Consider the following 144179-nt stretch of genomic DNA (forward strand, 5'->3'; position numbering starts at 1 on the left):
TGATGTCGATTTAAATAGGAATGGAGTAGGCTCGAAAGTGTTGGTGTTGATGGAACTAGGGATCTAAGCGATCTAAATGCATGAACTAATGATGCAAAAGTTGATACCGGTCTAGACTAACTGTTGTTGCCTATTGCAATAGATGACTTGGACAATAAGACATGTACTTTGATAATTGCATCCCTCCATACGTCAATACTCTTATCAAATTCACAAATCAATACATGCCCAATGAAAGATAAATAGTCGAACTCTATTATAAAATATTAATAAGGCTATCAGTATAGATATCATATAATTAAAATTAACAAAGTAATAAAAAACCATAAAATGATTAAATTTATAACTTATTAAATCACTAATAGGTATAGTAATTATCAACTGATGCTAGAATCTGGATCGACGCTCTGGATTTTGAATTTGATAGTATAAAATTGGTGCAAACCAGGCATCATAATTGGATGAACACTTTGCCTATCTCTAAAATCTTTGGTCTTGACGCTCAACCAACATAACTTGCATATCCTATTTATCCCTATACTAGTGTAAGAACTAACATGCAACATTGTACTAATTGGATGATGCTACTCGATTAGCATGGAATAGGGCCAACGGTGTCAAAAGAATAATCTATACAAATTTGAACTATTATAGAACACTCTCTGGATAATATAGCTCTACAATTGCCATGCACTTGATGCATCTAATAAAAAAAATAATGTTGTGTAATGGATGTGCCTCATTTCGATCGATATATGGTTCTCAGCACATGTCATATACTGTCAACCCATCTAGGTACTCTCACAAGGCTTGCTGATATCAGCATAAGTATAAGCCTCTCATTTTTGAGCACGCTGTAGATTGTTTGAGTATGTCAATATGGCTAATGGGCTCAATGATGAAAAATGCTTGTAAATTCACGTTTACATGAAAATACATAAGTAATATTTAATTAGATAATCACATATATAAGTAATAATAAATAAATCAAATAATTATAATATATTTTTGACTAATTACAAATACATACTTGAAGAAATGTTAGATATTTGGAGATCTAATACACGTTTACTATACTCGTAATGCCAAGTTACTTATACAACTAAGTAAGGTAAGCTATCCCTCAAGCAAATCTATCTATGGCAGTGAGGTCGATGAGTAAGGGTAAGTACACTACCAATACTCTCATCGTGATCTTGTTACTCAATAGCATACACCCTAACAAATAGACTAAATAAAAAAGCTTAAGATGCATAAATAACCGCCTCATCACCTAATGCATTAGTGACATGCCCAAAGGTATCCTCCAATCACTAAAGTCAAACAACAAATCTTTTAGCCTGCATAATCTCTATTCTAGCCTCATCCATAAAAACTCCAACTAACCTCATCAGTACTGTATTCATCTTATTGATTGTCCAATAATTCACTAAACCATGGTCCCAATAATCAATATGTGTAAAAAGATAAACACATCGTCCAGCGTGATGATCATTTCTCCAAACACTGTATAAAAAGTGTTCATCTCTAGTTATGACCTTACAACAAAAGTCAATACTATCGTGTTAGTGATGGTACAATAAATGCAGTCAATGAGTAACAAAAATCCCAACTACACAACATTGGCTCGAATACACGTTCGTGCATCGTCTAAATGTCATTACTATAACTTCGGCCCATAGTTAAGCAATTTTAATAATGTATCTCACTCCTATAACAACAACAACAACAATAAGATCAACAACATAAATAATAACATCAACAATAATAACAATCAATCAAAGCACTCTAAATACATAAACTAACACAATTCGTATTATATGATTCAAATGATTACCAAGCCATTCCATATTTATAATGCAACATGATATCCAAAATTGAAAAGATTCGATGTATTAATTGGAGCTCCAAGAAATGATTCTACCTGCTTAAGTGTGGTAGGTGCAGCAACCTCCTTATAATGTGTGGACGGCTCAACTGAGGGATGTCATCTACTGTACAATCCTTCTACTCACTACACCCTACTTGGCATATCTTCTCGAAGGCAATTATATACTTTCGACTAGAACTAGGATTAATTCTGATACCTTTACCTTTGCTAAGAATACATCCACCTCGTGTATGAGCCATCTTTGAAAAAAAAAAAACAACTCATTAATCTTACATAATATATTTAACAAGCCCTAAACTTGAAAGAAAAATCATTATTGATAATTTAATATTAATCAGTACTATTATTAATTCACTTGAAATGATAAAAACATTAAACTTAAAACTAGAAATAAATTACTTTGAATTCAAAAAAAAATTTTACGAGTAATATTTTAAATGAAAAATGACTTAAAACCAAAACAAATTTTCTTCCTCATTAAAAACATGTAAGCTCTTGAGTTTAGTTACGAACAATCCTCATTGGATAAGGGATCAATCTTTTTTATACAAAAAATAACTTGATTTTAAAAAAGCCACAAGAGATTGATCCCTTCTAAAAAATCTATTGCTAAGAGCCTTAAAGGCTTCTCGAAAATGCATTTTTGAGAGCTTTTTCGGCTTTTCAAAAATAGATTGCTGAAAAGTCTTTATAGCTCTCAAAAATTCATTTCTGATAAGCCTTTAAGGCTTTTTACCAATCTATTTTCGAAAAGCTCAAATTTTACATTATCAAAATCTTAAATCATAACCTATTTTTGCATGTATTCACTACAGAGGAATAAGTCTTTATGATTTTTTTTCATGTTTAGTAGCATTTATAAACGCCGCTAAATAATTAGCAGTATTTGCCAAAAATGTTGTTAAGAGCATCGGCTAAATCTGTATCATATAAACATCGATAAATTGAATCTTTTTTATATTTCTTTCAATAAATACTACTATAATTAAATAAAAAATATTAAAAGAAATAAATTTAAATTTAAATTTATAAACTGAATATTATAAAATATTGAAATATTTAAATACATAATTTATTTTAATATATATGTAACAAAACATTTAATACAATAATATTAAAATTGTTTCAGTACATTGAAAAAGGCCATTGTTTCAATTCGATTATTTCCTTTGTAAAAGTTCTTCCCACTTCGAATGATCCAATCAAAATTGTTGGCTTGATTGCCTAAAGAGTAAGAGAAAAAAAAGAACAAAAAGTTACCTTAAAATGCGAAAGGAAAAATAAATCGTAAAAGTATGTACCAAACTTGATATTTAATTGTATTAAAAGAAATAAAAAATAGCAGAAAGACTACCCAACTTGATGAGATGATGGATATCCCAAAAAAATCCAACTCAAGAGATTTAGTAGCCCCTGAATTAATGTTGAAAGTATACTTCCGCACCTAGAATTATGTGAGATAAATTATAAGATAATTATAAAGCAAATGAAACAAGTAAAGAATTTCTAGTGCATAAAATATGTATTCATCTTTCCAATGTTTCAACATCCTGGTGTGTCAACTCTGTATCTTACCTAATAAACATAACAAAATTAAGCTCTCAAAAATAAAATCTAAGATATAAATGATGAAAAAGAAAATTCCTAATAACTATAATAAAAGGAAAATTTTGACATATTATGGGAATTTAATATATTAACTTTAGCCTTCACTTGTAAATCAATAAACCATGAAAGAAATAAGAATCATCACTTAAAAAATCATTTTGTGCAAACTGTCAAATTTAGTGAAAATTAAAACTAGTTGACTTTAAGACATGTAAATAGTTCTAGGTTTTTTTTTTTGTTTGTTTAATTTTCATAGATAATGGAACCATGACATTATTGAACGATCAAAGATAGCAATCTATAAATACTAGGCTCTATGTTGCAATTCAAGTCTACATTCTAAAACGCCTAAAAGTTACAAGCTAAAAGAATAAAACTCCACTTCAAATGAAAAACTAGTTGTCATTTATGTACCGTACCAAACATAAGTTAATTTCATAGGATCAAACACATAGTAGAAAATTTGCATAAAAGTACTCTATACTATACAAGAAAACTTTAATTAATAACATGGAATGAATGGTCAAGATGTTATAAATCACAAATGATGAGATTTACATTCAAATATTGGGAAACAAAATGGGTAAAGAACAACACCTACCAGAGTCTCAAGTCTAATCATTCTAAAATCATTCTCCATCACTTTCTCATCTTCAACAAATGCTACATCACCAACCTTTTGAAAGCATAAAGAAAAAAAAAAAGGAATGACAACCTACATTGCTTTTCCAATTGGCATGCTTCACATACATCATCACATTGATGAACTTGTGCCATTCATGCAAGTTCAACAATAGTTCAGGCTTTTGCAGATGTCTTAAAGAATGATACAAAAATGACAGATCAACAGAACTAGCATATGCATAAAAAAATAATTGAATTCCAATTTACAATAAAGCTGCTATAATTCATCAATACACAAAGCCAATAGTATCATATTAAAAAATTAATTCTTCTCAAGTAATTGAATTAACCAACATTTAACAGTTTCTAGTCAATTTTAGACACAAAATAAAAACATTAGCAATTATAACTTTTGTACCTGAAGTAGTTTCAACAGTCATATCATCACATGGCTTTGGCCCCAATGAAGTTTATGTTACCAATTTTGATTTTTGAAATGTAAATCCTACCAAACACTTTCAAATGGCTTCATCACAAATCATATGGTGTTTACAACCATTATCTATCAACCAATTCACATTGTGTTTACTATTGTTGTTGGCATAACATGTTGCAAAAATGGATATACATTTCAATTCATATGATTCATTGATTCTTATAACAAATCTTTTTAATGAGATATAATAAAATAATATTGCCATTTCTAGCTAATGCATATAACATTATAATTAGACTAGATCAATTGGGTATGATACATTTTATCCAATACCATATTTGTCACTTTTTTCAATTCATTAATAAATAAATAAATTAATAACTTCATACAAACAAAATTACATAATCATTTTGTTACAAAGTTTAAAAGAAAATCAATTCAGTAATTATACTTTAAGGTAACTTTGTTGCCCTATTTCAGCTTATCGCCCAACAACCATGAAAACAAACAAGCTAAAAATACTTAGAGTTTTTTAATTGTAATAAAATAATCCAAAAGTAATCAAGAAAATCCAAAAAATAAGAAATTAAGCAATGCATTATCCATAGAAATAGATATTAAATAGAAAATCAAGCTAAGAATTTTGAAAAGAAATATTCTCAAATAGAATAAAAAAACTTTAAAAACTTGTCTCCATCGACATTTCTTTAGGTAGAATAAAGATGATTTCAACAATTTAAGTTAAATTGAATAATGAATTAAGGGAAAAAAAATGTTACCATAACTAGTTTAAATATCTCAAGAAATGATCCAACTGCTTACCCTAAAATAAGCATCTAAACAAAATTATTCAAATAAATGAAGCATTTTTTGTGAAATTATTAAGAAAATTCAATTTCTTTAAAGAATTTGAATATATAAACAAAGAACCCTAGATCTGATGCTTTAAATAAAATATGAAAGAGAAACAGAGAAACCTCTTAGTAGGAGAGTCCGATGGGGAAAAAAATTCACCAAAATGGATTTATGAAATGGTTATCGTTCGAAATGGGTTTCAGAAATGACTCAAGCATGAAATGGGTTAATCAAAAAAAAAAAATTGAAGGAAAAACTTATGGAAAAGAAAAAGAAAGAAAGGAACTGAAAAAGGGTGAAATTTTGGTGTTTCAAACTAGAAAATTAAAAAGAAATGGGGAAAAACTTGATAGCTCTCAGCAAAAATAGAGGTCGATTCCAAAATTTTAAAGATTAATTAGAGGCATTTGATAATACAAATGGCACTAACTCTTGTAAAATAGAGACGTTTCTTACAAAAAAAAAATCGCTATTTGACACAAATGATACGTTTAGATTTTTGTTTTAACTACTAAAAATTTTATTTTCTAAATTTTAATAATTTTTTATAGTCATTTTGCAGTGTTTGATATATAAACATCACTGAATTTTACATGGTAATGGCGTTTAAAGCTCAAAAAATTTGCTAATAAATGAAAAAAGTTAAAATTTAAAAATAATAAATTTTTATAATAATTTAATAGCATTTTATTGCATAATCACCTCTAAATTTTAAAGTTTAGTGGCTTTTTTAGCTGCGAATGCGATTAAATTTTAAAGTTAAGTGGTGTTTTTACTTAAAACATTGCTGAATGTTTATTTAATAGCATTTAAACAAATAAAAAACCATTAAATTTATAAAAGCATGACAGTTAACAGCTTGTTTAAAAATGTAACTAAAAATGCCATCAAGTCTCCAATTTTTTTGTAGTGATTTAAACCAAATTAAAATAATTAATTTTGAAATCTTATGTTTATTCAATAGAAGACTTAAAAAATAAGTGATTTTGGAGTTTTTGAATGAATTTAGGGGTTAATTTTGGATTAAGAGTGAAGAGAGAAAAAGAGATAATTGTTATAGGGTATAAAGGGAAAATGGGTTGTTAAGAGATGAGATTTATTTAGTAAAAATAATAATTTTAATTTTGAATTTGATGTGTATTTAGTAATGAGATGTAAAGACTGATATCTGGGTGTATTTGGAATTCTTCTTTCGAAGACTAGGAAAATACATTAATCATAAAGCGAAATGCTAGGGGCAATCAACTCCAACAATCACTTTTCGACACTAGCAAGCACAAATAGTCATTTCTGATCTCTTATTAAACTTAAACCTTTTACACGATATTTAGGTAAACTTCATCCTTTTTTTATTTGCAAAGCATTTCATTTATAATTTTTTTATTATAATTTTAAAATTATTCAATTACAATAAAAATATTATGTAAAAATCTATATTTACAAATCTGAACTTTATATAAAATTTTGATAAATTTCTCATAATTTAAAATTAAGATTAATTTATTATACTATAATTATAGAGGACACGGTCCTTTATTTGATAAAATAATACAAGTAATCTTAAACTTATTGCTAATATTTTCATTTTCGAGGAATGCCAGTGACAAATTGATATATCAACAACCGTTCAAGACTCGAGCATATAAAAGTCTATGTCACCTCACTGTTTTCTTTATAAACTTGTCAAATAAAGTTTCATTAATTTTGCTTTTTTTTTTTTTTTTAAATAGTAAACTTTACTTTGTTGGTTTGCTAGGTTGGAAATTCAAGACGTTTCCTAGTTAAATTTATATATCTCACAACTTAGGGTTGGTAGCTTAATCCAAGCTCGACGGGTTTTGATTTGATCCGACTTTATAGGATTAATTTTAAAAAAAATTGGGTTTTGGGTCGGGTATTAGTAACAAAAAAAAAAAATCATGATCGAGTTTAGGTTTTAGACAAATCCGATTCAACTCGATATTTTAATAAAATTTATTTTTAATTATTTTTTAAAATTTTTATTTATATATAATTATATAATTATATTTAAAAAATAATATTTTATATTTTAAAAAATAATATTTTATTAATTTCGATCGGATCGGATTCAGGTTTTAGAATTATAAAGTTGGATCGAGTTCGGAGCAAGCAAAAACCTGTCCCGACCTGATCCGTTGTCAACTCTATACAAACTTTCAATAAAAATTAAAAATGAAATATCCTACATATAAATTTTCTTTCTTTTTTATTGTTGAAAAAGAATTTTTTTTAAAATGGAATAAGACACTGAATAAGTTAGGTTATTGATTTATTCTAAAACCCAAATTTGCTTGGCTTGTTTAAGAAGAAATAGCCTATCTTAGGTAATGAGTTCTTGAAATTTGCTTTTTTTGTCATGTCCGCAAACAACTGCAATGCCTGTCTATCAAGAAGAAATACTAAATACTAAACCCACACACTTGCTTTTACTTTAAAAAATAGTTAATTAAGGGATGTTTCTTCTAAAAGTTGATTTGAAGATCTTATAAGTAATAGATTGTAATTAATAAAATTCTAAAATATATGTATATATATATATATATCTATCTATCTATCTAAATTCAATTCACTTGTAAAAATATTTGATTTTTTATCCAAATAATTTTTTTTAAATAAAATTGAAAGAGTATAAAATTTATAAAAAAAAAGTGTTTTTGTCCCTTTATACTTAGCAAAAATTCAGGGACCCCAGCAAAATAAAATTAAGAAAATTTTTGAAAAAATGACCAGAAAAAAAAAAGGAGAAAATGAGTTTATAGTTTGAAGGCTTGTTGCAAAGAAGTTTAGAGAGAAAATTTTTTTTTGCTTAATTTTTGTGGTAAATGATCAATTTTTAGCTGTTTCTTCATTGGTATAGTAATTGTAAGAGTTAAATATGAAAATAACTTTTGTATTATGCATTTTTTTGTTAGTTTAATATTTTAAAAAATAAAATTAATAATTTAATATTTAAATTTTTATTTGTCATCTAATTTGATATCTCAAACTAATGAGATTAGAATTTTACTTTTAAAATAGTTAATTAGGAGATATTTCTTCAATCTCTAGAAGTTGATTTGAAAATCCCATAAGTAATAGATTGTGATTAATCAAAATTTTAAAATATATATTTAAATTCAGTTCATTTGTAAAAATATTTGATTTTTTTATCTAAATAATATTTTTTAAATAAAAAAGAAAAGCATAAAATTAAAAAAAAAAAAGCACTTTGGTCTCTTTAAACTCAACAAAAATTCACCAACCCAGAATAAAATTAAGAAAATATTTGAAAAAATGACCAAAAAAGAAAAAAGAAAGAGAGAAGATGAGTTTATAGTTTAAAGGATTGTTGCAAAGAAATTTAGAGAGAAAATCAACATTTATTTTTTACTTTTTTTTTTGTGAAGGATAAATTTTTAGCTGTTTCTTGATTAGTTTAGTAATTATAAAATTAAATATAAAAATAGTCTCTATACTATTATTGTTTATCAATTTAACATTTTAAAAAATAAAATTATCAATTTGATATTTGAACTTTAATTTCTTTATTTATTTTGGTAACTTGAATAAATGTTATTAGTCAATTTGCTAACGTATTATGAATATTTAATAAGATGTCGACATGTGTCAAAAGCAATTAACAGTACATCATCAATTATCATGTCAGCATTAAAAGAATTTTTTTTTAATTTAAAATTTTTTTAAATGTTTAAAATTTTTTCCAAAAAATTGAAATATTTTATAAATTTATAAAAAAATTTAAAAAAATGAAATATTTTTTGAAATTGTAAAATTTAAAAATTTATGAAGACTTAAAAATGTTCAAAAAAATCTCAAAATTTTAATGAAAAATCTAAAAAATTCAAACAAATTCAAAACAATTAAAAAAAAACTAAAATTTTAATAAAAATTAAATTTTCTTAAAATTCAAAAAAAGATTCATAAAAACTTAAAAATTGAAAATAAAAAATCTAAAAATTTTAAAAAAGATTTGAAAATAAAAAAAATCTAAAAATTTATTAAAAAATTCATCACAATTTTTAAAAAATTCTAAAAGTAAAAAGATTTCAAATATATCAAATATTCTAAAATTTTAAAAAAATGAAAAATAAAATAACAAAACTTATAAATTTAATAAAAATAAAAATTTTCAAAAAAAATGAAAAATTCATAAAATATATATAAAAAAATTAAAATTTTAAGATTAAAAAATGAAAAATTTTCATAATTTGAAAAAGAAAAAATTTGTTTACAAATTGTTTAAAATTTTTAGATTTTTTCAAAAAATTTTAGACTTTTTTTTATGTTCAATTTTTTAAGTTTTTGTGAATTTTTTTAGAATTTTAAGAGTTTATGTGGATTTTTATTAAAATTTTGAGTTTTTTTTTAAATTTTTTGAGTTTTCATAAAATTTTTTTAAAAAATTAGATTTTTTTTAATACTGTCATGAAATTAATAATATAGTGCTTAATATTTATATATATATATATCAATATTTTATTGAATATTTATGTCACACCAATAAATGATTGATGGCATTAGTCTTAAATATTAAAATAAATGTCAAAATTAAAATTAAAGTATCAAATTAAAAATTTTATTTTTTAAATATCAAATTAATAAAAAAATATATAATAAAGAGTCATTTTTATATTTAGTCCTAATAACTAGCAACCAAGGGCTCATTTAGATCGTCAGTTACTGCCAATGCAGCATGATTAGAGTGCTCAATTGCGTCGAAAGCTTATTTGGATAACAAGTTCCAGTGTGATTAAGCTTCAGCCATCACACTGAAGCTTCAGTGAGCTATCAGAGCTTAAAGGGTCTGGTGAGATTTACGCCCTCAATTGTAGCTCTTTGTTTCCATTTCAGCTCACGTTTCAATATTTTTTTACTCTTTTACCCTTGGCATTATTAAGCTATAACAAAAATATCCTGATGGCTAACATTTGTTTTTTTTCTTTTTTATTTTTATTTAAAAATATTCAAATAATCTTACATAAATAAATATAATTACATAATAATTTTATTAATTTATTATAATAAATAAATTTTATTATTATATAATAAATAAATAAAATTCTTATTAATTTTATAAATTTAAATAATTAAAATTTTTTGTTAATATAATTTTTATTTTAATATCTTTAATAGTCATTTTTCTCTTTTTATTACAATTTACTTCACTGTCACTATTATTTTTACATCTAAATACATATCTTACAATTAATTTTAATCTCACTGTTATAATATTTAATTTTATCGCTATAATAATTAATCTCACTTTTATTATTATTTTCAATCTCATTAAAATCAATCTCATCGTCCATCCAAATAAATCATATATAATAATAATTGTAAAAGAAAATGTTTTGTAAGAAGGTGTCATTGAGAACTTAGTATCAATCTATCAGGCAACAAATAAAAAAACCTTGAGAAGATTAAATAGTAACTTGTTATTGAGAGTTACCGATCTTAGATTCAAAATGTGGGTTGACATGGCTTTCTAACAACTCGGGTGTTAAAAAGCAATTGATAATTCAACTGTGTCCTTCATCACATCCAATGGAAAAGATAGAAATACGAGAAAAAAAATAGTCAAATAGTAATTCTATTAGAAAATAAGAAGTCAAAATATTATTTTTGGTGAGATAAAATATTCTACTATAATAATGTAAAAAAATTATTTTTTGGGTGGTATAATTAGGGGTATAAATGATACATTAGTACTCGCAAGTTATTCGAGTTCGATTCAAATAAAACTCGAATTTGGTTCGATTATTATCGAGTCGAACTCGAGCTTGAGTAGCTTGACTTATTGATCGAGTCGAGTTCGAGTATTCTTATATCCAACTCGAATAGCTCGTGAGCCTAATCGAGCTTTTATATTTAAATTTTTTATTATTTTAATCAATAAAATATCTCGAATTCGAGTTCGAGCATAAATAATCTAGTTTTTGTCTAGTATAAGAATCGAATTTATTTTAACATATTAATTGAGCTTAATCGAGCGAGTTTGAGTAGCTCAATTTTGATCACGAATCGAGTTCGAGCTAAAAAAAAAAAATTCAATTGAGTGCGAATTCAAGTCGAGTATCGAGCCTCGAGTTAGGAGCTGAGCTCGAGTTTCTCACTGTATCGACTCGATTCAACTCGATTACACCTCTAGATATGACCTATGCCATCCCTATTGGACCTTCCTAGCTAGGGCCTCTTATCCTTCATTCTTAGGTTAAATGCATAATTTGACCTCTCAACTTTTTTTTTAATTTTTTTAATTAAACATATAAATTAAGATAATATAAACATAAAAATTTTTAGAAAATTCAAAATAAAATTAAAGCTATTAAATGACCAATAAGACTTTTATTGTAAAAAAAAATAGAAAGAAATAATCATACTTAAAAGTTTAAAAAAACTAAAATTAAAACAATTAACAGTATTTTTTGAGTAATAATTCAAAAAAATTAAAGATTAAATAAATTTATAATTTTAATTTTGAAATTTGAATTGTTGATTATGAAAAAAATAAACACATAACATCATTTGATACTATTTATATATAAAAAATTATCATATATACATAAACTTATTTGGGTTTTTTAAGTTAATATATTGAAATTATTTTATATATATATATTAAATATTTCTAGCCTATTAATATGTTTATATAATCATTAAATAATAAACAGTAAATATGCAAAATTATTTATAATTAATTAATTTTTTATTTAAAATTTCATTTTTTGAATTAATGATCAAATTAATTAAATTAATTTATAAAATGTAAAAATATTGATATTTAAATATAATTAATTTGGTTATAATAAACTATTTTTAAATCAATTATATAATCAAATTAGTTAATTATATAACATATTGTATTTACCTATGACATTTCACGTCAAAAATATAATCTATTTACATAGAAAATTTTTTTTGCTAAAAATTCTAATTTTTATATATTTATAAAAGATGAGATGAGATATGTCATTATAATAATGTAAAAAAAAAAACTTGGGGTGCAATGGACCCTACCATCCCCTGTCCCTCCTAGCTAGGCCCCTGTTCTCCATTCTTAGGCTAAATTACACTCCTGCTACATTATATTTTTCGGTTGTCTAAAATACTTTGATAACAATAATTTATCACATGAATTCTACATGTGAATGATTTTTTTGGTGAAATATTTTTAAAATATTTTTTATATTTTTATTAGTGTTAAAAAAAGAGTAAGATTTTTTTTTCCTTGTTAAATTTACGATTAATTTAATATAATTAACTCTCTCAGATTTTTAATAATATACAACATTACTCTTTAAATTTTGTGTTCCTCAAGCATTGTCCTTCATTAACCCCCCCAATATTTGTACTCAAGCAGACGAAAGAAATTTTTACCATGAAGTAAAAGAGATCTCATCATGATGGTCGCCACTGTTTCTCTTTATATACTGCCAACTTTTCATAGAAAATTTGTTTCCATTGGCTTTTTGTGCACAGATTGCAATATTTGAGTATGTTTGATATATAATTATTTTTTTATTTTTAAAAGTTTAACAATGGTAGCCTTATTCGTTGATTTTAAAACGTTAAAAATAATCATAAATTTACAAGGGAAATGTTGATGTAGATTAACTTTCGAAATTGCCCTCTCGTATCCCTTTGAATATGGGTCGTTACATCCGGGGCCTACATTGGGCTACGAGTTTTGAATAAGGACTTGATATAGCTGGGCCAATTTTGGGCAAAAGGTCCACTGAATGTGTAATCGGTCCAAAATGACGTGTCATTTGTTGCATTCACGGTATTGGGAGAGAGCGTGTTGTCCACAAGTTCTCACCCACTTTCGATTCCAAGTTCGCCTTAAGTTCCCACCCACCTTTGATAACGCCGACAGCATCTGCCATCCAAAGGCAGATAGATAGGGGGACAGAGACACCAGAGCAGTATTCTCAAATTCGGACTCATTCAATGGCGTCCACCATGAGTACATACGATGCTGGCTTCTGCCGCAACATATCATTGACTGTGGGGCCGAGGCGGAGACGAATCCCTGGTTTTGGTGTTGCTACCGTTAATGCAAGGCCTAGGCGCTCAGCAACTGTGGTGGTCAGGGCAGAGGGTCAAACCATAAACCCAGAAATAAGGAAGACGGAAGAGAAGGTGGTCGACTCTATTGTGGTTACTGAGCTTTCCAAGCCCCTTACTGCTTATTGCAGGTTGGTTCTCTCTCTCTCTCTCTCTCTCTCTCTCTCTTTTTCAAGTACATACTATTTCTTATCATAATAATTGATTTCATATGTGATTGAATTTCAGTATATTAAGTAGTGATTAATTATAAACTGAAGGTGTATTTATTTGGTTTTGTTTTGTTTAAACATAGATGCTGGAGGTCAAAGACTTTCCCTCTTTGCGACGGAAGCCATGTAAAGCACAACAAAGCTACAGGGGACAATGTTGGGCCTTTGCTCTTGAAGAAACAGTAACAATTTATAATTGGTGTTTCCATCATGGTTTGGTCCCCCATGTTAATTTTGATTTTTGAGTACTAAAAGGTTAAAAAAAACCTTTTAAGTTTTCATTTAGGGTTTGTGTGGCTAGTCTTTTGTTTGGGTTGAGCTCTCTGGTTTCATGTTGCCTGGTGTTTCCTCAATTATGTTGTCATATTAGTACTATTATTATTATTATTATTAGATATTCCGTCAGCTGCAAGAAACACTGCTGTTGTTTAAACCTTGTTGCATGCCCAGACATGTAACAAAATGAAAAGAAACAGTAGATTTATAATGCCTAGAAATGTATATCAAGTTATTGTCGTCGATTTTTAACCCACTTGGTTGCCTGGTATTTGAATATATATATCTTTTATATGTATAATTACAAGAGAAAGGGATGTGAGATAGAGAGTATATATATCTGTTACAGAGAAGAAGGGAAAGAGATAGATATAATGATCCATATCTTTTAGCCATAGTACATAACATATAAACTAACCATTTTGCCTTGTTTTATTTATGAGTTTAGATTATATATTCTACAACATTTAGAAGTTAGGTAGATATTTATTACAGTATAGATATTTATCTACCTTTATTTGTATTTGGTGAGTTATACCTTTTTTATCTTTTGGATTAAAAGAAATTGGTAAAGTTATTTTTGATTTATTTTATTATTCTCATCTTGGAGTGATAAAAGAAAGTGGGTAATCTAGAATTTTTATTTTAGATAGTTTTTTTTTAAAAGTTCGATTGCTTGAGTCTTTGGTTCTGGATTGTTTTCATTATAAAATTTTTTCACAAAAATCATTATTTGTTATAGTAGTGATATATAAAATTTTTGAATTTGATGAAATTTTATTTAATAATTTTTTTGCTTTTTTCATCATAGTAAATTTAATTTGTAAACTATATAAACTTGTTTTATTAAATTGTATAATAGTAATTTTTAAATTTTTATTTGGTGTTAATAAATTTGATCCATAAAAAACTTTTTTGATCTCTTAGATTCACTAAGAAATAATTTTATGATGGAAACAATTTAAAATTAAACCACCCGGAGAGCTCGGAACTGAAACCGTGTCAGTTGTCAGAATCTTGGCCGTACTACCTGCCGCTGTGTGTATAAATGGTATCAGAGTTATGTGTGTATAAATGGTATCAGGCCTAACAACTTGCCAAGATAGTGAGAAGAAAAGTATGTTTCTAAAAGATTTGATTATTGAAAAATTGAAAAAAGAAAAGCCAAAAGAGAATCTTACTTTCATGGATCTATCCACTCTTAGCAACTTTAGTTCTCAACCTTTTTCCTTCAGATCTTCTTTTAGTTTATCCTCTCTTCCATCTCCTGTACTTAAAAAATCCTCTTCTTCTAAGCTTAAGTTCTTATATGAAGTAGATTATATTTCAGAAGAAAAGAAAACCCAACAAACAGTCTTATCCCTTGTAAATCCCTATACAGCTTTTTCAAACTCCTCTCATTCTCTTACTAGATTTTTAAAAACTCTTTTAAAACCCAAATATTCAACTCCAAAAGAATATGTTCAAGCCACAAACTTTGATCAATGTATTCTTCCAGCAGGACCCCAAGAGCACTTTGTTACTCTTCAGATCCCAGAAGAATTTTCTCACAAGTGGTCAGAACAAGGATACACTCACATCCACTTTGGTGTTATCAGAATCGTTTTAACCTTTCATGGTAGAAATGGAATTTCTGTCTGTACCAGAATGGTCTTATTGGACACCAGATTTAAAGATTACAAGCATGCAGTTCTTGAAATCGTCGAGACGACCCTCAATGCAGGAACTGTCTTTTTCATAGTCTTCTCAAATTACAATATGTCTCTTCATGATCTAACCCTGTTAGATGTTTTAAAAGTTCAAGTCCAGATCGTAGGCACAGAAATGAAAGGCCTCCAGGCAACCTTTCACTACCAGATGGCATACAGAGTTTAAGATCATGCCATTAATTTGCCTCTTTCACACTTCAGTGATGCAGTCTTTGTTAAAATGGAAATAGCAGACAGAACTCCCAAACATGTTCATATTTCAAAGCAGATTTCCAATGAAGAACTTGTCACCCTTTTCCCAAAGACGTGGACGACAAGTTATTAAAAGATTTGGAAACAAGATGAGCCAATTGAACACTTTGATCCAACCTACAAGACAAATCAGGATGGTACTGTCACAATTGAATTTGATCATAGCAAAGGAAAAGATGTTCCTCCTCCAATAATCTTTTCAACACAATTTATGATGCAAAGATGCCATGTTGATCTCCTTGATGTTTCAGTCACACACTTTCAGTCCAATGGAAATCCCGTGTATGCATATAAATCTCCAACAGGACATTGCTATTGGGACATAAATTGTCAATGCAAAGAATGCCAGATCGATGCAGATAAAAGCTTCCTAGATGATGATGATGATGATATTCCAAAGAAGCAAAAGAAGAAAAAGTCTTCTCAGCAAAAGCTCAAAGAAAGATATGAAAATGGAGACCCTGAAGTTGATCTCTTTGGTGAACCCTCAGGAAAGTTTGACTACTATGTCATCTATCCTAAGAAAGACAAACCACCCTCTCAAACCTACTCAACTCAACCCACACACAAACCAAATTCCTCTCAAGATTCCACCCAACCTTTACCACAAATCTCCATGATGCAACCAACCTATCCCAATTCAACCTTCCCTCATTTTGAAGAATTTCATAAAGACTAATACAAACACATTTCAAAAATCCTCACTCCCACTGACAGAGATGAATATGGAAATCAAAAAAGTGTTTCTCGTGCTGAAGCAGTTTTAAACTGGCAAACTGAAAATTCTCTCCAGTAAAATTTTTACTTGCACAGAATTGAACATAAGTTGGACCAAGTCAGTCAACACTTTGATCAGAGCGTTGTCAATCTCCAAAATATTATTCTTGAAATTCAGTCAAGGATAATCATACTTGATCAAGAACTCAGATACATGGCTGAAAACAACACTGGTATGACTTATGCTTTCACTGAACGAGAGAAAGAAATGAAGAGCCTAAAGATTCAACTTGCAGACCTTCAAAACCAGTTTCGTCAGAAACACCAACAACAAGAAGCAGCTTCGAGTTACAACATCTTCACACCATATCATACTGGTATGCATGATACTCCTTACTAAGCCTATACTCCTCCCACATTTCAACCATACAATCTTCCAACCTCACCTCCAAAACCTTTTTTCACACCTTTTCAGTATAAACCTCTCCCAACATCTATTCTAACATCTTCACAACCAACACAATACTTCATTCCTCTTTCAGAACAACCAGACCAACCCCTTTTCGGTACAACTGAAAAATAGATTCACAGATTTAGAGAAAAACAACTAGTTGATCCAAAACCCAAAAGAGTAGCAGAACAACCACTTTCTCAACCTTCAAAACCACACCCAAGCTCAAGATCCATAACTTTTCAACCACATCTCTTGTAACAAAAACTTTCCTTTATAAAAATATGTTTGGCTAAAAACCTCTCTTCTCTTTTGGTGATTTCATCTTTCTTTTTTCATAGTTACATCTTTTTAGCTTTCTCTTTCTCTTTAATCTATTCAAAAGTTTACAGTGATACAAGTTGAGTATGCTCTGCAGTTGTCATATTATTATGGATCCTCTGTAACAGAAACTCTTGTTAATCTGTTAAACAGATCATTGATCCCTTTTTCTCAGCTAAAGAAAACTCATACCGTCTCAAGATCATACTAATAATAAGTTACTATAATGAAAGACATATTTTCATAAAAGTCAGGCCCCCAGTTCGACGTTAAGCCAAGAAGGCGCCAGAGTCTTGAACACTGGTTAGAATACTTTGGTTATATGTCTGAGCTATGAAAAGCTTATCGTTGGTATTATCTTGTCAAGTTTGATCGATCTTCACGCTGTTGTCATAGTACCAGATAGTATTGTCAGGACTCTACCACTCGGAGAGCTCGAAACTGAAGTCATGTCAGTTGCCAGAGCCTTGGTCGTACTATCTGTCGCTGTGTGTATAAATGCTATCAGATGATGATCTTGAATCAATTTTCTCCCTTGATGATGAGCAGAATAAAAGATCCCTGTTTATGATTAAACAGTTTGATGATGATGAGTATGCAGATTCAGATTACTCAGAATACTCAGATGATTTCACAGATGATCAATGTTATGAGTATATGTCAGTTCAAGAACTCCAAAAAATTCAAACCATTCAACCTTCAAAATTACCCCTAGCTCCAGTTCAGATTTTCACTCACAAACATTCCCCTCCTATAACAGTCACAGTTTTCTTTGATACTGGTGCAGCCCAAACCATAGCAAATCCTTTTGTCTTACCCAAACACTTTTGGATAAAACAGAAAACTTTTTTTAAAATCGCTGATGAAAATGTATTTTTTACAGACTTTATCAGCAACCCTGTTACCCTTCAAATCCTTTCAGGCTGTCGAATAACTCAAAAGATTTTAGGATCTCCACTTCCCCAGAAAGACCTTGTTATTGGTTTCGATATAATAATCAGTATACCAGGTTTAAAGCTTAGTGGAAATGGTATCAAGTTTGAAAGTTATTTCAGACCTTGGAAAAACCTTTCCAACCTCTTTACCCTTACCCTTCAACCAGATGTTTTTCAAGATTTCAAACATAAGTTCATTCACTTTTCATGTGCAGAAACTCACTCAGATTTTTTTCAGAAATGTGATCACCCACTTTGGCAAAACCCTGAATTTTTCATTTCCCTTCCCTTCAAGAAAGATGAAAATGCCAATCTTACAAAAGCTAGTCATTCAGGCATGAACTCAGATCATTTCAAGCAAGCAATCCAAGAATATTCTCTTCTCCAGGTTCAAGGATTAATTGAACCAACCTCCTCTCCATGGGCGTGTGAAGCGTTTTATGTCAATAAACGTTCAGAACAAGTTCGTGAAAAACTCATATTGGTAATCAACTACAAGCCTCTTAACATTTTTCTTGCAGATGATAAGTTCCCTTTTTCAGACAGAAAAACTTTGTTCGCAAATTTAGCAAATGCAAAAGTCTTCTCAAAGTTTGATCTCAAGGCAAGATTTTAGCAACTAGGTATACATCCACAGGACAGATACAAAACGGCGTTTTGCATTTTTCAACACCACTTCCAGTGGACCGTAATGCCTTTTGGTTTAAAAGTTGCTCCTTCACTGTTTCAAAAAGTCATGACCAAGATATTTGCTCCAATTCTTGATAATACCTTGATTTACATCGATGATATCTTACTGTTCTCTCCTAATGATACATCTCATGCACAGTTATTGGATAAGTTTCAGCGTATAGTTCAACAGTATGAGATAATGCTTTCAGAGAAAAAGATGCTAATTGGTGCTACAGAAATTGATTTTTTAGGCATGCATCTCAAAGATGGTCAGTATATTGCTCAACCTCATATTGCTCAGTCACTTACAGATTTTTTTGATGCAAATTTCTCAAAGAAGCAGATCCAGCAATTTCTCGGTATAATCAATTACATGAATGAATTTTTTCCAGATATTGTCCAGCTCACATATCCACTCAGACAAATGCTAAAAAAAGAACTTCTCATGTGGTCTCAGATTCAGACAAAAGCAGTACAAGCTTTGAAGATAAAAGCAAAGTCACTTTTCACTTTAAAGATTTCTTCAGATGGAAAAAGAATATTACAGACAGATGCTAGTGAACAGTTCTGGTCAGCAATTCTTCTTGAAGAAAAAGATGGAACTAGACATATCTGTGGTTACAAAAGCGAAAAATTTAAAGATTCGAAACTCCATTATCACTCTACACTAAAAGAGATTTTAGCTGTAAAGTATGGTATCCAAAGATTTGAATTTCACCTCATTGGATTTCACTTTCTCGTGGAATTAGATATGTTAGCCTTTGATCAGATGCTCAATTTCAAAAAGAAGAAATGTCAAATGCACAGTTACTCAGGCTATCACAATGGTTCTCACAGTACTCTTTCACCACCAGGCATATAAAAGAAAAAGACAACCTCATCCCAGACATGCTCACAAGACCTCCTTCGAAACCTCCTTCAAACACTTTTCAGGTTATTCCAGTCATTTTCATGATGAACCCAACACCTTCTTCTTCACAAGCCTCTTCTTCAACCAACCCTTTTTTTCCCTCTTCTCAAAAACCTCACCTTGATGATGAATTTGATCTACCTGATGAATTCCTTAACCTTTCAGTAGAAAATCTTCCTCCAGAGTTACCTAGACTTCTTGTCACTCAAACCCTTGACCAAAAAGCCTCACACTTTTTACTCAAATATCAGTCCAAAACACTCAGAAAGTTTGGAGACACCTCTTTTCAATCTTTTGGTATACACCCTGAATATCCCTTTATCCATCCTTTTAAATTCCCTGAACCTCTTTGTTTCCCAAAAGAAACAGTTTGTTTTATATGGTACCTTTGTCACCTTTACTATATTGGTATAAAATTCCCCCTTTCAAAGCTCAAAACTCTTCTTCACCTTTTTCACCAGTCAACCATCAACCTTTCTAAACGTCAGTTGGACCCAGTCAACAACATCTCAAGATTTTTTTCACCTGGTTCAGACCCATTCCTATTTGGATCCAATGGATTGAAACCTATGAGAGATATACAAAAGTTCTTCCTGATCCTCATATTGTTTTAATCTTTCATAGATCTTGCAGCAGTTTGACAAAGACCCTCGGTATTTTTCCTATGCAGTAATTTACAGCTCTCAAGGATATTTGCTGTTTGATTCTCAGTTTGATCACCCAGTTGAATACATTGAATTCCAGCGATAAATTTGTGAAATGAATCACAAGTTTTCAAAGTAAAATTGGCCAGAGATCCAAGATGAAGTTCCATGGGGAAACTATCCTTCAGAGTACACTTACCAGCTCAACATTGATAAAAAGATTTATGAAACTCGCCTTGATGGTACTTGGACAGAATCTCTTTCTAAAACTACCAGATTTGAACTTGACCATGCAGGTCCAGTAGAATGGAATCCTTATTGGAAACCTCCTGAAGTTCTCCCACAAATGGAATGGCAACAAGATTCTCAAGACCCACTTGATGATTTTGATCCAGATCAATGGTTAGTCAACCTCGGCTATGATTTCACCCCAGGCGCAGATAATTCACACCTCAAAACCCTACACCACAACCAAACCAAAAACCTGTACAACTCATGATTTCTCTTACACAAACCCTTCCAGAAATACTTCACCAAATGGCCCAAGATAACCTTCTTCAGTTCTCTATTGAAGATATTTTTCCCTCTACTTTTAAGAATGAATCTCACATGGATACTGTCAAATCAGAAGAATCAGTTGAAACAGATGATACTGATGATTCAGATAAAATGATGCTCCCTCAGATTTTCATGACAGAACCAATAGTTGAAGTTCCAGATGATACTCCAGAAGTTCATAACCCTGATGCAATGGATGCTGAACAACACCCTCCTCCACAACAATCACATGCTCCTCCTTCAACATCAAAATTCTCAGTTTTTACCATTGATGATGTTTCTCTTTCAAAATGGCCCTCAAGATTTCAAGAATTCTTAGCATGGGGACTTGTTGAATTGAATTCTCATCTCAATGTTACGATGAACACAGTTTTGATCAGAGTTGTTTCCAGACTAGTTGGAACCCTGAAAAATTTTTGAGACAACATTGGTGAATATAGACAACTCCAGTTTCTTCAATGCCCAACAATCACAGACGCTGTCTCTCAATTTGCAGCAATCTTTTGTGGACAAGAAACTCACAGATTAAAAAAGATCAGAGAGCAATTCTTCAGACTCAAATGTTGTTCTCTCTATCCAAAAGACGTTGACAGACACTATCAACAATTCTTCCAGTATTTCTACATACTTGGTGGATTCGATGATGTCAACTTAAAGCAAGCATTTCTTAATTCTGTTCCAGAAGAACTTGCCCAGCAAATAAGAACCCAGTTGAACCTCAAATCCTTTGATGTCAAATCTATGACCCTTGGAGACATCTACAAGATGATGCTAAAAGCCCTTGATAAGATTTGCAAAGAGCATAAATACATCAAAACCTTGGTGCACAACTCCAAAAAGCTTGAAAAGCCCTGTTCTTACTCCTCATCAGGATTACCAATCAAATGTTCCTCCAAAGATCTCACATGTTTTTACAGCAACAAGAAAAAGAAACATTTCAGAAGATTCAGACCTTCCATACCTCCACAAATCTTCAGACCCAGACACAAGAAATTCTTCAGATATGCTGACAAACCCAGAAGATTTCAGAGATTCAAATTTGCAAGAAAAAAGAAAGACCCAAAAATCAAAAGCTCAAAATGGTTTCTCTGTGAAAAACCAGGACATTTCTTAAAGAACTGCCTAAAGTCAGACAAAAAATCAGTTAAGATGATCCAAGACATTGTCAATATCTCAGGTATCAATCTTTCAGATGATGATCTTGAACTCTGTATGTCATCTGGTAGTGAAGGGTTGCCTGGAGGTCTTTCATTTCTGTGAGGTGTGAATTATCTGCGCCTGGGGTGAAATCATAGCCGAGGTTGACTAACCATTGATCTGGATCAAAATCATCAAGTGGGTCTTGAGAATCTTGTTGCCATTCCATTTGTGGGAGAACTTCAGAACACACTCAACGTTCTCTCAAATGATGGTGCTACAAGACAGAAGATTCCCTCTCCAGTCCAAATATTGTATAATTACGCGTGTTAATTTCAGTTTTCTCCAGAAGACTCCACAGAAGTTGATACTGATGCCTTCACATCAAGACAACCTTATGTCAAGTCTTCATCACCTTTATGTCTTAGTCAAGTCATAATGTATTTTTGTACTTTAGTATGAGTCATAGTGCTTAGTCACTGTACCTTAAGTGATGAGTCACTATACCATAATAATGGACCTTTGTACCTTAGTTATGAGTCATTGTATTTTAGTTATGACTCATCATCCTTTAGTCTTATCCTAAGCCACTTGTAAAGTTACTTTGTCCTAGTGTCGTCTTATTAGGCTACTAGTCCTTTACTTTTTCATGTATAAATAGAATGATACTTTTCTAGGAAGTAATCATCCACAACTTCTCAACCACATCTCTTGTAACAAAAACCTTCCTTTATAAAAATATGTTTGGCTAAAAACCTCTCTTCTCTTTTGGTGATTTCATTTTCTTTTTTTCATAGTTACATCTTTTTAGCTTCCTCTTTCTTTTCAATCTATTCAAAAGTTTACAGTGATACAAGTTGAGTATGCTCTGCAATTGCCATATTATTATGGATCCTCTGCAACAGAAACTCTTGTTAATCTGTTAAACAGATCATTGATCCCTTTTCTTCAGCTAAAGAAAAGTCATACCGCCTCAAGATCATACTAATAATAAGTTACTATAGTGAAAGACATATCTTCATAAAAGTCAGGCCCTCAGTTCGACGTTAAGTCAAGAAGGTGCCAGAGTCTTGAACATCGGCTAGAATACTTTAATTATATGTCTGAGCTATGGAAAGCTTATCGTTGGTATTATCTTGCCAAGTTTGATCGATTTTCACGCTGTTGTCATAGTATCAGATAGTATTGTCAGGACTTTACCATTCGGAGAGCCCGAAATTGAAGTCGTGTCAGTTGCCAGAGCCTTGGTCGTACTATCTGTCGCTGTGTGTATAAATTGTATCAGAGCTATGTGTGTATAAATGGTATCAGAGTGTTCAATTGGCTCATCTTGTTTCCAAATCTTTTGATAACTTGTCGTCCACGTCTTTGGTAGAAGGGTGGCAAGTTCTTCATTGGAAATCTGCTTTGGAATATGAACATGTTTGGGAGTTCTGTTTGTTGTTTTTATTTTAACAAAAACTGCATCACTGGAGTGTGAAAGAGGCAAGTTAATGGCATGATCTTGAACTCTGTATGCCATCTGGTAGTGAAGGGTTGCCTGGAGGCCTTTCATTTCTGTGCTTACGATCTGGACTTGAACTTTTAAAGCATCTAACAGGGTTGGATCATGAAGAGACATATTATAATTTGGGAAGACTGTGAATAAGACAGTTCCTGCATTGAGGGTCGTCTCGACGATTCCAAGGACTGAATGCTTGTAATCTTTAAATCTGGTGTCCAATAAGGCCATTCTGGTACAGACAGGAATTCCATTTCTACCATGGAAGGTTAAAGCGATTCTGATAGCATCAAAGTGAATGTGAGTGTATCCTTGTTCTGACCACTGGTGAGAAAATTTTTCTGGGATCTGAAGAGTAACAAAATGCTCTTGGGGTCCTGCTGGAAGAATACATTGATCAAAGTTTGTGGCTTGAACATATTTTTTTGGAGCTGGATATTTGGGTTTTAAAAGAGTTTTTAAAGATCTAGTAAGAGAAGGAGAGGAGTTTGAGAAAGCTGTATAGGGATTTACAAGGGGTAAGACTGTTTGTTGGGTTTTCTTTTCTTCTGGAATATAATCTACTTCATATAAGAACTTAAGCTTAGAAGAGGAGGATTTTTTAAGTACAGGAGATGGAGGAGAGGATAAACTAAAAGAAGATCTGGAGGAAGAAGGTTGAGAACTAGAGTTGCTAAGAGTGGATAGATCCATGAAAGTAAGACTCTTTTGGCTTTTCCTTTTCCAATTTTTCAATAATCAAATCTTTTAGAAACATACTTTTCTTCTCACTATCTTGGCAAGTTGTTAGGCCTGATACCATTTATACACATAGCTCTGATAATTTATACACACATAGCTCTGATACCATTTATACACACATAGCTCTGATACTATTTATGCACACAGCGGCAGGTAGTACGGTCAAGGCTCTGGCAACTGACACGGTTTCAGTTTCGGGCTCTCCGGGTGGTAGAGTCCTGACAAACTATCTGGTATTATGACAACAGCGTGAAGATCGATCAAACTTGGTAAGATAATACCAACGATAAGCTTTCCATAGCTCAGACATATAACTAAGGTATTCTAGTCGGTGTTCAAGACTGACGCCTTGTCTTAACGTCGAACTGGGGGCCTGACTTTTATGAAGATATGTCTTTCACTATAGTAACTTATTATTAATATGATCTTGAGGCGGTATGACTTTTCTTTAGCTGAGAAAAAGGGATCAATGATCTGTTTAACAGATTAATAAGAGTTTCTGTTGCAGAGGATCCATAATAATATGGTAACTGCAGAGCATACTCAACTTGTATCACTGTAAACTTTTGAATAGATTGAAGAGAGGGATGAAGCTGAAAAGATGTAACTATGAAAAAAGAAAGATGGAATCACCAAAAGAGAAGAGAGGTTTTTAGCCAAACATATTTTTATAAAGGAAGGTTTTTGTTACAAGAGATGTGGTTGAGAAGTTGTGGATGATTACTTCCTAGAGAAGTATCATTCTATTTATACATGAAAAAGTAAAGGACTAGTAGCCTAATAAGATAAGACTAAGACAAAGTAACTTTACAAGTGGCTTAGGATAAGACTAAAGGATGATGAGTCATAATTAAGGTACAATGACTCATAACTAAGGTACAAAGGTTTATTATTATGATATAGTGACTCATCACTTAAGGTACAGTGACTAAGCACTATGACTCATACTAAAGTATAAAAATACATTATGACTTGATTAAGACATAAAGGTGATGAAGACTTGACATAAGGTTGTCTTGATGTGAAGGCATCAGTATCAACTTCTGTGGAGTCTTCTGAAGAAAATTGAAATTAACACGCGTAATTATACAATATTTGGACTGGAGAGGGAATCTTCTGTCTTGTAGCACCATCATTTGAGAGAACGTTGAATGTGTTCTGGAGAGAGGTTGAGGTGTGAATTATCTGCACCTGGGGTGAAATCATAGCCGAGGTTGACTAACCATTGATCTGGATCAAAATCATCAAGTGGGTCTTGAGAATCTTGTTGCCATTCCATTTGTGGGAGAATTTCAGGAGGTTTCCAATAAGGATTCCATTCTACTGGGCCTACATGATCTAGTTCAAATCTGGTAGTTTCAGAAAGAGGTTCTATCCAAGTACTATCAAGGTGAGTTTCATAAATCTTTTTATCAATGTTGAGCTAGTAAGTGTACTCTTAAGGATAGTTTCCCCATGGAACTTCATCTTGGATCTCTGGCTAATTTTGCTTTGGAAACTTGTGATTCATTTCACAAATTTGTCGTTGGAATTCAATGTATTCAACTGGGTGATCAAACTGAGAATCAAACAGCGAATATCTTTGAGAGCTGTAAATTACTGCATAGGGGAAATATCGATGGTCTTTTGTCAAACTGCTGCAAGATCTATGAAAGATTAAAACAATATGAGGATCAGGAAGAACTTTTGTATATCTCTCATAGGTTTCAATCCATTGGATCCAAATAGGAATGGGTCTGAACCAGGTGAAGAAAATCTTGAGATGTTGTTGACTGGGGTCCAACTGGTGTTTAGAAGGGTTGATGGTTGACTGGTGAAAAAGGTGAAGAAGGGTTTTGAGCTTTGGAAGGGGGAATTCTATACCAATATAGTAAAGGTGACAAAGGTACCATATAAAATAAACTGTTTCTTTTGGGAAACAAAGAGGTTCAGGGAATTTAAAGGGATGGATAAAGGGATAATCAGGGTGTATACCAAGAGATTGAAAAGAGGTGTCTCCAAACTTTCTGAGTGTTTTGGACTGATATTTGAGTAAAAGGTGTGAGGTTTTTTGGTCAAGGGTTTGAGTGGCAAGAAGTCTGGGTAACTCTGTCGGAAGATTTTCTACTGGAAGGTTAAGGAATTCATCAGGTTGATCAAATTCATCATCAAAGTGAGGTTTTTGAGAAGTGGAAAAAAGAAGGTTGGTTGAGGAAGAGGCTTGTGAAGAAGGAGGTGTTGGGTTCATCATGGAAATGACTGGAATAACCTGGAAAGTGTTTGAAGGAGGTTTCGTAGGAGGTCTTGTGAGCATGTCTGGGATGAGGTTGTCTTTTCCTTTTATATGCCTGGTGGTGAAGAAGTACTGTGAGAACCATTATGATAGCCTGAGTAACTGTGCATTTGGCATTTTTTTTTTTTTTTGAAATTGAGCATCTGATCAAAGGCTGACATATCTAATTTCACGAGAAAGTGAAATCTAATAAGGTGAAATTCAAATATTTTGATACCATACTTTACAACTAAAATCTCTTTTAGTGTAGAGTGATAATGGAGTTTCGAATCTTTGAATTTTTCGTTTTTGTAACCCAGATATGTCTGGTTCCATCTTTTTCTTCAAGAAGAATTGTTGACCAGAACTGTTCACTAGCATCTGTCTGCAATATTCTTTTTCCATCTGAAGGAATCTTTAAAGTGGGAAGTGACTTTGCTTTTATCTTCAAGGCTTGTACTGTTTTTGTCTGAATCTGAGACCACGTGAGAGGTTCTTTTTTGAGCATTTATCTGAGTGGATATGTGAGCTGGGCAATATCTGGGAGAAATTCATTCATGTAGTTGACTATACCGAGAAATTGCTGGATCTGCTTCTTTGAGAGATTTGCATCAAGAAAATCTGTAAGTGACTGAGCAATATGAGGTTGAGCAATGTACTGACCATCTTTGAGATGCATGCCTAGAAAATCAATTTTTGTAGCACCAATGAGCATCTTTTTCTCTGAAAGTATTATCCCATACTGTTAAACTATGCACTGAAACTTATCCAATAACTGTGCATTAGATGTATCATCAGGAGAGAACAGTAAGATATCATCGATGTAAATCAAGGCATTATCAAGAATTGGAGCAAATATCTTGGTCATGGCTTTTTGGAACAGTGAAGGAGCAACTTTTAAACCAAAAGGCATTACAGTCCACTGGAGTGGTGTTGAGGAATGCAAAATGCCGTTTTGTATCTGTCCTGTGGATGTATACCTAGTTGCTAAAATCCTGCCTTGAGATCAAACTTTGAGAAGATTTTTGCATTTGCTAAATTTGCTAACAAAATTTTTCTGTCTGGAAGAGGGAACTTATCATCTGCAAGAAAAATGTTAAGAGGCTCGTAGTTGATTACCAATCTGAGTTTTTCACGAATTTGTTTTGAACGTTTGTTGACATAAAATGCTTCACACCCCCATGGAGAGGAGGTTGGTTCAATTAATCCCTGAGCTTGGAGAAGGGAACATTCTTGGATTGCTTGCTTGAAATGATCTGGGTTCATGCTTGAATGACTAGCTTTTGCAGGATTGGCATTTTTATCTTTCTTGAAGGGAAGGGAAATGAAAAATTCAGGGTTTTGCCAAAGTGGGTGATCACATTTCTGGAGAAAATCTGAGTGAGTTTCTGCACATGAAAAGTGAATGAACTTGTGTTTGAAATCTTGAAAAACATCTGGTTGAAGGGTAAGGGTAAAGAGGTTGGGAAGGTTTTTCCAAGGTCTGAAATAACTTTCAAACTTAATACCATTTTCACTAAGCTTTAAACCTGGTATACTGGTAACAATATCGAAACCAATAACAAGGTCTTTCTGGGGAAGTGGAGATCCTAAAATCTTTTGAGTTATTCGACAGCCTGAAAGGATTTGAAGGGTAACAGGGTTGCTGATAAAGTCTGTAGAAAATACATTTTCATCAGCGGTTTTGAAGAAGATTTTTTGTTTTGTCCAAAAGTGTTTGGGTAAGACAAGAGGGTATGCTATGGTTTGGGCTGCACCAGTATCAAAGAAAGCTGTGACTGTTATAGGAGGGGAATGTTTGTGAGTGAAAATCTGAACTGGAGCTAGGGGTAATTTTGGAGGTTAAATGGTTTGGATTTTTTGGAGTTCTTGAAATGACATATACTCATAACATTGATCATCTGTGAAATCATCTGAGTATTCTGAGTAATCTGAATCTGTATACTCATCATTATCAAACTGCTTAATCATAAATAGTGATCTTTCATTCTGCTCATCATCAAGGGAGAAAATTGATTCAAGATCATCATCTAAGAGATTGATACCTGAGATATTGGCAATGTCTTGGATCATCTTGACTGATTTTTTGTCTGACTTTGGGCAGTTCGTTGAGAAATGTTCTGGTTTTTCATAGAGAAAACATTTTGAGCTTTTGATCTTTGGGTCTTTTTTTTTTCTTGCAAATTTGAATCTTTGAAATCTTCTGAGTTTGTCAGCATATCTGGAGAATTTCTTGTGTCTGGGTCTGGAGATTTGTGGAGGTCTGGAAGGTCTGAATCTTCTGAAATGTTTTTTTTTCTTATTGCTGCAAAAACATGTGGGATCTTTGGAGGAACATTTGATTTGTAATCCTGAGGAGGAGTAAGAACATGGCTTTTCAAGTTTTTTGGAGTTGTGCACCAATGTTTTGATGTATTTATGCTCTTTGTAAATCTTATCAAGGGCTTTTAGCATCATTTTGTAGATGTCTCCAAGGGTCATAGATTTGACATCAAGGGATCTGAGGTTCAACTGGGTTCTTGTTTGCTGGGCAAGTTCTTCTGGAACAGAATTAAGAAATGCTTGCTTTAAGTTGACATCATCGAATCCACCAAGTATGTAGAAATACTGGGAGAATTATTGATAGTGTCTGTCAAGATCTTTTGGATGGAAAGAACAACATTTGAGTCTGAAGAATTGCTCTCTGATCTATTCTAATCTGTGAGTTTCTTGTCCACAAAAGATTGCTGCAAATTGAGAGACAGCGTCTGTGATTGTTGGGCATTGAAGAAACTGGAGTTGTCTATATTCACCAATGTTGTCTCAAAAATTTTTCAGGGTTTCAACTAGTCTGAAAATAAATCTGATCAAAACTGTGTTCATCGTAACATTGGGATGAGAATTCAATTCAACAAGTCCCCATGCTAAGAATTCTTGAAATCTTGAGGGCCATTTTGAAAGAGGAACATCATCAATGGTAAAAACTGAGAATTTTGATGTTGAAGGAGGAGCATGTGATTGTTGTGGAGGAGGGTGTTGTTCAGCATCCATTGCATCAGGGTTATGGACTTCTGGAGTATCATCTGGAACTTCAACTGTTGGTTCTGTCATGAAAATCTGAGGGAGCATCATTTCATCTGGATCATCAGTATCATCTGTTTCAACTGATTCTTCTGATTTGGCAGTATCTATGTGAGATTCATTCTCAAAAGTAGAGGGAAAAATATTTTCAGTAGAGAACTGAGAAAGGTTATCTTAGGTCATCTGGTGAAGTATTTCTGGAAGGGTTTGTGTAGGAGAAATCATGAGTTGTACAGGTTTTTGGTTTGGTTATGGTGTAGGGTTTTGAGGTGTGAAACTTGAGCTTGGGTGTGGTTTTGAAGGTTGAAAAAGTGGTTGTTCTGTTACTCTTTTCGGTTTTGGATCAACTGGTTGTTTTTTTCTAAATCTGTGAATCCATTTTTTAGTTGTACCGAAAGGGGGTTGGTCTGGTTGTTCTGAAAGAGGAGTGAAGTATTGTGTTGGTTGTGAGGATGTTAGAATAGATGTTGGGGGAGGTTTATACTGAAAAGGTGTGAAAAAAGGTTTTGGAGGTGAGGTTGGTGGATTGTATGGTTGAAATGGGGGAGGAGTATAGGCTTGGTAAGGAGTATCATGCATACCAGTATGATATGGTGTGAAGATGTTGTAACTCGAAGCTGCTTGTTGTTGTTGGTGTTTCTGACGAAACTGGTTTTGAAGGTCTGCAAGTTGAATCTTTAGGCTCTTCATTTCTTTCTCTCGTTCAGTGAAAGCATAAGTGATACCAGTGTTGTTTTCAGTCATGTATCTGAGTTCTTGATCAAGTGTGATTATCCTTGACTGAATTTCAAGAATAATATTTTAGAGATTGACAAGGCTCTGATCAAAGTGTTGATTGACTTGGTCCAACTTATGTTCAATTCTGTGCAAGTAGGAATTTTGCTGGAGAGAATTTTTAGTTTGCCAGTTTAAAACTGCTTCAGCACGAGAAACATTTTTTTGGTTTTCATATTCATCTCTGTCAGTGGGAGTGGGGATTTTTGGAATGTGTTTGTATTGGTCTTTATGAAATTCTTCAAAAGGAGGGAAGGTTGAGTTGGGATAGGTTGGTTGCATCATGGAGATTTGTGGTAAAGGTTGGGTGGAATCTTGAGAGGAATTTGATTTGTGTGTGGGTTGAGTTGAGTAGGTTTGAGAGGGTGGTTTGTCTTTCTTAGGATAGATGACATAGTAGTCAAACTTTCCTGAGGGTTCACCAAGGAGATCAACTTCAGGGTCTCCATTTTCATATCTTTCTTTGAGCTTTTGCTGAGAAGATTTTTTCTTCTTTTGCTTCTTTGGAATATCATCATCATCATCATCCAGGAAGCTTTTATCTGCATCGATCTGGCATTCTTTGCATTGACAATTTATGTCCCAATAGCAATGTCTTGTTGGAGATTTATATGCATACACGGAATTTTCATTAGACTGAAAGTGTGTGATTGGAATATCAAGGAGATCAGCATGGCATCTTTGCATCATAAATTGTGTTGGAAAGATTGTTGGAGGAGGAACATCCTTTCCTTTGCTGTGATCAAATTCAATTGTGACAGTACCATCCTGGTTTGTCTTGTAGGTTGGATCAAAGTGTTCAATTGGCTCATCTTGTTTTCAAATCTTTTGATAACTTGTCGTCCACGTCTTTGGGAGAAGGGTGGTAAGTTCTTCATTGAAAATCTGCTTTGGAATATGAACATGTTTGGGAGTTCTGTCTGCTGTTTCCATTTTAACAAAAACTGCATCACTGGAGTGTGAAAGAGGCAAGTTAATGGCATGATCTTGAACTCTGTATGTCATCTGGTAGTGAAGGGTTGCCTGGAGGCCTTTCATTTTTGTGCTTACGATCTGGACTTGAACTTTTAAAGCATCTAACAGGGTTGGATCATGAAGAGACATATTATAATTTGGGAAGATTGTGAAGAAGACAGTTCCTGCATTGAGGGTCGTCTCGACGATTCCAAGGACTGCATGCTTGTAATCTTTAAATCTGGTGTCCAATAAGGCCATTCTGGTACAGACAGGAATTCCATTTCTACCATGAAAGGTTAAAGCGATTCTGATAACACCAAAGTGGATGTGAGTGTATCCTTGTTCTGACCACTGGTGAGGAAATTTTTCTGGGATTTGAAGAGTAACAAAGTGCTCTTGGGGTCCTGCTGGAAGAATACATTGATCAAAGTTTGTGGCTTGAACATATTCTTTTGGAGCTGGATATTTGGGTTTTAAAAGAGTTTTTAAAGATCTAGTAAGAGAAGGAGAAGAGTTTGAGAAAGCTGTATAGGGATTTACAAGGGGTAAGACTGTTTGTTGGGTTTTCTTTTCTTCTGGAATATAATCTACTTCATATAAGAACTTAAGCTTAGAAGAGGAGGATTTTTTAAGTATAGGAGATGGAGGAGAGGATAAACTAAAAGAAGATCTGGAGGAAGAAGGTTGAGAACTAGAGTTGCTAAGAATGGATAGATCCATGAAAGTAAGACTCTCTTTTGGCTTTTCCTTTTCTAATTTTTCAATAATCAAATCTTTTAGAAACATACTTTTCTTCTCACTATCTTGGCAAGTTGTTAGGCCTGATACCATTTATACACACATAGCTCTGATACCATTTATACACACAGCGGCAGATAGTACGGCCAAGGCTCTGGCAACTGACACGGCTTCAGTTTCGGGCTCTCCGGGTGGTAGAGTCCTGACAATACTATCTGGTACTATGACAACAGCGTGAAGATCGATCAAACTTGGCAAGATAATACCAACAATAAGCTTTTCATAGCTCAGACATATAACCAAGGTATTCTAGTCGGTGTTCAAGACTCTGGCGCCTTCTTGGCTTAACGTCGAACTGGAGGCCTGACTTTTATAGAGATATGTCTTTCACTATAGTAACTTATTATTAGTATGATCTTGAGGCGGTATGACTTTTCTTTAGCTGAGGAAAAGGGATCAATGATCTGTTTAACAGATTAACAAGAGTTTCTGTTGCAGAGGATCCATAATAATATGGCAACTGCAGAGCATACTCAACTTGTATCACTGTAAACTTTTGAATAGATTGAAGAGAAGGAGGAAGCTAAAAAGATGTAACTATGAAAAAAGGAAGATGAAATCACCAAAAGAGAAGAGAGGTTTTTAGCCAAACATATTTTTATAAAGGAAGATTTTTGTTACAAGAGATATGGTTGAGAAGTTATGGATGATTCCTTCCTAGAGAAGTATCATTCTATTTATACATGAAAAAGTAAAGGACTAGTAGCCTAATAAGACGAGACTAGGACAAAGTAACTTTACAAGTGGCTTAGGATAAGACTAAAGGATGATGAGTCATAATTAAGGTACAATGACTCATAACTAAGGTACAAAGGTCCATTATTATGGTATAGTGACTCATCACTTAAGGTACAGTGACTAAGCACTATGACTCATACTAAAGTACAAAAATACATTATGACTTGACTAAGACATAAAGTGGATGAAGACTTGACATAAGGTTGTCTTGATGTGAAGGCATCAGTATCAACTTCTGTGGAGTCTTCTGGAGAAAACTGAAATTAACACGCGTAATTATACAATATTTGGACTGGAGAGGGAATTTTCTGTCTTGTAGCACCATCAGTGTCATTATTCTGGGAAATCTTCTGAGAAATCTTCAAAGTACTGAAGGACTAGAGAATCATCTACCCATCGGAAGAGTTCTTGTTCAAAATTATCAGGAGTAGAATCACAACATTGGAATAAGTGATTGTAAATTTTGTGTTCAAATCTTGCTCGAAGTCTGGAGAGATCTTCATCATTCTGCTAGTAAGGATTTATTGGAAGTTCTGCTAATTCTGAAGGACAGTGAAGATCAAAATTAACAAGTCTGTGTGATAAATCACTCCACCAAGTGTCATAAGGTGGTTCAGGAATCCAATGTGCCAGGTGAATGTGTAATTCTTGGATGTATTCTGGAGGGTACCACAACCATGGTTCTTTCTTGAAAGGAGGAAATTCTGCAGGGACTGGAAGGTTGTTGATTTTACAGAGTCTTTGTAACAGGAGCTTGTATTCATGAGCATAGAGAAAGATAGAGTTGTACAGAGAGTAGGGATTACACACATACATGTCTGAACGGGGTTGAAAGAAAACATAATCTTCAGAAAGGTCACAAGGTCGGTGGAAGAAGAAGATAACATGGTAATGGGAGGGAAAGTGTTGGGTGAGAGAAAACTAAGTATGAAGGGGTTTAAACCACTTCAAAAAGGTTCCTAAATGAACATGAGCTTCATGAAGGAAGTCATTATTAGTGAAAGTGATTGTGGCAAAGTTGAGTTCAAAAGAGTTAAACTCAATGGCAATGGTGTAGAGTTGGCATAAGTACCATAAAAGAACTAAGGCTTCTTTGAATAAATATGAGGTATGAGGGATCTGAAACAGGTGTAAAAAAGGGAACTGAGGATGAAAACCAATGGGTCTGAAACCATGATCACCTCATTTTCTGATGAGAATAGCTTGCATTTTGTAGATGGGATCATGAGCACATCTTTCAAGTGTCTTTTTGGCAATGATCTGCTGGATTTCAGAAGGTAGGTTATGAACTGGAAAAACTGGTTGAAAATCTGGATCTGAAACAAAGGGTTTGTATTTCAGGGTGTAAAGGTAAGAGAAAAGAAAAGGATTGGTGACCGTTTGAGGAACAGGGTCAAAAGAGGGTAAAGGTAAAGGTAAGGAAGACATCATGCAAAAGACTGGAATAACCTGGAAAGTGTTTGAAGGAGGTTTCGAAGGAGGTCTTGTGAGCATGTTTGGGATGAGGTTGTCTTTTCTTTTTATATGCCTGGTGGTGAAAGAGTACTGTGAGAACCATTGTGATAGCCTGAGTAACTGTGCATTTGGTATTTTTTTTTTTTTGAAATTGAGCATCTGATCAAAGGCTGACATATCTAATTCCACGAGAAAGTGAAATCCAATGAGGTGAAATTTAAATCTTTGGATACCATACTTTACAGCTAAAATCTCTTTTAGTGTAGAGTGATAATGGAGTTTCGAATCTTTAAGTTTTCCTCTTTTGTAATCACAGATATGTCTGGTTCCATCTTTTTCTTCAAGAAGAATTGCTGACCAGAACTGTTCACTAGCATCTGTCTGTAATATTTTTTTTCCATCTGAAGGAATTTTTAAAGTGGGAAGTGACTTTGCTTTTATCTTCAAGGCTTGTACTACTTTTGTCTGAATCTGAGATCACGTGGGAGGTTCTTTTTTGAGCATTTGTCTGAGTGGATATGTGAGTTGGGCAATATCTAGGAGAAATTCATTCATGTAGTTGACTATACCGAGAAATTGCTGGATCTGCTTCTTTGAGAGATTTGCATCAGAAAAATCTGTAAGTGACTGAGCAATATGAGGTTGAGCAATGTACTGACCATCTTTGAGATGCATGCCTAAGAAATCAATTTCTGTAGCACCAATGAGCATCTCTTTCTCTGAAAGCATTATCCCATACTGTTGAACTATACGCTGGAACTTATCCAATAACTGTGCATTAGATGTATCATCAGGAGAGAACAGTAAGATATCATCGATGTAAATCAAGGCATTATCAAGAATTGGAGCAAATATCTTGGTCATGGCTTTTTGGAACAGTGAAGGAGCAACTTTTAAACCAAAAGGCATTACGGTCCACTGAAAGTGTTGTTGAAGAATACAAAACGCCGTTTTGTATCTGTCCTGTGGATGTATACCTAGTTGTCAAAATCCTGCCTTGAGATCAAACTTTGAGAAGTCTTTTGCATTTGCTAAATTTGCGAACAAAGTTTTTCTGTCTGGAAGAGGGAACTTATCATCTGCAAGGAAAATGTTAAGAGGCTTGTAGTTGATTACCAATCTGAGTTTTCCACGAACTTGTTCTGAACGTTTGTTGACATAAAACGCTTCACACGCCCATGGAGAGGAGGTTGGTTCAATTAATCCTTGAGCTTGGAAAAGGGAACATTCTTGGATTGCTTGCTTGAAATGATCTGGGTTCATGCCTGAATGACTAGCTGTTGTAGGATTGGCATTTTCATCTTTCTTGAAGGGAAGGGAAATGAAAAATTCAGGGTTTTGTCAAAGTGGGTGATCACATTTTTGGAGAAAATCTGAGTGAATTTTTGCACATGAAAAGTGAATGAACTTGTGTTTGAAATTTTGAAAAACATCTGGTTGAAGGGTAAGGGTAAAGAGGTTGGGAAGGTTTTTCCAAGGTCTGAAATAACTTTCAAACTTGATACCATTTCCACTAAGCTTTAAACCTGGTATACTGGTAAAAATATCGAAACCAATAACAAGGTCTTTCTGGGGAAGTGGAGATCCTAAAATCTTTTGAGTTATTCGACAGCCTGGAAGGATTTGAAGGGTAACAGGGTTGCTGATAAAGTCTGTAAAAAATACATTTTCATCAGCGATTTTGAAGAAGGTTTTCTGTTTTGTTCAAAAGTGTTTGGGTAAGACAAGAGGGTTTGCTATGGTTTGGGCTGCACCAGTATCAAAAAAAGTTGTGACTGTTATAGGAGGGAAATGTTTGTGAGTGAAAATCTGAACTGGAGCTAGGGGTAATTTTGGAGGTTGAATGGTTTAGATTTTTTGAAGTTCTTGAACTGACATATACTCATAATATTGATCATCTATGAAATCATCTGAGTATTCTGAGTAATCTGAATTTGCATACTCATCATTATCAAACTGCTTAATCATAAATAGGGATCTTTCATTCTGCTCATCATCAAGGGAGAAAATTGATTCAAGATCATCATCTGAGAGATTGATACCTGAGATATTAGCAATGTCTTGGATCATCTTGATTGATTTTTTGTCTGACTTTGGACAGTTCTTTGAGAAATGTCTTAGTTTTTCACAGAGAAAACATTTTGAGCTTTTGATCTTTGGGTCTTTCTTCTTTCTTGCAAATTTGAATCTTTGAAATCTTCTGGGTTTGTCAGCATATCTGGAGAATTTCTTGTGTCTGGGTCTGGAGATTTGTGGAGGTCTGAAAGGTCTGAATCTTCTGAAATGTTTCTTTTTCTTGTTGTTGCAAAAACATGTGGGATCTTTGGAGGAACATTTGATTTGTAATCCTGAGGATGAGTAAGAACAAGGCTTTTCAAGCTTTTTAGAGTTGTGCACCAAGGTTTTGATGTATTTATGCTCTTTGCAAATCTTATCAAGGGCTTTTAGCATCATCTTGTAGATGTCTCCAAGGGTCATAGATTTGACATCAAGGGATCTGAGGTTCAACTGGGTTCTTGTTTGCTGGGCAAGTTCTTCTGGAATAGAATTAAGAAATGCTTGCTTTAAGTTGACATCATCGAATCCACCAAGTATGTAGAAATACTGGGAAAATTGTTGATAGTGTCTGTCAAGGTCTTTTGGATGGAGAGAACAGCATTTGAGTCTGAAGAATTGCTCTCTGATCTTTTCTAATCTGTGAGTTTTTTATCCATAAAAGATTACTGCAAATTGAGAGACAGCGTCTGTGATTGTTGGGCATTGAAGAAACTGGAGTTGTCTGTATTCACCAATGTTGTCCCAAAAATTTTTTAGGGTTCCAACTAGTCTGGAAACAAATCTGATCAAAACTGTGTTCATCGTAACATTGGGATGAGAATTCAATTCAACAAGTCCCCATGCTAAGAATTCTTGAAATCTTGAGGGCCATTTTGAAGGAGGAACATCATCAATGGTAAAAACTGAGAATTTTGATGTTGAAGGAGGAGCATGTGATTGTTGTGGAGGAGGGTGTTGTTCACCATCCATTGCATCAGGGTTATGAACTTCTGGAGTATCATCTGAAACTTCAACTGTTGGTTCTGTCATGAAAATCTGAGGGAGCATCATTTCATCTGAATCATCAGTATCATCTATTTCAACTGATTCTTCTGATTTGATAGTATCCATGTGAGATTCATTCTTAAAAGTAGAGGGAAAAATATCTTCAATAGAGAACTGAGGAAGGTTATCTTGGGCCATCTGGTGAAGTATTTCTGGAAGGGTTTGTGTAGGAGAAATCATAAGTTGTACAGGTTTTTGGTTTGGTTGTGGTGTAGGGTTTTGAGGTGTGGAACTTGAGCTTGGGTGTGGTTTTGAAGGTTAAGAAAGTGGTTGTTCTGCTACTCTTTTGGGTTTTGGATCAACTGGTTGTTTTTCTCTAAATCTGTGAATCCATTTTTCAGTTGTACCGAAAGGGGGTTGGTCTGGTTATTCTGAAAGAGGAGTGAAGTATTGTGTTGGTTGTGAAGATGTTGGAATAGATGTTAGGGGAGGTTTATACTGAAAAGGTGTGAAAAAAGGTTTTGGAAGTGAGGTTGGAGGATTGTATGGTTGAAATGGGGGAGGAGTATAGGCTTGGTAAGGAGTATCATGCATACTAGTATGATATGGTGTGAAGATGTTGTAACTCGAAGCTGCTTGTTGTTGTTGTTGTTTCTGACGAAACTGGTTTTGAAGGTCCGCAAGTTGAATCTTTAGGCTCTTCATTTCTTTCTCTCGTTCAGTGAAAGCATAAGTGATACCAGTGTTATTTTCAGCCATGTATCTCAGTTCTTGATCAAGTGTGATTATCCTTGACTGAATTTCAAAAATAATATTCTGGAGATTGACAAGGCTCTGATCAAAGTGTTGACTGACTTGGTCCAACTTATGTTCAATTCTGTGCAAGTAGGAATTTTGCTAGAGAGAATTTTTAGTTTGCCAGTTTAAAACTGCTTCAGCACGAGAAACACTTTTTTGGTTTCCATATTCATCTCTGTCAGTGGGAGTGGGGATTTTTGGAATGTGTTTGTATTGGTCTTTATGAAATTCTTCAAAAGGAGGGAAGGTTGAGTTGGGATAGGTTGGTTGCATCATGGAGATTTATGGTAAAGGTTGGGTGGAATCTTGAGAAGAATTTGGTTTGTGTGTGGGTTGAGTTGAGTAGGTTTGAGAGGGTGGTTTGTCTTTCTTAGGATAGATGACATAGTAGTCAAACTTTCCTGAGGGTTCACCAAAGAGATCAACTTCAGGGTCTCCGTTTTCATATCTTTCTTTGAGCTTTTGCTGAGAAGACTTTTTCTTCTTTTGCTTCTTTGGAATATCATCATCATCATCATCTAGGAAGCTTTTATCTGCATCTATCTGGCATTCTTTGCATTGACAATTTATGTCTCAATAGCAATGTCCTGTTGGAGATTTATATGCATACACGGGATTTCCATTGGACTGAAAGTGTGTGACTGGAACATCAAGGAGATCAGCATGGCATCTTTGCATCATAAACTGGGTTGGAAAGATTGTTGGAGAAGGAACATCTTTTCCTTTGCTATGATCAAATTCAATTATGACAGTACCATCCTAGTTTGTCTTGTAGGTTGGATCAAAGTGTTTAATTGGCTCATCTTGTTTCCAAATCTTTTGATAACTTGTCGTCCACGTCTTTGAGAGAAGGGTGGCAAGTTCTTCATTGAAAATCTGCTTTGGAATATGAACATGTTTGGGAGTTCTGTCTGCTGTTTCCATTTTAACAAAGACTGCATCACTGGAGTGTGAAAGAGGCAAGTTAATGGCATGATCTTGAACTCTGTATGCCATCTAGTAGTGAAGGGTTGCCTGGAGGCCTTTTATTTTTGTGCCTACGATCTGGACTTGAACTTTTAAAGCATCTAACAGGGTTGGATCATAAAGAGACATATTGTAATTTGGGAAGACTGTGAAGAAGACAGTTCCTGCATTGAGGGTCGTCTCGACGATTTCAAGGACTGCATGCTTGTAATCTTTAAATCTGGTGTCCAATAAGGTCATTTTGGTACAGACAGGAATTCCATTTCTACCATGGAAGGTTAAAGCGATTATGATAGCACCAAAGTGGATGTGAATGTATTCTTGTTTTGACCACTGGTGAGGAAATTTTTCTGGGATCTGAAGAGTAACAAAGTGCTCTTGGGGTCCTGCTGGAAGAATACATTGATCAAAGTTTGTGGTTTGAACATATTCTTTTGGAGCTGGATATTTGGGTTTTAAAAGAGTTTTTAAAGATCTAGTAAGAGAATGAGAAGAGTTTGAGAAAACTGTATAGGGATTTACAAGGGGTAAGACTGTTTGTTGGGTTTTCCTTTCTTCTGGAATATAATCTACTTCATATAAGAACTTAAGCTTAGAAGAGGAGGATTTTTTAAGTACAGGAGATGGAGGAGAGGATAAACTAAAAGAAGATCTGGAGGAAGAAGGTTGAGAACTAGAGTTGCTAAGAGTGGATAGATCCATGAAAGTAAGACTCTCTTTTGGCTTTTCCTTTTTCAATTTTTCAATAATCAAATCTTTTAGAAACATACTTTTCTTCTCACTATCTTGGTAAGTTGTTAGGCCTGATACCATTTATACACACATAGCTCTTTTATACATACATTGCTCTGATACCATTTATACACACAGCGGCAGGTAGTACGGCCAAGGCTCTGGCAACTGACACGGCTTCAGTTCCGGGCTCTCCGGGTGGTAGAGTCCTGACAATACTATCTGGTACTATGACAACAGCGTGAAGATCGATCAAACTTGGCAAGATAATACCAACGATAAGCTTTTCATAGCTCAGACATATAACCAAGGTATTCTAGCCGGTGTTCAAGACTCTGGTGCCTTTTTGGCTTCACGTCGAACTGGGGGCCTGACTTTTATGGAGATATGTCTTTCACTATAGTAATTTATTATTAGTATGATCTTGAAGCGGTATGACTTTTCTTTAGCTGAGGAAAAGGGATCAATGATCTGTTTAACAGATTAACAAGAGTTTCTGTTGCAGAGGATCCATAATAATATGGCAACTGCAGAGCATACTCAACTTGTATCACTGTAAACTTTTGAATAGATTGAAGAGAAGGAGGAAGCTAAAAAGATGTAACTATGAAAAAAGGAAGATGAAATCACCAAAAGAGAAAAGAGATTTTTAGCCAAACATATTTTTATAAAGGAAGGTTTTTGTTACAAGAGATGTGGTTGAGAAGTTGTGGATGATTACTTCCTAGAGAAGTATCATTCTATTTATACATGAAAAAGTAAAGGACTAGTAGCCTAATAAGACGAGACTAGGACAAAGTAACTTTACAAGTGGCTTAGGATAAGACTAAAGGACGATGAGTCATAACTAAGGTGCAATGACTCATAACTAGGGTACAAAGGTCCATTATTATGGTATAGTGACTCATCACTTAAGGTACAGTGACTAAGTACTATGACTCATACTAAAGTACAAAAATACATTATGACTTGACTAAGACATAAAGGTGATGAAGACTTGACATAAGGTTGTCTTGATGTGAAGGCATCAGTATCAACTTCTGTGGAGTCTTCTGGAGAAAACTGAAATTAACACGCGTAATTATACAATATTTGGACTGGAGAGGGAATCTTTTGTCTTGTAGCACCATCATTTGAGAGAACGTTGAGTGTGTTCTAGAGAGAGGTTGAGGTGTGAATTATCTGCGCCTAGGGTGAAATCATAGCCGAGGTTGACTAACCATTGATCTGGATCAAAATCATCAAGTGGGTCTTGAGAATCTTGTTGCCATTCCATTTGTGGGAGAACTTCAAGAGGTTTCCAATAAGGATTCCATTCTACTGGGCCTGCATGGTCTAGTTCAAATCTGGTAGTTTCAGAAAGAGGTTCTGTCCAAGTACCATCAAGGCGAGTTTCATAAATCTTTTTATCAATATTGAGCTGGTAAGTGTACTCTGAAGGATAGTTTCCCCACGGAACTTCATCTTGGATCTCTGGCCAATTTTGCTTTGGAAACTTGTGATTCATTTCACAAATTTGTCGCTGGAATTCAATGTATTCAACTGGGTGATCAAACTGAGAATCAAACAGCGAATATCCTTGAGAGCTGTAAATTGTTGCATAGGGGAAATACCGAGGGTCTTTTGTCAAACTGCTGCAAGATCTATGAAAGATTAAAACAATATGAGGATCAGGAAGAACTTTTGTATATCTCTCATAGGTTTCAATCCATTGGATCCAAATAGGAATGGGTCTGAACCAGGTGAAGAAAATCTTGAGATGTTGTTGACTGGGGTCTAACTGGTGTTTAGAAGGGTTGATGGTTGACTGGTGAAAAAGGTGAAGAAGGGTTTTGAGCTTTGGAAGGGGAAATTCTATACCAATATAGTAAAGGTGACAAAGGTACCATATAAAACAAACTATTTCTTTTGGGAAACAAAGAGGTTCAGGGAATTTAAAGGGATGGATAAAGGGATATTCAGGGTGTATACCAAGAGATTGAAAAGAGGTGTCTCCAAACTTTCTGAGTGTTTTGGACTGATATTTGAGTAAAAGGTATGAGGCTTTTTGGTCAAGGGTTTGAGTGGCAAGAAGTCTGGATAACTCTGGAGGAAGATTTTCTACTGGAAGGTTAAGGAATTCATCAGGTAGATCAAATTCATCATCAAGGTGAGGTTTTTGAGAAGAGGGAAAAAGAGGGTTGGTTGAAGAAGAGGCTTGTGAAGAAGGAGGTGTTGGGTTCATCATGGAAATGACTGGAATAACCTGGAAAGTGTTTGAAGGAGGTTTCGAAGGAGGTCTTGTGAGCATGTCTGGGATGAGGTTGTCTTTTCCTTTTATATGCCTGGTGGTGAAGGAGTACTGTAAGAACCATTGTGATAGCCTGAGTAACTGTGCATTTGGCATTTTCTTCTTTTTGAAATTGAGCATCTGATCAAAGGCTGACATATCTAATTCCACGAGAAAGTGAAATCCAATGAGGTGAAATTCAAATCTTTGGATACCATACTTTACAGCTAAAATCTCTTTTAGTGTAGAGTGATAATGGAGTTTCGAATCTTTGAATTTTCCGCTTTTGTAACCACAGATATGTCTGGTTCCATCTTTTTCTTCAAGAAGAATTGCTGACCAGAACTGTTCACTAGCATCTGTCTGTAATATTCTTTTTCCATCTGAGGGAATCTTTAAAGTGGGAAGTGACTTTGCTTTTATCTTCAAGGTTTGTACTGCTTTTGTCTGAATCTGAAACCACGTGGGAGGTTCTTTTTGAGCATTTGTCTGAGTGGATATGTGAGCTGGGCAATATCTGGGAGAAATTCATTCATGTAGTTGACTATACCGAGAAATTGCTGGATCTACTTCTTTGAGAGATTTGCATCAGAAAAATCTGTAAGTGACTGAGCAATATGAGGTTGAGCAATGTACTGACCATCTTTGAGATGCATGCCTAAAAAATCAATTTCTGTAGCACCAATGAACATCTTTTTCTCTGAAAGTATTATCCCATACTGTTGAACTATGTGCTGGAACTTATCCAATAACTGTGCATGAGATGTATCATCAGGAGAGAACAGTAAGATATCATCGATGTAAATCAAGGCATTATCAAGAATTAGAGCAAATATCTTGGTCATGGCTTTTTGGAACAGTGAAGGAGCAACTTTTAAACCAAAAGGCATTACGGTCCACTGGAAGTGGTGTTGAGGAATGCGAAACGCCGTTTTGTATCTGTCTTATGGATGTATACCTAGTTGCCAAAATCCTGCCTTGAGATCAAACTTTGAGAAGACTTTTGCATTTGCTAAATTTACGAACAAAGTTTTTCTGTCTGGAAGAGGAAACTTATCATCTGTAAGGAAAATGTTAAGAGGCTTGTAATTGATTACCAATCTGAGTTTTCCACGAACTTGTTCTGAACGTTTGTTGACATAAAACGCTTCACACGCCCATGGAGAGGAGGTTGGTTCAATTAATCCTTGAGCCTGGAGAAGGGAACATTCTTGGATTGCTTGCTTGAAATGATCTGGGTTCATGCCTGAATGACTAGCTTTTGTAGGATTGGCATTTTCATCTTTCTTGAAGGGAAGGGAAATGAAAAATTCAGGGTTTTGCCAAAGTGGGTGATCATATTTCTGGAGAAAATCTGAGTGAGTTTCTGCACATGAAAAGTGAATGAACTTGTGTTTGAAAACTTGAAAAACATCTGGTTGAAGGGTAAGGGTAAAGAGGTTGGGAAGGTTTTTCCAAGGTCTGAAATAACTTTCAAACTTGATACCATTTCCACTAAGCTTTAAACCTGGTATACTGGTAACAATATCGAAACCAATAACAAGGTCTTTCTGGGGAAGTGGAGATCCTAAAATCTTTTGAGTTATTCGACAGCCTGGAAGGATTTGAAGGGTAACAAGATTGCTGATAAAGTCTGTAGAAAATACATTTTCATCAGTGGTTTTGAAGAAGGTTTTCCGTTTTGTCCAAAAGTGTTTGGGTAAGACAAGAGGGTTTGCTATGGTTTGGGCTGCACCAGTATCAAAGAAAGCTGTGACTGTTATAGGAGGGGAATGTTTGTGAGTGAAAATCTGAACTGGAGCTAGGGGTAATTTTGAAGGTTGAATGGTTTGGATTTTTTAGAGTTCTTGAACTGACATATACTCATAACATTGATCATCTGTGAAATCATCTGAGTATTCTGAGTAATCTGAATTTGCATACTTATCATTATCAAACTGCTTAATCATAAACAGTGATATTTCATTCTGCTCATCATCAAGGGAGAAAATTGATTCAAGATCATCATCTGAGAGATTGATACTTGAGATATTGGCAATGTCTTGGATCATTTTGACTGATTTTTTGTCTGACTTTGGGCAGTTCTTTGAGAAATGTCCTGGTTTTCCACAGAGAAAACATTTTGAGCTTTTGATCTTTGGGTCTTTCTTTTTTCTTGCAAATTTGAATCTTTGAAATCTTCTGGGTTTGTCAGCATATCTGGAGAATTTCTTGTGTCTGGGTCTGGAGATTTGTGGAGGTCTAGAAGGTCTGAATCTTCTGAAATGTTTCTTTTTCTTGTTGCTGTAAAAACATGTGGGATCTTTGGAGGAACATTTGATTTGTAATCCTGAGGAGGAGTAAGAACAGGGCTTTTCAAGCTTTTTGGAGTTGTGCATCAAGGTTTTGATGTATTTATGCTCTTTGCAAATCTTATCAAGGGCTTTTAGCATCATCTTGTAGATGTTTCCAAGGGTCATAGATTTGACATTAAGGGATCTGAGGTTCAACTAGGACATCTAGGAAACTTATATTTCTAAAAAAATTATAAAGTATGAAATATCTAATGATTATAATTGATGAATGTGTTCTTGTTCTATCTACATCTGTAATTTGACTATTGGCCCAACAATTTGGGCTCAAATTGGCCTAGCAGGCTGGCACTAAATGGGTTTCTCTACTTATAAATCATACCAAAGCCCAAATAGTTTTTACTTTTTCCCGTAAGAATGCAGGAAAGTATCTCATATTTAATTATCTACCAAATTCCAATAACAAGCTAAACTTATTTCTTATGACATTATCAACCCAGCTATGTTGTGTCACTGTAAACTTTATAAAAGTGCATTTTTAAGGTTTAAAGTGATGAGTGGTTTTCAAACTGAAATATTTAATATAATATTTAATTTTTTTAAAAAATATTAATGTGAAATTTAAAATATAAATATATAAATTAAAATGTTATTCATTTAACGTGATTAATTTTTAATTAGGATACAATTTAACTAGAGTGTTTTGGTGTTTGTCAACAATTAAATTAAACTTTGTCGCTTTTTAAACAAAATTCCAATGGTTCATTTCAAGGAATACACCCAACAGTTTCTCTATACTTTCCCTCACAAAATGAGAAAAGCAAATTTGTCGCCATTCCTTTGACCGTTGGGGGGGTCCCATCGTTCTATTGGGACCCATCTCAGAGACTGCCACGTACATCTTTACAGCTAGCCCAGCCAGAGGTGCACGACAGCACCTCAAACAACCAGCTTATTGAATTTGTAACTGGATTTCAAGACCGCATGAGCCGTTTTAAAACCATTAGATTAATGGTTTATCAACGACAAAATCTAACAGTTGTCGGCGTTACGTCAGGGCCCGCGGCCTGATTCCACGTCTTGAAGAAGTCAAATTTTGGAGCTCTGACTTTTATTTTGTGCGTTGCATCATAACTGAAACCTATGAGGAAAATTTAGAAAATTTTTAATTAAAAAATTGTGGTGGGGTGTTTGTCCTAGAAAAAGATGTAATTTTTTTTTAATTATAATTATAACCAAGTTTTATATTTATAAGATAAATTAAATATTTTAATTATTCTATTATAATTAAATTATAATAATTAATTAATTAATTATAATTAGATAATTAATCGCACACATAAAGAAATTTAAATTTAATATCTTAAGATTTTAGAATTTTTTTTTACTAATAAACCAAAGCCTTACTGATAAAAAAGGGAAGTTAATGTTTAATACAACTATGACAAACAATTAAATGATTTAAGTGAAGTTTTTAAAAAAAATTAAAAAATTAAGTGAAATTCAATATCAAATAAAAAGATATTAGAAAAAGTTTAAAATTAAAAAAGAAAATCACTTAGTTGTTAGACTTCATTAAATAAAAAATTACATGTATGAAGGTTTTTTTTTATTATTTTTGTAACCATTTGTATATTTTTAAATTTTAATGTTTTAAAATTTGAAATTTAATTTAGATGATTTATATAATTATTTTTCAGAAGTGATATTAGTGTGATTTAAGATACAAATTTTAGTATTTATAATTTCATTTTTTATTTTTAAATACAATCTTCTTTGCATCCAGAAAATTTTTAATGTTTTATTAAAATCAACATTTGGGTTAAAATTTCAAAGTAGGGAAGGCAATAGTATAAACAACAGTCCAATGTAGACAAAGCAACAAGTACAAAAAAAAAATGGACATTTTACACTGTTCAATCCATTAAATAAGATTAGGAAACCTTATAAGAATAGCGTCTATTAATTAATTGTGGATCGTTAATTAAAATGCAGGAATTATAAGTGATAATATATGCTCCCACTGTTAATAACCTTAAGATACTCCCATTATTATTAGCCTTTAAGATACTACTTACTCAAAACTTGATTGGAGACAATTAGCTTTTTAATATTTATATTATTTTTAACGTGTATATTACTAATAATTGGTAAATTATTTATTGAATTCTTAAATTATCTAATTATAAAATATATTTTGAACTTATGTATTCCATTTAAAATAATAAAATATATAAAAATTATTAATTAAGTTCGGATCTAGATATATCAAAATTAGCTATAGCCTCACTAGATGAAAGTAAAATTGATTCATTAGTTTAAAAATATTCATTTAGTCGGTTTAGTTAATTTCGAATCAAATTATTCAAAATTAAATTAATTAATTAATATTATTTTATTTTTGTTAATTAAACTAAAATTTTAATTTCAAAAATTAAATAATAAAAATAATTCGATTAATTTTTTTGATTAATCAAATAATAAAATATATTAAATTAAATTAAATTTTAAATTCTTAATTTTTTATATTTAAAATAAATTAAATAAAATTACTAACAAAAAATGCAAATATTAAATTATTAAATTAAAAATTTTAATAACTTAAACTAAAATAGATAATTTCATATATTTTTAATTATATATAAATTTTATTATATTTCAATTAATTCAAATTTTGAATTAAATTAATAAAAGAATTCAAAAATTTTTTAAATTATTTTTAATAATCAATCAAAATTAATTTAATGAATAATCGATTAACTTAATTAAATTAATTAAAATCTAATTTTGAACATTTTTACATTTACCCAATTCTCCCTTTTATTTTTATTTTTTCTTTGGTAAGTTTGAAAATTGAACTAAAATCGAGGGATTAGGTGATATTTTTATTTCCTTCTTAATAATTAAAAAATATTTTTTTTTCGTATGGACGTAAAATTAATTATTATCCTGATTTGTATTTCTTCCTAAATAGAAACGCTTTTCAGTTAACCTACAGCCAGGTGTGAGTCATTAGAAGCTGCACACTCTGTCGGTTGCGCACGCAGCCAGTAACCCAAGCCACGTGCCTTTTCCACCCCGCGACTCCCATGTACAAATATAACTTCCTCCAAGGTGACGTGGCTCGAACTTATAAAAAAAAAAAAAAAAGGTTCATAAAAGCATAACTCCACTCTGCCACATTACACGCTCCAATATCTGAGACCACAGAACGTCAAACCCCTAGTCCTCACTCCCCTCACCATCTTGTCCGGACCGTTACTTCCGGTGAAGCTGCTCCCAAAGCCATCTTGATGCTTCCAAAATGCTCCCCGAAATCCCCTTGTTCTCCCCACTTCAGCTCCCCTATTTCCTCCCCTAACAAAACCAAAACCCCCCAACTGAATTCAATCGAACGCAAAAACTTCTTCAACTCCCTCCATTTGCAGCCTTATTTCTTCTTACCCAACCATAATCGCTTATGGCTGCTCTTATTCATCATCTCACTCCAGATAATCATCCTCCTCATGGCTCGCGCTGTTCCTCTCACCCATCGCCGAACCCACTTCCCTTCCCCCTTTTCCGCCAGTCATTACCTCCTCCAAAAATCGGCTAACATTTCATCAACCTTTTTCTCTTCCTCCCACCACCTAAAATCCGCCAACATTTCGGTTTCCTCCACTGTTTCACCATCTGACCAGTGTTCGTCCGGTCGTATATTTGTCTACAACTTGCCGGCTGTTTTCAACGAAGAGTTGTTAGATAATTGCGCTGAGTTGGACCCATGGCATTCACGTTGCCAAGCTTTATCAAACGATGGATTCGGAAGAAAAGCCACGGGATTATCCGGCGTCGTACCGAAGGATTTGATCCCAGCATGGTACTGGACCGACCAGTTCGCCATGGAAATTATTTACCACAACCGTATTTTAAACCACAAGTGTCGTACGATGGAGCCGGATTCCGCGACGGCGTTTTACATCCCGTTTTACGCGGGACTCGCCGTTGGAAAATACTTATGGTTTAATTATAGTTCAAAAGATCGTGATAGTTACTGCGATATGATATTGAAGTGGGTGCAGGATCAACCATACTGGAACAGTTCCGACGGCTGGAATCATTTCATGACGATGGGGCGGATCACATGGGATTTCCGGCGGTCCAAAAACGAAGACTGGGGCTCCGGATGTATCTACATGCCAGGTATGAGAAACATCACGCGTCTATTGATCGAACGAAACGCCTGGGACTATTTCGACGTCGGTGTGCCCTACCCCACCGGATTCCACCCCAGATCAGACTCCGATGTGCTGCAATGGCAGGACTTCGTCCGTAACCGTGACCGCAAAACCCTCTTCTGCTTTGCCGGAGCGCCACGTGGCACCGTCAAGGACGATTTTAGAGGCTTGCTATTGAGCCATTGCAAGAACGCGTCGGGGTTATGCCGGGCCGTGGACTGTGCTGGTTCCCGCTGCTCCAACGGCACTTCGGCGATCCTCGAGACATTTTTAGATTCTGATTTTTGCTTGCAGCCGAGAGGCGATAGTTTCACCCGCAGGTCCATTTTCGACTGCATGGTGGCCGGTTCGATCCCCGTTTTTTTCTGGCATCGAACGGCATATCTTCAGTACCAATGGTTTTTACCAAGTAATCCTAAGAGTTACTCTGTTTTTATCCACCGCAACGAGGTGAAAAACGGAACATCTATTAAAAGCGTGCTTGAAAGTTACAGTAAAGAAGAGGTGAGGACGATGAGGGAGAAAGTGATTGAATATATTCCCAAGTTAGTTTATGCAAAACCTGAAAAGGGTTTGGAGAGTATGAAGGATGCATTTGATGTTGCTATTGATGGTGTGTTGAAGAGAATTAAGGAGCAACAGCAGCCTGGGTACAAGTGGAAATAATGATTTGCAATTGCAAGCAGTTGATGGTTGAAAAAATATATATATGGACAATTAAGTTTGCAGAATAGATTTTTTTATATATATAAAAAAAGAATGGAACAGGGGCATTTCATGTCTATTCTTTCCCGACATTGTTGTATTTTTATTTTTGTTTGCATATAATAATAATAACATAGTAATATTTTTTATGGATGTTCTATTGAAGGGTGATTGCAGATGTAAATTGTTGGTTGCAGAGAAATATAGATGAGTTTTAGAGCTATTACTGGTGCGGCAGTAGGGGAGTTTTTACAGTTGAAGCGGTAATGATTGCTTCTGGCCTTTTACAGAAGGAAGAGAATCATGAGATATTGAGAAAGAACCACCGAGTTTGGAGGTGGTCCTGTAATTTGTACTGGCTGAAGGAGTGAATACGATTGGCCCGATGAGGATGGATGGAGTGGGGACAAGCATGGGAGGACAGCTGAGATTTGTGGGAAGCATGTGTAATTTGTTGTTCCTAATATTGATATGGACAGCATAAATATCATGTGTAATTATGGTTTTTGTTCATTAATGTCCCATTTAAATGAAATAATGCAAATTTATGATGAGTTCAATTGATAAGTATGGTATATATGCTCCACAATCTTCATTTTTACTATAAATTTTTTTTCTTTCCTGGAGTTTTTCCAGTCTAATCTAGTCGAAGATTATTAGAATTGTTTTAGGCCTTTCCCTTGATCGTTCGTTTTCTTTGTTTGGTTTCATTGTTTAAGACGTAGTGGCAGCAGCATATTGTGCAAATGACACAATTTGTCTGCAGCAGCACCAACGCTGAAGACCCAAACCAGCTGACGTTGGAAACAGAATCGTTTTTGTTAGGGAAAAATAACAGCTATGCAACAACCACGTACAAAATAACAAGCTCAAATAAAAAATAAGAACACACACATAATCCACTAATAAATAAATCTTTATACCTGTTAGACTTTTAGAATAAAAAAAATCTCCTAAAACTTCTTACTCAAAACTTAACCAAAAACTCTCAAAAACTCAATTACACCCTTTAATAGGGTACTTACTTAGCTATTCTATTGGTGTCTAACTCTCTGGGATTATCAAACTAAAACTAAAATATCTTATTTATAAGGGTGAAACCCCTTATACTTTTATTAAACTCCCGATGTGGGATACAAGACAAACTCAAACTCACATAACTTTCGATGTGGGATTTTGAGATTCAAGGCAAATCCCAACAAATCTTCCCTTGACTTGAATCTTCAAACACTTCAATAGTATCTGCAAAGCTAACACGCTTATCTTTTTTCTTTTCTTTCATCACAGGCATCTCAGCAACTGAGCCTCCATCAAACATGTACAAATGATCATTGACCCTATTTTCTTATAGAATCACACTACCATTTTTGTACACTTTCAACCAATCATTACTATAATAATATGTGTACCCCTGAGAAGCTAACTCACCCAAAGCAATCAATCAAATTGTAGTGACAACTTGGTACATACCTTACATGACGAACCATCGAAGCATCCTAATAACACCATCGTGAGATCTAAGGCGAACATTCTCAATGCCTTGAATCTACACCTTTTTTTTGTTAGCAACCACAATATCTCCATACTTTTCATTCTCATTCAACTCCACAAAGTAACTCCTATCATTGCAAACATGAACTGTAGCAGCTGAATCTAAAATCCAACTTTTATCACTTTTCAAAGTCTGAGTCTCATCCACACAAGTTATCAAAACAACATCATCATCATCAAACACGACAATAGCAATATCACTCTTTTCTTCATCTGATTTTTTCTCATCATTCGCCTTTTTGAAAGCAGCCATATGCCTTCTCAGCTTCTTGCAGTGCACTTGGATATGTCTCTTCTCACCACAATAATAACATTCTACATCACTGTAATCACTGTCTCTTGACTTAGATCTCTATCTTGATTCATCAATCCTCTTTTGAGTCATTCCACGATCAAAACCCTTTACAGTTAGTGTACTCCCCCTAGGTGATGACCTATGAGCTCTCATAAACCTTTCATTCTCACGCAACAAAACAATCACATCATCCAACTTCAAAGTAAACCTGTCTACCAACACAGTCTGAACTAAAAATCTCTAAGACTTGGACAAAGATGACTGCAAAATTAAAGCCTTCTCTTCATCTTTAACTCATCAATAGAAATTGCTAGCAATTGAGAAACCAATCTATTAAACTCATTCAGGTGATTATGAAGATTCATACTTTCTTCCATCTTCAAAGAATACAGATCCATCTTCAAACATAATCTATTAGTTAACGACTTCGAAGCATAAATACCTTCAAGCTTATCTCACAAACTTTTCAGAGTACTCTCAGTCAATACACTTTACTTTATTTCTGGAGCTAACGTCAATCTAATAGTACTAACAACATTCTTTTGAATCCTATTCCAATTAGCATCAGACATTTCTTCAGGTTTACTACTCTCTAATGCCTGATCCAACCCTTGTTGTACTAACAGATCTTGAATCATACTTTGTCATAACATAAAATTACTCTTTCTATCAAATAACGAAATCTCAAACTTAGGCATAGACATACCAGACATATCTTCTTCAGACATCTTGAAGCAGGAAACACTGCTTCATGATCTTTTAAGCCCACGAACCTTAAACCTCGAATCTCGCTCTGATATCACTTGTTGGAAAAACAACACCCACACGCAGCAACCACACACAAAATAGTAAGCTCAAATCAAGAATAAGAACACTTGTTCGGCCCAACTAAAAATGGCCTACTCTAAACACAATCCACTAACAAATAAATTTTTACAACTGTGAGACTTTTAGAATGAGAAAAGTCTCCTAAAACTCCTTACTCAAAACTTAACCCAAAACCCAATTACACCCTTTAATAGCCTACTCACGTAGCTATTCTATTGGTATCTAACTCTCTATGATTATCAAACTAAAACCAAAACATCTTATTTAGGTGAAACTTTTTATACCTTTACTAAACTCTCAATGTGGGATACAAGATAAATTCAAACTCACTTAACTTTCGATGTGAAATTCTGATATTCAAGTCAAATCCATAGTTTTCTCAAATTGGCTTATGATTGGAATTGGAAGAAGACAGTGAAACATATTCAAAAGAGCTTATATAATATATAAGAACCTGAATATCTTTAATGATAGGCCTTTTCAGGTGAAAAAGGGCATAACAACAAGGAATATCAATCTTTTCTTTTGTTACTTTCTCAAAAATTTTTTCCTTTCCCTCGAGCCACTAAGCATTGCTCTTCTTTTATATACTTAGAAAAATATTGTAGGCCATGGACAAGGAGAAAGCGGCATGAGTTTTTCTAATTAAGTTACATTCAAACCAAAAAAAAATAAAAAAAATAAAATGACAATGTCTCTGATCGTGGAATCATTCTTGTTGAAGCAACAATGCAATTTGGTAGGGCAAGCAACAATAAGTACTATACGAACATAATTAATTTTACAGCAGGATATAGTTTAAGACAACCGAGGTGTGGAGTTTAGATCAATTTCAATTTTCAACTTTCATCAGGAAAAAAAGAGAGTAGAAAATACATGTGATACTGTTATATGACACCACACGCAAATCATCATCGGCGACGATCAAGGATAGAAACCCTTGAACTGCATCAGCATCTGTTATTGTTATAACTAAAATTAAATTATTTCAACTGGTGGGTCAGGGTGAAATTTATGTTGAAACATGTTGAACGCGACTCCTAGCTATGGCTATAATGCCATGAGAAGTTTTTGCTCCAATAGGACCGTGACTACTGACTAGTGAGTGGCACTCAAATGCTTAGCTTCTCCACAAAATGTTGCATTAACTTGTTAAAAAAAAAAAGATAAAAAAAGGTCATGAATTAGTAGTTCAAGATTTGGTTTAGAAGTTGCTATTACCAGCACTTCATTTGGTAGATTAGGGGAAAAGAACTGCCTCCCGTGCCTTTGGTTTCAACTAAACTCGATTATCCTTGGGCTATAAGCAGAAAATGAAATCATTTAATTATATGTCTAATCTTGATAAATGAAATCATGTAGCCAAATTTTGTAATAGTTCTTTCTGCTCCTATTTGATAAAAAGATAAAATGAAATAAAATGTGATCCATATAAATTAGGATGGTAATCTTCCCTTCCCATACTCTTATCCATACATGAACACTAAAAGTATCGATGGAACTGAATTCATTACCAACAATTCTTATAATCCCTTTTTTATGTTGTTTTCTGTCAATTTTCTTTTTTATTTTAATTCGTGAATATCAATTTTCTCAATAATTCAGAATTTCTATTGATTTCTTTTGTCCAATTTCTGATGAATAGACATTTCAGTAGCATCTTATTGGATAAGATGCTAATAATTGAGTGGTTTTGATGCACTTCCTCTATTAAATGATACTTTTTTTTCTTTCATTTTCTCTGAAACGTTCAAACAAAAGCAAAGCTTTGCATGAACTATTGAACATTACAAAATTACACACCTGTTTACTGACTCTTGCTTTTCAGAGAACCATGCATCGAAAAAGGCCCCAGACTCCTGACCACACAGAAACCTTATAATCTTTTCCCTAATTTCAATTAACCCCAACAAATGGCTCGTCTTAACCATTATCACAGTATATATTATTCTTTCTCCTTCAAGTATTTCTCATCCTTTTTTCTTCATGATGGCTGGGACTACCGCGATATTGGTGTTCCTTACCCTACTGGATTTCACCCAAGACCTGTTTTTGACTGCATGCATGGTGGCTGGTTTAATCCCAGCATTCTTTTGGAAACGGGAAAAGGTAATATTAAATATATTCCAAAGCTTTTTTATGCAAAATCTCTAAAGGCCTTGGAGAGTACAAGAGATGCATCTGGTGTGGCTGTTGAGGGGGCGTGAAGAAGATTCAAGAGGCCAAGGAATTAAAGATGTTGCTAATTTCAATTTTTCTTCGATTTGTTGTACCGTTTTTTTACCGGATAGAATTCATAAAATCCATCTACAACTACATATCCAAAAGCAAGTAGCCGAATCTAGAGTTCAAGTCAATTTATTTATGTAATCATTCTTAAAAATTATCAAATAAATTTACAGTTTGAATTTTAATGCGTATAGTTTCTTTCTAATCTCATGATACACCTCTTATATTAAAAAAAAAAAAAAAAGCAAGTAGGAAAATTTGATTTGTTACAAGAGTCAGGAGAAGCGGTTGTCCTCTGGCTTTTAACTTCAGGCTGTGCATTTCTTTTGGTTGGAATTGGGGATCATATATACTTATACTAGAGTGAAACCCACATTTCGTTGTGGATTTTAATTTTTTATTATTGTTATAAATAAGTATGGTAAAAAATTTACAAAACCTGTGATATTTAAAGAAAATTTTGTAAGTTATCAATTGATAAATAAAATAATTAATTTTTAGAGCATTTGAAGTTTTTAAGGTACATCAAAAAAAATTATTATTAGTCTATAATTTGAGGGGATCCATCTTTGCATTCTCTGGCAACTGAACCTCCTCAAAATCTTGCCATTGCTCCTCTCGATCCTATGTCAAGTGTCATTCTTATTTTCTTGTTCTCTGCTTCTGTCGTCATTGATTTGTAGCACCTTACCTTCTTCAACTTCCACTTTCACCTCTTCTTTCTTCAGCCCTGGAAGGTTAACCTTGAATATGTGAGCCTCTGGGGTCTCTTTCCAATCTATCCTGGTATTGGCAATTGCAGAGGTTTCACATGAAGACGAAGGGGCGTTGAATAATGAACTAGTTTCACACCTTCAAAAAGATCCCATATGTCTAAAGAGAATAGATCAAAGACGTTGAAAAAGCTTGGAATCATAGCCATTGTTGTTGATGGGATTCTTGGCTTAAAGTTGATTTTTTGATGATAGAGGAGAGCAGAGAAAAGATGATTTAAATAAAGAGATGATGATGACTTTGGTAGATTATGGGATTTACCTGGCATCTCCAAAGTAAAAGCTATAGTTTTTAGTACACTATTAGTGTATAGTCCAAAAATGAATAACTGAAACAAACAAAAAACAAGAAATTACCTCAACTAATGGAGTAGGCCACAATCTTTTCATTAGTTGTTCATGGTCAGGGTTTTGATACTCAACCATGCCTGGCGCTACTGGAGGTGTTCTTGGACGTTTCAAGACTAAAACTATTCAAATTGAACCACACCCAAAACTTTCAGCAAAACATTAAATGGGTGTTTTGATCGTCTTATGACTATTTTGTCTGATGTGCATTAATAGAGCAAGAGACCAAATTATGCCAGTTTTTTAAAAGCTAGAGCCAATGAGTCAAAATTGAAGTTCTAACCTTGATTTTGTGGAGCAGGTATGAGATGCAGTGACAATAGCAATTTGAACAGAAGAAGAGGTAGAAGCATTAGCCATCCAGCCTGCTAAAGCACCAGCATTAGCTACTGCTATTGTTGGTTGGAAAGGCTATACACCAAAAGTAGGACAAAACATGTGTTGGTCCATATTCTAAATATTATTATAGAATTACAAAAAAAAAAAACACACATTTCAAGGAAATAACAAAACTCTACAGATGTTTGGCATAACACACTATGAGCTCCAAGTAATGTATAAGCAGCAGGTTTTGCAGTTGTAGCAACTGGAAGATTGACATGTATAGGTGCAAGAGGCTCGTTTGGAGGCATACATGTGTGATCTATGAATAAATTCTTGATGTCTAAGTTTCGCCTTGGATTCTTGCATAGCTGATGCTGCTAGCTCAAGCTGTATGAATACGTAAAAAAAAAAAAAAAAAAGTCATAATAGGTAAATCTATCAACTTCACCTTTGGTTGATCAAAGTTCTTGGTCTTGAACGCTTCAAAATAAGGAAAGCAAGCTTATCATGAAAAAGTGGATTTGTTTCTACGAGTTTCTCTAGTTTTACCAACATTATATTGCGAGCAGTTTTTGTATCCCTATATTTGGATAGCTGCTTATTTTCCCTACATTCAGATGAGAAAATTACAATTATAAAATTATGAAGATTTCAAGCATTCATTTGGATATGGCTTACATGGCATGGAAATTCTCTCATAAACAGTCAAGATTTTAGATAAGTTCTGCCAGACAAATATTTCCTTATAATCAAATTCTTTCGAATAAACATTTCAAAACAAGGTTCCCTTGTTACCCAATCCAATTTCTAGACAGACAAATCGATTAAAAAATAGAAATCCATCATCAATTCAATGCTACACCTTGACATATAATAACTAACCAATGGTTTATTTGTGCAACTAAATTACCTAAAATTGTTGAGAGTCAAAAGTTGAGTAATTTCCTTGTACAATTCCTCATTAAATGTGGAGAACACTTTTAAATTGCTCACCAATATTTCAACAGCCTTTGCCTTGTCTTGCCTGCAATATCAATAATAATAAAAAAAAAACCTATTTCAGCAGGGAAAATAAGAGTTAAATCATTCATCAATAAAAAATTTAAGGATGCCAATTAGTGGAACAACTGAAGCATTAACAATACCAATAAAATCTTTCAGATACTTCTGCTTCCTTATCTCAAAGAATATCTTTATGGAATATCAGTTATCATCAACTTTTGTAAAACCAGATAAATACTTCTCAACTTCTTCCCACTCTCCTACTTTAACTTTCTTTTCAAAGTACTTCATGTTGAAGAAAAACCCCGATTCTTTCTCAAGCCTATAGAATACAACATTGTTTCAAACATAAATTCACAATCAAATAAATGCTACTGCTAATGCTAATGCAGATGCAAATCAAATCACTCTACTTCCTAAGGCAAAAAATAATATGCTAAGGAACAGAAAAACATGTTGCCTGCCGGTAAAATTCCAGTAAAGTCCTACCTACCACTTTACTCACAGAAGAACCTATGATAAAATTGAGTTATGATTGCTTCTTCTTTACGCTTTCTATTTTGTTTTACCTTCTTATAATTAAAATATAAACAAATTTAAAACCAGGAAACAAAAAATTCACTTCACTTCAATTCACCTCTTCAATTCACTAAGATTGAAAAATTTGTTATTAATACTCCATTGCATATCTTACATTACTTGCAAGTAACCCCTGCCTCTTAACTAAATTAAGCATCAGAAACTTCCTTTTACGACTAAAATCCTCTATTTTTCATCATTTATCACCACTAAAACTCAAATTACAATGGCTACTTAAATTACTATAACAACTCAATAACCTGATTTTTAAACAAATAAATTGAGTGAAATTCATCTTACCTAAGCTCACCTTGCTTAAACACAATGCAAGAAAAGAACACAAAAAAAATTTGTCTTATAGTTCATGTATATCAAGTGACAAAGCGGTATCATTTAATTTTTTTTGAGGATTAAATTTCTATCATGCCACCAGTAATATATATATATATATATATATATATATATATATGAGCATATTTTAAGATGTCATGTTGTGCACCTGCTTATTTTCATAAAAAATTTCTTTACTCTAAATTGGCTCAAATAAAAATGAAAAAAATGATCAAATTTATCACTTGTATTAGATTGGGGTTTCATATTTATCACTTTACGTTATATTTGGATATATATTATTAATACAGAAAAACAAAGGAAAGAAAATGAATTATAACAACCATTATTTAGATAAAAAGTGAAAAAAAAATGATTCATTATAATATATTTTTTTAATTATAACTTTTTTTTTATAAAATAACATATAATATAAAAATCCATTTCGAGTTCTTATATCTTTCATCCATTTTCCTTGGAGCCTGTTTATGTTTTTTTATTACATTTTTGGTTAGTCATAGGTTCATAAATGTGATAACTAATCTAGAAGGATAGCAAGGCAGACACCACCTCTCACTTTTTATATATTTATTACATGTTTTGGGTGAGGAAATAAAGGAAAAGGAAAAATTTTGGGTAGAAAATTTACTGCTTTAAAATGTCTAAAGAGTTACATGGAATTGTAATTGTGTTAGGAATTGAATATTTTGGTGGTGTGCTGGTAGTTTTTAGGTCTTCTATTATTGGTTAATTGAATTGAGTACGATTTGATGGTTTTCTACGTAAAAATTTATAGAAGAAAAAGTTAAAAGATGATTGTGATGCGACTATGTTTTTAGTGTTAATAAAAAAAAAAAAAAATATATATATATATATATATATAATAATCTTTACATAATTTTTTAACTTTCTCTTCTTTAACTTTTTTTTTTTTTAAATTGAGGTATTAAAAAAGTTGAGTTTGCAAGAGAAACTAAAAGTTATTGAATTTTCACCTTTTTTTTTTTAAAATTAAAAGTTTATCCAAATAAGAGAAAGTTTTTTTGTTTCCTTTATTTTTTTTTATTTTTTTTATTTTTCTTCTCTTCACCTCAATCCAAACACATTGTTACTTTTTTTAATATAATTTTACCATCATACTACATTTTTTTTATGTAATTTTAATCACCTATGGATGAAAATAAAATATTTTATCTAAGAAAAAGAAAGTTTCATTAAAAATTTTAATGATTTTTTAATTTTTATTATATAAAAAAATAAAAATATTTTATATCAATAATTAAATATAAATAAATAAATTATTTTTTTAAAATACCAATAATATCATTTTTTTTTTTAAATTAAAATTTAGTCAACATAGATATTATTTTAATATCAACATTCAAGTAGAACAAATAGGTTAATAAAAAAAAATGGTTAAACAAATAGGTTGAGTTCAGTCAATTTGGCAAAAGACCTTGAGATTGCAAGAACAATCCAGCATCTTTCATTCTAAAAATACTCTAGCTGCAGCAGATCTAATATCATTCATGATTATTTGGGATCTAATTTGTTGCTTAAAAAGTAATATAAGATGCACCCAACATTGTCATTAATTTATATATATATATTTGCTTGATAATTTGGCTTCTTAAAACGATCACACCCCCCTGGCCATGCAATCAAAGAAGTTCAGAACCAAAAAATTAATGTCATTGCAGGACTAACTTTTCATTATAAGATGAAATCTATGTTAATTTGACCAAATTTCAATGATTTCTTTAAAAAGGGTACCTTTGCATGTTTTTTTTTTGGGCTAAAAGGCATCCTAAACAAAAAAAAAAAATCCCAGAAATAAACTTTTCAAAAACATTCATAGGTAATGTACATACTAGTAGAGAGTTCATGCCTTCATGGGTATCTAAGTAGAAATGCTGAAAATGAAAAAAATTAATTAGAACATAACCACTTAACAATTGATGCATGCTCCAATTTGAAATGAAAAAGTTCTGTTCCCACCCATCAACAAATGATATTCCATTTAGAAAGGTAGGGCAATATATCCAGGTGCACTGGCTTGAAACATTAAAATTATAAGCAACTTGAATCACAATTAAATAAAAAATTCATTTCCAAGTATTTTAGCTTGACAATTATAACCAATTTGTTGGTCATGAACCAATTCTAATGCAAGAAAAACACCAAACCTAGCTAAAACTTGTAATGTTGCCTTTGACTCTGGAGACTGATGAATTCAAAATTCATATGGTTTGAATTGTTGACCATGGAGATTGGAGCGTTTGAGAGAAAAATCAAAGTTTTTTCATCTTCAAATCAACAATTATAATCAACAGGGGATACGAACCTGCGTTGCATACAGTTGCAAAATGCCCACTTGTGCAAGCAGGCCACTTTCATAATATAGAGCAGTTCATAGAGTTGTGGGCGCTAATATTTTCTGCATAATGGCCACTTGGTTAGCATTTTTTTTTAAAAAATTTTTCAAGAAGTTTACTTAACAAAAACGAAAAAAACAAAAATTAATTAGCTTGACAACGATGGAAGTCGTTGACATTAATTGGAAGATTTCTCCTGACTTGGATAGCTATTTATTTCATTGCAGATTTGCAATTAAAGTACTAATCTACAGCAATAACAAATTCAATTGCTGATCAATTAAGGATTCCGGAAACAGATCCCTATCGAAGCCAATTTACACAAGTTGTTGCTTTTTCCATTCTTTAGAAACTTCAAGATCAATAAATTTCTACAAACCACACAAAAAACTCAAAACCCACAAACCAACATGCATTAATTAAAAAAGAAAAAACGCTATTACAATATCGACAACACAACAATATAAAAATTTGGGATTTTAAAGGATTATATACCTTTTTCTTCAAAAGTTTAATATCGACCATGAAAAAACACAAGCCAACCTAATATTTCATATGTGATTATGCCATTTTTTTACTGATTTTCCTTGTTGATAGGATAGAGAGAAAACCAAGAGATGGAAAAGGGAACCAAAGAAACTTGAAACTTTGGCAATTACTTCTTTGCAAACAAAATAAACAAAAAGAAGCATCTGGAGAAATTACATCCGATTTTTTGTGCAAAAATTATCGACGACTTAGGAACGGTCAAATTTGACTGCGAGAGAAGAAAGAGAGAAGGGAAAAGAAAGAAAGAAAATGAAGGGAGTAGAAAAGTAAGGCCTGGATATAATTATAGTTTGTTTTGAAAAGTTTTTCATCTTCAGTTTCAACAGTCAAACATATCCAGAAGCTTTTTAAATAGTTTTATTCTAAAATTAAACTTTCAATTATTTTTAAGTACATTATTGACGTTGCACACGGAATGCCTCATGGGAATTGCATGTAAATGAGTTATAGATTTGTGAAGGGTAAAATGAAGTACTTTCATTTTATTTTTCTGTAGTTGGGGACGAGGGAATGGACTGTGGGCTGGGTCCTTAGTTATCGATCATGGATATATACTTTGCTATGATAGACACATATTGGTAGATTAGTAGTGGCCCCCAACTTCCCTCGGGGAATAAAAGGTCTAACCTGGCTGCCCGGATTTGTCCAACCTTGCTTTCACTGTCTCGCCTGGGTGAAAGGGCGTAGCCTTTTTGTCTTGCGCTATAAAAGCCGTGAGACCTGAGTTACCCTTCCTCTTTGTCTTCGGAAGTTTACTATGATCAGGGCCGGCCTTGTTTGTACTCCTACTACTTCATGGAAATAGCATCTCAATCACATTGTTATTTTGGATAATTTCTTTTATAAATAAAAAGAAAAAAATGAAAGTGAACTTTTTTACTATTTAATATAAAATAAAGAAAATAAAACATTAATTCAAATGTAATTGATTTCATCTAAATTTTTGTTCTTCACAATAGTAAAATTTTAAATTTTTTAAAAAATATTTTTTATTTTCCATCAAAAGCATAAAATCTCTAAAATCTTAAAACAGAAAAAGGTATTTCACGAATGAAAAAGAAAAAAAAAAGAAGAGTAAGGGTAAAATTACTAAAATCTAAAAACAGATAAAATTATTACTTTAAAATTTCAATATCAAGGTTTTTCATGTCTAGTCTTTCAGATAATCTATTACTTTGTCATATAAAATTAATTTATTTTCTAGTGGTTTTCATGTTATTGTTTAGGTTGCCGCTTTTTGCAACTTTTTTTTTTAGTTTCAAGTCTGACGTAGATAAATTGGATGAAGAAAATTTTAGTTATTATAATTATTATGGGTTGAGAGTTACTTCAGGAGAGAAATTAGAGTTATAATTAATTTTTGGAACAATGGAAGAATTTTTCAATGATCAAAGATCATGAACTTCCGTGAATTTTGTTGTGTTTTTCTGCTGATTTTGATGTTTGCTGCTTAGGTTGATGTTGTGGGAAGATTTGTAGCTTGTTTTCAGCTGAATGGAAATTTGCAATTATATATAAAAAAGAAAAAGTGAAAACTTTGTGTACCAATAAATGTCGTAAATTTTTTGGTGAAGTATCAAATGGCTCTGGGTTAATCTGTTTGCAGTGTATACATGTTGGGAGGGATGAATTAGACGAGGATCATAGTTGTATTCATAATATAAGACAGTCCCTTGTCTTTTAGAACAGGGCATATTTGATGTTTTTGATCGAATTCAAGTATGTTTTTTTTGCATCTTGAAAACATGAAAGCATCCCCATGGAGGTTTATTTGGTATTACCATAAAAATAAACGTGTTAAACCAGCTTCACAGTTTGGTATTTGAGATGTTTTATAACACATGTGAAACTGATTTGTTGAAAAGGATATTGATTGTAGGTGTTTGTGATTTGAGACACATGGACAATGAGCATATCAGATCTGTTATGTCTATCTTATCGAACTGGATCGGATGATTGGAAGCCAGTGAGTGTGAAGATTTATGGTTATAGTTCGAAGGCTGTTATTTTTCTACGGCACCTTCTTTCCAGGTGACATTTGGTTGGATATTAATCTTTAAAAAATGTATGAATGGCTGATTAGCTGAGAAACAGCATGTAACAAGTATTCCTCTCAGTTTTATGACACAGTAGCTGTCCATAGCCCAGATGGCCAGAACCGTGTGATATTATTTGGAGACGCTAAATGAATCTTGAATCCCAGATTAAAATTGGTGTTTTCCCATTGGCTTGATGTTTTGTTAATTTATTTATTTTTTATTTTAAAATATAGTAAAGCAACTGATAGAAATATGTTGACAAAATGAGCCTCATTTTGTTTCCAACTTAATTCAAAATAAAATAAGCCCAAATCTGATCCAGAACGGGTCGGCATTTTTCTGGACCTTGATGCACTGCCTAAGGAGATTGGGCAACCCGTTAGGCTAGCTCAGTAGCGTGCAGTGCTTCAGTTGCTGGTACCTTACGCTGCACGCAAGATGTTTTATTAATGAGAAGACATTATGTAATTTTTACATAATTTGTTAATTTTTGAATGAAAATGAAAATGAAAATTTATTTGAATTAAAATAAATTTTTTAAATTAATAATTTTAATTTAAATTCAAAAAATTTTATTAAATATATAAAAATAAAACGGCATATTCTATTAGTCAAACTGGTCTAATCTAACGGCAAACATACAAACTAAAAAGGGTTTCAACATCCAACGGCCCAAGTTGAGTGCACCGCCAAAACTATAAGAGCATGAACCCTAATTCTCTTTCTCTTCCTCTTTCCCTCTTGCTCTTGCGTTTCAGTGCCACCTATTTTTGCAGCCGAAGTCTCGCTCTCTCTCTCTCTCTCTCTGAGACGCAGCTTTTGATTCTTAGTTTACAACAATATAATCTAAATGCCTTCTTTAGCCTTATCTGATCTCAAAGAGAAGAAAGAAGAGAAAAAGATGAAGAAGAAGATTGCTATCGAAACTCCAGAAACCGAGAAGAAGATGAAGAAGCTAAAGGAACCCAAGGTTAAAGAAGAGGAAAATGATTTGGAGGTGAAGAAGAGTAAGAAGAAGCGAAAGGCGTCCGAACTCCAGTTGGAAGAGGAGGAGAGGAGCGAGACGAGCTCGGAGCTTGTTGAACCTGTGGATGTGAAGGAGAAGAAGAAGAAAAAGAAAGCCAAGGTTGAGGAAGAGGAAGAGGAAGATGAAGGGAAAAGTGAGGATCCGAATGCGATTTCAAGGTTTCGGATTTCGGAAGCGCTTAGAGAGAAGCTGAAGTCAAAGGGGATTGAGTCGTTGTTTCCTATTCAGGCCTTGACTTTTGATATTATTCTTGATGGCACTGATTTAGTTGGGCGAGCACGAACTGGTCAGGTATAATCTTTGTTTTAATTTCTTTTTTTTTTTTAAACATGTGTGCTCTTATTTTATTGGCTGCTAATTTCCGATAGAACTTTACCGTTGGATATGTTTTTAGTTTGATAGGAACCATGGATTTCTCATAAATGTTCAAGGTTTTTATGTGATGAATGTGCTGCTATTGAAGTTACTATCAACTCCTTAATTTTGGGAATGCTATTGATGTGATTTATGAAGAAAACTTGTGTTACAAAAATCTCATATGAAATGTATGATTTAAATTGTATTCTCTATTTTCCTAAATTTGAAGTTTAACTGCGATTAATGTGTTATGGCTGTAAAGCTATGTTCGCAGGACCGAAATTGGTTAATTCAATTCAACAATATTCAAACCATTGTTGTGTGATTCTTTCTAGAAGTTCTCTTCTTAGGTAGCTCATCAACCTTTTTTGCTATTGTGCAGGGTAAGACACTGGCCTTTGTGTTGCCTATACTGGAGTCTTTAACAAACGGCCCTGCAAAAACATCAAGGAAGACTGGATATGGCAGGGCACCAAGTGTTCTGGTACTTTTGCCAACTAGGGAATTGGCTAAGCAGGTATAACACTACACATCTAATTCTCTAGACAACAAATTCTTTGATCTTGCCCTTTTTTGTGTGTGAAGTTTATGATAATTAACCTTTTGTTTCTAGGTTTTTGAGGACTTTGAAGTTTATGGCGAGGTCTTGGGGCTGACATCATGCTGTTTATATGGAGGAGCTCCTTACCATACCCAAGAGATGAAACTGAAGAGAGGGGTTGATATAGTTGTTGGGACACCTGGCCGCATAAAGGTAACCTGTCCTCATTATTCATTCAAGAGGTTTTACTAGTTTCAGAGATGTCATTACATTCTCTATCTTATTTTAAATACTTTTATTGTTTGATGGTATTTGATGTCCAATTGCAAATGATGCAGGATCACATAGAGAGAGGGAATGTTCACTTAGGCTCATTGAAATTTCGAGTTCTTGATGAGGCAGATGAAATGCTGAGAATGGGATTTGTTGATGATGTTGAACTTATATTAAGTATGTATTCTTTTGTAGGAACGTTAGAGAAGTAGAATACATTAGAAGGTTGTGCACAGGCTCAGCTATACCTTTATCCCAATTATTGATACCATTGACCCGTTTGTTTATCACTCAGCTTTCTTATTTACTTATGGTAATGATTTAATTTTCCAGGTAAGGTAGATGATGCAAGTAAAGTTCAGACACTTCTTTTTAGTGCCACCTTACCGGACTGGGTGAAGGGTGTATGTTTCTTAACTTATTCATGCATTGTAGTATCTCTATTAGCTCCGATATCTGCTCCATCTATTAGATAAAAATGTAAAATCGGATATTCTTCCTCTTCATTTACCTTTCTGATTGAGAACTTTTCTTTTGCATGGCCAGATTGCTGCAAGATTTCTTAAAGCAAGTAAGAAGACTGTTGACCTTGTGGGTAATGAGAAGATGAAGGCTAGTACCAATGTTAGGCATATTGTCTTGCCCTGTTCTAAGTCGGCAAGGTCACAGCTGATCCCAGATATTATTCGTTGTTATAGCAGGTTGGTTTTTAGTTTTAAAATAACCATTACTGCTACAATTTAGATTTCCCTTTGATGATTTGGCTGAGTCATTTTCTTTATTTTTCTATTGTGGGATGGATATGATTCAGTGGTGGACGTACTATTATATTCACTGAGACAAAAGATTCTGCTTCTGAGCTCGCTGGCTTGTTGCCTGGATCTCGGGCTTTGCATGGGGACATACAGCAGGCCCAACGTGAGGTATTGTGTTGTGTAGAGTATATCATTTTTCATGCTTTCCATTAAGCAAAACAAATTCTGTTGTTATACCATTTCTCGTTTTCTTATGTGCTTGCAGGTCACCCTTAATGGGTTCCGGTCAGGCAAGTTCATGACATTAGTTGCTACAAATGTGGCAGCACGGGGATTAGATATCAATGATGTGCAGTTAATTATCCAGGTATGTTTGGATGCACATATTTTACAGAAGTTTGTGATGTGTTTTTTATTCCGTTATGTTTATATAGTATTAATTCTATTTCAGTGTGAGCCTCCACGTGATGTAGAAGCATATATTCATCGATCTGGACGAACAGGGAGAGCAGGTATATCATTATTTAAATCTTTTTTTTTTTGTTTTGATTGTTGAAATTTGATAAGATACTGAGAGTTGCTGAAATTTCAGGCAATACTGGAGTTGCTGTCATGCTTTATGATCCTAAAAGGTCAAACATATCTAAGATAGAAAGAGAATCTGGTGTGAAATTTGAGCACGTATCTGCTCCTCAGCCAGTTGATATTGCTAAATCTGCTGGTGTAGAAGCAGCAAAAATTATAACTCAAGTCTCTGACAGGTATACTTGCTAATACTGTTATTTGATCTCTTCTTTTATGCTATCAACTTCTGATCTTGACCTCCATGAGATTGCAGTGTAATTCCTGCCTTCAAATCTGTTGCTCAGGAGCTATTGGAAACATCTGGTCTATCAGCAGAAGATCTACTTGCCAAAGCACTGGCCAAGGCTTCAGTGAGTTCTCTTCCTCCCCCGTACTGGGCATTTTGATTCCCTTCATATCATGAATGCTCACTTTCTGGTGTTTGGATTATATAAATAAAATTAACTCTGGTTTCCATTTCTGGTTGAGAAAGCGTAATTATTGCATGACTTTTCAGGGTTATTCCGAGATAAGGAGTAGATCCCTTCTAACGTCTATGGAGAATCATGTTACATTACTCCTTGAAGCTGGAAAACCTATTTACACAGTTTCGTAAGTTCTTGAAGCTTTCCTAATTTGTATATCTTTGCAATTGATATAGAATATGTAAAGAAAGAGATAGATAATCACTAGATACTCAAGGACTTAAAAATTCTTAAAACATGGAATTCTATTCTTTAAATTTCAAATTTGAAGATACTTTATTGTCTCAATAATCTCTATAAAGAGAAAAGCTGCTTAGAGTTCAAATAAGAGGTATTTATAAGGTACCCAAAATGCTAATTAAATAAACCTAAAATACAATAATATGAATATGAAATGAGTTGAATCTATGAGATACAGTATTATTTGAGAATCAAGTCGAAAATACTTCTTAGATGATAGAATTCCTCTATTTGAATCATCCTTCCCTGTACCAGTATCTATTCTAATCTTCACCTGAAAAATTGTTTATGTATTTGTACCTTGGATAAAATAACTAGTTGGTTTGAGGAAATTTTTGATGTGCATACTATTAATTTTTATTTTTATTTTACTGAGCTCTCTGAATTCGATTCATTCGATCTGACTACCCCTTCTCTTTCATGTATTAGATTTGTTTTTGGCGTCTTAAAAAGATTCTTGCCTGAGGAAAAGGTTCAGTCAGTACAGGGTCTGACCCTTACTGCTGATGGAATGGGAGCAGTCTTTGATGTTGCAGAAGAAGATGTAGAAACATTTCTTACTGGTATTATTTGCTACTTCATGATTTAATTTGTGATTGTATTGAGGCGTTTGCTACTTCATGGCTTAATTTGTTTTTTCTTTGTTGCTCCCTAACCTGCTGATTCTTTTGGCTGTTAAACTTGTTAATTATGGTCCTGTTGTAGCGTCATTTCAGCATATAAAATGTGTACATGTTTCTCTTAAGTTACGTGATTGGTGTTGCCTGGTCAACATATGTTCTAAGTTTTTTTTTTTTTTTTTTTTTTAATGGTTTAAAAGGTATTAAGTTTTAGATTTTTAGCATTTTTGTGCCAAAGTATTTGTTTGCTGGTCTTCTTGAATGTTACTATTCTTAGTTTGGTTCTAGCTATCATCATTACTGATTAGTATTAGTAATCTTGAGTTTAGGTTTTACACCTCTTTCTTGCCTTCTGGTTTCAGGTGCTGAAAATGCAGCTAATGTTAGCGTAGAGGTGTTGAAGAAAGGATTGCCGCGATTACAAGAGAGAGACTTGTCAAGAGGGAGATTCGGTGATGGACGAGGTGGTTTTGGTGATAGAAGTGGTAGTGGTGGTAGGTTCTCTGGCGGGAAAGGTGGCCGTGGTGGATTTTCTGATAGAAGGAATGTTAGGTTTTCTAATGGTTCAGGTGGTGGTCGAGGCCGCTACAATAGCAAGAAATGGTGAGGGCCTTTGAATCTTTCTTCTGATTTCAGCCCATATAAAGCAAATGGTTGGCTGCGTAGGCAAACTAATTACTCCTGAAGATGATGAAAATGTTCTATATGAGCCTAAAACATTTTATCTAGTTTCCCGTGTGTTGATTTGTAGGTTTTTTTTTGTTTTTAATTTATATTGATTATTAAGTGCGTCTCCTGGAGGTTGTACCTTCCTTCGGAGTCCCCATGTTTCTTATATTTTGCAACAAATATGTTCTTTGCCTCTAACCATAAAATCAACAGGGAAAAAAAGAATATAATAAACTTCAAAGTATGGCTATCTGAAAAATCACATTTGATGGGAAGAGATTTTTCTAGTAATTTTGGATACTAAATTCATGGATCCTGCATATAATGTATGTTGTGTTAGATGTGGATGATGGAGAGGAGAGAGCAGAAGCATTAACTCTGTAGCCTGTGCGAGGGTTTCTACTAAATTTTTTTTTTTGTTACATCAGGAGGGCAAATACATAGTAAATATTGAGGAATAACTAATTATAAAATATTCTTCATTTTTCTTTAGAAATTATATTGATGTGTTCAAAAAAATATAGCCTCTTATTTATATCATTGAGCCTCTAAATATTCGTACAAAACTGTTTTTCGAAAATCTCATATGTAGATTTTCGTTTAAATTTCAATTGAGGTGAAAAGATAGGATCAGCCAACCCTCCATGCTAATCAATTCAGCAGAGAAATTAGAGCCCAGTCAGTCTATCCACTCTTCTCTCAAAATTTTCTTCAAAATAAAGTACTACTCGAACGGAACCGCTTCTCCTGGTACTTTGCATGTTCCAGACACGTCCACAGTCCCCACCCAGACCAGACCTTTTTAACCATTTGACGGTATTTTTATAAGAATCACACCTGTGTCATGTAACCATTCTCTCCCAAAATTTCTTTGGATCTTTTCTTTGCAGTTCTATCACCCACCTGAACAAGAATAAGAAAAAAACGCTGAATCTGATTGAGACACAGTACTGCTTTCCAACATCATGGCATGCTACTGCAGAAGGGCAAAGCTTTCACTTAATACCTTGCGCAATAGCTTCGCTTCAAGGCCTATTTTCAGATCTCCAATCCAAGGTTCATCTTCAATAATCTCGAAGGACCTTGGGCCTTCGATTTCATTTGCTAACAGAGCTAAGTTTTCTGGGTTCTCTTCATATTCTTCTATCTCACAAAGATTAGGAATTTCTAATAGGTATATCATTATAATCCCTTTTTTAATGGTGCTAAGAGATTTTACTATGTCGATCGGTATCAAGTTCAACATTTTAAGCCGCGGGGTCCAGAAAGGTGGATCCGAAATCCAAGGAATGTGTTGATTGTTGTCTTGGTTGGATCAGGGCTTTTGATTACTGTATATTTTGGTAATTTGGAAACTATTCCTTACACAAAGAGAAAACATTTTGTGCTTTTGTCTACAGAAACGGAGAAAAGGATGGCAGAGTCTCAATTTGAGCAACTGAAAGCAACTTTTAAGGGAAAGATATTGCCTGCTACACACCCGGAAAGTGTGAGAGTGAGACTGATAGCTAAAGATATAATTGATTCGTTGCAAAGAGGGTTGAGCTATGATCGAATATGGAGTGATTTGGAGTATGCATCACCGGATAGTTCTCTTGGACATGAGGGTGGACATGATACAATGGCGGCATTGAGTGAGAGGGAAGGAGAGTTGGGGATGAATTGGTCCCGTGAAGATGAGATTCTTGATGATAAGTGGGTTCAGCAAAGTAGGAAGGAAGGTCAACAGAGCGGGTCCCAACCCACGACCTCTCATTTGGAAGGATTGAATTGGGAAGTTTTGGTTATCAATGAAACTGTTGTTGATGCTTTTTGTTTGCCTGGTGGGTAGATTGTGGTGTTTGCGGGGTTGTTTGAGCATTTTAGAAGTGATGCCGAGATAGCCACCATAATTTGACATGAGGTATATATTGCTTATCACTTTAGGCTGTCATTTTTTATTGGATATGGGAGTGATGTCGTTTCATTTTGTTCATCTGATTAGGTTGGACATACAGTGGCTCGACATATAGCTGAAAAAATAACAAAGAATCTGTGGTTCGCCATCCTACAACTAATACTATATCAGTACATCATGCCTGAACTGGTCAACACGATGTCAGCACTCCTCTTAAGGCATCCTTTCTCTCGGAGGTATGTATGTTCTCTTTATTTGTTCTTTTGAAGAATATCAATAAGATTATATTGTACGTAAAGGATGTGTTTGGTACAAAAGATTATGATAGGATAGGTTAAAATGATATTATAAATAAGATTAGATTAAATAATGTCATTTTATTTTATGTTTGATGTGTGAAGGGATTAGGATAGGATAATTTATTTATTGATCAAAATTATCTTTTCTCAAAGTTTATACAATTTAAATTATTGATATAATTTTTAAGGATATAATAGGATATGTAAATTTAGTCAAATGAATTAAAAATAATCTCTTCACTTTGGGAGGCTTGACTCATCCTATATCAAGAGTATGATTAATTCTCTTTGTAATCTTATCCCTTTCTTTAAATATCAACCAAATATAATATATGATGATTATCATCCTATTTTATGCATCATCCTATGCACCATTATGAGCAAAGAGAATTGGAGTTTTATCAATAAGGATTGAGAAAACATGAGTTTTCTCTAAAAATTGGTTGCCATCAAATGGTTTAAAAACAGGTAGTTTCTTGGTGGAAAATGTGTTGGGAAAGTATATATGAAGAATCTTATAGGTTTACAGTAAATATTTAAGCCAAAATTTATTAGATTTTACATGTCCAGCATTATTTTTTTGTGTGTGTATACATACATATAGAATTAATTTGATGCTATAATGGAATACCGAGAACTAGTGACCTCCTTATCTGCAATGATAAATGAACTTGACTGCATAAATTATTTAATATATTTTTCATTTAAACATACGGTCCAGTTTAGTTCTTCCGATGCTTGCATGCTACATCTGCAATGCCATTGGGCGGTAGACATACTACAAAAAGTAGCAGAGCAATGACTATCAATCCATTTAATGGCAGCTAGATTCTCTTTCAGACCTTCTAGATTCCTGTTTCCTCAAGCAAATCAACTGCTGTGAAATAGTATTTGAGAGTTTTACTTCTGATGTACTTTTCTATTATAAACTATCTATTCCTTAGGCAGTGAGATCCGAGAATAAGCGGGTAACAATAACCATGCTTGATATTAGTGCTGCACTCTCCCTTCTGATCAAGCATACAAATAACCGAGTTCTGAAAATAAAAACAGTAGGTAAACTGTTCTCAGACAGATTAGAAATGGTTTTCTCCAGATTCAGGAGTCATGTCTACTCACCTTTACTCCTTTCAATAAAATTATCTTGGCTTTCAAAAAAAATTTTGTTCTGGTACTTTGTTAGGGAATTGTTTTGGTTGTCCCAATAGCTCTTGTGCATTCTTTCAAACTCATAAAGATAGAATGGTACTTTGTTAGGGAATTGTTTTGGCTGAGTTTTGGTCGATGTTGAAATTTCCTGAAAATTTTCCTTTAAACTGGCCAATCTCTGATTCTGTTAAATGGTAAGGCCTTGTTCCCTGTAAAAAAGAAGCATCCATAGAAATCAATATCTAGTGAGAGTCATGGAATTTTTGTAAGCTTCCAGCTAGCTATACAGTAGGATTTATCTGTTCTTGATCTGATTCTTTTACTGAAATATGTTAGGTCTTAGCTGTGGAATCCCATCTGTCAATTGTTGAGGCATGTCTGATACATAACAGATTAATAGGTGATCACTCCCCTAGAAGGAAGGTTCCAAGAGTTTTTTCTTCCCTACAAAATTATGAAAAAATGATGTGCTTTCACAAGTTACCATTGGCTTAGATATTAAAAAAGCCCCTGAACTTAATTAAATTTCTCATATAAGCTTCTATCATTTTGTTGCAATCAATTTGAGTTGTCATATAAATATTTACACCCAATTAAACCCTTATGTGGATGGAAAATGTTAAGGTCTGTTTCCTAAATGCCAACATGGACTTTTTGGAAGCATCATTTCTTACTCCAAAAAGGAAACCATTTTCATGGCTGTTTTGATTTTTTTTTTTTGGTTGGATTTCTATTGGTTTTTATCTGGATTTTCATGATTTTGATTGGTTTTCATATAGAAGTTTATGTGGTTTTGGTTGATTTCTTTTGGATTTCAGCATCGAATTTTTTTAGGTTTGAACTGAGAAAGGAAAAGAAAGGGAGGAAGAAGAGAGAAAAAAAAAAAAAAGAAAACATCTTAAATTTGACGTGTTAATGTCGTGGCAAAATTTTATGCCATATTATTGCGCCACGTGGCATTTTTCTCAGTTGGCAAACAGGCTAACTGTGTTAATGTTTCCGTCCAAATAAAGGCTTATTTGTTAAAAGAGTTTTGTTGATTACAATAAAAGGACATGGGCATATATGATAAATTTAATAAAGTTTAGGGTTTTCTTTTTTAGTTGGGCCTTTACCAATATAACCTGGATTTTTTTTTTATTTGACATGAAGCACAAATTTTTTTCAGGTGCAGTTTAATTGCGCTCAAATATAGATATATGGCAGAACACTGATGAAAGATCTCTTTATTCTTTCCATTTATCTTGAAAGAGGGGCTTTGCAATTGTATTTAAGGAAACACAACCAAACAACTACTCCCCCACTCACCCAAAGGAAAAAAAAAAAGAAAAGAGAGTAAACATCCTATGTGGTTTTCCTGCTTTTGTGAAGTTGTGTTGAGGTTTTTTATTTATTAAATGAGCTGCCTTCTCAAAGTGTGTGTGTATGTATATCTATATATATATATATATATATATATATATATATATATATATATACTAGTTTTCTTTCACTTGTATAGCATATAATTATTAACAAAATTATAATTCTAATATAATAAAATAATTTTATTATTTTTATAGTAATTAAATTAAAATAACTATCATCATACTAAATTAAATTGAAAATATAAATTTAAGTTTGAAAAAAATAAATATAACAAAAATTTTAAATTAAAATTTCAATAAAAAATAAATATTTAATCTCACTTTATTTTGACTTTTTTTTAAGTCTTTTCGTTTTGGATTATCATCTTCATTCATTTTTTTATATATTTTTCTTTCTTTTTAAATTTTTTTAGAAGATTATCTTTTATCACAATCAAATCCAATTTTGTACTTTTTTTTTCTTTATTTTATGCTTTTTCTCGAGCTTTTTTTTAAAATTTTTTTGGTAGTGGATTTTTATTTTTAATTTTATAATTTTTTGAGGTAATCGATCATTGTTGAACTTATTTAAACTCTTGCTTTTCATCTATTTGCTAATTAAAATTTAAATTCTTTATTTTGTAGTTTAATTTTATACTATAAATCATTTTGTAGTTTAATTTTATAGTAAAAAATTGCATATTTACATGAATTTTACTAATTAAAAAATATTACATAAACATATTCTAAAAAAAAGATTTGAAGAAATCTAGAATTATTAATATCTCGATGTAATCATCAATGATGTTTATTTATGTATTTATCAGGGATATTGACTAAAATTATTTTTAATATTGAATATTGGTTTCTTAAAAAGCCACAAATATTTATAACTCATTAAAATATGTTATAATAAATGTTTAAATAACACATTTTACTTAAAGATATATCTTATCATAATCAAATGGTATCTTTATGTTGTTCTCTAAATATTGAAATGCTCTTCTCAATGAATTTGGTTCAATATTGTTATTGTTTGTTAAATATCGAAATATAAGAATTCTAAAATTAATAAGATATGACCTATTTTAGATAAATATCAAAAGATATTATTATATTTTGAAGGTAAACTATGTTTTAAATCTTGATTTTAAAATTGATAATGAATATATTTTTAATATTTGAACGCTTTTTTATTTAAAATAGATTAGTTTTTTTATTTGACGAATACTTAATCATATATTTAGTATAAGTCATACAAAAAATTTATCATTTAATTGATATTATTATAAAATTATAATTTATAGAATTCATACTATTATTAATATTATTAAATTGGGTATTTTAATTTAAAATATTATGTACTTGAAAAAATAACTTATATGTAATTTTTCTATGGTGTTTTCTAATAAGTTTAGACTCATTATTTCTTTCTTTCATTTTAAAAATATCTTTAAAGACAATAATTTTTTATATAGTTGCTATTAATGTTATAAAGGATACCATATAACACAACAATTTATTTTTAGTAAAGATATAGCATTACTCTAGTTACTATTAATTTATTATCAAGTAGACAATCAATGACATACAAATTTAGATGAAGTCATTTCAAATTTTCACTTCAAAAATTGATTTTTTTTCAATAAAATTATGTTGTTATAGTAATTGATATATGAATATTGTTTTAATCATTTATATATGTGTACAATATCCATAAATATTTGTAATTCAATACCTTAGTATTAAATGGCAATAAATATAATTTTTTAAATGAATCAAATATGTTACCCATATTAAAAAAATATAGCTCCATATTAATATTCAACCAAAAAAAAAAGTTAGCAATGATTTACTATTATATATTATCAATGATTTACTATTAAATTATATGACTAATTTACTATTAAAATATGAATAGTTTATTATTAAGTTATCCATACTTTACTACTAAGTTAAAATTGATTTATTATAAATTATCATTAATTTATTGTTATCATTGATTTACAATTTAATTGTAATTGATTTATCATTAAATTATCAATAAATTACAACTAAATTAACACTGACATATTATTATAACTAATTTATTATTATGTTATTAATGATTTATTATTAAATTATCAATGATTTACTATTAAGTTATGAATGATTTATTACTAAGTTATTGATAATTTATTATAAAGTTATAATTAATTTTCTATGAAGTTATAAATGATTTACTATAAAGTTATCAATGATTAACTAATTTATTACTAAATTATCATTGATATACAACTAAATTATAAATGATTTATTAGTATGTCATTAGTAATTTACTACTAAATTTAATGATTTACTATTATATTATTATGTATTTACTAATTACCATTGATCAATTACTAACCTTTTAATAATTAGTTGTTAAGTTATTAATTATTTATTACTAAGTTATCAATTGAATTACTACTAAGTTATTTATGATTTACTATTAATTTATCAATAAATTACAATATATGAGATAATTTTCTTTTTATATAATAACATCATTGTTTCATTCAGATTTAAAATTTTTTTTACTAATTTTTTTTAATGAATAAGTTCATGGTAGGTTTATTCTAGTTCCTAATCATTAAAGTTCTAGCTTTGCTCTTCTAGTAACCAAGGTTCAATCACAAGTAACTTCAAGTATAGAAAAATGTTATCACTAATTAACAAATAAATTATTAATTACATATTACTATCTTATCATTGATTACTTTTAAATTATCATTAATTTATCACTAAGTTATAGATGAATTATTGCTAAGTTATAAATGATTTATTACTAAATTATTGATAATTTACTATTAAGTTATAGATAATTTATTATAAAGTTATTACTAATTTACTATAATATATTATAAAATTATTGCTAATTTGCTATAAAGTTATTGATGATTTACTAAGAAGTTGTTAATAATTAACTAATTTATAACTAAATCATTATTAATTTATACTAAATTATTACTGATTTATAGCTAAGTTATCAATAATTTACTATAACATTATTAGTGATTTACTACTAAATTGTCAATAATTTATTATAAAATTATCAATGATTTACTATATACTATTATGCATTTGCTACCATGTTATCATTGATTTACTATTGAGTTTTAGTGATTAACTGCTAAATTATCATTGATTTATTTTTAAGTTATTTATGATTTACTACTAAGTTTATAATTTAATTACTATTAAACTAAAACAGATTTACTATTAAGTTATCTGTAATTTATTACTAAATTTTCATTGATTTACTATTAAATTATCAATGATTAACTATTAAATTATCATTTATTTTTTTATTAAGTTATTATTGATTTATTACTATGCTATTTTGCATTTATAATTATGTTATAATTGATTTACTATTAAGTTATTATGCATTTACTATTATATTATTATTGATTTACTACTAAGTTATCAATTATTTACTATTAAATTATTATTGATATATTATTAAGTTATTACTAATTTACTATACAGAATTATCATTAATTAATTGTTAATTTATCAATGATTACTATTAGGTTATATTGATTTACTTTTAATTTTCAATTATTAATTACTACTAAGTTTTAAATTATTTACTATTAAATTATCATTAATTTATTATTAAATTTTTTATGATTTACCACTAAAATTGCAATTAATTACTATTCCCTCTATCTATCCTAGTTAAACTATCACAGCTGGCTTTTTTTTTTTTGTTAAATTTTTCTAATTTGGACCTCTATTATTTTAAATATTTTAATAAATCAAATTTTATAAAACATATATTTAGAAATCACTTTATTTAAAGTTTTTAAAAAATATTTTTTTTCATATTTTTATCAATAATAAATATAAAATAATAAGTTATTAAAGTTAAAAAATTGATCAACAAAAATAAAAATGTGACAATTTTACTGGGATGAAAGAAGTATTAAATTGAATTTTATTTACTATTAAATTATTATTAATTTACAACTAAGTCATCATTACTTTAGTATTAAGTTATCACTTATTTTTATTAAATTATTCTTAATTTACTACTGTATTATTATATATTTACAATTATGTATAAATAATTTACCATTAAGTTATTTATTATTTACTACTATATTGTTATGTATTATTATTATGTTATCATTGGCATACAATTATCTTATTAATTATTTACTACTAAATTATTATTTATTTATTATTAAGTTATCCATAGTTTAATATACAATTATCATTGATTAAATATAAAGTTATTACTAATGTTGTCTAAATTATCACTAATTTACAATAAAATTATTAATAATTTGCTACTATATTACTTTATCTGTCTTTATTTATTTTTCTTGTATTGACTTTTACGGAGTTAAAAAAAAGTTTTGACTTTAATGTATTTAATATTAAAATTAATTTTTTTTATAAAATTAAAGTTTTATGATTTTTAATGTTAAAAAATAAAAAAATCATTAAAAATAATTTAAAATATAAAAAAGTAAGAGTTTTAGATGTTTAAAACAAAAAATAAACAAAATTTTGAGACATCTCAAAAAGAAAAGATAGATAAAAAAATAAGATAGAGAGAATATTATACATTTACTGTTATGTTATAATTTATTCACCGTTAAATCCTTTATAATTAATTTAATTGTATAACACATAATAGGTAAAATGTGTTACAAGCATTAAAATATTCATATATAGAAAAACTACTTTAAATCTTTCAGTCATATTGCTTACGATAAGTGGGGTATGAATGATTTAACTAAGATATTTTAATAAAAAATAAATAAAAAGTAGACAGTATTTTTAATTTGCTAAAAAATATTAAATAAAAATAAGTAGAGATAATTCAATAAATTATCATATTTTATATATAATATAGATATATATTAAACATCTTCTTAATTATAAAATTTCCTATTTAATTAAGCACCTTTTACACATTAATTGAAAAAAACAAATTAGAGTTCTCGCTATCATTTATAATTTTTTTTTTATTTTCATATATATTATGATATATTGACCCATTGAGTAATAAAAAGACTAATTTAGTAATCTTAGGATTTATATGAAATATTAATTGATTCATTTATCTTATTTTTGTATATATATAATTTAATTTTATCAATTGAGTTAATTTTTTTATTTTAATTATAAGACTATATAAATAAATATATTTTATTTCACATCTTCATACTTCAAATTTTTTATCATGCAATTAATGAGTTCAGTTATAAGTCTTTTTTTCCTTATGAATTGAAGAATTAGTTAAATATGCATGATTGACATGTAGTGTATTATTAATAGGAGTCTACCCAATTAAAAAAATCATTTTTAATATTGTTTGGAGTTCATTTTTTTTATGTATATATCACAGATGATATATGTATTTATGTATAATAAACACACTTATAAAAGTACAAATAATTATTAAATAGATACTTTTATGATAAGAATGTAAATCAATAATCATATACTTTAAGTATATAAACAAATAAAATGAAATGAATTATAACATTATTGTTTCAAAGAATATAATAATTGATTAGAGAACTAACAAGGCTTTGATCATTCAACAAAACACACATAATTAATCAATATTTTTTACTTTCAAAACACAAAAATATGTTAGAGTATTTTTATTTGAAAAAATAAATTTATATTTTTCAAGGAAAAATCATAACATATATTGATAATATAAATTTTAAATTTCACAAATGAAGTTAGTGGCATGACATATACCTTTTAGGCTTTAGAGTATATTAAAAAAATGAATTAAAAAAAAGTAAGTGATGTGTTAATTTCTTAACTCGCTTGTGAAGATAAAAAAAATTTAACTAACAATATATCAAATAATTTCTTTTCTTCAAGATTAATGTTTCTTAGCAATATTGACTTTGGTTTTATAAAAATATCTTAAGTACTAAATATTTGACATTAACTATAAAAAATTAAGGATAGACCAAAATTAACTTAGGTGTAGTATAGAATCGCTCTATAGAAAATAAAATAAAAATTAAGTTTAGTAATAATTCAAGAGTACATGAGATTATGTTTATAAAATAAACATTCATTTAAGCATTATAATGTTAATGTGTGATTGCATAGAGTAATTAAAAATATTATAATCAATCATTGCAATCATTAAACATACAAATTTATATTTATCATAAAAATAAAAATAATCAAACATATAAATTTACCATAATACACGTATTATTTTTTTTAAATAATTTTTTTATAATTTAATTTATAATTTTGTATGAATTTTAATTTCAATTAATCTAAAATAAATAAACAAAAAAATATAAATATATTTAAGGACTCATGATATGTGCGATTAAAAAAGATCAAGAGTAAATTAGATTATATCTTGAAAATAAAAAATTATATGCTTTACTTAATATAAAGTTAAATGTTTTGGGGTATATATATTATGTTCTAATAATTTAGATTAAAACAATTAATAATTGAGAAACAAAAAATTTTTTTTATGCCATAGCCCATAGGATGATAATGTGTTTTATATTAATTTGATTGAATTATTACTTATAAAATTAAACAAAAAAATTTTAATTTTTGACTACAAGCCCACCATATCCCACAAATAAAATTTTAATATAGTTTAATTTGATATAAATTTTATTTATAAATTTTTAATTGATTTAAATTTAAATCACTAACAAATAAAAAGTTATATTTTTAATGACAAATAATCTTTATTAAATAAATAAGAAATGCTAAAAATTGAAATATAAATTTATTATTTTTTAAAATTTATAAAGATATTTATGTTATTCATTTTTAATAGTTTTAGATTTAAATTTAAATAATTAACTAATAAAAAATATATATTTAATGACAAATAATCATTATTAAATAAATAAATAATACTAAAAATTTAAAGTTAAATTTGTTATTTCTTAAAATTTATAAGAATATTTATGTCGTTCACTATTAATACTTTTAGAATGCACACTTTTTTATATAGATGATATATTATCTTTCCTTTACCAGATAACTCTAATATGTCCTCGAAATGACATTGTTTAATGTCCTTCTCATGTTCTTCCAGTTCTTAACCTTTATTATGATCTCTGATAGGATGGAACTTGAAGCAGATTACATTGGGCTGTTGTTGCTTGCATCTGCTGGCTATGATCCTCGAGTTGCTCCCAAATTGTTTGAGAAGTTGGGAAAGGTTTTAGGCGATTCATCACTGCAAGATTATCTCTTCACACATCCATCTGGGAAGAAAAGAGCTGAGTTGCTAGCTCAAGCTCAAGTAATGGAAGAAGCACTGATGATTTACCGAGAGGTTAGAGCAGGGCGTGGGGTTGAGGGTTTTCTTTAGTGCCGCTCGACATCACCATAAGCTACTCTGTCAGTGCACTTGGAAGCCAGACCTGCTTGTGAAGTTTAAAGAGCTTCCATGTACTTGTATTTGTCTTGGTATTTATCTTTGCAAAATTACAAATTGTATTTGGGATTATCACTTTAATCACATATTTGTGCATTTGGCTTCTTTTCAGTTCAGTTTTCTTGTCGGTTCCATAAAGTCGAAAAATTTTGTTTCTAGTATCATTTTCTCTTTCCTTTTTCTACCCTTTGCTGTAAATGAAATTGGAAACATGTTTACAATGCAAATGATATATCAATATTTATAAATTATTTAAATTTAATTTAAATAAAATTTAAATTTAAATTAATTATTATTAATTTAAATTTAAAATTAAATAATTATCGAACGAATTGTATTCAAATATTTTAATATAATTCACTATCTTAATCAAATTTTTATATTTTAATTAATAATTTATCATTTTACTCTTAATATTAGAAAATTCCGGCATTTTTTCATTCTCTCTCACTCCCAACTCCCCACCCCTAAGCGGCGCTTGCTTTTGCTAATTTCCTCCGGTCGCAAAACCCCATAAATCCCAATTCCCTAGCGTCTTATTGCAGCTGTTTCTTTTTGAGCATTAAAATAAACAGCAACAACAAGGAAGCCAAGATCATTTTCAGCAACAAAATATTGGGTGCTGAAGCTATCCCTTGAAATCAGTTACTTTCTTCCTTAATCTAATTCTCAGCAAAATAATAAAAAAAAAAAAAAAAAAATATATATATATATATATATATTTAATTTTCTGGGAAGAGCAGGTTGTCAGAAATTAGGGGTTTTAATACCCTTCCACAAGACAACCCTTAAATTGCCCTTTCAGATAAGGTTCCAAGCAATGGTATGGAAGTTTCATGTCATTTGTTTTATACCCTTTTATTTATTTATTTTGTATAGTTTACTTTCTGCAATTTTATAGAAAATAAAGGAGGGATTGATTTTTCAGTAGATTTAACTCTTTTTTCTTTTGGGGTAATTGGATTCTTGAGGTTGGTTCTTTTAAAAGTGCCAAGTTAATTTTTTTTTTTTTTTTGCTTGGAGCTTTGAATTAATCTGTTGATGTGTATTTGTTAGATTCTGATTTAGAATCAGGGACTGGAAAGTTAACTTTTAGTAATTTCTTCTGGTTTTTGGTGATAAAATCTGGGGTTTGGCGTGTGGGTCAATTTCCTTGATGGGTTCTGTTGAATTTTGTTCTAGAAATATCAGCTAGAAAAGATCACTTTTTTCTTGCAAAATGAGATGAGTTTTTTTATCCTAACTGGTTTTTCTTAGGTTTGGGCATCAGTAATTAGTTGAAGTATAAAGAGTAGTAGAGCTTGTTCCGATTATTTGGAGGAATTGGTCTTGAAAATGGAGGATCAAGAAGTTTTGCCTGATGAGTCCTCTGTATCCTTAGTTAGGGAAGTTAGAGTAGAAGAAGATGAGGAAGACTTCCGGATTTATGTGTCTTTTAGTCGTGTGTTGTATTTGAATTGATAGATTTTTATTTGTTTGGATTTAGTTATTGTGTAAGTTGTTATTATTATTAATATTATTATCATTATTATTATTGTTTTGAAAATATAATATTTATTAAATTTGACAAAAAAATTATAAAAATTTTTGAATTGCAGTTCGAATATTAATAATTAAATTTTTATCAAATATAAAAATTAAATTTATTTTGATATATTAAATAAATTTAATTAAATAAATTTAAGTAACATAATTTTTATTTTGAATTAAATTTAAATTAAAAATAAAATTTAATTAAATTTAAATTGAGTTTCGAAATTGAAGTCGAACTCGAATGTGGTAATATATCGGCTTGCATCCGATGGATTACGTCCTTACTATAACTTTGTTTTTCCTCTTACTTCTACCTACCTATTAGATGGATCTTGTTTTTTCTGTTCAAGAATTGCTGACTAAAGTGAAAGCTTGGGCATTCGCTGTCTTAATTCTCAATACACACAAGCTACGTTATCACTTCTTTGGTAGGGTGCTTATAGGCTAGGAAAAACCCTTTACCAGACAATCATAATAGAAAATCACGGCCCAATTAGGCTCAGTTTAAACAGTCAGACAATGTCGTTTATATTTCGCGCCTGTTTAATCTATTTGGCTTGGCTACTCCAATCTCTGAACTAAACATGCTGGAACCTAAGTGGCCAACGCTCAAAAACACCATCTCACGCTTAATCGAAGAATGCGACAGTCTGGGACAGCTCAAATAAATTCATGCCCACATCATAGCTTCTCCAAAACTACCCTAAAACCATCATATTTGCTCATTACTCGTCTCTTCTTCTTTTATGCGTCTTGGATTCCGGCTCTCTTTTGCTACGCAACCCATGTTTCCAAATTCATAAACTGCCCAACACTCTCTGTATGTAATGTCGTGATCAGAGCTTACGCTTCCAAAATCAGCGACGCAGATGATACCCATTTTTTACAAATACTCTCTCCATATAACGTCATTATCAGGGCTACTCTTCCAAAATCACCGACTCAACTGATACCCATTTTTTACAGTCTTTAATTCTTTTCAAGCAAATGATTTTTAATGGCATTTGACCGGATTGCCTTACGTTTCCTTTTCTTATAAAGGAATGCGCTAGGAGGCTTGATAGCCGTGCAAGGTCTAGCATTCATGGAAAAACCATTAAATTTGGATGGTTTTGTGACCTTTATGTTCAAAATTCTTTGAAAGTTTTTACCCTGTATGTGGCTTTTGGAATAATGCTAGGAAGTTGTTTGATGAAATGCTGAATAGGGTTGTTGTTTCTTGGAATTTGATCATTATTGGGTACTTGAGAGGCGAGAGTCTTGACATGGCATTAGAATTGTTAGAAGTATGTACAAAATGAATATTATCACTTGGAAATCGATGATGACAGGTTTTGTTCTAGGTGGCTGGGGAAAATAAGCCTTGCAATTGTTTTATGAAATGCAGAATTTAAGTAATGATAATGTTAAACCAGAAAATTACAATGGCTAGGGTACTTTCAGCATGTGCTTACCTTGGTGCAATTGATCATGGGAAATGGGTACGTAGTTATTCGAGGAGAAGCGGAGTTGAATGTGAAGTAGTAATTGGAACAGCATTGGTTGATATGTAAGGTTAAATGTGGTAGTTTGGAGAGGGCGTATCTGGTCTTTAAAGAGATGCCTAAAGGGATACCTTAGCATGGATTGCTATGATTTCTGCATTTGCAGTTCATGGGTATGGTAAGGAGGCTTTTGACACCTTTGAAGAGATGGAAGCCGTGTATGTGAAGCCTAACCATGTCACATTCGTAGCGTTATTGTCAGCTTGTTCTCATTCTGGCTTGGTAGAGAAAGGTCGCTGGTGTTTGAATATAATGAGGCGTGCTTGTTCAATAGAACCACAGCCTCACCGCTATGCTTGCATGGTGGAGTTCTCTGTTTGAGCAGGATTATTTCAAGAGGTAGAAGAGCTTGTTAGAAATATGCTGATGGAGCCAAATTCGTTCGTTTGGGGAACAATACTTGGAGGCTGTCAGAGTCATGGGAATATAGAAATAGGAGAAAAGGTTCGCACGGTATTTAATTGATTTGGGTCCGAGAAACCATGCTTGTTATAGTAACTTGTGAGACATATATGCCAAAGTTGGTAGATTTGATGATGTGAACAGAATTAGAGCCTTAATGAAAGAAAGAGGTATTAGAAAAGAAGTCTCAGGCTGTAGCATGATTGAAACAAAGATTCGCGGATACATTTCAAGGTCACAAAACCGACTATTATCATAAAATGAAAAAAACATGGAATTACATGACTGGAGGCAAAGTTCCTTCTTGCTAAGAATTTCAAATTGACAAAATAAACTAGTACTTTCGCCAAAGTAAATTGCTATTCTATTCAGTGAGCTGAATTTTTTTTCTTTTCTTTTTTTATTTTTTGTTTCAAACAAATGTTTTTAATTGTTTATCCAAATATTTTTCTACAAATTTTCAAAAGAAAACTTGTAGCATGGTTTATTGTTGGTAGCGAAGGGATTTCCCAGGTGCCTTATAGAGATGAAATCATCATTGTATAATGCCGGGAAAAACTGTGTGTGTGAGATTATTTTGGAAGGAAGCAATGAAAAATATTTTACATATTTTTCTTTCTTATACGGTCTGTTATGTTTATGCATATGATCCCAAACCATTTTGGTTACAGAACCGAGACCAAACTATCAACTTGGACAAGATAGTGCAAAAAAAGGTTGAAGATTTAATCCTTGCCAGGTTGGGAACTCGTGAGAATAAAAAGTTTGTGATTGGCTAAAAATATATCCTTTCTGCTAATTGGTTATTGGACAAAATTTTTATGAAATTGTATAGGTGAAATTTATGAATTTTTTTTTTAAATGATTGAATAAAAGTTTAAATAAAAATTTAACATTGATAGATTAATAGAATTTAATATGAAAATTAATAATATATAAAAAATTATAAAAAATATTATTTATAATTTAAATTTGATAGATATTTATTTAATGATAAAAATTTTATAAATATTTTTACTAAAATGTTTATTTAAAAATATATGTCAAAATTTATTAAAATTTTTTTAAATTTTACATACTTAGTTTATGTAATGAGATCTTTTAATCTATTAATTTTATTTTTTGATTTTAATTTTTATTTAATCAATTCTAATTAAAAATTTTACGAATTTCAGCTAATAAACTTAATATAAGTTTTTCCCTCGGTTATTACGTCTTTTTATGAAATAATAGCTAACGAAATATTAACATGAGGTCTGAAACTATAAAATATGCAGATGTTCCGATAAGAACGGCACCATAGCAGTCATACATATTTTCTTGTTCTTTGATGCAACATTCAGATACCTATATCTTATCATCTGGCTATCTGGAAATATCTCAGAAAGGATTATATACTTCAGAGCTTTTTTTCGCCCCCAGCTCAACATGGGCGCTTTCTTTCTTTCCTCTGCTGTTATCTTACTTCTCATAGCCTTCTTCATTTCAAGTTTCAACCCCATTTGTTCTAGCTCTGCTTGGAGCATTAACTTTGGTTCTGATCATATTTACAGCTTTATTCTTATTCCTTCATGTTGCAGAATTAATCTCAAAGGACAAAAGGCCTCCTGTAGCTGGTCTAATGTTACATCAGCTCGTGCCTTTAATAGACTTTTTGATTACCAAACATCTCTTGCTAAGAAGCAGAGCACTTACCGACTAATTATGCCATTGCATACAGAAATTTATACTGCCGACCCAGTTAATGTCGAACATTTACTAAGAACCAACTTCCCTAATTATGGAAGGGTATCAATCTTTTGTGTTATCCTTTTAAGCTTTATTATCTTTCTTTCTATGAGCATATGAAATTTTGGTGTTGTGGCATTACGGGGTGCCCATACCGAGATAATGAGAGATCTCCTTGGTGATGGTATCTTTGCTGTAGATGGAGAGAAATGGCGCCATCAACGGAAGCTTGCAAGCTATGAATTTTCAACCAAAGTTTTGAGAGAATATAGTACTGCTGTGTTTCAGGATAATGCTGCAAAATTGGTTTCAAGAATTTCAGTCATGGCAGTAGCTAAGCATGCTATGGATTTGCAGGTTCCTGATCTTGCTTGTAACTTTAGTACACTACAAACTTTGGTAAAATTAACCTTTAAAATGAATTTTCAAGCACTTGGATCAAGCATTTACCTGGCACAGGAGAATTTAGATAATCATCCTTGAGGTGACTCGTTATTTTGGATTCTTTTGGAGGTGGAAAAAGACTTTTGATTCGAGACTAAATTTTGGCAATATATTTTGTTTAATCCTTTATCTTGAGAAAAAAATGGAGAAAAAGATTCAGTGAAGGAAAAAGAAAATCTAAAGCATGCCATTAGAAAAAACATTCAGGGGTTTTAGCAGTTCTTTTTACTTGGTGTTAGTCACAGCATAAGGACTCAGGTCTACAAATGATTTCTCCTTCTCTTATTAAATTTTACATTATTTGCAGGATATGTTTATGAAATCAACGTTAGATTCAATTTTCAAGGTGGGATTCGGAGTTTAGTTAAATGCATTATCTGGCTCGGATGAGTTAGGAAACCAATTCACGAGGGCTTTTGATGTCTGTAATGTTATTGTGTTTTGGAAAGTTAAAAGGTTCCTAAATATAGGATTAGAAGCCGCTCTTAAGAGAAATGTCAAAATCATTGATGACTTCATTTTTGAATTGATTCAGTGCAAGAGGGAGCAGATGAAAAATGAAAAGCTTGTGGTAAGTAAATTCCACTATTGATTAATAATACATATGAAACTTTTTGTTTCTTGAGTATTCAATTTGCGAATTGTTTACTAATGGGCAGAGGGAGAAGAAAGATATATTATCAAGCTTTTTGATGGAGAGCGAGAGGGATCCTGAGAACATGACTGATCAATATTTAAGATATATAATTCTCATCTTCATGACAGCTGGCAAAGATACATCAGCAAATACACTCACTTGGTTCATATACATGGTTTGCAAACGCCCTCTTGTTCATGAGAAGGTTGCATAGGAAGTCACAGAAGCAACTTAAGCTGAGCATAACCTATGTGCTGATGAATTTTCAAGGATGTTGACGGAGGAAGATATAGACAGAATGCAGTATCTTCACGCGGCACTGACTGAAACTCTTCCACTTTATCCAGCAGTTCCTGTGGTAATATTTGGTTTCTTTATCTAATTTCTGTCGAAAATATAACTAGGTTTTATGTTTCAGTAAAGCACATCAAGTACATCACCGATTATTTATTTTCTCATAGACATTAGCTCAATGCTTCTTTAATCACTATGGCTTCAACCCTTTATAATGTGCTTGAATGTCTCTAAAAAACATTCATCTGCTCCATTCCTAACGCAGGATTGGAAGAGTTCAGCAGAGGATGATGTTCTCCCTGATGGTTTTAAAGTAAAGAAAGGAGATGGGATAAATTACATGCCTTATGCCATGGGAAGAATGACATATATTTGGGGAGAGGATGCTGATGAATATCGCCCTGAGAGATGGCTGGATAATGGCAATTTTTGACCACAGAGTCCTTTTAAGTTCACTGCATTTCATGTAACATTTTTGCTTTAACCTTATTTTAAGAGTATTTCTTGATATTCTCAATTTGTTTTAATTGAACTGTGATATATTCCCAGGCCAGGCCTCGCATCTGCCTGGGGAAGGAATTTGCATACACGCAAATGAAAATCTTCGCTGCTGTTCTCCTCTACTTCTTCCAATTAAGACTCATGGATGAGACGAAAGAGGCTACATATTGAACTGTTGGTGCCGAGCTGAGGGTATTTTTGTAAATGTAGAAAAGAAGGACGGTTAGAGGTAAAAGCAAAGGGTGTTCCCTACATTTGCAATTTGATGTGCAATTTAGTAAAGATCAGGTTGGCATGGAAGTAAGAAAGAGAGAGAGAGAGATGAGTGAGATGAACCTGCTTTTATGGTGCCTGAATCTTAATATTTATAGGTAAGCTGAGGGGGACCATAAGAGTATAATTAGGACAGTGTCGTGTTGAGGTGGCACTTACCATGTCAAGTCAACCTGATATGTTAGGTTGACACAAATGACAAAGATACTCCTGGTTGTCTGCTAAAAGCTTTGAGAGGGGAAAAGACCACTATACTTTATTGACCATTAAATGCCCCTAACACTCTGTTTCCTTATCAGGCGGTCTAAGTATCAGATCACTAAATTTATTACCGATATCCCCAGTGTGGGATAAATTGGCTGCATGGTTCGTCGAAGGCTAACATTGTAGGGGGAGGTCGACTTTCAACGATGATTAGCTTTGAACCATGGTCTGACTTGGCAGTTATCAATCTCGCGCATGTGTTTTAGTTTGAGTGCATTATCGGTTTAAAGGTTACCGAGGTGATAATATTCTGGGGTGATTCAAGATTAATGCTCGAGTTCGTTTGACAGTGGTGAGACTTGTATTTTCTTTCAAAAATTTGGATTTGAGTTTTTATTTTAGACCTTGGAGGTGAACCAGGCTCTCAGTTTACCCCTGATGGTTGTCCAATTTAGATAACCCATCCTAGGGTTTGTCTAATTAGGTCAATCTGATAGCATTAAATGAGGAGAGAAGTGGTTTGAGTGAAAAAATTTAAAATGGAAAGATGAAAAAAAGTCTTCCTGCTCGTGCTCCAACACGTTGTGTAGAACGTGTTGTCCATTTGGTCTATGGCGCTTCTATATAAAAGGTTGATAGGGCTTTAGCTTTCCATCTTTTACTTTTTTTACTCTCTATCTAACCTAAAATTTTCAATCTCAACAGCTTTCTAACCTTCAAAGTTTTTTTTACACCCACTTCAGTATGTATTTCTAACCATGTCCTCTAGTATGAGTTTTGGAGAGGCTGAGAGCTATAGGGTAGAGCGAAGGAGAGGTCAACGAGGGCAGCATGATGATGTCTTGATCCCCCATATTATTGAGGGTTACAATTATTCAAAGATAGCTTATTAGTTCAACTCGATGTTTGAGAAAGGGCAATGGTGCAATGAAAAGAATGCTTGGGTAAAAGATGAGTGAATTTTAAGCACAGAAGAATTGCATGCTCAAATTGACTTCGAGCTTAAACATCCACTTGCTTTCCTCATCTCTTAGGTTGGTTCATCTTTTATGGTCGACCTTCTTTCCTTTTCGGTTATTCCCCCTTTTAGGATTCAATCTCTTCAACCTCTTACCACTTCTACTCTCTTCCCTCAATTAGTTTTTTGGACATCTCATCATCTCTTAAGGTGTCTCCACCTCGTTATTTTTTCTCCAAAATCGAGTTGTTTTCATCCACAACTTTTTTTTAAGATCCGTCTCCTACCCAAAGGTCAAATTCTTCTAACGAGAGAGGTTTTTAAGAGGGACAAAAGGCAAAAAGCTTCTCGATCGGAGAAAATGACAAAGAGGAAGAGAGTTCTATGGTGCAAGACGAACTTGCTGAGGTCCTTGTATATACTCTGTGTGACTTTAGTGTGATCGTCAATGTTATGATGAGCGAGCTAAATGGTAGGGTAAATCCAGAAAACTGTCCTAATATATGCTAAGCACATTATGTTCATGCTTTTGGTATCACTTTCTTTTTTTTTAGAGAGGGGTATAGTATAATAATGTTAAACTTTTTAGATCGGGTCATTAATAGATTAGAGCCACATCGGCTCTACGTGTATTAGGATTCGTTCATGGTCAGTCTGAGGTTTCTACTTCATCTTTTATTCATTTTAATTTTTAATTCTTACAATTTGACTATCACTCAACTCACCCTAAATTCTATTTGGTACATAGTCACTTTTATTATTCTTTGTCAATAACTAAATATCATTCATTTTGTCATTCTATTTAAAGAGTTCTTTTCTTTTAAAAAGTATTCTAGTGACAATAGGTGATTTTATATCATAACTCGACCAAATAAAAAACTTCTCATCGATTGCTTGAGCTTAATAAAAAATTGAAAATTACTCTTTTTATGCCTTGAGAAACAAAAGGCAAATAAAGATGATGAGCTTGAAGTTGAGGCTTAGGAAATAAGCATCACATTCGACTTTTTTATGGACATACCAATGGCCCTCTTTATCCCTAATCTGTCAGATTAGTATAAGATTTTGGATTTTACAAGTAGGGGGAGCTCATTGTTGATACTTATGGGTTGACTTCCCCGAAAGTGATAACATGACAAGGTATTGAGGTAGATTTAAGGTAGTCTCGTAGGATTTTGTTTTAAGTTAATTTTTATCTAACTGTTAGCTTAGTTTTGTAGAGACGATCGATAGCGACGACTTTGACATCTCGTTGTACCAATATTCTTCGAGGCCTAAAAGAAGCTAAAAGAAGACCTAGTTTGGGGCCTTGTCTTGTAGGGGAGACAAGGTGGTTAGCATTACTTTATCCTGTTTTCTCCTTGGTTGAAAGTCGAAAGGTAGGGCAAGTCAAGACCTATCCTTTACATCGGTATCGATACCACCCCTTTTAGCCAAAAAACTATGAATGAAGACCTTTTCCTCTACTCCTGAGAACCTCGAAGCTAAGGTATTAAGGCTTAGCTTAGAGAAAATATCCATAGAGTTGGAGTTTGCTTTAATAGATGATCTCATCTCTAACCTCAATGTTGCTAAAAGGTTTTACAAGGTCATAGTTTATTTTCTTGGTGAGTATCTCTTAACCTCAGCTTGATTTCTTACTATTATTATTGTTTTTATTTTTCTAAGTCTATGGTCTTTCTGTGTAGTTCAAAAGAAGTTCCCACCTTAGCTTATGGCGAATAGTAGCCAGACTCTCCACCATGCTTATCTTGTCATAGGGTTTATGTTGAAAGTTGAAAAAAAAATGGCTACCCTTGTCAAAGAGTACAAGAAGAGCTCAGAGACATTGGGCAATATAAGGTCAAGCCTTAATGTATCCCATAAAAAGAAGGCTAAGATGAGAAAAAAAGTGGATAAGCTAATAGCAAAGCTAGAGGCCATCTCGATTGACAAGGCTTTTAACTGAATCTATAAAGGAACAAGTCAAGTTGAAGCTTAATGATGTTCAGGCTAAAATCATAAGGTTGAAGTCCAAGGAGGCTTGAGACAAGAGAGAGAAAAAACTGAAGGTGAAAGCTGTGGAAGAGTATAAGGCCTCCGATGAATATCTCTAGATAAAGGTAGAGTTTTCTAGAAAGAACGTACTTAGTGCCTTTTAGTTGGCCAAAGATGAGGTAGAGTTCAAATTCTATTCTTTTAGCCTCGACCATTTTGATATCGACATCAACAATATTAGATTGAGATATTATCAAAATCAGTTCGATAAAGATAAGGAAGAAGAAGATAAGGATAAAGATTAGGCATTAGAAGATAAGTTGGAGGCCACTTTGGGGATCAAGGAAGAAGATGTAAAGGTCATCGAAGGTGAAGTCATCCTTCCTACTCATGTTGAAGATAGTGCTCCTCCACCGCTGTTATTGCTGACAAATAAATTCTATAATTTTTTATTTTTAACTTTGTAAATTTTAACTTTGAGGTCAGCTTGTTTGTAATGACCTCCCATATTTTAACCAATGTATTTTGTTACAACGAAATAGAAAGAAAAATTTTCTTAAGTTTCAGCTTAGATTTACCATAATTTTTTTTCTTATTTGCATAAGTTTCAGAACGATTAACCGATCTAAAGGTAGATAATTGGATTGAAGACTTACATAATTGCTTAAATCATATGAACATACTTACAAGTTCTAGGTTAGATTTTTTTAAATAACTTAAACGTAAGCGTACTAAAGATAAATTAATTAATATGTTTGTGTACAAAATAATATAAGTGTAAGCTCAGTTTGAATTGATCTACTGGTAATAGATTTGATTTGCATTTTATATCTTTAAGATGGCAATGCCATTCATAAAATAATGTAAGTGTGAGCTCAATTTATTTCAAGCTACTGATAATAAATCTTTAAGTTGTCTATGTTTAACGCCCTTGGGATGATGTTGTCATTTAGATCTTATAATTTGTAAGTTGCATCATGAACGAACTCCTTAACAATATATGATCTTTTTTATGTTGAGACTAATTTGCCACCTCAGTCATTTGTCCCTGAAGTTTCAACATTTTTAGGTATTAGGTCACCTTTCATGATGTGCTTACACCAGACCTTTTTATTAAAATAGTTAGTTACCTTTTATTGGTAGGCTGTGATCCGTGTTAGGGCTATATCTTTTTGTTCTTCGATGAGGTTGAAGTCGACCCTAAGCATGTCTTCATTTTTCTCTTTTAACACCAATTCAACTTTTAAACTTGGTAGACCGATCTTAACTAGTGCTATGATCTTTGTTCTAAATGCCAAGTAAAAGGGAGTTTCACTAGTAGGCATCGTCGTGGTCATTTTTTAGGGCCCACATAACTTTTGGTAACTCATTGACCCACTTCTCTTTTACCATGTTGATCTTTTTTTTAGAATTTCTAATATTATCTTATTTACAACTTTCGCTTACCCATTAGACTGAGGGTGGGCAATTGACGTGAACTTGAGATCGATGTGAAGATTTGAGCATCATTCTCTGAACCTTGGATTTTTAAATTATTTGCCATTGCCTGTTATTATAAACTGAGGTAATCTGAATATACAAACTATGTTTTTCCACATGAATTTCTTGACTTATGTTTCTATGGTGATGGTTAGGGCTTTAGCTTCTAACAATTTTGTGAAGTAATCTACTGCCACTAAGACGAATCTCTTTTGACTTATGATCGGGGTGAATGGTTCGAGGACATCTATTTTTCACTGCATAAATAGCAATGGGTTGATGATAAAAATTAGCTCGATTAAGGATAAGTGTTGCATATATGTAAATCTCTGACACTTGTCATATTTTTTCACTAGTTCAATCACATCCCTTTTGATGGTGGACCAATAATAGCACTATCTCAGCACTTTATAAGCCAAAAGTTGAGGTCCAAGGTGACTTTCATATATTCTTTCGTAAATTTCTCGTAGAACGTACTCTGACTCTTTTTCATTAACATATCTTAAGTGGGTAGGCTAAAAGATATTTTATATGATTTTTCTCTGATCATTGTGTATTGGAGGGCCCTTCTCATTAATGCCCTAACCCGAACTCTTTTGTTAGATAACACTCTTGTGTTCAAGTATGCTTTAAGTGACATCATTCAGGTTTCTTCCTCTGTGACCTATCCCACGAACTTATCTTCGATATTTTTATATGTTAGTTCTTCTACTAAGATTTGGTCCAAACTTCATATTACTGCTATTGAAGCTAATTTAGAAAGGGAGTTTGCTATTGAATTTTTTTATCTCGATATTTTTTTCACCTTAACTTTCTTGAAGCCAACTATCAAAGTTAACGCTTTGTCAAGATACTTTCAAATTCTATCTTTTCGAGCTCCAAACTTTTCATTTATCTGACCAACCACCAATTGAGAATCATTATAAGCGATTATGTGTTGAACATTCAGCTCGGTTGCCAACCTTAGGTTGGCTATCAATGCCCATATTTCATTTTATTATTAGATGCCCTGAACTTGAATCTCAAAGTATATGGGTACTGTAGCCCTTCTAAGCTGATCAAAATGAGGGTAGCTCTTTTATCTTGGGTTGTAGCTGATCCGTCGACATAAAGCTTTTAATCATCCTTATCCAGGGTCTCTTTTTTTTTGTTCTCAAATTATCCTTCTGGTTGTATTGAGGTGCACTATACAACAAAGTCTGTCGGTACCTATAATTTTAATGTCAATTTGGGTGAAATGTATAGGTCGAATTCGCTGAGCTCTACTACCCATTTGATTAGCCTTATCGATATTTTAGGCTTTTGTAAAACTTACCTCAATGGCTGATTGATTAGGACATAGATCGTGTGGGCTTAAAAGTATGACTTGAGTTTTTTGGTCAGGGTGACAATGGCATAGCTTAATTTTGGTTAGTGCTTTGTCAAGATACTTTTAAATTCTATCTTTTCGAGCTCCAAACTTTTCATTTATCAGACCAACCACCAATTGAGAATCACTATAAGCGGTTATGTGTTGAACATTCAGCTCAGTTGCCAACCTTAGATTGGTTATCAATGCCTCATATTTCATTTTATTATTAGATGCCTTAAACTTGAATCTCAAAGTGTATGGGTACTATAGCCCTTCTAAGCTGATCAAAATGAGGCTAACTCTTCTATCTTGGATTGTAGCTGATTCGTCGACATAAAACTTTTAATCATCCTTATCCAGGGTCTCTTTTTTTTTTTTTTTCAAATTATCCTTTTAGTTGTATTGAGGTGTGCTATACAATAAAGTCTGTCAGCACCTATGGTTTTAATGTCGATTTGGGTGAAATGTATAGGTCGAATTCGCTGAGCTCTACTACCCATTTGATTAGCCTTATCGATATTTTAGGCTTTTGTAAAACTTACCTCAGTGGCTGATTGATTAGGACATAGATCGTGTGTGCTTGAAAGTATGACTTGAGTTTTTTGGTTAGGGTAACAATGGCATAGCTTAATTTTTCTATACCGCTGTAGTTAACCTTAGGCCCTGTTAATACTTTGCTTACAAAATAGATTGATCGTTGTTTTTTTTCTTCTTCTCAAACTAGGATCAAACCAATAGCTTGATCTATGCTGACTAAGTATAAGTACAATATTTCGCCAGTCCTCGATTTAGACAAGACATATGGATAGGATAAGAACTCTTTGAGTTCATTAAAAGCTTTTTGGCATCAGGGAGTCCATATAATGTTAAGACATTTTTGAAAATTTTAAGAAATGGTATGCATCATTTTACCAACTTGGACATAAATCGACTGAGTACGATTATTCTACCGATTAACCTTTATACTTCATTTACTTAGGTTAGCACCTTCATTTCTAGGATCGCCTAAACCCTTTCAGGGTTTGCTTCTATTCTTTTTTGGTTGATCATGTAACCAAAGAACTTACTTGATATAACCTTAAAAGCACATTTGCTCAATTCTCATATTATACTTTCTCAAAGTATTGAAGGTTTCTCTGAAGTCATCTAGATACTCAATTAAACTCTTGCTCTTGACTATCATGTCATCTATATATCTCTTAATATTATGGTTGATTTGATCTTTAAACACCTTATTCACCAAACTTTGGTAGGTCATCATTGCATTTTTTTATCCAAAAGGTAAGACTTTGTAATAGTAAAGGCCTTTTTTAGTAATAAAGGTCATTTTATCCTTTTTTTTTTAATATTTTGATCTAATTATAGCCAAAATAGGCATTCATGAAGCTAAGAAAGTTATGCTCAGCATTATTATCTACTAGTCGATCTATGCTAAAGAGAGGAAAGCTGTCTTTTAGGTAAGCTTTATTCAGGTTGATAAAGTCTATAAACATTTTTCATTTTTCATTGTGCTTTTTGACTATAATCATTTTGACTATCCACTCAAGGTAGTAAACCTCCTTGATAAAGTTGACTCACAATAATTTGTTAATTTTTTCCTCAATGGCCTATTATCTTTTGGGGGTAAAAATTCTTTTTCTTTTGTCGAACTAGTTTTACCTTAAGATTAATGTGTAGTCTGTAGACTATCACTTCAGTATCAATTTTGGGTATATCAGATGGTGTTCAAGCAACTAGGTTAGGATTATCTTTTATGAGTTGAATCAATTGATCTTTATGTTAGAGCTTGGCTCTGATCTGCATGTATTTTTAAGGAATATTATTTAAGAATGAGATTGTCAAGAGGTCTTTAGTCGGTTTAAGTTAGTTTTCATCCAAGTTTGGTTTTTGATCAATTATCTCTTTTTGTTCAATTAGGTCAGGATCATTTCTTGTAAAAATAGTCCTGACATGATGATTAGTATATTAAAGAACTTGTTAGATGTATTAGTAAAAGTGAAATATATTCTTTATTTTATGCTATGTTTTGGTCAACATGTGAGTTTGGTCCAAGTAATATCAAATTGTTTGCACCAGCTTAAGAGCTTGGTCATTTCTAATGTTATCTAAAAAAATTTAAAAAATGAAACAAAATTAAAGTTTTTCAGAGCTCAAGAGCTCATAACAGCTTAAGAGCATGCTTATCCTAGATTGATCTTACGGTCTATGCTTTTGTTGGTATTTTTTGCTTCTTGTTGGTTCATTATGTTGGTTTTCTTTGTTTTCAACCTCAGTGTCGACATGCTACCTGTTTGTTTCTCAGTTTTACCTTTCATTATTGTGATGCAAAGTTGTTGTGTCATTGACTAGTCTCATCAAACTTTTTCAACCCCTTCAGGTGTTAGGAATTTTACTTTTAAATGGGGAGTTGAGCCTATAAGTCGTATAACTGACTGGCTAGGTTGGCTTAATGTCATATTATAGATAGATGAGACATTCACTACCATGAATTCTAAGACTGAGGTAATTATTTTTGGTTTAGCCCCTAAAAATATTATAAGCTTGAAAGTTCTTCTTACGGACACCTGTTCATTCCCAAACGCCATTAATGTGGAGTGGTCGACTTTAACTAATCTTTGTCAATCCTATTTTCTTTAAATAGCCATAGTATATGACGTCGATCAAACTTTCATTATCAAATAGGATTCTTTTGACCATATAGGGTCATTTTCATTGCTTTTCAACTATTTGTAAATCTGAATAGGAACAAGTGGCTACGCTCTTTGTATGTTGTGATTAACCTTAGCTCCAAATTACTATACCAAGATCAAGTTACGCCTTTTAACGTAGTGGTTAGACCTTTGCACATTAGAGCCTCATCTGTTTTTGCATCATCATGTTAGTTCTATAAAGTTTCAAATGATCAGAGGGGTCAAAAGTACCATTGTATGTCTCTAAGATTGGCATTTTAAATCTTTCGGGAGACATGGCTTTGTCAATTTCTTCAGTAAAGGGTAAGGTTTCCAAAAACTTGAGTTCATCTTTAAATGCCATTGCCTTTGTTTTTAGTTTTTTTCTATGGCTTGCATCCGAGCTTTCAAATCTTTGTTTGATTAAAATTCATAGTCTGTTTGTTTGGATTTTTGAGTTTTTGGCATGTGTGAAATTGTGGTTGGGGCGGTGATGAGTTGGATTTGTGTGTTCTTCTTCTTTTGAGGTTGAAGAGACGAAAGCCTCTTCGTAGCTCGGTTGTTTAATAATGACTTCTCGATCATGTGTGATTAAGTTTGGCACTTTTGAAATTTATGGCTGGGTTATAGTTTGCAGCATTTACTTGATGGCTTATATTTGTTCTGTTAGGGCTTCAATTTGTTTCATGGTAGGTCCCATATGTGGTTGAGCTAGGCGGATAAAATACTAGCTAAAATGGGTCTCTGTTCTAGCTGAGACGGTTGCCTCTCCTTTTTCTTAGGTTTTTTTTCTTGATGGCATTGTTTTATGCTCGACTAATATGAGATCCCTTTATTTGGCTTGCCAAATGTTGGTATCGAGCTCCAACCTGAGGATTTTTTTTTGTAAATATAAAAGATGATTGTTAAAGGGAAAGGCAAGGGGTGTTCTCTGCGTTTGCACTTTGATGTATAAGTCAACAAAAAAGTAGAAAGGAAAAAGAAAGATGAGTGAGATAAACCTACCTTCATGCTATCTGAATCTTCATATTTATAAGTAAGTTGAGAAAACTATAAAAGAACAATTAAGAAAGGGTCGTACTGAGGTGGCATTGACCATATCATATCGGATCGATATAAATGATAAAGATATTTTCAATTATCTGCTAAAGGCTTTAAAAGAAATAAAAATTGCTATACCCTTTTAATCATCAAATGATCTTAATACGAACTATGTTCACTGTTCACATGGTTGACAGGCTCATTGTATGCACATTTCCCAAGGCGTAACTGTGAACTGTAAATATTTATTTTGTTTGGCATTTTCTTTTGTTTGAATGAAACGTGAATTCATTAACTTGGAATAAACCTCTCCTGTGTTACAACATCATTAATTTCCTGTGGGTAGCCTTCATAACAGACAAGATTTTCCCTACTATCCAATGCCAAACTTGCTAATAAATTTATTGCATTTATTTATGAAAAAATAAAGCTTAATGGCCGACAATACTTTGACTTAAAACCGTTAGGCAATAGGCCATAGGCCACATGTCTATTGTTAGAAGTCATCCTTTCCCTTCAAAAGCGTGTTTGGTAGCCGCTGGCCCACGTCCCAAACTGATGGTAATTGCCTTAGCAAATGGCCTTTTAATTAGGTTACCGTCGATATTTTGTTCAATATTTCATTTGTTCAATTAAAATGAGTTAATTTTATTTATATTTTTCTTCGTATTCCTTATCTTTATCTTCTTAAATAGTACTTTTTTATTTATGGATAAAACAAATTTCAAAACTACAAATATTTTTTTGATAATTCATAAATATATTCACTTTTGTAAAAAAAAAATTTTCAAAATTGCTCTTAATAGGTGATGAACTGACGGAGTTGTGGAAACAGTTATGGCTGACTTAGTAGGAAAGGGATTGTATCGTGACAAATGGGAATGGGTGATCAAGGAAGATGACATTGGAAAAAATTGGCTAGTCGAAAAATTACTGACGAGGAGATCCTTTAACAAAGAAGCAATGAAAGGAACGACCAAGCTGATCCAGAAATTGGCTAGGAATGTAGAGATAATAGACTTGGAGAAAGATCTTCTATTATTTAAATTCTCGACCATGGGAGATAAAGGTAGAATACTGGATAGATCTCTGTGGACTTTTGACAAACATCTAAGAGAATAGGGGTGATCTAAGATTAGATGAATATCAATTCACCAAAGTACAGCTCCGGATACGGGTTTATGAACTCGCCTTAGGAATGAGGAACCAGGAAAATGGGAGCATAATTGGAGAAAAGATTGACTCGCTAGTAGCGGTAGATGCAACACTAGAGAAGGGTGGCAGGCTAAGATTTTTGTGCATCCGAGTGGAAATAGACATAAGTAAACTTTTGTGACGGGCGGTTGTGCTAAGTGTGGGAACTCTTATAAGAGAAGTTTGGGGCCGGTTTTGCTACGAGAGGTTGCCCACGTTCTGCTATGTATGTTGTATGCTAGGCCACACAGAGGATGACTGTGCACAAGAAGATTGGCGGTGAAAGGAAGATTAATACAAGAGACAATACGGTGATTGGTTGTGCAAATCGCCATTAAAGCAGAAAAGGCTGGAATGGGGAAAGGGAAGTGGTAGTTCTAACTTTAATGATAAGGCAGGAAGGCAAACACAAGAGAGAAAGGGTAAAATGACGGATTGGTAAGAAGACATGTACCTAACTTATGTGATATTATCTGTTTTGATTTAAAGGTATTTTTTAATGTGGGATTTGAGATGTTATAATTTCTCTACTTTTAAAGTTTGATGTCTTTGTCAAATCGAGCCTAGCTATAGAATTAAAATCACATTAAAAGTTGGGTCTTTAAAGCTTGATGTTTTTATTAAGTCAAGTTTAACTACAGGATTAAGATCACACTAAACGTGATCACACTAGAGGTTAGGCCTTTAAAACTTGACGTCACTATTAAGCTAATTTGAACTATAAGATTAAGATCACATTAGACATTAGGATTTTAAAGTTGAGTTTAATTACAAGATTAAGATCAAACTAGATGTAATCACATTACAGGATTAAGATCACATTAAATATTAGGATTTTTGAATTGAGTTTAACTACAATATTAAGATCACACTAGAGGTTGGGCCTTTAAAACTTGATGTTCCTGTTAAATTGAGTTTAATACAGGATTAAGATCACACTGAATGCTGAAATTTTAGAGTTGGCTCTCCACTGTGTATCACTTAATGACTCTCATAATGGAGCACCTAGTTTTTGCCTACTGGTGACTACTCTGATATTATTTATTAAAACCTATATCTAATATGTGACATATTGTCTACTTTAATTTAAAAATTTTACGGATTTATCTTATAAAATATATCTCCCATATTTAAATTTAGATTTTTCCGTATATATTACATCATATTCGAAGGGATGCTGCATGAGAGTCCCATACAAGAGGAACCTCACTTGGGGAATATACTTGATAACAAAGTGGGACATGTGGTCAATGTGGGGTTAGCGCTTCAGAGAATTATAAGTGAGGTGGGACGTAATCCAACAAATGAAGATGGGGCATGCATGAATAAAGAAGGTGAAATCATGTGTCAAAAGAGTGACACCAGTTCAACATGCAGCTGTCAACCAACTTTAGAGACAAATAGCCAGGCATATGAGGTAAGTGGAAAAACTGACAGGGGTTATGAAAACACAGAAGAATATGGGTTCCAGGTGGGGATTTCAGATGCACCAAAGCCTAAACTCACACAAAAAAATAAATGGAAAAAATTGACTCGTGCACCTGCAGCGGGTAAAAGGGGTGTGGAGTCAGAGCTAGGCAAAAGGAAACAGAAGCCTGAAGAGGTAATAGAAATGGAGATAGACAGTATGCACAAAAGAACTGGGAACGAATAGTGACATTTGACAGCAACCAACTCTAATCAAACGGCAGAGACTGGATGCCAGTCCCGCCGAGCCTAATGAGATGCATAGCATGGAACTGCTACGGGCTTGGGAACCCACATGCAGTACGCGTTTTTTAGAAAATGCTGAAAAGAGAAGAGCCCAAGGTGATTTTTTTGAGCGAAACATTATTACCGACAGTGGCATTAGAAAGGATTAAAAGAAAGTGCAACATGGATGGTCTACTAGGAGTTGATGCAAGAGGTCGTAGTGGAGGACTGACACTTTTATGGAAAGAGGAGGTGAAACTGAGTTTATTGAGCTTTTCAAAATATCATATCGATGCAGAAGTCACAGATGAGATAGGCAATGAGTGGAAGATTATGGGCTTTTATGGGGACGTGGACGTGATTTTGAGGAACAATGCATGGGGAGTGCTCAGGAGATTGGCTATGGGCAATAAAAGGCCATGGCTATGCATAGTGATTTTAATGAGGTTTTGTGGAATAAGGAAAAGCAAGGGGTAATCCAAGGCCAGAAAGATAGATGAAAGAGTTCAGGGAGGCTCTCGAAGATGCGAACTTGGTTGATGTAAGGTTCAAGGGATTGAGATTCACATGGGAAAGGGGGTAGGGCAGCTAGAACAAAAATAAAAGAAAGGCTTGATAGGGGGTGGCAAACCCGAGCTGGTGGACTTTGTTACTAGCTTATGTACCGTACCATTTAGTAGCCCTAGTCTTAGCCATTGCCTAATCATGTTGGACACTGAAGGAAATAAACAAAGGTGGCATGTGGCGAGGAAGCGGCGTGGGAGGCAATTTGAAGCTATGTGGGTCAAAGATCCAAGTTGTGAAGTATTAACCAAAATGGCATGGAATGATGGGGAAGTAAATGGCTTACGTGGAAATCTGGATGGTGTACTGGAAAAGTTTGTGGGTTAGAGTAAAGAAATTTTATGGCTTGCACGTGGAAATAGGGAGCTTAGCTAAGAGCTAGTTGCAACCAAAAGCCAAAAGTGGGGACCATGCGATTTGTACCTGTGAAGATCACATAAAGTAAAGATTGAATGAACTACTGGAGAGTGAGGAAACTTTTTGGCTACAGAGGTCGAGGGCAAATTGGTTAAGAGAAAGTGACAGGAATACTTCTTTTTTCCATACGCAGGCGTCGCATCGTAAACGGACAAACACAATACGGGGACTACAGGATGGACAAATGTGGGTGGTTGGAGGGGGTGGACGAAATGAGCACACATGCCGTGAGCTACTTTGAAGAATTGTTTAAATCCCAAATACCATTAAACTTCAATGAGATCTTGAATGCAGTACAACCTTGAGTGACAGACGAGAAGAATAGATTTCTCACTGCAGAATTCAAAGTCGAGTTGGTCTATGACGCAATAAAGCAAATTCACCCTGTTAAAGCTCCTGGACTAGACAATATGCCCGCTTTATTTTTCCAACGATATTGTCATGTTATAGGTCAAGATGTCATTATGTTTTGCTCATCTGTTTTAAATGGGGAGGGGAAGTTAGATGATGTTAATGACAAATATTGTTCTTATCCAGAAGGTTAAAGACCCAAAAAATTTAACTCAGTTTAGGCCTATTAGCCTTTGCAATATCTTATATAAAATTATTGCTAAGAGTCTTGCAAATAGGCTTAAACATATCATTCCGTCTTGTATTAGTGAAAACCAGAGTGCCTTTGTACCAGGAAGGTTGATAACTGATAATGTCCTTATTGCTTATGAGATTCTGCATACCCTGAAACTTAAAAAAAGGCAAATAAGGGTGGGGTGCTGTAAAACTTAATATGAGCAAACCGTATGACCGAGTCGAATGGGGCTTCCTGCTGGAAAGATTAGGTTTTAGTGAAAAGTGGGTATCCATAATCATGTATTGTATATCATCATCTGACACTTATAATGTGGTTTTGAATGGCACTATTACTAACCCAATTTTTCCAGAAAGGGGCCTTAGACAGGGTAACCCCCTTTCACCTTACATAATTCTATGCATCGAAGGTTTATCTGCATTGCTACTAAGGGATAATCAGAAAGGAAGAATGAAAGGTGTCAAAACTAGTGTGAGTGGCCCAAGAATCACTTATCTTTTCTTCGTAGATGACAGTTTGCTATTCATTAAGGCAAACCAACATGAATGCGAGAGAGTGAAGTACTTGCTAAAGATCTATGAAGAAGGATAGGGGCAGAAAATCAACTACAACAAATCTGGTTTATTCTTTAGTCGAAAGATTAGAGATGAAAAAATGGAGATGGTTAAACAAAAATTTCAAATCAGGGGGACAAGCAGTCTAGAGAAATATCTTGGCTTGCCAATGATGGTGGGAAGAAATAAGAAGAAAGCCTTCCGGAGTATTGTGGACAAAATGAATAAGAGAATACAATGCTAGAGCAACAAGTGCATATCATAAGGCGACAAAGATATGTTCATAAAAGCAGTCCTTCAATCACTATCATCCTATGCGATGTCTTGTTTCCTATTCAAACAAGGTTTGTGCCATGAGCTAAATTGGATTTTCTCTAACTATTGGTGGAAACAAAAGGCAACAAGCAAAGGTATACACTGGTTGAGAAGGAAAGAAATGTGTGCAAATAAGATGGAGGGTGGCATTAGCTTCCCAGATTTTGAACTGTTCAACAAAGCACTGATAGCAAAACAGGGCTAGAGACTAATACATAATATGGATTCTCTGAAGTACAAAGCCTTGAAGGCAAAATGTTTCCTTAGAACATCATTTTGGGAAGCTGAGAAGGGAAACATGCCCTCATATTCTTGGAGAAGTATCTATCTGGGTAGAGAGGTACTACATAATCGCATTAGATGGAGGGTTGGCAATGGCTTGTCCATTAAAATATGGACTGACAGGTGTGTTCCAAACATTGAAGGCTTCAAACCGACACCAAGCACTGGATACAGTTGTTCATGATTTAAAAGATTGGACTCACCATAGATTGGATGACGGAAAGGTTGACGTACATTTTTGTAACCGATATGCAAGGGAAATCAAAGCAATCCCATTCAGTAGATACAACTACCTAGACGTGTTAGTCTAGCATTTCACAAAGGATGGAAGCTACAATGTAAAAAATGGCTATCGCACGTTGAGTAGCATCAAGCGGGAACCTAAGGAGGACCAAGGGACAGTTGGGAATGAGGAAAGCAGAATTAAAAATGAAATCTAGTACAAACTATGGAAACCCCACATCCCTAATAAGGTAAAAATCTTTAGCTGGAGACTTATTTATTAAATACTACCAATCTATGCGGTCTTGAAGAAAAGGAGGATAATAGATAATGCAGTGTGCCCAAGATGTAACTAGGATGATGAATCGGTACTGCATGCGGTAAAGAATTGCATATCAGTAACAGAGGTGTGGGAATCAGCAAGCTTGGAAAGAATAAGAATGAATGGAAACCATGAGAACACCACAGATTGGATCAGTTCAATCTCAACAAGTATGGAGGCTAAAGAGTTCGAGTTATGTCTTACCTTATGTTGGGCAATTTGGAAAGGCAGAAATGATGAGGTTAAGAACCAAAGACACAGGACACAGCAGCACATAACACTGTATGCAAAAATTTTCTAGAGTATCAAAATGCTCAACAAACGCAGAACAAAAGCGGAGATTATGAGGTGAGATGGAAAGCACCCACGGGCAACCGGTACAAAGTAAACTTTAACGGAGCATGGATGGTAGCAAGCAGGAAATGAGGAATCGGAGCTGTTATCAGGGACAATGCTGGGAATGTTATGGGCGCAATGTCAATACCACTGATGCATGTTGATGATCCCATGCACGTGGAAGGAATAGCAGCGGTTAAAGCCATAGATTTTGCCATTGATATGGAGTTTAGCAAAATTGACCTAGAGGGGGATGCATTTAGCATGACCCATTGGATACAAGTTGATGGAATAGACTTATCCACCATAGGCAATATAATTGCAAAGGCAAAGTCAAAACTGAGAAGGCTAGAGGACTCAAGATGCCTGCATGTAAGGAGGGACGCAAATGACGCTGCCCACATATTGGGGAGGCTAGTAGCTGGGAGTGAAGAAGCTAGGTACTGGGTGGAAGAATGTCCTGAATGTATTGCTTTAGCTGTTGCAAAGGATTGTGATCGCCTTTCTTGATTAATGGATATCACTTATTTTCAAAAAAAAAAAAGTCCAACTTAAGCATGTACAGTATCGAGGCCGCTTATGAACACGTTTACATTATACTTAATGTTGAAAATTTTTGGTATTATTTTTATTGTATTAAAAGAGTAAAATTTCTATTATTTTAATGCAAATTTTATTTTAATAATAATATTGATGTGTTATCTTACGTGCGACACATGTATAGGATAAACTAATTAATAAAAAAAAAAACGTAAAGTCGATAATTTTAGAACTGAAAGAAAAAAAAAAAAAACCCATTGCAATATAAAACTAAGATGAGAGTACGGAAACAATACAGTTCAAAATCTTCGCGTACTTATCAAATAAAGGCTTTGAAAAAAAGTAAGCCGACCAATTAAATCCAAACGAAGTACAAATGATTGTAAGATAATTAAGGGCCTACATCCAATCAAACAAAAATGGGCCTCCATGTTACAACCCAGAAACGGATGAAAAATTGCTTGGACAGGATCACAAGACGACTCAATTATTTTGGGTTAAAGTCTTGAGTTATTTATTTTTTTAAAAATAAGATTTTATAATTTTATTGTATCAAAATAAGTTTTTGTTCTTTAATTTGTATCTAAATAAATTTTTATTTAAAAAAATCGATTTATGTTAAGAACTTATTTAAATACAATTAAAATTCAACAGTTTATTGGATACAAATTAAAGGATAAACATTTAATTGAATGCAAATTAAAGGTTAAGAATTTATTTGTATACAATTAAAGTATATGAGTTTATATAAATAAAAGAGTAAAGTTTAATAACTTTTTTTTTGTTATTTTAGCCATTATTTTAAATAAAAAATGAAATAGTTAAATTAGTTTAAATAAGAACATCTAATAAATTTACCGAACATACCATAGTAAAAGGGAAGAACAACATTAACGAAATTGGTTGAATTGATAAAAATTGAATACTTTACTTATAAGGTTTAAGTTTGATTCCGTGTTAAACACCCAAAAGAGGTAGGTAAAAGGAGCATTCCACACCAAACACTTGAAAGAGATAGGCATAGTGGACTATGAGACCATGCCAAGTGTTGTAAATGAAGGTTGGCAGAATAGGTTTGCCTTGATAAGAACATTATGAGATTAAGTAGAGGGAGAATGCCATGTCAAGCATTACAAACGAGTAAGTGTGGTGTTTCAATCTCACATAGGATAAGAAAGGAAATGTCATTAAGCATATAAGTATAAAGATGGCAAAATAACTCATACCCAACAAGTTTCAATCCTTTCAATTTGATATGGTTAGATTTTTTAAATCAGATGTCAAGTCAGGATTTTTTCTAAGGTCATGTTTGGGTTGAAGTTGGGTTTTAAGTTGTACCATTTCGACTTGACCCCAATATATGTATAATATATTTTAATTATTTATTTAGTTATATATATGTATTATATTAAAAAATTATTATTTAATACTTTAATTTAAGATATTAACTTAATAAAAATTATATTTATATATAATTAAGATAGAATTTATATTAAAAAATAAAATTTATGAATATTATCTTAAATTAAAAAAATTAAATTAATTTTGAGTCAAATCGATTGCGATTTATGCATATATAGGTCGGATCAGTTATGAAAACGTAATATTTTAATATTAACTTGGGTCAAGCAAAAATCCATCCTAACTTAACCTGTTGCCATTCTTATATAAGTGTTGGTGCTGTATAGTTCAATAAGCTAGTTAGTTTTATAATTTTCATCATGGCAGACTTAAGTTACAAAAAAAGGGTAAAATACATAATTAATTAGACAACTATATGGATGTTTTTAAATTGGTCATTTAATTATTTATATTTCAATTTAGTCACTTAAGTTTGAATAAATATTTTTTTTGTCACTCAACCGTTGGTCTCTAGTAATATGTTGACGTGACAATGTCATGTCAATGATCATGTGCTATGTGGCACTGCCACTTTGTTTAACATGCATGTGACATACTGATAGTTAATGTGAAAAATATGGTAGTACCACTTGGTGCTTGATAATACTTTAGCATGCTATTAAAAAGTAATAATTAAGTATAAAAAAATTAAACTTAAGTGATTAAATTAAAAAAATTAATAGTTAAATAATTATTTTAAAAATATAATCATAATTAAGTGATTAATAATATAATTTATCTTAAAAAAATAGAGGCTATTTTCAAATATTAAAACAAGAATATTTAGTTCTAATTCTTTGCTTAAAATTTTTTTTTATCAAAATATAACTATTTTCACAAATAAATTCAAAGGTTAATACAAAAGATATAAATATATATGTATATAATAGAAGTATTCTCTTCCTTATCTAAGGAAAAAATGAGTGGCAGATAAGAAGCATGATACTTAGCCATAAGTCATATTTAAGATTGATAAATATGGATTCTCCTTGAATAGAGCTGAAGAGGCCAATCCATGTGTCAGATGTTGCCAAGTGCTAAAATAGAAAATCAAAGGTCAATAAAGTGTCATAAAATTTAACATACAATGATAAGAAGAAAAAGACTGAGCAAACGACTTTTCCTTCCCTTCTTCAATAATAATCACACTCGACCATGTTCCTATAAACCCAAATTATAGATTTGAGGGTCTTAAAACCATAAGAATTCTTTTCTTTTAATGAAAGTTTCTGTTTAAGGAAACATTTTCAAGACCTATGATCACTTTCTACCATTAATTTTAATTTTTGCCATTACAATATTGTTATAATAGTTTTAATTATTGCTAGATGAAAATTTTAAAAAATTTAAAAAATGGGGGAATCACAATTAATTTTTTTTTTTGTTAAGTGTGATTGCTCACCTAAAAATTTATATTTTTAATAATATCTTAAAATTAATAAAAACTTATTAAAAAAACAACGTTTGGTCTATAAAATATAAAATCAAGTTTGGGAGTATGGTTATACGTGGGGGAAAGATTAGCATCCCCACAATGATCATTTTAAAAATGGTACCAATTAATTATGTGTAATATTTTAACCTTAATAAAAGTGGCCTTATTTTTTAGATTTAAAAATAATTTCCTTAATTTTTCATATTGCGATAAAATTCTCTTTTTCTTTTTAAAAAATGTACTCTTTGAAAAATAAATAAGAATCTTATGTATTAAAAAATTTTCAAAAATGTGCCAATATTTGACAATATTTAGAGGAATTTTCTTACCTAAAAATCTCTTAAAAATCACTATTTGTATTTTTCAAGAATCTCATTTTTGATGGTTCATATTTATTTTCAAAATTAATATTTATAATGCATACAATAAAATGATACTCATAATTTAAACTAAATAATATTTGCTTTCTATAAAATTCGTTTCTTATCCTATTTATTAAATAAAAAGGAAGCAAAAATCTTTATTGAAAATTATTCTAAGTGCCCCAATACTTTGGCGATATTTTAGAAAAATTCTTTCACCTAAATATTTCTTAAGAATCACTAAGATTTCTTTAAAATCGCATCCTTGAAGATTTTCATTTTGTTTTCTTCCCTTTTTTTTGAATGAATAAAAAATTTAATTACTGCAAATAATGTTAATTTATAATATATAACTTGATCATTAAAAAATATTATTTTTTTTATTTTTTTTCATATTTTTATCTTATTATTATTTTATATTTTTAGGGAAGTAAGTAAATGAAAATCTTTTGTAAGAATCTTTTTTTAAATACTTCATTACTTTGGTAGTGTTTTAGAGAAATATCCTCACCTAGAGATTTTAAAAAATCACTACTCAAACTTTGTTAGTATCTCATTCTCGAAAAGATTTTCATTTTCGTTTTTTCTTTATATTAGATTTTTGTGATAATAATAATTTTTTTAAAAATGACCATCCATGAATTGATCCATTTCTAAAAACATATCATTTTCCACATACTTGTTTATTTATGTATTCCATAATCCAACTTCAACAGGTACTAATATAATTAAATGTAACAACATGACAAGATAAACAAAAAAAAAATGAAAATATGCCAAAAATAAAGCTTTTAGGCTGATCCCTAAAGCAGGACCAATGGTTTAAGAAAGGCCTAAATTTGAATAGGCTATAGGTTGGGCTTTCTTTGGGTCAAGTAGGAAGCTTTGGAGCAAGTCTAGGTCAGGTCCATTGGGTTGGATACGAGTCAACTCAAATCACATGAGTTTTTCTTTTTTTTTTTTTGCTTTTTTTTTGCTATACTACAAAATCCCTTTTTTTTTTCAAATCATTTTATCTCTTTTCTTAAAAAATATCATCACAACTCTCCTAAGCTTTAAACAAAAACCCTACAGCTACCTTTGTTTTTTTGAAATTCAAAAGGTTGTCACTACACCACTATTGCTGCCATCAATTGACGTCTTCTATTCCCTAAAATTTCAGCCTGAACTTTTCTCGACCTTTTTTTCTCAAATCCATCATTTGTTTTTCATAAATCATTCCCTGTAATCCTAGATCCGAGATTAAAGCCAATGACATCAACTCAAAAAATCTCCTTTTTCAACTGTTCAATCTTTATGAGATTTTAGTATGTTGTTCTCTTCCTCTCCTTTGTCCTTTTCACTATTCGAATCCAAAAAACCCATCGTCATTCGTCGATGATCATTATGCCACCACTACTTACAGTGGCACTGTTCAGAATGCCTCCTCCTTACAATTCCTTTCTCTAGATGAAAAAGCTCCTAAAAAAATTTCAACCAAAAAAAAAAAATAAAACACCCCAGACCTAAGACACCTTGGGAGAGAAACTCTCTACTCTTTAATTCTTTATTTTGTTTTTTATGTGCTTTTATGATATTGCGTTTATCTTTTTTTTTTGGGTCTTGGTTACTATTGTTGGCACTATTGTTCCTCACACTGAAGGGATGTGTTGTGTTTTTTTATTGTTATTGTTTGGTAGTGTTTTCAATTTGGATTTTTAGTGACTTTGGTCTTTTTTTTTTGGGTATGATAAGTGTCTCGGTGGGTGGTAGGATTTTGGTGGTGATGAGACTGCTCAGTGGTTCAAAGAGAGGCTATGGTGAATAAGGGCTGTCAGCTGAGGGGTAGATGGTTAATGTTGGTGGTATGTAGATTTTGGTTCCAAAGGCTCGGTTATAGGCCTCCTTAAAATTTTCTTCTTCATCCCCTCTCAGTGTATTGTAGGATCTTTTGTAGAATAAGAGTTTTGATAAAAAAAAAAAAACATGTGAATTCAATTTTTTTGAACAATTGTTTGCTGTAACAATGTCATTGTTGTATTTTTGGGAGGTGTGCTTCTTGTATTTTAGGATATTGGTCTTTCATCAATGTATGCAAGAAGTTAGTAAGGAAAATGGGGGTGAAAACTAGAAAGATAAAAGTGGGCATGCAAATTAGGGGAAAATGTGTGAAATGAGGCTATCATTCGACCTCTTTTTTTTTTTAATTGTTTTATTTTTTTTTGTAATTTTTTCTTTATTAATTCAATTTTATTAATTTAATTAATTCTAAAATAAAATTAGGCCCTAAAGTTTAGTTTGGGCTTGGAATTTTGCTTTGGGCTTCTAATGGACCATTTAAGCCTAAAAGATTGAATTTTAAATTGACTCGAAATCAAACTGAGTTGGACTTTGGACTTTGCAAAATAATCCTAAAAATGAATAATCCAAAATAAGGCCAAATGGGTTCAATTTAATTAAAACACTTTGACTAGCCTAAATTGGAATGTTTAAACTAAGCACAAAAATTAAATAAAACTCGAATTGACCTGGATAAAACTAGGTGTTTATAGCTTTTTTTTTTGCATATTACTAAAAATCAAGAATAGGGCAAAGATATAGACAATGATTTTGTTTGGGGATAACAATTTAAAGAATTTTCAATTTTTTTAAATTTTAATTTTTTTAGAATTTTTTAAACTTTGGTTTTTTAATATTTCTTTGAATTTTTTATTTTTTTTAATTCATGAAAAAAATCATCTAGAGGCTTCACAATTTTCAAACATAATTTTAAAAGCTTTTCTCTTTAAAGGCTCTACAACTTTTTTAAAAAAAATTTAAAGCTTTTCCCATTAGAGGCTCTACAATTTTTGAAAATAGATTTAAAAAGCTCCTCTCATTAGAGGCTCCATAATTTTTAAAAATAAATTTAAAAACTCATCTTATTAGAGGCTCCAAAACTTTTGAAAAGAGATTTAAACCTCCTGTCATTAAAGGCTCCACAACGTTTGAAAATATATTTAAAAGCTCTTCTTATTATAAGCTCCACAACTTTTGAAAATATAACACAATAATTCAGAGATTATGCATGGAAGTCTTACAAATATGGACACTAAAGCATATTTAGCTTGGAAGACTTATAAATCTTACCTGGAGAACTTAAAAATTATGTTCGAAGATTTTATAAATCTCGATATTAAAATAGATTCAGCTTATAAGGCTTATGAATCTTACTCAGAAGTCTTAGAGATTATGCCTAAAGATCTTACAAAATTTGACATTTATGAATGCTCATTTAAAAAAAAAAGGCTCCACAACTTTAAAAATATTCTGTTTGGAGAATTTATGAATCTTTTTTATCTTTGTCTGGAGGTCTTAGGGATTATGTCGGAGGACTTACAAATCATTTTAATTTTTTCTTGAGGTCTAATAAATCGTTTTCTAAAAATTTGCTTTTTTAAAAAAAGTAAAATGTTCAATTTTTAATATTTCTTGGAACTTGGATATCACCACTAAAAAATGAAATGACTTTGGATATTACCACTGAAGAGAACTTCGATATCATCATTGAGAGAACTCGGATATCACCATCGAGAGAATGCAAATGAATGACTTTGGATATTCCCATCGAAGGATTTTAATGAAATTCAAACTTGGATATTATGATATCACCACTGAGTGATTTTAAAAAAGATCGGATATCACCAACGAGAGAGTTTTAAAAAAAACTTGACTATAACATTTTTCTTAATTGACGCCAACTTCATTGGGCTTAATATCTATGTTGACCAGTTATATTGGGTTTGAAAAATTTCATTGGTGGTAGCTAAACTAAGCTTAAACCTAATTGGTGCTAATTAAATTGGGCTTAAATCTCATCGGTGTTAATTAAATTGGGCTTAAATCTCATCGGGTGCTAGCTAAGCTAAGCTTAAACCTAATCGGTGCCAACTAAATTGAGTCTAAATCTCATCGAAGCTAGTTAAATTAGGCTTAAATCTTATCGAGTGCTAGCTAAACTAGGTTTAAATCTTATCGGTGCCAGCTAGATTATGCTTAAATCTCATTTTTTTTTAAAGTTTCTTGACATTTATTCTTTCTAAAAACTCAACTTGTTATCATATTTCATATTTTTCATTCAATTCTTCAACAACCCTTTCTCTTTTTAGAGATCATTTTTTGACTTTTTAAGCTCTTTTGAGATTTTTGCCTATTCTAAACTAGTTTTTCTTTTTCTTACTTTTCTCTCCTACTTTCCATGATAGATTTCCTCGTCTCTTTTTGCGTTTTTCTTTTTCTTTTCAAACTTTTTTTAAAGACTTTTTTTTTTTACTTTTCCATAACTTTAAGTGTTTCTCATATTTTTTTCCTCAATATTTATAAAGTTGACAAATACAAGACACAAATGCCTATTCTCAACAAACAATGCAAAAGCAATAATCCATGTCATGATGAAACTTTTTCATAATACAAATACTTAATGCAAATGCAAGTGACTTTTTCATGATGCAGAAGCCAATGTTCCATATAGATGACCCTACAATTATACAAATGTGAATTTTTTTTTTCATGACACAAATGTAGCTAACAAGGATGCAAGCACAAATTTTTTTTTTATTTTTTATTTTTTTATCAGCAAATGTTCTTTTCATGATGTAAATGTCCCTTATAAATGCAAATGCCAATATTTATACATGGTACAGATACCCCAAAGGTATAAATATAAATTTGTAAATTCAATTGTTTTTTCAATAATGCAAATGTTTCATGTAACTATAACATTTCATTGAAAAAATGCCTATGCTTATGCGAATGCAAAAACTTTCATGATGCATATGTCCCAACATGGATGCAAGTACAAATATTTAAAATGGTAAAGAAGAGGCATGTCAAGGGATGCAAATGCTGAAACCACCCATTTTTCAAAAATTTTCTTTTTCAATTCTGCTTATTCCCCATCACCCATCAAATTAAGTCTTTGACTTCATTCTAATAGGATTTCATCTTACCCTTTTGTTATTCTTTCACCTATTTTCATCTTGTTTCTTACCAATATTTACTTTCTTTGCTTTTTAAACAAGCTCTTTTGATTTTTCTTTCATTTCGACATGTTTTCCTTTTTATTTCTATTTTCAACATACAACATGTAACATGCATTTTAGACTTGATTGCAAAACCAAGAAGATAAAACACCATGTTCTTCTTACAATTTTTTTTCTTTTTCTTAATTCTTTAATAAGAAACATTTTGCTTTCTTGAATTTGAATCGATTTAAAGGTTCTCATAATTTTACAATTTTTCAAATATGATATAAACACTTAATTTTATCTGATGTCATTTGAAATTGTTTTAAGTCTCAATAACCTTGGATTTGTCGTGGGTTTTAAGCTAATCCATTTCTTTGTGGATTTGTTTATGTTTCGGCTTCTTGAATCAAAAGGCCAATTCTATTTCTTTGAGCTAATTTTAGTTTAGTTTATCTTATTATTATTTAATTTTGGAGAATGGACCAGATAAATAAAACTTGAAATTTTAAGGATAAATCTTAACTGAAGATGGGTTTGAATAGTATGACTGGGATGAAATTTTTGAAAGCAATCTAAATCTTGGTGGATCTGTAACTCTCTCATTTAAGAACTTCTATATAATCATGACTCAATTAAGCATAATGGCAACAATCAACCAAAAAAAAATTGAGCAAGTTCAAAGCCACCCATCAGTAATTCCCAATAAAAAGAAACAAATTTAGGCCGACCCTCTTTTGTCTTTATTAGTTGAGCCCTTTACAACCACTAGCGAGACCTATCCTCACTATTGACTACAATAACCACAACCCCTTTTACTACCATAATACAACCAGTCAAAATCATTCGACTCTCTTCCATTTCCCACCTAAACCACCCATTACCAATAACCATGCTATAGGTACAACAAACAACAGCAGAGGCTGCACATAGAGCAAATAGAATCACACAACACAGAAGCAAAGAATTATAGAATTCATCAGTAGGCCAAAAAAAAATTCAAACACAATAAACAAAAAGAATTTTTTATTGTGCGGTTGAGTAATTTTCTTGGTGGTTTCGGGGTTATCCATGAGAAGAGAATAATCCTTAGTGGTTGGGTAGTTAGAGATTGGTAGAAGGGAGCACTGGCGGTAGAAATGACGCGATTGTGGTGGTCGACAGCGACCAGCCTAATTTTTGAGAGATCCAAATGGTGAAGAAGAAAAGAATGGTCAGGACAACAATATTTTGAAATTTAGAAAGATCAGATGACGGGAAAGGGTTGAAATGACAATGTAAAAGTCATGGTTTGTTTTTGGATTTGAAACATTAGAAGATGATTTTTGAAAATCTAATGCCAGATCTGAGATAAAAAGGCTAAAAGGGTGCTTGTGGTGAAATTTAGGTACCAGCAAAGGTCAATTGGTGGTGGTGTGCGGTGGCGGTAGTGACAGGCAATCACTGATTTTCAGAGTTGTTTGAAGGACGTCGCAATCGCTCGTCTTTTTCTAGAGAAAAGCTGGAGAATTAAAGAGCTGGAGAAAGAAAGCTTATTTGCAAAAATGAAAAAAGTAAAAGCATAAGAGAAGGCCTTTATAGTAAAGTCAAAATGACGTCATTTGGATACTAAAAGAATCGAGTTTCTTTGACCCATGCTTGGTGACCCAGTTTGGGTCCGGCACAATTACAACAATCCTCCCAGCCCGTGCACCATCTTGGATAAACTCGGGCCGAATCGTCAGCGCAATTCATCTAGCCCTCCATTTTCAAGCTTGGATCAGGATTTAATTTAGGCTATTTGAAGCTTAATTTTTGGATTTTAACTTGGATTTAGCCCAACTGTTGGTACAAAATTTTTTATTTATCTTATGTTACTATTTGTTATTTATTTATTTCGATTATAGATGTTTTAAAAATATATAAAAATAATAATAAATTTTTGAAAATGATTAATGATGTCTTACCAAACTACTAGACGAGTTTCATGGGTTAAAAATTATTTTAAAATTTTAAATTCTATTAAACAATTAAAAAATTTTATAATAAAATTTAATTAAAAAATTTTGGATTAATCCTATTAAATTATTGGAGGATTTAAATCTCAAATTAAATCTTATCAAATTATTGAAAATTTTAATATTTTTTTTCAATCTTATCAAACTATTGAAAAATTTAAATATCAGAGTTAAATCTTATGAAATTATTGGAAGATTTAAAGATTCTTTTAAATAAATTCATAGATAAATTTTTGAATAAAAATCTTATCAATCGATTAGAAGGTGTGCTTCGAAATAAAATCTTACCAAACTATTGAAAAATTTTATTGATTTTGAATATAATCAATTTCTTAAAAAAAATTAATGAATCTATTGATAGAGCCTTTTTAGAGTATGAAACTAGTCTTCATGAATACTCATAAGGTGAAAAAATTTTCTTAAACTGTTACAAAACTATTAGAGTATTTTAAGAATAATTTTCAATATTAATTTTACTTGGTAAAATTACAAACATGTTTTAAGATTTGGATAACATAAAATCAACTAGTACTGTTCTTTGAATGGACGTTATGAGAGCACTATAATCTTTCTCACATATAACCGTACTCATAGACCTAGATATGGTTTAATGGACTATAATCTACCTTTTAAAGATATTTAAGTTAAGCTTGATACTTCTTTTTTAAAAAGGAACATATTCAGTTAGGTGCTCAATCGCACCTAAATAAAAATAATTGGTAGTGATTCCTTGTTGTGTCTAGTGATAGGTATACAAACCTATACATTATGACACATGATTTCTTTATTTTTCACAAAAATGCATAACTAGTTGCTTAAAATTTTCCAAAATGACCAATAAAATTGACCTATATAATTGAATTTCATGGTAAAAAACAATGAAATATCAAACAACTGTGACTTTGGAGTCTTTTTAAAAGTGGTATTTCCAATTAGAAATGAAAGAGGTGATAATTTTCTTTTTAAATAGATTGAATGGTTCAACTTATTAAGATTTTAGTTCATTCAAGAAGGCTTTATCACTTGAAGGGAACAAAAGAAATGTATACTTTTTCATCTAGACTCATAAATGAAACATAATTTTTTTTTTTTTTAAAAAGCATGAATCCTTTGAAAACTAAACATGTTTGACACTTTTTTTAACCTCTAAATGTGGCATTTTGATGAATGTCAATGACAACTGTGATAGGTTCAAGATTTTGGAAGGTCATTTTAGAATGAAAAATTTTCAAACTTTTAGGGCCTTGGTATTCTTGGATTTTTCAAGGGTCTGAGTTGTTTCTTATTGACCTCTATTATTTTGCTTGGCATTACGAGTGACTTCAAAATCTTCCAAGTTTGCTTTTGACCACCTTTTTTTAGGGTTCTCACCTTATAGCCACATCTCTTTTTTTTTTTTTTGCTTTAATTTTTAATTGTTTTATCATGCACTTAATAGTCCAAATTTTATAAAAAATGGGATAATGTTTAAAAGGTAGTTGGACTGACAAAGAAGACAAATGGCTTACTGGTCATATGGTGATCCCATAAGGAAAAACTCTTTAATTTAAGCATTCATACCTGATTAAAATAGATTTTCCAAACATGTAATGTAGGCCAAGGTTCGAGTTTTGAAAAAAAAGGATAAATAGGCTCAAAATGTGTTTAAAGATGATCAGACCAAAGATTATTTCATATTATATAAAACATCCCACTTGTCTTTTTACTTACCTACACTTGTCATTCCCTTATTTTATTTTTTTCTTTTTTCTTTTTCCTTTTTTCTTTGTCATTTTGTTGTTTTTTGTTTTGTTTTTTTTCTTGCCTTTTCTTTTTCTTTTTTTTTTTCTTTTCTTTGTACATACCTACTTTTAATTAAGTGAGCTCAAAATGTTTTGAAAACTCCTTTTACTAAACATTTGCCTTTTGACACATATGGTTCCCCGTTTATACTTGGAGTAAGACTTTGTCGTGTACGATTCTTGAATATGTCCCACTTTGCCTCAAATGTGGAGGATGATCCTTCATCAGAGTTTATTTAAAATGAATTCATCAAGGTCAAAAGGGTAGCAAGTGGATAATTTTTATGCTTGTAAAAGGATAATGAAAAATAACAATTTGTCATCTTAAGTATATTCACTTAATTTGTAAAGTAATTCCTTTTAGGAAAATAAATTTAAAGAAAGGGTATTTTTTTTTTCAAAATTTTCTTTTTGGGATTTTTGGTTTCTTGACTTTCTCTTTTAGTTTTTTCATTTTGGCTTTTTTATTTTCTCTTGTTTGCTTCTTTTAGAAAATTTTACGACTTTTTTTTTTTTTTCAGATTTTTCAAGTCTTTGTTTGGATTTATTTGAATTTTTCAAGTGCATGATGCCACAATCATTTTTTCTCCTTTTTTTTTCTACTTGCTCTTTATAACTCATACATTAATCAGCTTTTCCAAAAACATGATGCATGGAATATGTCCTATTTTAATGTGCCACTTTAAATGAAAGTCCATATGATAATGACGATCATCTTGGTGAACTTACTTGGGATCTCAAATTGCTCATGTCATTTAATCAAATATAAGGGTTATGGCATAAATTAATCAAGTATAGGTAATGATTAACTTGTTCTTTGGTTTAATGTGCCCAAGACATGGAATAAGGTGGGGTGAGAATTGGACCTTTGTGTGTTTGAGGTTATTTGATAAATTTTGGGTGATTTTGGTTTTGGCACATTTGAGACTATAGCATAGTCTTGACACATCAAATTTCCAACATCAAGATTCTTAACAAAATGTCGTGTTTGCTTGATTTTCTAGAAATCCAAAAAGTTTTTTTTTTTTTTAAATTGATTGTCTCATTATTCATTATCTAGGAAAGATTATCACTTTTTTATACTGCAATATGGTCAAGCAAAGGCAAGGTTTACAAATTCATGCCTTTTAAAAGGTTATGGTTGGTGAGTGAAATTATTTGAGTGGTTGGAAAATGAAAGTGTTCATTATAAAAAAATATATTTCTTTTTTTTTTTTTTGAAAATGTCTATTTTTTTCAAAATATTTTTCTTTCTTTTTATCCTAGTTTTCCTTTATAACCTTGAAAACTGCTTATATAGTGCTTTATTCTAAAAAAATTACAAATCAAATTTTGATTTTTCTTTTTTTTTGAAATTTTCTCCAACAAGAGTTAGTAAATATATAAAAACTAATATTTATAAATCCAATCTAACTAGTTAATATGTCATAACTTACAAGGTCCAAAAGTTAAAGCCATTCTTTTTTGAAAAAACAACAATATGTTTTTAAGAATTTCTATGATATTTGTTTTTCATCTTGTACTTATTCATTTCGAGGTGCTTAATCCTCTCCCATACTTAATTTCTTAAAGCTTTTGCCAAATTTAGAGGAAAAAAAATGAACTAGAAGATAACCAACTCCACCAAACTTTTCATGATCATGATCTTTTCTCATAAGAGCTCTAAGATTTTTTCCCTTGTTGTCACCATTGTGGAGCACTCTTTATTCATCAAATGATAGGGTGTCATGAGATAACAATTAAACAAATACATAATGGCATGATATTTGTATGATGAATTTGTGAATACATGTGCAATAAAAATGATGCATACTTCCCTGAAATGCAATGCATATATCATTCAAGTTTGATAAGAATCATATTATTTGTCCATGTATACACAAAATAACAAGACATATTTACATGAAATGAAGTGTATCTACAATGCAAGTGTGACAAAAATCACATCATTTTCAAATACATGTGCATGAAACGTAATGTCTTAGTTTATGAGTGATGAGACACATTCATGTAAAATGCATTATACGTATAATAAAACCATATAAATATATATGCATGGAATGCAATGTCATATTTCAAGAGAGATAATGTGTTTACATTAAATGCAATATGTGAATAATGCGAGTTTAAAATCATATCATTTGCTAATGTATATACATGAAACACAATGACACACAACGGTAATGGTATGCATATAAATGATAAAACACGCTTATACAAAATGCTCTAACATATGATATGCATGATAAGATATGTTTACATGAAGTGTAAGGCATGTGTTATGCAAATCTAATGAAATTTGACACTACCATTTAGATATTTGTGCTTGAGATGAAGTGTATGCACAACCTTATTATTTTCAAATACGAAAAATGATTGTAAAAAGGATAAAATGAAATGCAAAAGGTATGATAACATTCAAATCAACAATTTTGTTTCCTTTTTTTTTTTTTTCCTTTTTTATAGAAAGAAAAAAAATTCAAGAAAACATTTCCTACAAAAAAAACAAACACATAAAATGACTAAAATTCAAAGTTTTTTTTTTAATTTTTTCTTTTATTATTTTGCCAATAATAAAGAAATTAAAAAATTTTCCTTTTTTTTGAAAAGTTTTTTATTTTTTTAAATAAAAAAATCCTTCTAAAAAATATTTTTTAAGATGTGAATCCGAGATAAACGATAAACAAACAGAACAATATGTTAAAAGAAAATTTTATTAGAAGAATATATGTTTTCATATTTTCTTTTCTTTTTTAAAACTTTAGTTTTCTTTATATTATTATTGCCCTTAAATACAGATTATATCAAAGTGTTTCTCACATGTCTTTATTAGGGTAATTTCTACAAAAAGTATAAGCATGGCTGTACGTAAGACTAATTTCCTGAGGCTCACTTTATGACGGGTTAGGATTAATAAGTCTAAAGGTTTTTAAATTATTCCTCACATCATCATCCATTATAGACTAGTAAGGCACTCTGATCCTTACCCATGAAAGGTTATAAATAGAAAGGATTCAATCTGAGTGGGAATATTTTATTTGCTATTATGGCGGTTATCACTTTACGAGAACATATGTATTTTACTCCCACCTAAAAGGATAGAGTTTTGGTATAGAGCTCATGCATGAGATTAATGTGCCGTGTGTGAATGAGGGAACATAATATTGGAACCCTAATCTTAAATGCCTTGCAATTTACTAAAAATAATATATACAAAATATAAAATAATAATTGGATAAATAGCATAATTAAAATGAATTGCATAATTAAAATTAAGGAAATTAAAGTTAAATACCAATTAAAACCACTAAATCAAAATTAATGATAAAATATAATTAATTTTGACATGACTCTAAAAAAAATTGCATCCTTAGCAGAGTCGCCAAGTTGTCATTACAGTTTTAGGGATTATTAGACAAAAATTTTAAAAAATCTCAAGACCGAGGGAATTAGAGCCAATATTTTTTTTAAGTATGATTGGCAATCTAAAAACTTTTCTTTAATAAAATATTAAAATTAATGAAAACTTATTAAAAAGATAATTTTTGGTCTATGAAAAATAAAGTCAAGTTCGAGAGTACGGTTATATGTAAGAAAAGATTAACACCCAACACACTCATTTTAAAAAGGATACCAATTAATCACGTGTTATCCTTTAACTTAGATAAAAATAATCTTACTTTTGATATTTAAAAATAATTCCCTTTAATTTTCTTATTGTGATAAAAATTTCTTTTTCTTTTTTTTAAAAAATCTCTAGAAAAATAAATAAGAATTTTGTGTAATGAAAATTTTTCAAAAATATCCTATATACTTTGGCAATATTAAGAGAAATTTTCTCACATAAGAATTTCTTGATAATCACAACTCGAATTTATCAAGAATCCTATTTTTGACATTTCATATTTGTTTATAAAATTAATATTTATAATGCATACAATAAAATGATACTCATAATTTAACCAAAATAATATATTTTTTTTATAAATATTCATTTCTTATCCTATTTATTAAATAATAGGTAAATGAAAATCTTTGTTGAAAATTATTCTAAATGTCCTAATATTTTGACGACATCTTAGAAAAATTCTCCAATTTAGAGATTCCTAAAAATTCACTACTAAAATTTTTTGGGATCTCATCTTTAGAGATTTTCAGTTTTGTTTTCTCCCCACTTTTTTTTTGAATGAATAAAAATTTTAATTACTACTAATAATATTTATTATATATAACTTAATCATTAAAAAAGATTATTTTTTATCATTTTTTATCTTATTATTATTTTATATTTGTTTAGAAAAGTAAGCAAACAAAAATCCTTTGTATTGAATATTTTCTAAATACTTCATTATTTTTGTAGTGTTTTAGAGAAATATTCTTGGCTAAAGATTTTAAAAAATCATTACTCGAACTTTTTTAATATCTAATCCTTGGAAAGATTTTCATTTTCATTTTCATTTTTTCTTTAGATTAGATAATAATAATAATAATAATAATAATAATAATAATAATAATAATAATAATAATAATAATAATAATATTTATTTTTTTTAAAAAATGACCATCCACGAATTAATCCATTTCCAAAAAGACATCATTTTTCACATATTTATTTATTTATTTATGTATTTCATGATCCAATCTCTAAAAGCACTAGTATCATTAAATGTAACAACATGACAAGATAAACAAAAAAGAAAAAAAAAAACTAGAAATGAAGCCTTAGGGCTGAGCCCCAAAACAAGACCATTAGTTGAAAGAAGGCCCAAATTTGAATGGGTTGTAGGCTGGGCTTTTTCTTGATCAAGCAGAAAGTTTTCGAACGGGTCTAGGTTGGGCCCATTAGGTCGGGTATGGGTCGACTTGATTCGTCTAGGTTTTTTTTTTTTTTTGCCTTTTCTTTCTATACTTTAAAATCTCAATCTTTTTTCAAATCATTCTATCTTTTTTTTTCTTTTAAAAAAAAATCACTCATAACTCTTTTAAGCTTTAAACATAAACCTAGCAACCACCATTGTTTTTCAAAAATTTGTGCGAGCTGTTACCGTGTTGTTATTGTCATCGTCAGTAGTCAGGGTTGATCAATGTTGTTTCTTTTCTAAAATTTCACCTCGAACTCTTTTCGACCTCCTCTTTTTAAATCCAATCTTTTTTTTTTGCCCATCAGTCCCTATAATCCTTGATCTGAGATAAAATCTTCTCCTTTTACTATTCAATTTCTATGAGATTTTAGTATATTCTTCTCATTTTCCCCTTTGTCCTTTTACTATTTGGATATGAAAAACTTATCATTGTTCATTGCCAATCATTATGTCGCCATTGTTTATGATGGCATTGCTTGAAATGCTTATTCCTTACAACTCATTTTTCTAAATAGAAAGCTTTTAAAAAACTTTCAGCCCAAAAAAACACTCCAAACTCGATACACCTTGGGAAAGAAACTATTTGCTCTTTAATTCTTTTTTTTATATGTGCTTTTATGATATTGTGTTTGCCTTTCTTTTTTTGGCCTTGGTTACTATTGTTGGTGCTATTGTTCCTCGCACCCAAGGGATGTGTTGTGTTTTTTTGTTATTGTTGTTTAGTAGTGCTTTTAAGTGAGATTTTTGGTGACTTTGGTTTGCTTTTTTATGTATGATGGGTGTGTTGGTGGGGGGTAGGATTTTGGTGGTGATGGGGCTGGGGTAATTTGATGGTTAAGAGAGAGGTTATGGTGAACAAGGGCTGCTTGCAAAAGGGTAGATGGTTAATGATGGTGGTTTATGGATTTTGGTCCCAAAGGCTCTGTTATAGGCCCCCTTAGAATTTTCTTTTTGGTCCCCTTCACTATGTATTATAAGAACTTTTGTAGAATCAGAGTTTTGATCAAATGACATGTGAATTCACTTTTTTTTTTGGACTATTGCTTTATGTAGCAATGTCATTGCTGCATTTCGAGAGGTGTGGCTTCTTGTATTTTGGGATATTAATCTTTCATCAATCTATGCTAGAAATCAGTAAGGAAAATGGGGGTGAAAACCAAAGAGTTGAAAGTGGGCATGTAGATTAGGGGAAAAGGTGTGGGGGGAGATTACCATTTGATCCCTTTTCTCTCTTTTCTTTTTTTTTTTATTTTGTTTTATTTTATTTTATTTATTAATTTAATTAATTAATTCTAAAATAATTTTGGGCTTGAAAGTTTAATTTGAGCTTGGAATTGGGTTTTGAACTTCTAATGGACTTTTTAAGCCCAAATGATTGAATTTTAAATTGACCCAAAATTGAATTGAGTTGGATTTTAAATTATGCAAAATAATCCCAAACATAAATAATTCAAAATAAATCTAAATGGGCTCCATTGAATTAAAATACTTTAACTAGCCTAAATTAAAATGTTCAAACCAAGTACAAAAAATAGACAAAACTAAAATTGATTCGGACAAAATTTAATGTTTACTACTATTTAATCTTAATCATTATTCTTATCATCATTGCTATTTTAATTTAATAGTAATTAATTTCACATTCTATTTAAATAGAGTTTTAATAAAATAAAAAATAGAGCTATTGACACCATTGTGTTTAATCTAATGATGTGGTATGGATCGACCTATCTAGTCCAATTTAAGAATCAAAGAGAAACCGAATTTAATGAATATGAACTTGGAATCTTTGGTTCAATCATTGAAACACTTATAAATTATTCCCATCTATGATTCATCACAAAAATATGGAAACATAATGCAAACTTATTTCATAAGAAAAAGAAATAGAAAATCCAAAAAGGAAAGAACCCAAATCGTTATTTGGAATAGCTAGTTTAGGATAGGAAATATCAAAAAGGAAAGAAGCCAAAATGATAATTGGGATTGCCGTAATGAGATAGAAAATGCCAAAAAGGAAATAACCCAAAATAATAATTGGGATTGCCTAATTGCGATGGACCATGCCAAAAAGAAAATAACCCAAAATAATAATTTGGATTGCCTAGTTGCGATAGGCCCTTGTTTATAAAAAACCCCTTAATTAAATATACATATTTAAATTATAATTTCAGTTTGTACGGACTAATTTGTTACTGAGTCAACAAAATCATGATCATGTTTAATTTGAATTGATACTTTCGAATTATTTGTCGCATTTTGATTGTTAACTTTGTAAATTCTGTTATTTTTGTTTTACTAAAAGAAATTACTCTTATTTCGTACTTTTCATATAATCTTATTCATTTTGGAATACTTGGAATTTTATGATTGAAACCAACAAAGCTTGAGAGATTAGTATTATAATAATTTGCTACCATTGGATCACCTTCTATTAAAATATTATAATAATTGGCCATAAATTATTATTACTATCTAAGATCTCTTATGTGAAAAAATATGCTGTTAAAATATTTTCGTCTTAGATTCAATTCATGGTTTATAGCTTTAATTTGTAGCAAATCACGCTTTATATACATCTTTAATTCATGGTTTTAGCAATATAGGAATTGCTCAAGGAAAAACTTGGCATTTTCTTAAATTTGCTAGTGAAATATATGGATTTCCTTTGGGAGTGTCATTGTGATATGATCATTATGATATGCCTTTTTTCCAATTTAATTTGGTCACTACTACCTATATGTCAACATTGGGGCTTTTTCTTTTTATTTATTTATTTATTTTTATGCAGACAATCATATTGATATTGTCATTTTGTGAACCTGGGAATTATGCAAAGATTAAAAAAAATGGAAATTGATATTTTGTGTATTCCGATGAAGGACTCATTGCATTATGATAAAATTAACCTTCGAACATAAAAAAAAAATTATCGGAGATTACAATAGCTCCGATACCATTTGTTAAGCTAAAAAATCCCAATCCAATCACACCAGTGGAAGTAGAATCCAACAACCAATCAAACAAGCACACAAGAGACAATAATTTAACATGGTTTGGTTCAATCGACCTATGTCCACTGGTGAGAAACAAGATCCACTAGTTATAGAGAATTACAAACATACAAATCAAATTAAACTCTCATAATTAATACTCATAGACCTTCTCAATCTTTTCAGTTCTATGGAGTATTCTCAACCTAAACAAACATATACCCATGTGCATTATTTTAACACAAGCAAACACATACCCATATGTACCCATTTATCATACCTATGTGGACTCTCTCAACCTCCTCTAGTCCCCTCACATGCATCATACCTATGTAGACCTTCTCAGTCTCTTCTAGTCCACTCACAAACATATAAATATACACACCCATAAGACATAAATCTTCAGTTATCTTATGGGGTGTTTATTTCATAAAACCCTATAACTCTTTTGTATTTTTTTCTCATACTTAACATTATAGAGCCTTCACCTATTTATAAGCATACAAACTTGCTTATTAAGAATCTCTTTCCTCTTAGAATTCTTTTTTTTTGCAAGTCAAAGTTGCTTATTAAGAATATTTTTTCTTTTAGAATTCTTCTTCTACAAGTCTTTTTATCCATCAAGTAATATCTAATCAATCCCAAATAAATCTGTTATCAAATTTGAGTCACTATTATCAAAAATCTTTACCTTAACTCAAATTCTATCAAATTATCTATTTTCATGCTAGATGTGCTTGGCTCTATCTATAATGGAAGTCTCACAATCATTTTCTCTTATGTGTCTTCACACTTCATACAAATCGATTTTCAAAATATAAACTCCAATGCTTCTCTTGAATCGAGCTCTTTTAGTCTTGCCTCTTCCCATGTCATGAACCTTTAGCTTTGATATCACTTGTTGAGAAATATCACAACTCTAATACCATTTGTTGGAGATTACGATATTTTTTATACCACTTGTTAGGCTAAAAAACTTCAATCCAATCACACTAGCGGAAGCATAATCTAACAATTAATCAAACAAGTACACAAGAGACAATAATTTAATACGATTTAATCCAATCGACCTATGCCCATGGATTAGAAATAAGATTCACTAGTTATAGAAAATTATAAATATACAAATCAAATCAAACATTTATAACTAATATCCATTGACCTTTTCAATCTCCTCTAATCCTATAGAGTATTTTTAAACTAAACAAACACATATCTAAATGCATTATTTCAACACAAATAAACACATATCCATATGTGCCCATTCATCATGGTCTATGTAGACTCTTTCAGTCTCTTTTAGTCCACTCACAAATATACAAACATATACACCTATAAGACGTAAATCTTCAGAAGTCTTATCCTATAAAATCTTACAACTCTTTTACAACTTTTTCTCATACTTAAACCCTATAGAGACTTTACTTATTTATAAGCATACAAACTTACCTATTAAAAATCTTTTTTCTTTTAGAATTCTTTTTTTGCAAGTTAATCTTGCTTATTAAGAATCTTTTTTCTTTTGAAATTCTTTTTCCGTAAGTTTTCTTATCCATCAAGTAATATCTAACCAATCCCAAATAAATCTGTAATGAGATTTAAGTCACTATTCTCAATAATCTCTACCTTGACCCAAATTCCATCAAATCATTTATTTTCATGCTAGACATGCTTGGCTCCACATACAATTAAAGTCTCACAATCATCTTTTCTTGTTTATTTTTACGCTTCATGTAAATCGATCTTTAAAACACGAACTCGAACTTTTTTTTTAAATCAAGCTCCTTTAAGTTTATCTCTTCCCATGTCTCAAACCTTCAGCTCTAATATCACTTGTTGGAAAATACCATAACTTTGATATCACTTGTTGTGGATTACGATAACTCTGATATCACTTGTTAGGCTAAAAAACCATAATCCAATCACACCAGCAGAAACATAATCCAACAATCAATCAAACAAGCACAAAAAAGATAACAATCTAACATAGTTCGACCCAATAACCTGTATCCATGAATGAGAAACAAGATCCACTAGTTGTATAGAATTAAAAACATGCAAATCAAATCAAACACTCATAACTAATACTCATGACCTTCTAAATCTTCTCGAGTCTTATGAAATATTTTGAACCCAAACAAATATATACCAATGTGCACCATTTCAACACAAACAAACCCATGCCCATATGTACCCATTCATTATACTTATGTAGACCCTCTCAATCTTTTTTAGTCCACTCACATGCACCATACCTATGTGGACCTTTTCAGTCGCCTCTAGTCTGCTTATAAACATACAAACATACATACCCATAAAATGTAAATCTTCAGTAGTCTTATAGGATGTCTATCTTATAAATCCTTACAACTTTTTTATATTTTTTTCTCATACTTAATTTTATTAGACTTCACTTATTTATAAGCATACAAACTTACCTATTAAGAATATTTTTTCTTTTAGAATTCTTCTTTTGTAAGTCAAACTTACCTATTAAAAATCTTTTTTCTTTTAGAATTCTTCTTCTGTAAGTTTTCTTGTCCATCAAGCAATATTTAACCAATCTCAAACAAATTTGTTATGAGATTTGAGTCACTATTCTTGACAATCTCCATATTGACTCAAATTTTATCAACTCATCTATCTTTAAACTAGATATGCTTGGCTCCACCTACAATGAAAGTCTCACAATCTTCTTCTATATGTCTTCATGTTTCATGCAATCAATTTTTAAACATGAACTCGAACTCTTCTTTTGAATCAAGCTCCTCTAAGCTTACCTTTTCTCATGTCTCGAACCTTCAGCTCTAATACCACTTGTTAGGAAGCACCACAGTTTTGATACCACTTTTTGAGGATTACGACAATTTTGATGTCACTTGCTAGGCTAAAAAACCCCAACCCAATCACACCAATGGAAGTATAATCTAACAATTAATCAAACAAGCACATAAGAGAGAATAATTTAACATGGTTTCATCCAACTAGCTTACGTCTATGGTGAGAAACAAGACCACTAGTTGTAGATAATTACAAACATACAAATCAAATTACTCATAACTAATACCCATTGACTTTATTAATCTCCTATAGTCTTATAGAGTATTCTCAACACAAATAAATACATACCCATGTATATCCTTTCAACATAAACAAACACATACCCATATATACCCATTCATCATAACTATATGGATCCTTCAGTCTCTTCTAGTCCACTCATATGCACCATACCTATACGGACCATTTTAGTCTTCTCTAGTCCGTTCACAAACATACAAACATACACATGCATAAAACGTAAATCTTCAATAGTCTTATGAGATGTCTATCTCATAAAATACTATAACTCTCTTACATTTTTTTCTCATACTTAACCTTATAGAGACTTCACTTATTTATAAATATACAAACTTGTTTATTAAGAATTTTTTTCCTCTTAAAATTTTTCTTTTGTAAGTCAAATTTACATAATAAGAATCTCTTTTTTTTTTTTTAAATTTTTCTTCTGCAAGTCTTCTTATCTATTAAGCAATATCTAACTAATCTCAAACAAATCTATTATGAGATTTAAGTCACTAATCTCAGCAAAAATCATTTAAATCTTATTTTTTTTCATTTGAATCAATTACATTTTCCTATTATTTTATTTCAAAGGCATCGAATTTAACGAAAACCAAACAATTGACTAATGGCAGGTTATGTCATCTTGATTGGCGTACATATAGACAAATATTGATGACATGGATTTTACATGCAGACAAAGTTAGAGGACATGTCATTACTTATAATAAATAAATTTAAAAATTAATTAAATTTAATTATAATTTTTTTTCAAATAAGATAGAATTTATTCATTCATGAATCAGAAATCACTTTATTGTCCATAAGAGGTTAAAGGAAACTAGGACAATCTTCTACCCAGTATTGCCCATTTTCAAGTCTTATAACATGTTTCACTATACATTCTTTAAACTCTACCATTTTTGTTTTGGCTTCTTCTATCAGGTTTCCTATTAAAGATAAATCTTTATTCCATCTCTGCAAATGGTTTATCACTATTAAGGAGTCATTCTAAAGCATTATTGCATGAAGCCCTAGATCTTTAGCAAAGTCCAATGCATGAACCATTACATTAGCTTCAGCAAAGAAAGGGTTTGTCACCGTAGGCAAACTATTATGACATGCTCCTATTATTTTTCCTTCCCAGTCTCTAACAATCACCTTTATTCCTTCCTATTTCCTCATCTTGTCAACCACTCCATCAAAATTTACCTTGAAGCAGCCATTTTTTAGTGGTTTCCATGCATTCCGTTGTTGTGCTTGCTAGTTTAAACTTTGTTGTTGAGCTCTCATAATTTATGCCATGTATTCTTTAGCAAATGTCGCAAACATCACTGGGTCCCTTCATTGTTCACCATGAATCTTTCTATTCTAGTCATTCTAGATTGTCTATATCCCTATTATGAATAGTTAAAGTTATTCTCTTTTCACCTTTGCCATCACCTTTGCCATCCATTCTAGAGTTTTATTATGTTGGCTAACTTTCTCATCCTATTTAAAGTTTAGATTTTCCCATACTTTGTTTGCCCAACTACATTATTTCAATGCATCGAACACGGTTTCTTTCTCATTACCACATCTTAAACACACAGTTTGAACATGGATTTATTTTTTGTTTTGATTCACCATGACTAGCAAAAATCCTTTATTGGCCTTTTAATTTAAAACTTTATGTGGCATTTTGTATCAACTTTTCATAATATATATGCTCTTATTCTCAAAATGCCATGCTAAGTAATAAGGTTGGTCCATCTGGCTTAGTGGTATCTCACATATTGCATTTGCTTCCTCTAGTGTGAACCGTGCATGTGTACTATCCCATTTTCAGTGATGTGTTTGGTCATAAATCAAGTTAGCCACAAGTTCATTCTTTTCATTAGCATTCATTGATAGTTACAGCTAAAGCTCTTTATGAATGGAAGCCATTGATCAATCTATATATATATGGATCTCCTATTCCTAACATGCCATCTTAGCCCTTTATACAGCATTGCTTTTATTGCCCAAATGCTATTTCATGTTAATGATGGATGAGCTTCAAATTTTGCCTTTGAAAAATTATCTCGTGGAAAATACTTGGTTTTAAGAATTCTGTGCAAGTGTGTCTAGGTTGGTTAAAAACCTCTACCCTTATTTAGCTAGCATAGCTTTATTAAAGTCTCTCATTTCTCTGAATTCCATACCACTATCTTTTTTTGACCAACAAATCCTTTGTCAATTTTGCCAATTAGTTCCTTTTTTCTCTGTCATTCCTCCACCAATAATTGCTAATTAGGTTGTTTAATTCATCACATAATGATCTTGGCAGCAGGAAGCGTCCTATAGCATAGGATGGAATTAATTATAGTATTGACTTGACGAATGCTTCCTTTCCTCTCATAGAAAGTGTTGCAGACACTTAATTTTATTCGAGTTGATTCGAGTGTGTTTGATTTTTATGTTTCAATTCGTGCCAAATTATGAGTTCCAATTAGATTGAGCTCGATTAGGATTTATTTTGGATTAATCAATTTTGGATTATTTTTTCATGGACTTGAACCAAATTTCATTTCATTATTGGGTCAATTTTATACTAAGGTTGGAAGACCAATTCAAAAAGCCCAAATCTGATAATCAAGGCCTAAAATCTATCTTACAAGCCCAAAAATCAATGGAACCTAAATTTTAATTTTAAACCCAGTTTTATTTTTATTAATTAAAAATTAAAAAATCATAAAAAATACAAACAAACAAATAACAAAAAAAGGAAAAAGATAAACGGTAATAGCTAACAATTGTGTAGAGCACTATCTGTCTAGTCCAAGCCACAATTAGCCAAAATTTTTTGTAACAAGGTTTTAAGAAAAATAGAAGGTTAGTTGCTAATAAAATCAACAAAAGAGGCTTGGCTAAGGAAAGAGTTTTACAGATAAAAAAATCATTATCTATCATCAACCTCCATTTTAATTGAACCCCTCTTGCCATTTTCTGTTTACAACCAGGTCCTTGTAACAAAAAATTCTACCCTATACCAAAACCACATCACCACCAACAAGCTCTGTCTCCCTTCATAAGCCTCCCCTCAAAAATCACCTTACCAACAACATTAGCCTATCACTGCCTACTGCCACAAACCCATTCTCTAAATTTAAACACCTTTGAACCCAATCAACCCATTTCTTTCAGTCACTATCATCAAAATACCTACCTAAAAACAACACATAAAAGACTATAGTCCTCATCTCGGGGATGAACCTCAATCACAACCATATGAAAAACAAATAAAAAAAAAAATCAAATAGAGAGGGGTTTGGTTATCCTAGGATTTGTTGGGCTTTAGGGTTTGTTTGGGAAGACTTGGCTTGGGCTGGTGAGGAAGGAAAAATGAAAAAAGTTTGAGAAAGGAAAGCAAGCTTGAAGTACAACATTGTAAGGCAGTGTGAATGGCAACGACAAGATTTTGGGATCTATGCTAGTGAAAAGGAAAGGAAAGAAAAGAGCAGCAACATATTAGAAGTTCAAGTTGATCGAACGGCGGGAAATGGGTAGAATAGATGTTTAAATTTTTAGGTTGAAATCCCATATTTACAACTTTAGATATATTTTTCAAGAAAAATAAGGTTGGATATGAGAAAAAGACGAAGAAAGAAAGCTTTCAGTGAAATTTGGGAGCCAAATAGTGCCATTCGATGGTGGTTGGTGGTGAGCTATGATGACGGTGGTGGTGGTGGTGATGGTGGTGATTTTCTACTGGCAACTGGGAGAGTTCTAGCTCTATTGTGTTTTTCTTTAAAAAAAATGGTTTTTTTCTTTTTTTTAAAGAAGGGAATGGAAATGATGTAAAAAAATTATCTTTTATAGCAAAAGCCAATAAAAAAATCATACTTGACCCAACCCAGCTTCTCCAACCACCCACTTAATCCAGTCCAAGTTTGACCCAAAAGCCTGGTTCACTTGGGTCATTGATATTTTTGGGCTTTAACTTAAGCCCAAGTGAGGTATATATATCTCCTCTAACTTGACCTATATTATTGATGTTACATGTATTTTACATATTTTTAATAATCATAAATATGGAAATCATTTTTATTAAAAAGAAAAGATATAATATCTTTAAATAAAAATAAATGTTTTAATACCAAAAATGTTATTTTCATGCTAAATGAATCAATTTGATAAAAAGACAAATATAATTACATGCACCATTTAATTTATATTTGTATTATCATGTGTATTTTATGCATTAATTATAAATGTGAAATAACAAAATAGAAATTTAAATTTTTTTAAAAAAGATAGAATTGTATTTCTGTTAAAAAAAATTAGAAACCTTACCTAGATATTAGAGGAAATTCAAATAATTTTTTGAAGGATTAATTTTTTTGAATTTTGCCTAAATGTTGAAGAATTAAAGAAATTTCTTTTTCACAAAATATATAAATAATAATAATAACAACAACAACAACAACAACAACAACAACAACAACAATAATAATAATAATAATAATTTCATCATTGTTTATATTTACTTTTTACTTATTCAATAACTTGTTACATGCATTAGCATTATAAATTATCATTTATATGTCATATTTTATTATATTCATTCATTTATATTTGGTATTTGCATTCTTTTTAAAATGTCTCTCGAAAGGATTAATAAAAAATCTAATTTTTAGAAAAATTATGAAAATCAAGCTTGCTTCAAAAGTCTACCAAGATGTTCATAAAATCATGGAAACCCCTAAACCGTAAAACCATAACCCTAGATCTTAAACCCAAAACCAAAATCCAAAACCACAAACTTGAAATCCGATACAAATACCAAAAAAATTCTAAAATTCAAGAATTCTTATGAAAATTACATATGAAGTAATCTGTTCTTGAATGCCACCTAGAGGATAAGGTATTTAGAAAATTTTATTTCATTAAGTTTTTCATGTGATTCCTTAACAAAAAATAATAATAAGATCAAACAAAAAAAAGGTAATAAAAGTGAGAGCTTAAATATAAATAGTTGTACCTAAACTCTGTCTAGAGGTTAGAGAGTTTAAGTGGTCTTTTTTCTTGTATCCGATTCACCAATAAGCCTTCATGGATCAACATTCATTCTTTCCCTTAACTCCACATCAATATGGATTTTGGAGAAACTTCTCAGTTTGATATCCATTTCATGTCCCCACATCATCACAATGCTCCATTGCTAACTCCAAAACACTCACTCATTTTACATTTATTTTTTATTCTATTTAATTTTTTTCTCATGCAGTTTAGTTTCAATCAAGAAAACTACGTGGGGATCTTTACTCAAAACCCAAATTTATTTTTCTTAACTTTATCATCATCGCTGCTACTACCTCAGCCCTTTATTCCCATCTCAGCACCTCTAAAGCCACTCATTTCCATGACAAAGAAGCAAACAAAAAATTAAACACATAGGACAAGCAAATTAAATGAAAAAACTACTAAGAATCATGACTCAAATTCCATAATAAATTTATTTGGGATTGATTAAATATTACTTAATGGACAAGAAAATTTGCAGAAAAAAAATTTTAAGAGAAAATAAATTCTTAATTAGCAAGTTTGACTTACAGATAAAAAACTTTAGAAAGAAAGAAATTCTTAATAGGTAAGTTAGTATGCTTATAAATAAATAAATAAAATCTTTGTAGAATTAAGTATGAAAAAAAGATGTAAAAGAGTTGTAGGGTTTTATAGATAAACACTTCATAAGAGTACTAGAGATTTACTTCTTGTGAGTGTATATATTTGTATGTTTGTAAGTAGATTAGAGGAGATTGAGAGGGTCCACATAGATATGGTATATAGGAGTGGACTAGAAGAGATTGAGAGGGTTATTGATTATTAAGTGAGATTGATTTAATTTATATATTTGTAATTTTTTATAATTAGTAGATCTTATATTTTATCCGTAGACGTAAATTAATTAGATCGAACTGCATTAAATTATTATCTCTTGTGTGTTTGATTAGTTGATTATTTGATTTCACTTCTATTAACTTTGATGTTTGATTGGATTAGAGGTTTTAGCCCAACAAAAACAAATCAAACATATAAAATTAAACCCATTTTCATTTTTCTTGTAAAATCAAGCATACAGAAACTTAAAAATACATAATAACACGGACTAATTAATTCGAAAGAAATTCAAATTTTCAATAATTGAAGATTTTTAAGCTCAATCGAAGCAAACCCAAATTCAAATCTCACATTCCAACCAAAATCATTACTGTCTTTATTTTAAAACACCCATAAAACTCGTGACCCATTCCATCTAATTAGGAATCACTCATCCACCAAAATCCCCTTGCTCTAAAAACCCAATTCCTCCAAAAATACCTGCAAAACAAAAAAAGAAAAAAAATAAATATAGCTACTGGTCCGCAAGCCAATAATGTGGTGTGCAAGGGCAAAAAATCTCACTACTTCTCTGATCTCAAGGGGAAGAATCCAATAATTCACCAAATCTTAAGGCAATTGGCTGTCTTTAGTGTAAAATTATAACATAAGATATATTTTTAATTATGATAGTTGAATGCTTTTGATGAGCATTCAATTTTCATATTTAATTTTATTGTGATGGTTACGTTTATATTTAAATATATATTTTTATTATTAATTTTAATTCTATCATTACAATATTCAATGATAATAACTAATTTTATTACTATTATTAGGTTTATTAAGTAACCGTCATTATTATTTTTAATGTTATAGTCCGTCAATTTAAATGTACATTAAATCAGGAGCCTAAAAACATAATAAAAGAAGAATAAATTGGTAACTAGTTTCACGTCGGTTTGGGTGTTAGACGTGATTAATTTGCCTTTGGTCGGTATGCCGAATATTTTCAGATCAAATAATTAGTAAAAAATTCGGTATCACCAACGTTTTAATCTACTATAATAATCAGATACATTACCATTTTTTAAAGTATTTTTAAGCATTATTAAAGGACATGCAGTATAATGTCATTGTTACTGCCCCGTCCACGAACAGGCCCTATCAGCCTGGAAGATTGCAATCAGCAAATCATACTTTAATTTCTTAAACATAATCCACTTTTTAACAATTACATTAAAAAAAAAATAATGAAGTCGAGACTAGAGGATTTTCAAGGATCCTGATCCTGCGAGCCAAGCTTTAATTAATTTTTTGAGAGCTTCAAGTTTGAAGTGATTTTATTATGAATATTATTATTACTATTAAATATTGTGAGTAGTACAGTTTTTCTGATATGAATGCAAAGAGATTGTATCATGCAATATTGATGGAGAAAATAAGATATACCTCTTTGCCTTTATGCTTTTAGAACCTTTATTACGCGTATATGAAGACAAAGAGATCAAACAGAAAAGCATGGGCCTGAAATATATGCAAATAGCAAAAAGCAAAAAGGAATCAGCCGAAAGCCTAAATGCTTAAAAAGCTACCTTTTAGTTTGATTACTGCTTGAGGCCGGGAATATTAATACTAAAAAACAAGCTGCCCGTTTGGGTTCCAGTATGGGTCAGAATGCAAACCAATGGAAGAGATCAAAGGCTGCCCCTTCGATTCCTTAATTATGATCCTCACAACTTGACCGTGAACCTGTTCAAGTCTGTGAAGCCGCTTATATCCCACTGTTGTCCCTTCCACTAGTTTCTTGCCATCTACATGAATTTCATGGCTTACGATCCTTTGTCCCAGCCCAATTGCTTCTTGAATTCTGACAACATTGAATTTCAGCCCTCCATTGGGCACTCTGATTTCAATCCAATGTTCCTTTCTGTCACCATCATCCCTTGGGGTCCAATATGTCCAAAGATGATCACTATCCAACACATTCTCGGGACCAAAACCACCATCCTTCCCCCCTCTTTGGCTACTAGCTTCTATGAAACAGTTCTCTGCCAAATTGTTAGAAAATATTGTGTCAATTGCACTTCCAAATTCTTTTAATCTATGAGCATCTGTTTCAGATATAAGCCCTGTTGAATTGGGTGGTACATTAAGTAACATGACACAATTTCTGCCAACTGAATTGTAGTAAATCTCTAAAAGCTCGCTTAACTTCTTTGGTGACTCCGATTTATGCCAAAACCATCCTTTTCGGATTGAAACATCACACTCTGCAGGCAACCAATTTGTCCCTTTTGGATCACCCGTATTAAGATAACTGCATTATTGAAACAAAGAAGCAGTTACTAGAGAAGTTCATCGTTCAAATGGATGACTTTGTTGATATAAAAGTGCGATCCAATGGGATACAGCTGCTAATCTAAGTTGTTAGGTAAACCGCAAGAACATCTACTTTTGACGTTATTTGAAAAGTATCCCTAACTATCTTAAGGCGGTGGCCAGTGCTCACCAGAAACTAATTAAAATCAGAGATTAGAATTTTTGTTGGTGGAATTAAAATCAACGCACTCAAAAAGTGATTGGAATATGAGAAAAAAAAGAAAGAATCTTTACTTTCAAATGATTAACATATAGTATCAGCCATTTAAAATCACTACCAAACTTTGAAATATTTTGCGTTCACATCTTATTGTTATTAATTCCTTATTTTGCTTGCAATACTACTTCATGTAGAATTCGAAGCGTAGAATTGAACTTACTCAATAATGCTTGCATTTCCGATTGATAGCAAGGTACTGTTGATGGTAGACCAGCTGGTGTTTCCGGCAAATCCTTGCTCATTTCCCACCCATCTCACATCAGGACCGGCATCTGAAAATATATTGATTGTACTCTGCAACTCTCTCACCATTGCAAACCAATCTGTGAAATAGTAGGACATGTTCTTGGCATTTTTACCTTTCGCTCCATCAAACCATATCTCCTTCACACTCCCATATCTGGCAAATGCATGTGACACCACACGATTAAAGTGCACTAATAATGAGAAATTTAATTAATTAAAGACAAAGAAAAGGAACTTCATTAAAAAAAATATTTTCATTCTTATGGATTTGGAATTTTGTGAAGAATAAATGGAAGATCAATAAAGTTAAAAAAAAAAAAAAGATATTGTTTTTGATCCTACTTGTTAAGCAGTTCTTGCAACTGAGCTAAGTAGAATTCATTGTACTGCAAATCATGTCCATATCGTCGATCATGGAGATCCCAGGGTGACAGGTACAATCCAGCATCGATGCCACCATGAGCCTTGATTGCACCGACGAACTCTTGCACCACGTCCCCACGGCCATTTTTCCAAGGACTAGATATAACAGAATGATCCGTATATTTAGAAGGCCACAAGCAAAAGCCATCATGGTGTTTTGCAGTGAGGATCATGAGAGAAATCCCTGCTTCTGCAGCTGCGGCAACCCATTGGTTAGCATTGAGACCAACAGGCTTGAATATGGATGGGTTTTCTTTCCCAGTACCCCATTCGGAGTCTGTGAATGTGTTGACACCAAAGTGAAGGAACATTATGATCTCTCTTTGTTGCCATTTCAATTGGGAAAATGTTGGGAGTGGTAGAACTGGAAGCGGTGGTGTTGGGACTTGTTCACGCCCAGAAATGGCCAATTGTGACAGTTGAAATATTGTGATCATACATAAAGAACACCAAAACTTAGCCATAACGCTTACGGATCTTTTTTTTCTGACCTCCGCTACTTGTCTAATCTAATATGTAGATAATGAAGAGGTAGGGAATGTGACCAAACAGAAAGAGAGTTTGGGAGATTCTCTGACAAAAGAGAAGAAAAGTGCAAGAAAGCGTTTTTATTCGAATGCCGTTTGGTTCTTGTACTATTCTCTGGCTTCGTTATAATTGTATTTCGCGGGTTGCATTGGCCTTCCCAATTTTCCTTTTCAGGTCGTGTGAAGTGTGAACAAAATACTGGTAAAGGTGTTTACATTTAAAGTGTATATTTGATATATTATCTGAAAATTAAATGATAATAATTTATTAATGAGGTGAATTAAATAATAATATTTTATTAATAATAAGTTATTTTAATTTATGTATATTTATTTATTAATAAATTATTATTAATTAATTTATTAACAGTATATAAAATTTATACATTAATATTTATCAAATATAAACTCTTATGTTTATCCATTTTTTAAGGTTCAGTTTTTTTACTTAACATTTTAAAAATTGGTAGGGTAAATATTTTTTTTTATATTTATGGATATTGAATTTTGATAACTAAAATTAAAAATTCAATATTCATCATAATTATTAACAAAGTTGGTAAGTATTTTTAATTCCCTTTTTAAGAAAACATGAATGAAAGGAAAAAAGCCAATAATAAAAATCAAAACCCATAATTAAAATTTTCCACTTATTTTAAATGGCAAAGATGTTCTCTTTTTGTAATAAAAAAACAAATGTAAAAAAAACTTTAAAAAAAAAAAAAGCAATGAAAAGGAAAATCTATATCTACACATATATTGAAAATAATTTGTTAAGAAATTACCAAATTACCCCTCATGGTTTGATAAGAATTTGACATGTAGCCAAATTGATTATTATGTTCTTATACCATAATTACGAAACACCCATTTTATTATAATTATTCACTATAATATCTTATATCATAATTACAAAAATATCTTTTTTTTTAAAATTTACTATTATTCTCTTATATTATAATTACGAAAATACTCATCTTATAATTATTTACTATAATCACTCATATTATAATTACGAAAATACTCATTTTCTTAAATTAACTATTATACTCTTATACTATAATTATGAAAATATCCCTTCTCTTATAACTATTTATTATAATACCCTCATTTGATAATTTTGAAAATATTTCTCTTATTATTAAATTACAAAAATACTCATTTTCTTATTATTGACCAAAATTACTATAATATCTTCTTACCACAGTTACGAAAATACCTTTATCTTATAATCGATCAAAATTACTATAACACCTCCTCCAATTAGAATTTTGAAAATGCTATTATGAATGCTTAATAGGAAGTTGATATGTGGTCTTTTATTTCAAATCAGTAACATATATTAAAACAATCCCCTTAATAATTACTATAATAACCCTTTATTTATTTGATATGAGGTCAACATGTATCCAAATTTACTATAATTATGAAAATGTTTATTTTCTTATAATTAGTTAAAATTATTATAATACACTCTTACAATAATTACAAAATATCCCTCCTAATATAATTGACTAAAATTACTACAATATCTTTTCTACGAAGATTAAGAAAATACCCTCACCATAATTGGCCAAAAATTATTATAATGTCTCTCATATCATAAGTATGAAAATACTTTTATGAGTATTTTATTAGAAGTTGACATGTGTCATTTTATTTCAAAATTACTATAATACCTCTATTAAATTATATATTAAATTTTAACATAATAAAAAATTAATCACATGTCATTACAATTGGTTTATAAAAATTTGACATGTTATATTTTATTTAAAAATTATTATAATACCCCTATTAAATTACATATGAAATTTTAACATAATATAAAATTAACTATGTATTAGATTACTAAAACACCTTTGCCATTGCTTCATAAAAATTTGACATGTTAAATTTTGTTTAAAATTTACTATAATACCCTTATTAAATTACTTAGTAAATGTTAAATAACATATATTAAAACAATTCCCATTGAAATTGCTATAACTCCCTTTTGTTTATTTGATATGATTTTGACACATATCCAAATTTACTATAATATTTTTCTACCATAATTACGAAAATATCCTATTCTCATAAGTAGCCAATATTATTATAATACCTTCATACTATAATTGATCAAAATTACTATAATACCATCGTACTATAATTACAAAATACCCTTCCTATCATATTTGATCAAAATTACTATAATATCCCTCATATCATACTTACGAAAATGCCCATCCCACTATAATTGGCCAAAATTACTATAATATCCCCTATACCATAATTACATATATGTCCTTATGAGTGCTTCATAGGAAGTTGACTACTCAATCATCATTTGTTAGAACTATTCGAGTAAGTTCCTTGGTTTGAATAGGGCACTTAATCCATATCGCTATTACTAGATCATGGGGGGAATTTGTTTGACAGAATAATTTCTTAAATGTGTTACTGCATCACAAAGGGTTACACTTACTTTTTTCAAGTTGATGGAATTTTTATGCTCAATACCCTAATGCAAGTAGTCATTTATTTGGTACCTCCCAAGGCTAAAAAATTGTCATTCTAACCCATTTTTGGGGATTCCATCTATAAATGCAAAGTTTATGATTGACTGATATTGCACACCATCATTTAGCTATTGCATTTCTTTTTCTCATTGCTGATCATATGTATAGAATAAACTTTAGAATTGGTCATAGTATAAAAGATTTTTTAGAAGCACAGATTGCTCTAGGAAGACAATTGGGGCGTAGGCATAAAGGTCTTTATGCCCCTATTAAATTACATGTTAAATTTTGGCATATTATAAAATTAGCCACATATTAAATTACTAAAATACCCTTGCCATTGCTTTATAGACTTTGACATGTGGTATTTTATTAAAAATAATAAGAACTAAATGATCAAGTGAAGTGGATAATTATAATTTTTTATTAAAATAAAATTAAAATAATTTATATTTTAAAATAAAAAATATTCAATCCCTAACATAATAGGGACCGCACACTAGTTTTATATGTTGAAAATAATCCCTGAGCAATTCTATGTTGACATTTTGTCTTATTTGATTGGTTAGATGAACATAAGCTTTTTTGTTTAAAGCCGGAGCAAAAGCCAATGTCATTTGCAATAAAATAAAAAAAAGTAAAAAAAAAACCATCTAGAACCTAAGTCAAAATAAAAAATTAAAAAAAAAGATAAACTATATAGAGAAATAAAAAGAGAGATAAACAATCAACGCCTTGAAGAATCTAGCAAAAAAGCTAGATGAAGGGTTAGTTAAAAAAAATTGAAGGAAAAAAAGATAAGAAAAGCAAGAATAAGAAAGAAAACGAAAAAAAAAATAATGAAAGAAATGTCTTGGCTTCTTGAAATCGTTGCTCTGCATATTTTTAATTTTTTAAGATTTTTTTATCTTTTTATCTTAATGAAAATTTAATTGAGTTTTGTTTTTATACAAAAGACAAGTTGTGAGACGAGGGATGGTCGATCAAGCATCGATTAAGCCAAATAGTTGGGTAATCGATGCTAACTATTTAAAAAATAAAAAAAGACAATAATGTGAATGAAAAAGAAAAAAAAAGTTAGTAAATTTTCTTTTTTAAATTTTTTAAATTTTACTTTTATTTTGTTCTGGCCAATCACTTTTATTCATATTGATCATTTTATTTATATACATTGGGTAATTAAGTATGATGTGAGATGCATTAAAAGTGGTTTTTGAACCTTGGTAATTATGCAATGAAGTTGAACAAGAAGCTTTTGCATGAAAAATTAAAGAGCTACTGATTGTTTTGATATTTGAAGTAAGTACTAAAATAAGTTATAAAAACACAAAAAAGTAAAGCTAGCCATAAACTTCTTCTACTTTCTTTGTTTATTAAATTTTTATCATACTTTAAGTCTGTAACGAAGGAAATATATATATTTTTAAAGCTTAGTAAATTTTTGTTAAAAATGAGTGAAGTAAAATGCATTTATTTGATTAATCTATGAGCTTTGATCTTACTTTTTGAAACTAACAAAAGAATATGATTCCTATTACATGTTGTAGTTATTATTATTTTTCACTTTTTTTTATACAATGTTCTAATTATTTAAAATATGCAAGGATTCTTATTTGATACATAAGGTAACAAAAATTGATAATATATTTAGAGTAGGCAAATTATTCAAAAGGATTAAATCCAAAAACAAAGAAAAACCTAGAAAATAAAAGGTATGAACTAGATAAAGGATCAAATCCAATGCAATATGGTTCTTTTATGTACAATTGTTATCTAAACACTTGAGATAGAGGTTTCTTGAAAAGAGACAAGCTTCAAAGACTGCAAAAGAGATGATGAATTTATGGAAATAAGGTAAAGTTGTGTTTTATCAATTTAATTATATGTTAACCATTACTATTGACATAGTTTGATTTGCACATGCTAAAGAAAAATAATTAAAAATTTTGCTTTCTCTACTTTATTTTTCTTGAATTACAAATAATAAAACTAACAAACAAACTTAAAGAACAAACTAATTTAGGTGTTAAGCTTTATTATTGGCTTTGATTCGATGGGCAACTCAAAATTTTTATAGGGCAATTATGGGCACTAGCTTTTACTTTTATTTTGATCCTTTGATTTGAATTTTAAACAAGTAAACTTTTTCTATTGGTTTAGTTCATGTTTGAATTGTTATTTTTGTGTGCAGTAGGTGAAATTTTGTCTAATTTTGATTGTTTCTAATTTTTTTTTCTTTACTTTATTTTTCTTAAGATGCTATATAGAACTAGAAAACAAACTTGAAGAAGAAACTAATTTAGGTATTAAGCATTATTATTTACTTTGATTTCATATGCAATTCAAATTTTTATTAAGACAATTAAGGATTTTAGTTGTTGCTTTTATTTTGACCCTTTCATTAAAAATTTAATCAAGTGGACTTTTCTGATGATTTAATAAATGTTTGAATTGCTATTTTAGTGGGTAGTATGTGAAATTTTGTTTAATTTTAATTGTTATAGGTATGGTGTTCATTTAATTTTAAATTTGATTAGATATTGTTTTAAGGATTTTGTTTGCCATGTTAACATGTATATATGTGGAAAGTAATAATTACTTATATATTCTTACTTTTACTCTTGAAAATAAATTTGAAAAAAAGAAGATTACATCTTTACTCAACTATTTCAACTAATCCATTCGAGCATTCTAAGGCATTTCATCTTTCTTCAAGAAAGAAGTTGAGAGAAGTGATAGGTGAATGTCGCTCTTCACTGTAATCATACAATTAGATGGATTCTTTCAAAATGAAATGCTTTCTATTAGTGAGTATATCTCAAGGGATATCAACAAAGTTAATTTTTTCTTTGTGCTGCCATTTGAATTTAAAAAGGATTACATACGACAATAATTGAATGAATGTAATGCTTATCGACCATTATTTGACTTTCTTCCTTTTAGACAGATGTAGCTTATTTGTTTTATTGACATCGTATTTGCTTTGTATTGTTGAAATATTATAGTTACTTTTTCTAAAATTATGGAGATGGTCTATAGTTGAAATATTATAATTATATAATGAAATGGTATATTCTTTCAAATGTTTATACAAAATGTAATGCTTTGAATTGTTGAAATATTATAACTAGATTGTCATTATATTTTTTCAATTTATATAGATCATGATTATCATTTTTTTGTAAATTTGACAAAGTTTAATTTAAAATTTGAAGTACAAATAAAGATGCATTTTTAACATAAAAACATCATTTTTATAAACAAACACTGCTTGTTTAACATAAAAAAGTTATCATTGTTAGTTAATATGAAATTAACCAAGTTTAATTTAAAATTTGATAAATTGACAAAGATTATGTTTTTAATATAAAAACTTCATCTTTGTAAACAAACACTATGTTTTTAACATAAAAAATGTCATCATTGTTTACTTAACATGAAATTGACCAAATTCAATTTAAAATTTGATAAACCGACAAAGATTGCATTTTTAACATAAAAAAGTCATCTTTGTAAAAAAAAATACATGTTTAACATTAAAAAAATATCGTCAATGTTTGTTAACATGAAATTGATCAAGTTCAATTTAAATTCTAATAAACTAATAAAGACTACCATTTTAACATAAAAAGTCATCTTTCTAGATATAAATTGCATTTTTTAACAAATATATGTTGTTTTTTAATATATGAAATTGACAAAGTTCTAATTAACTGTTAAATACTGTGTTTTAAAAAAATATCATCTTTGTTATCAAAGATTGCATTTTTTTAAAACCAAAATGTCATCTATGTATAACAAGCATTGTTGAATTTAGACATAAGCTACATATGAATGACCACAAGTTGGACTTGCATAAATGATAAATTTTGGAATTGCATAATTGAAAAAGTTTGAACTTGTATAAATGATAAAATTTGAACTTATATAAATAAAAAAATTTAGACTTGTATTAATGAAGAAATTTGGACTTGTACAAATAAAACAATTTTGAGTTCTGTACAAATTATATGTTAAGTTTACATCAATATACAAATTTACATCAACCAAAAAAGGGAAAAGGTTCATTGTCCTTAGTCTTCACTATATAAATCTAAATATATAGTCATACAATTCATGAAACACTTCATCAATTTCTTTTTGTGTGAATTCTTCTTTTTTAACCTACTAAAAAAATTGAATGAATATTAATCAATATGCATTTCATTATTATGTTCCATATTGAAGCATGTATCTGTACACCAAATTATGCAAACCTTGTTTGGTATACTCATAAAATTGTTAATAACTATTTTCTTCATGAAACGTAGGATATAATATCCATATTCTTAAGTTCTTAGTTGATGAAAAACTTGTAAATTATTGTTGGGTTGTCAAATGCTTTTCACTAAACCCTAAACAATTGAAGAAAATAAAAAAAAAAAACTTACAGGAAATGTAACCCACGTAATTTTTTTCTTTTTATTACGAATCCAAAACCCTTGAAACAAAACAAAGGAAACCATAAACATAACATTATACTATAAATAAACCGTAAATATAACAAAAAATATTTGACATAACTAAGATAAGTACCTTTTTTTATCTTTTAGTTCTTGTGATGGTTTCAAGTTACCTTTTCTTGAGTCGAAAAAGTAAACTAT

At 31.5% G+C, this 144179-nt stretch overlaps 5 protein-coding genes, 2 long non-coding RNA genes and 3 pseudogenes across 8 annotated transcripts; 8 read left to right on the top strand and 2 right to left on the bottom strand.

Moving 5' to 3' along the window:
* Nucleotides 1–13257: 13257 nt before the first annotated feature.
* On the top strand, nucleotides 13258–14211 carry LOC111290249 (CDGSH iron-sulfur domain-containing protein NEET-like). The gene is made up of 2 exons (XM_022881577.2): nucleotides 13258–13633; nucleotides 13798–14211. Exons 1-2 carry the CDS (start codon nucleotides 13386–13388, stop codon nucleotides 13898–13900), a joined length of 351 nt encoding a protein of 116 aa, XP_022737312.2. The 5' UTR covers nucleotides 13258–13385; the 3' UTR covers nucleotides 13901–14211.
* Nucleotides 14212–47673: 33462 nt separating this feature from the next.
* Nucleotides 47674–49740, top strand: GT18 (glycosyltransferase 18). The gene has a single exon (XM_022882064.2). It carries the CDS (start codon nucleotides 47963–47965, stop codon nucleotides 49550–49552), a length of 1590 nt encoding a protein of 529 aa, XP_022737799.2. The 5' UTR covers nucleotides 47674–47962; the 3' UTR covers nucleotides 49553–49740.
* Nucleotides 49741–55194: 5454 nt separating this feature from the next.
* On the bottom strand, nucleotides 55195–57343 carry LOC149516162 (uncharacterized). The gene is made up of 3 exons (XR_016346690.1): nucleotides 57085–57343; nucleotides 56850–56963; nucleotides 55195–56026 (listed from the first exon to the last, which is right to left on the bottom strand). It is a non-coding gene; the product is annotated as an uncharacterized LOC149516162 (long non-coding RNA).
* Nucleotides 57344–63543: 6200 nt separating this feature from the next.
* LOC111290658 (DEAD-box ATP-dependent RNA helicase 7-like) lies at nucleotides 63544–68588 on the top strand. Its single transcript, XM_022882063.2, has 14 exons — nucleotides 63544–64131; nucleotides 64580–64714; nucleotides 64811–64951; nucleotides 65077–65188; nucleotides 65345–65415; nucleotides 65558–65712; nucleotides 65823–65934; nucleotides 66032–66133; nucleotides 66218–66278; nucleotides 66359–66527; nucleotides 66605–66701; nucleotides 66848–66942; nucleotides 67485–67618; nucleotides 68038–68588. The coding sequence occupies exons 1-14, from the start codon at nucleotides 63664–63666 to the stop codon at nucleotides 68280–68282; spliced, it is 2097 nt and encodes a 698-aa protein (XP_022737798.2). The 5' UTR covers nucleotides 63544–63663; the 3' UTR covers nucleotides 68283–68588.
* A 721-nt stretch (nucleotides 68589–69309) lies between these two features.
* Nucleotides 69310–73104, top strand: LOC149516163 (mitochondrial metalloendopeptidase OMA1 pseudogene; annotated as a pseudogene). Its single transcript, XR_016346424.1, has 3 exons — nucleotides 69310–70247; nucleotides 70329–70477; nucleotides 72864–73104. The product of XR_016346424.1 is annotated as a mitochondrial metalloendopeptidase OMA1 pseudogene (transcript).
* LOC111290660 (mitochondrial metalloendopeptidase OMA1-like) lies at nucleotides 70345–80574 on the top strand. Its single transcript, XM_089768145.1, has 2 exons — nucleotides 70345–70477; nucleotides 80146–80574. The coding sequence occupies exons 1-2, from the start codon at nucleotides 70419–70421 to the stop codon at nucleotides 80393–80395; spliced, it is 309 nt and encodes a 102-aa protein (XP_089624271.1). The 5' UTR covers nucleotides 70345–70418; the 3' UTR covers nucleotides 80396–80574.
* Nucleotides 80575–80906: 332 nt separating this feature from the next.
* LOC149516164 (uncharacterized) lies at nucleotides 80907–81856 on the top strand. Its single transcript, XR_016346425.1, has 2 exons — nucleotides 80907–81284; nucleotides 81719–81856. It is a non-coding gene; the product is annotated as an uncharacterized LOC149516164 (long non-coding RNA).
* A 778-nt stretch (nucleotides 81857–82634) lies between these two features.
* LOC111290218 (pentatricopeptide repeat-containing protein At5g66520-like) lies at nucleotides 82635–84549 on the top strand (annotated as a pseudogene).
* Nucleotides 84550–85170: 621 nt separating this feature from the next.
* LOC111290219 (cytochrome P450 704C1-like) lies at nucleotides 85171–97724 on the top strand (annotated as a pseudogene).
* Nucleotides 97725–134818: 37094 nt separating this feature from the next.
* On the bottom strand, nucleotides 134819–137263 carry LOC111291193 (alpha-L-fucosidase 1-like). Its single transcript, XM_022882820.2, has 3 exons — nucleotides 136428–137263; nucleotides 136000–136239; nucleotides 134819–135557 (listed from the first exon to the last, which is right to left on the bottom strand). Exons 1-3 carry the CDS (start codon nucleotides 136970–136972, stop codon nucleotides 134873–134875), a joined length of 1470 nt encoding a protein of 489 aa, XP_022738555.2. The 5' UTR covers nucleotides 136973–137263; the 3' UTR covers nucleotides 134819–134872.
* Nucleotides 137264–144179: the final 6916 nt, after the last annotated feature.

The sequence above is a fragment of the Durio zibethinus genome, chromosome 11 (genome assembly GCF_047325235.1).
Source record: "Durio zibethinus cultivar Kanyao isolate XHJ-2024 chromosome 11, ASM4732523v1, whole genome shotgun sequence".
In the NCBI taxonomy this organism is placed as follows: domain Eukaryota; kingdom Viridiplantae; phylum Streptophyta; class Magnoliopsida; order Malvales; family Malvaceae; genus Durio; species Durio zibethinus.

Bases quoted from the DNA above. Each gene is read 5' to 3' on its own strand.
- LOC111290249 (XM_022881577.2), top strand. From the start codon at position 13,386: ATGGCGTCCACCATGAGTACATACGATGCTGGCTTCTGCCGCAACATA. The intron at 13,634-13,797 runs GTTGGTTCTCTC...GTTTAAACATAG, and splicing joins CCCCTTACTGCTTATTGCAG to ATGCTGGAGGTCAAAGACTT.
- GT18 (XM_022882064.2), top strand. From the start codon at position 47,963: ATGCTTCCAAAATGCTCCCCGAAATCCCCTTGTTCTCCCCACTTCAGC.
- LOC111290658 (XM_022882063.2), top strand. From the start codon at position 63,664: ATGCCTTCTTTAGCCTTATCTGATCTCAAAGAGAAGAAAGAAGAGAAA. The intron at 65,189-65,344 runs GTATGTATTCTT...TTAATTTTCCAG, and splicing joins TGATGTTGAACTTATATTAA to GTAAGGTAGATGATGCAAGT. The intron at 66,134-66,217 runs GTATGTTTGGAT...ATTCTATTTCAG, and splicing joins ATGTGCAGTTAATTATCCAG to TGTGAGCCTCCACGTGATGT.
- LOC111290660 (XM_089768145.1), top strand. From the start codon at position 70,419: ATGCCTGAACTGGTCAACACGATGTCAGCACTCCTCTTAAGGCATCCT. The intron at 70,478-80,145 runs GTATGTATGTTC...GATCTCTGATAG, and splicing joins AGGCATCCTTTCTCTCGGAG to GATGGAACTTGAAGCAGATT.
- LOC111291193 (XM_022882820.2), bottom strand. From the start codon at position 136,972: ATGGCTAAGTTTTGGTGTTCTTTATGTATGATCACAATATTTCAACTG. The intron at 136,240-136,427 runs GTAGGATCAAAA...TGCATTTGCCAG, and splicing joins TTGCAAGAACTGCTTAACAA to ATATGGGAGTGTGAAGGAGA. The intron at 135,558-135,999 runs GTAAGTTCAATT...TCAATAATGCAG, and splicing joins GGAAATGCAAGCATTATTGA to TTATCTTAATACGGGTGATC.